We start from the raw sequence: 144,179 nt of genomic DNA, 5'->3' as shown, positions 1-144,179 counted from the left end.
TCTGTGTGCACTGGGGTTCACTGGGGTATGGCAAAGAGGTATGAGGGGCAGAGGCGCATGTTTGGGATGCCCAGATTTAACACAAGGACCAGCCCCTGCATTGGATGGAAACAAAGATTGCAAACTCTTGGGCTCTTATGTTAGACATTATAGCTGACCTAGTTGGGCTGTCCTGGCTGACCAGGGCATCTGCACTGATGTGTTTCATATATTAAGTACCAAACGATGCTGATGATATGCGAAAAGGTTCAGTTTACATCAGTGCTGTGTTGTCTAGTGAAAAAACAGTGAACTGAGCTGTAAATGTGGGAAGTTTTCCGAGTGGAGTGGAAACTGAAATCATTTTTACATGTGGAAAATACTCATCTTTTGTGGGCAAGACCAAGGTCCAACAAAATGGGAGGTACGCTGTCTTTAGCCAGGCTCAGCAGAGAATGAAAACTGATTTAAAAGGCTCAAAAATAGGAAGTGATTCCATCTTTTTCCTTTGTACCCAGATACTATCCACCTCTCAGTGTGTTTAACTGCCCCCTTTCCTACATATGAAAGAAATGTGGCTCTATGTATATCATGGGCTATTGGATGTCTCAGGCAGTGCTGCATGAAATGAAAGCCTTATTGTTTTTCTGCCTTTATTTTTTTTCCCCCTTTCTTTCCCTGTTTGAATATTAAATGCCAGGAAGGTTGGTAAAGATTTCAGAAAAACAAATTGACATTTGGCCTAATAAAATATTGTACACAGTTTTTCCTTTCTGCTTTGACTTGGCAGAAGAGTGTGTGAAAAGCTCAGAAAAGAAATATTCCATTTTTCCTGGAGGGAGGCAGGAAACCATTAACATACAGTGCTGGAGCATAATATCCTGATATGCCCTTTAAAATTAGCTCATAAAGACACAAAAATGTAAGATCTGTACATTGAGATTAAATTCAGAAATTGCAAATGTTCTGGTAGGAATAGCTCTCTCTCAAGCAAGATTTCTTGTTGTCAGCTCTCACAATATTTTCATGCCATATATAACACTTTCCTTTAATGGTCCAGCTGCTGAAAGCATGTAATAAGGAGAAAAATACCAGATTTTTGTTTTTCAAGCATTTTTTTGATAAAAGTATCTTTAAAATATGGTAAAAATAACTCTAAGCTTTCAAGTTCAGAGGGGAAATTAAGACAGATCCCTAAATATGGTGCTTTTATTATTACACTGCTCCCATGCATTTGGGGCCTTGACTCTTCTCTCTTTAAAACATTTCAGTACTGGCAATCTTGAAAATAGCCTCTCAACATTTTGGTTTGGGGCCACATCATAGATTGACAAGTCCCTGCACCCCTTTGCATCCTGGTTTCTCCACCCCAAGAGCTGGGTTAGCCCCCAGGCAAGTTAATATCTCCCTCTCCCAAATGACAGCTCCACCCATGTCCCCAGGGCCACTGGTGTGATGTATGTCCCCAAGCTCCCAGTGCCCTCTTCTCTAGCCCAGTCCCTCAGTGTGACTCATTGGGTGATGCCACCATTCTCCACCTAGTAACTAATGGGGATGGGCTATGGAAGCTGGCATTCCATTGGCAGTGCAAACTAGGATGTCTGGATCTGACTGCAATCCGTTGTTTCTCGCTGTTAAAAAGGCTGGGTTTCTGCAGGAGGTAAAAACTGCAATTTTATCAATTTAATAACTCGGAGGATCAAAACCTCCTCTGTTGCAATGCAGTCATGATGGCTCTCAGCAAAATTCTGTGGCAAATTGGGGGAAAGATAATAAAATTAAATTTACTATCGAAATAAAAGACAGAAGGCATCGTGGTTTTATTCGTTAAAATCATCCACTTCTCAGCTTACTGAAAGTTACTGTTGTGCTGCCAGTTTACCATGAAGCAGATGGCTGCCATTTTGCAGGGCTTTGGCTGCGTGACTTGATGGTATGGTTTCCACAGGCTCCAGATACAGCATTAACCAGTGCAGAGCCCTGGGAGATGATAAATGGCTTGAAGTAAAAAATGTTGATAATCTTAACCTGCATAACTGGAAATGGGTCAGTGCGTGGCTTTAGGAAGATTTGTGGCACTTTAATTTGGGTTTGTGGAAGTTTTGTTTAGAGGCATCAAAAAGGGGCAGGAGTAGGAATTAGAGCAGCAACAGGTAAGAAGCCCAATGGGTGTAAAGGAGCTGAGCTCTTCTGCCTGGAAAAAAAGCAGAAGAAATTAAAAAGTCACGGTTGGAAAACAGGAAGGTCTCTCCTCTCAGCTCAGATGAGCAAAGTCAAGGAGTGCAGAAGGAGCGGGGGACTGCAGTGAGATGAAGAGATTTGCTTCTATCAGTTCCCAAAGGAGAAACCAGGACTGAGGAGCAAATACCCTGAACGCTGCCCCTGAAAGAAGAGTACAAGGAACCACTGATGAACTGATCCAGCTGCACTCTGGGGTTGTGAAAGTGAATCCTGGCGTCTGCCCGGCTGAAGTGCCCAGTCAATAGAGGACACCATGCTGGAACATTTGCCACGCTTGTTTGGTCTTACATTAAAAATAAGGCACAGACAGGAGTGTCAGAAGAAAAACTGCTTTTACTACTGTCTGCACTGAGTGAGTGTATAAACAGCTACTGGAACCCAGCAGAGGAAGGCTGTCAGCCTGGCAGAAGCTCGGTCAGATTTTCAGCTGATGTAAATCAGGAGGACTCCGTTATTAGCGCTGAACTGGCTTACAACAGCTGAGGCTCTAGCCGAGCCACTGAAGTGGTAAATAGTGCTGACAGCAAGTTGTGGCTTAAACAACCTTAAATGAACTCCATTAAGCGCTTGTTTCTGAAGAGAATGTTGTTGAAACCTGGAAATGAGGCTTTCAAAGGTTTAACATATTTGTCTGTTGTAGAGGGTTTATTTTGAAACCAGATGCACTGAGAAGCTCAGCGTTGCTCCACATGGCAGGAGAGGCAGCATGCTAAGGACAGATCCTGCTGTCTCCTTCCTGCTGAAATTGGAAGTAACCTCTGCAGAGTCAATGTCATCACATTAGTGTCAGTGAGATCAGAGGTAGGGCAAGCGTGCATAATTCCTTCCAGTGAGATGGAGATGATGACAAGCTAAAACCTATCTGAATAATTGAAAAATGTTGGTGATGTTGCATTCTTGGAAATAAAACTGGCACACGTTCTGCAGAAATCTCAGAGCGGCTGAAACAATTGATCATGGCAGGGTTGGGTGAAGAAACGCAGCAGACTTTTGTGGGTTTGCACGACTCGTAGGCAGTTTTACTAAAAGACAGACTGGGCAGGGGCAGACCAGGCAGCAAAAATCAGGGCAGCGCTACTTAGGCTGAAGTTTGCCACACAAATTGGGCAAGGGAGAGTTTGAGACATGGGGCTGGCCAGGCCAGCAGTGGGGCTGGGGTTTCATGCAAAAGGTTAGCCAAGGGGACTAACTGGCAACCGGTTCACAGTCAGTAACGAATGCAAGCACTAGCCTCAGGTTAGAGTTAGTAAGCGTGCCTTGATTTTTCAGGTACGTGGTTAAGACGTGCCTGAGGCACATTTTTAAAGGAGTCTACCTCACTGCAGCGCCTGAGTGCCCGAGCCATGCCAAGAGGAGAGCAGTGACGGTGGGGTTCCTAGCCCTGGTAATGGGGTTCCCAGCCCTGCTCAGGGACGAGCGGTGAGATTTTGAGTTAAGCAGCCACTGCCCAGAGTAGCTAGGTGAAAGGGGGGTGGTAGGAATAGGGTGTACACCTCCACTGCCAGGTGACGCTCAACCTCCTCTTCATAACCAGCAACTCCAGGGGCCAGGGAAGGCTTTGTGGAGGCAGGTGGAGTTGCACGGGTGTTAGGTGAGCAGCTGTGGCACAGTGATGCCATCCAGGCTTGTCCAGGGAAGGAGATGTACCTTTATTACAGATCACTAATTATACTCTCAAATAGAAGATGTCCACTGGAAGAAGCTTTCTTGCAGGGAGAGTCTAGGAAGAAGTCACAGGTGACAATACAGACTATGAGAGACTGGGAGAAGAGAATGAGCAAAGGTAAAAGTGAAGGGACTCAGGGAAGGTCATGGATGGTGGAGATTTCTAACCACCTGCTATCCTCAGAGTGTGTGCTAAAACACAGCTGGCATCATTTAGTTTTCAGGTGGATCTGCCTAGGAAATGAAATAGTTTTTAGAATTGATTGAGTAAGTTTGAAACCTAATACTACCCCATAGTAGTAAGATCTCTACTCACCTAGACATTTATTTCCTTAAAAATAGACAATGGCAGAAGGAAACGTGAGAAAATATTTTTTTGCAAGTCAGATAACAGAAAATGTATTGGCTTCTCAAGCCCTGCTTGACTCTGGTGCTGGTTCACTCAGTGCCACAGCCTTTAAGAAAGACACTAAAAAAAAAGCTGGCTGCCTGGAATCACAATAGTGTGGATGGACATTGGACATATTCCACCATCATATTAAGGCTCCTCACTAGCCCACATTCAATTCCTTGGCCAGATCCAGCAAAGGACAGAGGCATCTCCGAGAAGAATTTCAATAGAATTCCAGAGAATTACAATGGAATTACACAACAGCACAGAAAATAAAATTTGTTGGTTATTATTCTGTGGGTTCCAAAAAAACAATCTCAGTGTAAACATTCCAAGAGCCATTGGAGTCCATTTGCAAAAAAAAAAAAGAAAAAAAGAAAAAAAAAAGAAAAAAAAAAAGGCAGATATAAAGCTCTACTTGGTGTATTGTTGTTTATTCATTCAACAACCCTTCAAACCCCAGTGCCATCCAGACAGGCTAGAAACATGTTGTTTCTACCTCAGAGAGATTATGCACTGAAGATTTAGGCTAGAGAAAACATGAACCATAGGCTAGAGGGAAGAGCAGGTGACAGGCAAGGTTTCATTTAGATTACAGTATCTGGGGGACAGGGTCTGTATTTTTGCTCTGTTTATGCCATCCACAACACAATTGGGGCCCTAGGGCTCTTAGGTCTGACTGCAGTAGAAACTATAAACACCAATAACACAATAAGGTCTAAGATATTTTAAGGTTGGTTGTCTGGAGGAAACCATTATGCATCCATCATGTGGCAGTGTGAACACATGCTCTGTATGGCTCTGATTGGGAGGTTTTTTTCAGTGAGTTCTCAAAGCTGTTTGTTTTTCAGTTGAAATATGCACAGTTAAAATGGCATGTCAATTATCTCTGTGTATATTGATGCTGTTTTTAAGACTACAGGCATGCTTATTGCTGGGGAATCATAAATATGTTTCATTTTTCACTTCTGCTTTATACTCTATAAGGACAGAGACATTTCTTCGATTATGAAAGCCTGATTTTTTTGTTGTTGTTTTTGTTTTTTCCAGATTTCTTGTTGACATGAATAGTCTTTGTCTTTTGTTTTCCCACATTGCTGGAGGATGGTAGCAAAAACACTAATGGATTTGGACCAGCAACACCACTTAAAGACTGAGAGGAGAAAGAATGTCTCATTTTTCTCTACTGAAGCCTAATACTAATTTCCTGGTCAGTCCATGGCACCAACATTGCTGCCAACAGATGCAGAGTTTCCAGAGGCAAATGAACCACTAAAGGGTAAAAAGTTTTTCCCAGTATGGTTTAACCTGATCAACCAAGACAGAAAAAAGAAATCAGCTCACTCAGACTACCATGTCACATCCCACCAAAGGTCTTTGCCTTACTGTCATGTATAACAGTAAAGACCGTCACAGGAATATGCATCGCACAGAAAAATATTTTTGTCTCACTGTAGGCCAATACTACAGTTAAATTATTTTTGGTCACATTCAGTGAATAAGAAATCTGAAAAAAGATCATGGCAATCAAATAAAAAGTTGTAAGCATTAACAAATGCCTCCAAATGCAGAGGTTAAGCATACTATTAAAACCAGAACGCAAAATAGTAATATCAGTTACAAGCTGCATGGGTAATCAATATTGAAATACGATGCCTTTTAATCAGGGGATCTTTTAAACAGCCGGGGGGGGGGGGGGGGGGGGGGGGGGGGGGAGGTGGAAGGAGTGTTTAATTGCAAGAGCAATATTTGGTACCTGGGAAGTGGAAATCCATTTCTGAAACCAGGCTTCCCATAAGAAAGTAGGTCACACTTAGGATGGTGTTAAGCAATAGAGTTCATAGCACTTAGATTACCATTGAGATAAAGGGCCCTGTTTATTTAAGTTATTTCATGTGGCTTAGTCTATTTTCTGTGCTCAAAGTGCAACAAGGAGAATGAAGCACCCTACCTAAAGGATTCCTTCCAGTCCTATGGTACAGCACCTGCAAATGAAATCTTCCTGACACAACCTCTAGACAAAACCAACAGCTATGCTAACGCTAATACACTGGAGAGGCAACTATTTCCCCAGATTTGAATAGTTTCAAAGAAAATAAAAGTATCTGCACAAACTGTTACTTTGCATTAAATTTTCCTCAGCCAAAGTGGATTATTTCCATACTAGAATATGGCGCTTTTTTAAACCTAAGAGCTTCATACAACTCCGAATCACCTTCTGCAGTTTCAGCACATCCTCCGCTGCATGCAGGACGCTGAGGGTGATGTGTTAGGCTGGAGCTCTTGTTCACTCCCTGCCTGTCTTATTCTGTGTGCCATGGGAGAAGCTAGCTCTCTATTGGTGAATGAGCACCATGGAGCAGACAGGATGGAGATAGAGACCTTCTTGCCATTTAGTCAGCTCCTCACATGCGGTGTTTTGGCACCAATATCCTGAGATGCGTCCAGTTCTTGAGAGCTGCTTTTTCATTGATGTGACCCCATGTGATGGCTCCTTCTCATGAGATTTCCTCTAACTTGAGTTGTTATAACTGAATTCCAGCTGTAAGCCTCTTGGGGCACAGACCCTTAGTGCTCCCTCCTCAAAGCTAGAGGAGGGAGAGCCATCGTTTGCAGCTGAGGGGAAGAGAAGCAATGCAGGGACTGTGCTGTAGGAAAATCTTCAGCTAAACCGTTATCTTCCATATACGATTGCCTATGCTTAGCCTATTCAAGGAAGTCTTTGGGAAAATACCTAAGAGGATTTTTGCTTTCAGATTAAGTGATTTCTAGATGATTTTACCCACAGCAAATCAGCAGGGGGTGAGTTTAGCTGCATTTTGCCTACACCAGAGGAAAAAAGGCTCTCTCTTCTGAAAATCATCCACTAAATTAATGAAGACATGAATGTACATTACACTGAACCTATTTAGCTTATTAAAGTCTCCTCTCTCAGATCATTTCCTTCTGTGTGTGTCTCTACATCACAGGCTCTTCTGTTTGTAATTTCCAAAGCTAAAAAAAAAAAAAAAAAAAAAAGAGATTGTATCTTTTTTAGGGGTTACCGTCAGCTTTCAGCAGTCAGAAACTATATGCACAGTAGTCAGCCTAAAATCCCACAGGAAGATTAAAGACCATGCTGTATGCTGCTAATACAATAATGACGACTGTCACTGTACTCATCAAATATAATCTGAGGTGAGTGTCACTGTTATCAAGGAAGGAAGAACCTAAATGTGATGTCAATTTATGTTTTGCTGTGTTGGACGTATTACTGAAATCTTTGTTCTGTAAAACTTTGGCTAGGACAATTCTTACTCTCCTGAGGAAAATAAAATGTTTTGTCAATGCCAGTTTCTTTGACTTCCATTGTTTTCACTGGCTTTGGGAACAGATCCTTATTTTTGCTTTATTTTTTAATTCTATTTTACATCCTCCTATCTAATGAATAGACTGATGCAAGAAATCAGCAAAGAAGGGAAATGCACTGATGGAAAATAAGGAAGCTACAAAAAATAACACAGAGGCCATTTCAGGAGAAAGCAGAGAAATTTTCTGTAAGATGAAGACTTTTCTCCTAATGGTTTGACTCCTTATTTGAGTGATGCAGGTAGGGGAAGCTAGGGGGACAGTGGGTAGCAGAGGAAATGCACATTCTTCTTTTCCTCTGAAAGATATTCAGCATCTTCCTGCTGTCATTGTGCTGAGGTTCTCAAATACCTCCTGCACAGCTTTTGTGCTGCCGAAATAGAAAGAAAAAAGGAAAAATATACAGGATGACATAAGTGAAACATGCTGGCCTGTTGTCAGAAAAGGAGGTAAGCATCCTCTGGCCTTCACCAGCAGTTCAGCCACGTGGCCTTCCACACCTCTGTCCTTTCCGCAGGAGGACACAGTGGACATGTCTGAGGACAAACTTGCCTTCCAGCTCTAAAAAGACCCACTAGGAAAACAGGCCCTTTCTCAGTCAGAAGCCCCGAACTCTGATTAACCATGTACTCATGAAACAGATTTTATGAATTTGCATTGTCAACAAATTAGGTCCCTTCCAAAAATTTCTAGATGAAAAAAATATAAGGTTCTTTTGCATTCCTTCAGCACCTGGTGTACGTCAGTTAAACAGAATTAAAAATGAACTATCATAAATTCTCCAGTGCTATAAATTATAGTAGGTGGAGAGTAGCCTTTGGCAGCAGGAGTCTGACTACTGGCAGCGGTGGAGAGGGAGATGCTCTAGCCCTGCAGAGCTGCACGTCTCACCCCAAAGAGCTATGGGGCATCCCTGATCCTGCTGCCAGCTCGACCACTGCAGTAACGCATGTGGCACCCCATGGGGTCTTATCGCCTGGACCCACAGTTGTGGGGGAAGGACCTTGCCCGCTCTGGACATCCTCCACAGCATTTCATGTTTAGGGACCTTGCTTTGATAACTTTTTACTTGTTTTTCCTTCCCTTTCCCTCCCCTGCCCGCTACACTTCTGTCAAATCCCCATTTCCACATGAAGTTTTGCACCAAACTAAGTGAAAGAGCTAAGATAATCTATTTGTAATAAAATACTTTCCTTTTGCTTTAGTAAACTTAGCTCTTCCCTGTAAAAACAAACTCTTTAGTTATTCAGGTGTGACTAGTCACCATATTAAATCACCATACTACCTCCTCAGTGTAATAATACATTTATTTAAAATTTCATTTTAGAATCACTCTTCTTTTGCTGACATTTAATTTTGCACAGGAGTAACATTATCATAAAAGAGCCCAGGTGTAAAAATATTACGTTTTTAGTAATTATGTACCATCCATTACTACTGAAAACTAGAAAAACTATCAATATTGCTCAAAATTGACTGGAATAACTATGTTTAAACATTTAAGAGGAATCATTTAAGAGCTACATTGCAGCATAAATGCCTGTGTGCCTCTGCTACACTTGGCCATTTGCTGAGATGCTTTTTTAAGTGAAATTGTAAGCTTTTGCACAGGTAACCAGCATTTTTTTAACATTTTAACATTAGCATTGGTAAGATACAGGTAGTAAAAGAGAACATGAGGAAGAGGAGAGACAACGACAAGTTGCATATTTAGTGATTGCCATTTTGACAGGTTCATATATATGACTTTCAGATTATATTTTGGTTTCTCAAATGAAGCTCAGACTCCTCTAACAGGAACAATTATGACTGCAGTGGCTTTCGGTCTTCTGTCTTAATTTGATATATTTGGGGCTCTTTATAATGGGAATTTGAAGGATTCTGGGTCTAAGCTAAGGCTGTGTCAAGACAGACTGGATATTACCTCTACAGCCTTTGGCAGTGAAGTTTACCAACTAGGTAACTAGTAGGTAACCTTGTTTCATTCATAGAGAAACATAGTCTCCAGTGAACGAGACTATAAGAAATTCCAGCAAATGATTCACACCACCCTGATACAGGTACCTAAAATAGGTGAGTCACTATGCATGGCTACTTTTCTCTTGCTCTATAGACCAAAACAGCAATCTGAAGGATCTGCTTAAACATCCAGCTCACACATGGTTAATGTTTGGTTAGAAGAATCCACCCAGTTGGCTTTGACATGTTTGGATCAGACTCAACAAGGGCATGTGCATTTGGAAGTCGAGTCTGATGGGAAAAATTCAGTTAAGTTTTTTTATCTGGAGAAATGTCTGTATGGCTGTTTGTCCAAGTTAAAACTTTTTTGTCAGGGTAGGAGGATCATGTTGGTTCTAACAGTGACTGGGGATCTCTCAGTCCAGACTGGAATTTGTTATTAAAATGAAGAAAAGGCCCCAACCACAAGATAGCCTTATGGTAACTCGCTTGAGATAGGGCGGAGCTGGCCTTAAGAGTAGGTCTTAACAGGCAGGTGTCAAGGTCACTGGGCTAATACATACTGTGGTGAGAATCTTTCTCTGGTTGTTCATGTAAAATATCAGGGCATCATGTCTTCATTCTAGCACAGACCAGACCAGACTATTTTTACAATAGAAGTTTTCATAGGGTAGAAAATATTAGTTCCCCTTTCATCACTCTGAAAGAATATTCCAGAGGGCAGATAAGAATCTGCACCAAGTACCAGCTGACTTTGTGTTTTGTCTTCCTTGCGATGGCCAACATAATCTTTTGTAGGTTAACAAGAGTCAGTTCATTCAGTTTGGACGCTGTGAGATTTAGACATACTCTGCTGTTTATTGTTTGGGCCACTGCAGTTGTCTCAGAGCCCTAGCAAGGGATTGAGTCTGCAGTGTGCTGCATCACGCAAAAACAACAAAAAGGACAGCTTCTTGCCTGAAGTGCTTGCAAGAGTTGAGGTTTGTTTCCAGAACTGACCTGTAGTAAGGCTGCAGCAGCAGCACGATGCTGTAGTCCAACCTCTTTCTTCAGGCAGAGATGTTTGAGCCAAGGCAGAAGAGCTGCCGTGTTTCTCCACCTCTCATAATGCTCAGTAATTGGTGAGGTTCTCCAGAGCTATCGCAACTTTTCAACTCCATATTCTCAAAGCTTTTTTTCTTCATGATTTTCTCCTCTCTGATGGCCTTTTAGCACATCTGGATCTCTTAGGTTTCTCTTTATGTGAATATTGCCCTTATTTTTCTCCCCGATTTCTCTCAGAAAGTTTCCCCACATTGTTATCTACAACTCCCATCTCTGCCTGGTTGCTATTCTTTTTCCTGAGTTCCAAGTGGTTTGCATGGTGGTTTCTCCCGTCATGTTTTTATCAGGCATCGTCCAATAACATTCCTGTATTTGCCCTTTTTTTTCCCAAGGTTTTGTTTACCTTCTCTATCTGTGCTGGGTCTGCATGTTTTGGGGCTGTTGGATTTCTCATAATTGCAAGGTTAGGGTATTTTTTTGTAAGGGTTGGGTTTTTATCTTACTAAGATGTATGTTTCTCTTCCTGCATTGGATGGTTAATTTTTAAAACTTTCTTTTAATCAAATGAAAGGAATTAAAAATGAGGAGGGAAAGCCCAAGAATTTAAATTCCAGTCTTCTTTCTACCACAAGGAACCAAGAATTCTTTCTATTTAAGACAGTCACAGATTTTATCATTGTGACTGGTTTCCATTAACTTTGTAAGTAGAAAGACATTTAGTAAAGTTGAAAGCTGTCTCTTATGTGATGACAGACTTTGCCTGTTTTAATATTTTTACTGGTTAACTACCAAATCCTGAGTCTACCACTGTCTACAGCCAACATTTAATGTTCACTACTCCTCTGGCAAGAAATGTGACTTAGAAATATATCTTCCATACTAAGCTTTTGAAAATGTATAGTTGTATTAGAAAAACAACAGTTTCAACATGTGAAAGAAATTGCCACAGCAAGGCCTCCCCGAGAGAAAGAAACAGTAAAAAAAAGGGTGCAAAGCCTCAGGCAGAGAGTTTGCTTCGGCAAACACAAGAGAGTCTAATTAATACTAATGCATACACCTCAAGCAGGATGAACTGGTTATATAGATTGAGGAACTGGTTAAACCAAAAATGGTGCCATGTTGGGATGCAGTGATGCCAAGTGGGATTTTGTTTCTAGAAGTCAGGACCGGGTTTAGTCCTGTTGAAGCCCATGTCATTGCAGTCAGTGAGCAGAACGAAGCCCTCGTACCCAGTCTCTGTCTGTTCCCACACCTGGCGACATGGCCATGTGCAGCTGATCCCACTCCTCGCCTTGCTCAGGGAAATGGGACCAATGTGAGCTCAAAAAATCCGAGCAGCTTAGAAGAGACATCCAAATATATATAACACACAGTCATATATTCTTGCATTTATCTCAATGTCTGGCATGTTTCATTCTACAGAAAGAAATATCCCTGGACATACTGTAATTTATTTAATATTCTTCAAGTAAGCAGTGTTGACTGGATGAAATATCTAGTTCACTCCAAGCCCAGGTCCAACCAATGGCAGGAGGGCACTGCCAGCCCAGTTCTGCTATGAGGAGAAAGAAAATCACATCCATCTGTGACAGTTATGCTGGTCAACATGGCCATGTAGGTAGAGCTGATGTCCAAACAGCTCATTCCAGCACAGCTTGTTCAGAGTGACCCCTGATCCTGGATGGCTGCTGGGTGGAGAGCACAGGGCTAGCAGTGAAGCTCACCTGGTTTTCCCGATGGAGCACGGGGTGAATTGAGATCTGCCTTTGATCACCTTTTTACCCCTTCACTGAGCAAGGCAGACTGGAGGTGAGGCCGGTCTCTGCTTTAGCCACTTTGCCTGTGAAATGAGAAATTTGCTCCTGGCTCTTTCAGACTTTGGCCTCTGTGCTGCAGGGTCCATTTGGCATCACTGCTACACAGGATGTAGGATCTTGGCAAAGCTTATCTTCAGCTTCTGCAAACAGGTGGTCTCATGGTGCTATTACATGCTGTTAATTTTAGATTACTGGCCAGAGAAGTCAGATTTGGATAGAGGACCAAGAGGAGGTACAAGCTCCTCCTGTGATCCATTTCCTACCTCCAGTTTCTCCAGTTTCTTGGGAAAGCTTTTCTGTTGTGAAAGTTCTTCTCTGATGTCCTTCCACCCTGCTTCTTCCCTCATAATCTGAGCTTCTGAAAGGCTCCAATATTGCAATAAGTTGCAAAAAAAAAACAACCCAAACCCCAAAACAAACAAACAAAAAAAAAAACCCACACAAAAAACCCAAAGTGGGGCCCATAAATCAAGCTCAGCAAAATTCCCTTCAAAGAGGAACCTCACTCCTCTCTTCAAAAAAACCAGATGTCATGTCCTGTAGGACAGGGAGGACCACAGCCATTGTTGGTATATCTGGAGACACGTATCACTGCACTGATGGCAGGGCCCCTTCCTCCTTCTCCAGCTGCACAACCGCAGGGCAGTCATCCCAGCAGGACTTCCTCCACTGCAGCCTCCTCTCCCGTCACCCCTCAAACTCCCTCCCAAGCCATGCTGAAGTTGTCCAAGGCCAGGGATCTGCAGGTAGGAACGCTGCGCCGCAGGGCTGAGGCTGCCTGGGAGCTGGTGGCAGGGATGGCATCCGCAGCACAGCAGGCCAGGATCTCACATGCGGAGTCTCCTCCAAGCCAGGCTGGAGAGGACTCCGTCAAGCCGAGCATCATCTAACCCCGCCTGCTCTGCAGGACTGCAGTTTTGGCTTTTAATCCTGAACGTTTGCTTCTATTCAGATACAACTGTTGCTAATTTCATTCTTAGTTTATTACTGGAGAAAGACTTCCCTATTTAATTATTAGAAACAGAGAATCCATAATATACTCAAAGCTGTGAAAACTTAATCCTGGATAATTTTTTACTCTTTGAGAAAAGTCGCTGGGACTGATCTATTCTTTCAATCAAGTACACCCATTTAGTTTATTTTTAACATTCCGTTCATTATGTTACGAGCTTTTTAAGGATAATGAAATAATTGCTTGTCTCTTTGATTGATCTTTGTTTTGAAAGGAAACTTTAATAGTGTTATTTCTAGAGCAGGCTTATGATATAATACAATTAAAGGAAAACATGACATTAAAACACATTAAAGCACATGTTCCAATAATTAGACCTACAATCCTCGTCAGCTAGAGCACTGTGCAGGGAGGAGTTACTGTAAAAATTTATGAGGGAAGAATTCATATTATTTTGCTTAATAAGGCAAATATATTAATAAGGACATTTATTAACATTGTATAGCTGTAGCAATTGGTGAACAAGCTCTTTCCTCAGATTGGTCTGGAAAGCTGTTTACATACTACAGAGAATCCCAAATTCTGGCATTTTATTTTATTAATGTGAAAACATGCCAGTAGAAAGTTGTACAGAGGAGTGCTTTGACAAGCTCCAGGCTTTCAGGAGTAAGAATTCTAGTTTGCACAATTCTCTGTGATAGCACATGATGGGAGAAAGTTCAAAACCTGATGTAATTGGGTATATCTGAAGTGTGGATGTGCATGCATGAAAATTAGAAGAAAAAGAAAAAAAAAACCAACAAACAGCAAAGATCATGAATCTGGATGCGTAGAGTGTCAGCTTGAAATAGAGCTGTGCTGATGATCAGACCATAAATAAGATAGTATAGGCAGGCTACACTAGACTGTATAGGCAGGCATCTCCTGCTCCCACATAGAATTGAAAAATAATGGGGCAGAAAAGCCTTTCATCCTCAGATGATGACCTCATGTCCTGTTAGGACACTGACAAAAGGGCAAGGCTGTAGCACTGGGATCAAGGATTTTCTAAGATGTACTTTCATTCCCACCTTCTGTAGCCTGATTTCTCAGTAACAAGGCTGAGATCCCAGATAATCAAAATACTCAGTTTTTGGATTTTTTTTTTTTTTTGTCCAGTTGCAGTTGCATTCAATTTAAATATTTGGGGTTTGGCAGGGAAGGGCGGAAGGGTGGAAATTTTTCACTTCTTTGAATCTTAGACCAAATAATCATTTCTTCATTTAAGATCAGTGAAATCACTTAGAGACTGTTAGTTCAGTTGGATTCGTGCTGGACAAACAGCCTGCTCTCTGCCTCAGAGGAGAGGAGAATCGGGTCCAGGGCGCCCCGGGGAGCTCTGTGTGGATGTATAATGGCTCGCCCCTCTGATGAGGTTTCAGTGATGCTGAAGTGCTTTTTTTTTATAGCAAATGAGGATTCATTAACGATAATGGCTTTTTAGCATCCACCCACACGTGGCACTAAGAGTTCAAACCCACATCAGCAGTTATACAGTGCCTGACAACGTGATTTGGCAACTCAGGAGGGAAAGTGAAGACTCTCAGTGAACCAAGGAGGTTTAGGTCATGCTCTGTACTTGTCCAAACTGGAATCATGGGTTTAACATTTCTGCTCTTGAGAGGTTGGGCCACTGATTGAAGCTGACCAGCGTAACTTCTGCAACATGGATGGGATCTTCTGGTCTTATCTGAGAGGCATCCTGGCTGTAGGTAGGCTTAAGAAGCAGTTCAAACCTGAGACTATCCGGACTTTGGAGTTCACGCTGGGAAAGGACACCGTCCTTGTTTTTCAGGATGCCTGTAAGCCTGCGTTAGTAAACACAGATGACGGCAATTACGCCTTTGGGAGAATCTTGGCACATTGGGACTGACCGTTTTTCTGATGTAGAACTGAGATAGCAGGAGAAACCTTTATCCTCTGGCTGAACAAGAACATCTTGAATCTGTTTATGTGTGTATGAAAAAAATTAATCAAACCTCTATGGGCTAGATTCCTCAAGGATGATAAACACTCAGCTGGCTTCAGAATCCTGCACAAAATGTATGGGTTAACCTGGTGAGTTGTGTGACTCGTGATAAACTTGAGGATCAAGGCTGTGGGGCACGCGTAATGAAATGTTATCACAAGGAGAGGTCAAGCCTTTTGTGTGCACAGAGCAGGTACTGAGTCATTCCAGTTTTACCCACTTGGGTGCCTTTGAATTTGTGCTGCTAATAAAGGCAATAAATATTACCCTCCTCTTTACTTTTATTTGATGTCCCAGAGGTCAGAACCTGATCTCTGCCAGGATGAGTAAGGATCCTGGCTCAGTGGTAGATAATCTCTGAGTTTCAGTTTAAGGAGGATTAATAGGAAATCAAACACAGAAATCAAACACTGGTTTCTCTAGGAGAGGGGCGGGGGGAAGGTGAGCCCAACCTCATCTCTGAATGGCTGAAACAGCTGAGTGTTGAACAGCTGAATGTAAAAGTGGTCTAGTTTAGTCTGTGAGATCAAACCGAGTCTCCTGCTTGGTTCAGTAACCCATCCCAGCTCCCCTGCAGCTTGGGACCTGCAAAAGGACACATCGCTCAAGTGAGACAAGGAGCTGGTCAAACCTCAGGCTGCTTGAATCATTGTCTCTCACCCCACTATTCCCTATACAGCAAGATGCTGCTGATAGTTACCTCTCAAGGGGTGGATTCAAATCCACTTCCCCAGATAGATCTGAACCTGCATCTCCCACACCTTGGCTGAGTGCCTTAAATACTTGGTAAAGTATCTGGATATCCTCCACAGTGTTGTAAACCTAGGCCAAAAATAGTTTCCAGCTGCATCTATATGACTAATTTGACCTGAGACTACTTTTGGGGGGCAAATATTTTATTCACAGAAGAAAAAATAATTGCCCTCCCCTATTAAGAAGACAGAAGGGGAGAGGCTCTACTGCTACGGGAAATGAGCCATGAGATTTTGTAGACAGGGTTAGGAGGCTACACTAATATACACCACCTTTTCCCAAGCTACAGTTTGAAAAATCCAGAGTTCTCCTCCTTATGTCCTCTTATACATCGTCATATACTTGCTTACGTATGGGTTTCCAGGATATTTCAAAGTCAATAGCATATTTTCACGATGTGTGCTAATAATTGTATATATTTTATAGCTGTAAACCCTGGGAGTGCAGGTAGATGTCTCAAATACACAGTATATTTCCAGAAAAAAAAAATCAAATTATTTTCTTTTACCCTTCTATGTATCACAACAGCAATAGCTTATGGGGGGGAGGGATGAGGGAGTTTGCACTACCAGCTCAGAATACCTTATATCAATTTCTCAGTGTGTTTATGTTACATCAATGCACTCATAGATTCATATCTTTAGTGAGAAGTTTGTAAAACACCTTGTTCTGTGCAAGTTAAATGGGTAAAAGTACGGGTCCTAGGTTTTAAGCGGCATTTAAATTTAGGCTCTTAGGATCATATTTAGGCTTATAAATAAATAACCCAATTTTCACATGTGTTACGTTCAGCAGCCTCTCCTAGCTTATGTGGTTGTAGCTGGAAGGCCAACATTTTTGAAAATCAGGATGCTTAGGGGCCTGAATGCAAACTTGAGATGAGGATTTGCAAAGGGAGTTAGGTGCCCAGTTTCTATTGAGAAAAGGTTTAGGAGTTTCATGAGCATAACTTTTAGGCATCCATTAGGAAAATCTCAGCTTTGCTGTAAATGCCTCTGGATTCCTTAGATTTCATTCATTTGGCAGCCAGGCACCTAGTTCTGTCGTCTGAACTGAAAGAAATTTGCCGAGTTCTGTATAACTTATGTAGTTTTTCTTTGGAAAATAAATAAATCATTCAAATGGAAATACTCAAATAGCTGGGCATGTGTCCAGATACAGTATGCCTAGCTTAGTGGCAAAAAAAGTTACGGCACACATCCTGTATTGTCGAGGACACTGAATGTTTTGGCTGCCCTAATAGAAAAACAATAATTCAATCATGTATTATAAAGGAATTTCCTGGAGAAGTTTGGCCCCACTCAATCATCCTATTAGATTTTTCCTTAATGTGGAAGAACGGCACATTAAATTCATTACATACATTAGGCCAGCTACATTTATTTCCAGATGGGTTTCCATGAAGTGGTCGAAATGCCTAAAAAAAGTCATTTTGAAGATGCCTTTATGTGTAACTCATATAGCATAATAATGACACCACAGTCTTACACCACCGTATGCCCAGTAATTCTTGCAATGGAAGGACATTTTTAACACAACTGGCTGTAAGTATTTTATAAATCAATAATAATAGGCCCACAGGGCTAGGATCATTGTTTTATTTTGCTGGCAGGGGCCCACAGGACTGGGATATTATGCAAAGACCAGAGAGGATGTGCGAGGAGATAGTTATGCTAATATATGGTATTTCCCCCCTCCCTCTCTCCTCCCTGGAGTAACTGTCTTAACATTACATGTGGTGATTTGTCCTCAGCAGTTCTAAATTACCTACACCTGTTGGCTCTGGCACTTTAAATAAATATCCAATTAAGCATTTGCTATTCACTGAGTATGAGGAAAATGCAGTTCAAAGTGCTCTGTCACAGCGCTACAACTCTCACCGCAGTGTTTTAGATAGCTTTCAGATGGAGAGGAGTTAGATCAATATCACGGCTTTTGAAAATAGGGCTGCAGAGTGATCGTTATGCAATTTTAAGGATTTACCTTTCCCAGAATATAGCCTTGCAGACTCAGTCCTGTCCAGGGCCTGGGATGGGGCTGCTGGAAGGCAGCCCTATGCTCCCATCAGATCCTACAAGGGATGGTGTCTGTGATGAGACCCAAGCTCCCTCAGCAAAATAAGGGAGGTGTGTCACCTCCAGAGATGATACTGCCTTTCCATGCAGCACTAGCTAGAACCCCTTTCCTTAAAGCTTCTCAAAGACCAGAACCTCCCCCGTTTGTGAATACTATCCTGTATTCCCTGACTTTCTCCCAGCCAAAAAGCCACAACTCTCAGCAAGCTCTCAGTGTTCTCAGGATACATTTTAATTTCTCAGGATCCTTCAGATGTTCCCACCTTGCAGTCATCTTCATTTCATGAATGAGCTACGTGTCCTGCTGCCTCTTCCTGGCTCAGAGACTTGGATGCTGCTGGTTAGCCAAAGAATCAAGAGCACTTCCCACTGGGGTCCCAGGCCAGAAGAAGAGCAGCACTTTGAGGGGCAGCGAGAGGCTGTGCCTGCAGGTGTTCGTCAGCAGGTTGACATGCACCCACTCTTCCTACATCATCCCACACACTCAGACCCGTGGCCACCCTGTGACTACCCCACACTACCTGTGCCCCTCCAGGGATGCCCATGGCCATCAAGTGGTGCCACACGTGAGTCTTGTGGGGCAGCTTCTCAGTAACAGCATCAGAGATGAACACTGTCATGACCTGCACCTCAACCATCTTGTACCCTCACACCCAGGAATTTTTAAGCAGAAACTTGATGGGATTTTTCAGTTCCTCCCTGTCTCATTCAAAGCAGATCCAGATGAAGGTAATCATTTTGATGGCAACCTCCCTCCTACCTGAGGCTGCTCTGAGGAGCCCATGGAGGTTTCAGGGCAATATTCACACAACCATGTACACGCTGTACGCTGCTCTCTCAGCCACACAATCAGCACTGTAACAAGTTGTCAGCAGCACAGCCAGGCTTAAGGAGAATCCTCCATGAATCTTCCCAATTATTGATTTGTTTGCACTACCAAGTCATACTGTTCTAACTGTCCATCAGAAAAGCAGAACTGCCTCTCCAGAGAGAAAATGAGCTTGTCGTGGGAGGTTGGTGTACACTGTTCTGGTGTACAGCACCTTCTCTGCTGATAACACTGCACACACTGCAGATGTGCAGGGATGGACTGGTGTACTATTTCAGTAAAAAAATTACCCCTAAACTGAAAATGTATAAAAATGGATAAAACTGCATGTAGGCTAGGCTTCAAAAAGACTCATCATACAGGATACTTAGCAAAGTACTTAGTTTTTTTGGTCTACGCTTTTGCATATACACAGTGCCCAAACCAGACCAGGGCACAGCTGTGATTCTGAAACAACATGGAACAGCTGGACACGCTCAGCTACACTGGGCTGGGTGCTATTTGGATGCCACTTCACCTATTATCCTTCTCTGTCAGGGTTACCAGATATGTGGAAGTTCCACAGCAGAAGTCTTGACTGATGCAGATATAGAGAATCATTAATTACACACATCGAGTGACTGTAAACTGTCATTTCAACTGTACTTGGTGCTGGGAAAGGCTTACTATTCTTGGATCCGTCACAAAAACATTTCAAGTTGTTACAATGCCTCTCTCTTCAAAGAGGCATAAGGCTCCAGCATTTCAGCAGTGCCAGTGCAAACAGTTTCTTCATCACCTTCACTCAAGTATACCCCTGGACCCTCTGCTGCACTCCAGTACACATACGCTGTCACATATTTCAAAACCAGCTACGTTTTATGCATATGTAAATATACCTATTTTGCATGTAATTCATGCATGTAGTACAGGTATCACTTTCCTAAGCCTGCAAGATCTGTAGCTTTACTGAAGCACATGTATGTCTTCTGCATACTTAGAAATTATATCAACAAGCTGTATGTGCCAAGATTTTTCAGGAAGGAATCTGAATTGGGTAACAGCTGGAAGACAAGCCAGAAATAGCGATATATGCCCATAAAGTACTGCTACACGCAGTGGAGCTGTGTGTTGTGTTCCTCCCAGTACCGGCAGCGGGAGCAGGCAGGATGCTCTGTGGTGGCACCGTGGCAGTCCTCCTGCACCCCCAGAGTTTTTATGGAGGGTCTCCCTCTGTATGCTGCTGTTTCGATTTGCCTATAAAAAGACTGCTTCTGTAGGCTTAGAATATGTTAAAAACATACATATTTGTAAAAACTCGAGGTTTCCTGATGTGCTGGAAACTTGTTAGATGCCTACAATGTGTTTCCTCTGTCAAACTGAATCCTTTCCATCCTTCACTTCTGCCAGGTTTTCCGTAGTCCCAAAGGGCAAAGTCCTCATCTATCAGTTCCAAATTACTAGACCTGTAAGGTTGAGAATATCACAGTTATCGAAAGCTCAGAAACTATAAATGGAGGGTCTATTTATAATATTTTGCTATGTGGTCTCCCGCTGTGCTGAATCCAGTGTCCCTGCTCTTCAAGCCGTAGGTCCTTTGTTCCGCACTGATGGAAACAGTTTCATACAATTTCAGATGTCCCACCGGGACAGTTCATTGTGGTTGTTATATTAATCATTCTTTTCTCTGAACTTGAAATGTCCCTAATTCTAGATCTGTGTTTGTAGTCACACTCCATCTGCAAATTTGTAAGTTCATCATTTTCTTCAACTGCCTTAACAGTCAAACCCTTCCTTCCTCATCGTTTAAGACATCCAGAGCAAAAATGAGGAATTAAAGATGGAGTTTGACTAGACAGGCCCTTATGAAGACTTTCTCTGCATCAGTTAATTTATATCATTGATTAAAAAATTGAGAAAACCTGATAAAAAAGTGAAAACATTATTAAGTACACTGTCAAAACTAGATATTAATTTGTTGCTCCTGCTACAAGGAATCTTGGCACATTTTTCTACCTTGTATGTCTTCCAACCTTATTTTTCTCCATCACCAACATCCACTGCTGGAGAGCATAGCCCCTCTCTGAATAAAGCTCTACAGACATACTGAGATTATAGACAGCATTCTGATTTCCCGTATGTTAAAGAAATACAGTATGATGCCAGTTACTTCAGGGGGGGAATGACTCTGGATTTATACCACTGTTTCTGAGATCATAATTTGACTCCTTGTGAGTAATTGAGGTCATGTGTCTTCCTTTTTAACTTCACCACTGTAATGCCTACGCCTCATGCTGGAGGGTGAGTAGCTTGAACCATCCCAGATGACTGAGTCATGAACATTTTTTCTAGATGAATACATGAGAGTTATATGAGAGCAAGTAATTGCTCTTCATATGTGCCTGGGATATTATTTCATTAAGCAAACTACTCCCTGTTCATGCAGAAGCCCTAAAGATCAAGCAGCTGCTAGTGCCAAATTAAGTTTTCCTTGGGGTTAGAGCACAAAGTCAAAACTCTTGGGTCCTTTTTCATTAACTTCCTCAATTTGTGACTTTGGACAAACTCCATAGGATCTCTGCGCATCAGTTACCCATCTATAAAGTGGAACAAAAGCTGACCTTACGAGGGAAAAGAGATGTGAAAGTTAAGCATGTGGGGCCAAAATCTGTCCTCTTACTCATACTGAAACAGCCCCTGGCTCTGTGCTCCTTAACTGTTTGGCTCCATGACATCGCCAAGGAAAGCTGGACTCGGTGTAAGTTCGTATGTTTACCCCTGGCTCTCCAGGTCGGTAAAACACTCTGAAATTCTCCGATGAAAGCTGCCCTATAAATACAAAGTGTTCTTGTGACTCAGGTTCACTCTTTGTTTGGGTACAGATTCAACATCTCACTTCCTCGGCTTATGAGACAGGTTGTTATTACAACGCTCTTTCCTACCTCCTAACACCTACTTAAACAGAAATCACTTCTTCTGCTCTCACATTCAGGGCACAGAAATCTATTTAAACTTTCCTTTCAACATGAAGGAAATCATTAAAATCAACCTCAATCCCTTTCCCCCTGAGGGACTGCTGTCTTGTTACACCAAACCTCTACAAGGAAAGGCTACAGCATGTCTTTAACTTTGCTTTTCTTAGGAAGGACCTCAGCTTTTGAGGCTGAAGAGACTTCTCTGAAGCCATGAGCAGCATGGGAGAGCAAGGGCATGGGGGGAAAGAGAAGTTCTCCTCCCCAAGGAGGAGTTTTAATATGCCCAAAGGAGGGAATTAAGACTTCAGATAGAGGCTTTAGCACCATGTTATGTAAGTGACACCCTTTAGCATAAAATCACTGTATTGGGTAAAAGCAAGGCATTATCAGCTATGATTATGTAATCAAATTTGAGAATATCTTATGTCCATTTCATGCATGAGTTAGTGGCTACATAACCTGTAAGGCACTAGAGGTCTGTTTTGCTAAGTTTTCTCCCTATGGTACTAACTTTTCCTCCTTATATGTAATATTTAAGATACAGTCACCCAGGTTAGTGATAAAAACCTGCTATTTTCAAATTCCCACAGCTGTAGAGGTAGCAGATTGTATTAGTACCAGGATAGGGTCAAACAGAATGGGACTGAGCCCAGCAGATACCCACCCAACACCTCTGGCACACACACACACTGAACATTTCTTACCTTGCTTTGCACAAGCCCAAGGGTCGTGAGCCACCAAACCCAGATGTGTTCCGGAGATCTATTAGTGCACACACTGAAGAGCATATTTATGATACCACAAATATTTAAGTGTGGCCTCTGCAAGTGGGAGGAGAAACTGCTCTCTCCAAAAGCTTCTGGCCACAGGATTTCCCTATCTTGCCAGCCTCCATGCGTCCCCCTGAAGATGTGGGTTTGGTGGGAAGGCCTCAGATAATCATCTGGCATCTCTCATAACACTCCTGGGAAGAGCTGGTGAGAACTCCTGACATATTATCATATGTATCTGAGTTTCCACAGGACAAAACAACACTTCCAGGAAAGGAGGGAGAAAGCATGCAGTCAGTGCTAAGGCTTTTAGGGAGGCATTTGCCAGCCGATGGAGTGGGTGAGGAAGGATCCTGCCAATGTGTCTCTGAAAGCTCTGGCCAGCTCCTTCCCTCTTTGCTTTCTTGTTAGGAAAATTCAATTTTACTAGCCTAATATACAGTGTGATTGTGAAACGAAGCTGATGAAAAGGCAATTTAAATTTGATATTCAGTCTCCTGGTTTGGACTGATAAATGGCTTTCCTGCAATATGCTGCTTTACAGAATGGTCACCTTTTCCCCTGGCTTGAGCGAGAGCCAAACTGAGCCTCTGTGAAATCAAAATGATCCTTGCCCCAAAGTTTACATCTTCAGCTGAAAACAAGGGATCAAGTTCCCTCCCTCAGGCTGAGCGGATTCTTACTCTGCAAGTAATCCTACTGAAACCAATGGGACTACTGGTGGAGTTGAAAGATGTACTGGCATGGTGTAAAGGTTGCTGCCTTTGGTTCCAAATAGCCATTCACCTTGTTTGTTTATTTCTGTAATATAAAAGGCTTTTAACCCTACAGGCATTGCAATGTACTGGGACTGAGGTGCAACAGCTGAGCTTTGCTGCCTGCTTGGCTCTCCCAGGGTACAGAAATAAATCCAGGGTCTGGAAAGACACAGCAATTTTGGCCAAAATGGCATTTTGTTTCTTCTGACTGGGTTTTTTGGTTGTTGGTTTGGTTTTGGTTTTTTTTTTTTTTTTTTTTTTTCTTTTCTTTTCTTTTCTTTTCTTTTCTTTTCTTTTCTTTTCTTCCTCTGTCCAGCCAAACTCCCAATCACACTGGAAAAGTGAACTGTACTTCACTGGATACACTGCCGTAAAAAAGAAAGTAGCTTTTCCACTAGCAGAGGAAACAGATGGATCCCATGTGCATGGTCTTGCTGCTTCTTTTTCTGAGCAGTCAGCTGATTAAGTGAAGTACCTGCTCCGTATACCCTCTCTGCTGTGACATGTAAGTAATTCTTTCATTCCCCAACACATTAATACATCTCTGCACGTAATGCCATTCCCCCATGGCATTAATATGGCTCCATGTGTAAGGAAATAAGAGGCAAAGAGAACCTGTGCAGAAGACCTTCTTGGGTTATCCTTTAGCTCTCACTGAAACGGGTGGGAAATTTCAGAGAGGAAATTTTTATGCTGGCACAATGCCAGACTGATTAAATCAAAATGAACCTCCCAGCAGAAATCAGACGCATTTCTCAGGTTTCCAATGAGCTCAGTGGGCTGGTAGGCTGCTGCAGAGCCTGACAACGGGGAGAGCCCTAGCTCAGTCCCATTAGATCCAGAGCTCCATTAGATAACTGGGTGTTAGTCACCGCTATCTTTATCTGGCTATGTCACTGTAAGGAATTCATCAGGCTGATGTAATCCACACCGGACCAAGCTCCTGGGCTGGGTGAGGAGCTCTAAGGCCATGCTCTCCTCTTTGAGAGCCTATAATGGAGCTTGGGAACCCCAGAGCTCAGAAGTCCTCTGCTTTTGAAAATACCTGAACCACCCCGAACAATGCCCTGCCACAAACTGGCTCACAAACAGAATACCCACTCTAAAAATTCCATTCAAAACACTTCAAGGCAGCAAGGATGAGCTCAAAGGCAGTAATTTTGAGTTGCCTGTTACAACTTAATTCCACCTTGTGTGTAAATCAACTCTCCATCCCTCTAGCTGTCTGGTCCAGTTTTCTGTTCTCCTCCCAGGCTGTCACCCAGTCTTTAAATGGCTTGGGGACCCCTGCCTGCCTAAAGGGGATAAATCTTGGAAGAGTCCAATTATTAATCTCTAGAAGTCTCTCCTGAGTATATATGATTTCTCTTCCAATTTTCTTTCTTAAAAATAGATTAATAGTTTTATTCCCTTGTTTTTCTGCTTGAGGCAGAAAATCTAACAAATTTTCAGCTTGAATGCTGGAAGTTTAGTGAAGCTATACCAAGTGGGAAACGGGACCTTCTTCCCAGAAGTACTGAGCAACCTTAGCATGAAGTGATACTCAGGCGGTGCAGGGTGGACTGGCAGAGCATTCAGCAGAGCACTCCACCAGCTGGGCTGGGGAGTGGTGTCAGACCCTCCAGAGCGCTGCACTGAGTGTGTAAATGCATATGATCTGGTCTGAGGTCTCAGGGAAACAAGGCTGATTCCTGGTTTCATGATGTTTTCTATGTGATTGTTCCAGAATCAACTTAATTTCCCTTTCCTTACCATAAAACCTCAGTGTCTCATCCAAACCTTGATGTAATTTTCTCTCTTCCCTCTCCTGTGCCCCATTTCATCTGTTCCTGTCAGATTGTCTCCCCTCTTGTCTGTGGGGATGCCAACAAAGCAGAGCAAAGATATAATGGAAAATATTTTTTTTGTCCTCTCAACTCTGCTACATCCTTCATTGCAAGGCTTCAGAAGCAGACCCACCTCTCACCTGAAGTTGATGCAAGTGTCCAACATAGTGGGATGGATCTATAGAGAATTCATCTTTCATGACCTGGCAGGTGCTTGGTCTCTACACTTTTTAAAATTTATAATACATGGGATCAGTCTTTTATCCCTAAGAAAATAAGCAGATCTACACTGTTTCCGTAGAAGAGGCAGAAAAAGAGGGTGGTGAGGAGCTGGCACTTTGCACAGCCCCAGGAAAGCATGGAGCAGGATCCCAACATCCATACCTGCCTCCTGGGGTCCCACCACCTCCTCCTGCCTGCCTCCCTCCCCAGCTCATAAGCCCAGGCCGCACGGAGATGCTTTTGCTCCACAGTGGCCTTGACATGGTGTCATTAGTCTAAAGGCTGCAGTTTCTTCCCCTGGATCACAAGGTCTCTTCCCTAATTGTCTGGCAAAGCAAGAAAACAGTCTCTGTGTGTCTTCCTTCACAATTACAGACAAGGTGACAGGCATGCTATGCTGACTTAGGAAAATAAGCTGACAAGTTCTCATAAACAATAATAATATGTAAAATAATATTTCGTTTTCTCCAAATTAGGAGGGGTTGTGTTTTGCTTTCATAAAAATCTGCGGGTCCTCTGAAATGGATCAGTAGTGACATCCAGTGGCCACAAACTCAGACAGCTGTTGTAATTCTGGGTTGTGACAGCGTGGACTGGATTTACCACTACTTACATGTACCTTAAAAGTGTTCTGTATGCAAAAAAATGTATATAGGTTTTATAAGTACCACTGTCCAGGGAGTGAAGAAAACCACCATATCCACCCAGATCACCTTTTCGAGGGCTAGTGCAACAGCTTCTTGTCCTTGGAGTTATTGCTCTGTTCTGCCCCACACAATGAAGAAGGTTCCCTCCCATTGGGGCTGGCCTTTGGAAGAAGCTTAATTCACTCAACAAGGTGTTTTGAAGTGAGTTAAAGGTAAAGGTCTTATGGATGAGCTTGGGATGTCTATGAAGGTTGGCAGCTTGTTTTATCAGTTTTTTTCAAAGGGCTTTGTGGCTCTCAGATGGTTTCTATTTATCTGCTTGGGCTTCTTAGATGTCTTCTGGCAATGCTGTCTGAACAAAGGGGCTATCTGCACTGCCTGGAGTCATACAGATGTCGTGGTTTCTATATGATGGGTGAGGGAATTGAAATAATGCTTTATTTTAAGGGAAATGTGTATGAAATAGTTTCCTAGTGCAGACGCTGATTAAAACTTTCATAGCATTATTTCCAGAGATTTAGAAATGTTCAAGTCCCACTTGGCAATCCTACGTCATGCGTGACTTTTTCCTACATCATGATTTTTTCTTTTCTTATCATGTTATCATGGTGTTCCAACCCACAAAGTGCTAAATACAGCAAAGTACATACTTCAAGCATACAAATAGCTCCCTGACCTTGAGCATGCAGACACAGGAGCACTGTCTTGGACAGCAGCCACCCTTCTTCACTTCTTGCTGATCCAGGGTCACAGAGCGACTTAGTTCCTGATGTGGAATGTGCACCAGGCCACTGACAAGTGAATCAGCTGGTTTCTATGATTTGGGGAACTTGGAAAGACCTTGCTTCTCTTTCTTGGTGCGTTAGAAAAATACCAACCAGCCCAGCGTGCAGGCAGGGGAACAGCCCAGCACGAACCAGGCACAGAATATTTTCTCCTGACTAAATGTGCAATAGGAAATGCTCAGCTCTCCCTCAGAGACAATAGGCTTTTCTTTAGTAAAGTGCTGACACTATGACTTCGTAAAGTAAATCCTCAGTAAAATACTGTTTCTCACTTGATCTCACGATTTAAAAAGTTAAATTTACATCCTCTCTGACAGCCTCATGCCTCTCACTCAATTCTGATCTGAAGCGACTGCTGCGGTTCAGTTCAGGGTTGGGAGAGATAATCCAGTTATTGTTGGTTGGAGAGTTACTGTGCGTTCGTCGAGGCTGGGGGTTCAACCACATACATACTTCTAGACCCTCACAAACACACGTCAAAAATGCATTATCTTAAATCTTCTTTTGCTGACATTTAAATGAACACATTTTTCCTCAAATATGTGACAGGCTGAGAGCATCTGGCTCCACTGATGCTCAGTAAGTAACTCATTACACTGAAGGAGCTCACTCATTTTTGAGCCCTAGGCTTTGGTAATGCTCTTGCCTGGTTTATGGCATTGGTGTACTTGATTTGTGCCTGAGACAGGGTATTATATCTATGAGTTTGAGCAACAAATTCTGCACAGAGATACAAACCTTTAATTCACAGCTGTGGGAAGTGTTGGAGTAAACCCCCTGCTCATTACTCATTGTTTACATGTAGAATTTGGATGCTTCAAGGCATGACAAAATGTACAGAGTCTGAAAACATATGTATTGAAACTAAAAAGCAGAGGCACATAAGCCAGCCTTTCGGATTCTGATGATGCTTCATCTGAGATAGCAGCCTAATAAAATACCCTACTTGTCTGTTTAGGATGGTTGCTTAAGGACATTATGATCGACACTTCTGGCATGCTGCTTTTTGTTTTGTGATTGTCAGGATGGCTGTCATTTCTTCTTAAATTTCTTGTAATGCTTGTTTACTTACTTGGTAATGCTTAGTCCTCATTTGGGATTAAGAGATGCTAAGGCTACAAATAGGACACAGATGGCAGCAAGCTCATATTATTGAACGGTAAAGCACCAAACACATACAACTACTTATACTCAGCTAGTACTTACAGTCATGTGGTGGATCATTCATATTTCTAACAGAGATGTGTATCTTCAGAAAATCCAGATTCTGCTCCTTTCAGAAAATTTGGGGATGCCTTCCCAAAAGATATCCAACGAACTTATTAATACTGCAGAAGTAAAATTACCACCTCTCCTCTAATGTGCTCAACAGACCAAAAAGTTCATAATTATCTAGAGGTTTGATTCCTGCTAAGGAAACAGAAGGGGAAAGTAAGCAGTGCCTGTCTCCATAGTAGCTCTGAGCTACCACCTGGGTACCCTGCTGTTACGGGGTGTGAGACATCCTATGAGCCAGGAGAGAGTGAACAGATTACCACTACCAGATGTCAGAAAAACATCTGAGAACAATATCAGGCTGCAAGGGAGGAGTTAAAAATGAAAAGCTTTATGTCATAAGTGCTGGGTTGGGTGACAGAGCAGGTTGGTTGAAAGGAAGGAAGAAGGGTGTAAGTGAGAATATTGGTCTCTGGCAGAGCCTTTATGAGGCAGTGTAAGTCTAGCAGGGGTTAATAGAAAGTAATAGGATTAAACTTGGTTGAATTCAGAGCAAATACTGAGATTTGCTTTCTCAGAGGTTTGAGATTTGGAGGTTTGGCACTTCACTTAAGAAATGAAATCTTAAAAGGGGTAGTTGAAGTATTTATTATTATTAATCATCTTTCAAATCCCTGGCAGGGATACGATCCTTAGGTGACTCACCTACAGAAGAAGTAATATGTATGGAGGGTGGCTGCTGGCTGAAAAGAAGAAAGGTTGTGGACTGGTTATATACTGCGGCACTGTCTTGGAGTGCAGCATATTTTTGCTTGTGTGCCTTGGTCTTTTTCTAAGACTTGAGATTGCTAGCACCATGGGGAAGGATCCATGACAGCTACCTCCTGCTGGAGATACAAGCATATAGATTTAATCCTTGCTATGTGTGGAAAAGGTAAATGTTTCATTTGTATAGCCAACAACTGTTGGCTGTGTCTCCATTTTATTTTATTTTTTAATTCCTGTAGCAAGAAATAAAGGTGGAATCCCTTGAGCTTCCTGAAAAGTAAGCTTTGTTGGAGGAAAATAGAGTTTTATTTCTTTCCTGACAACTTCCCCCCTGCAAAAAAAAAAAAAAGTAATGCTATAGCGTTGCCCAAATCAATTGACAATGCCACTTTGTGTTGAGCACGGTTGAAACAATAAAACTCTATTGGTATCTGGTCTCATGCTGGCACTTGGAAGGCAAGTACCAGGCCAAAGTAGCAGCAACTGTTACCAATACAATCACCTCAGGAAGGCTGGAGCTTGCCCTTTGCCTCATTCTTCTAACCGTACCACCAAAATAGAAAATAGAGTTTGTAGAAAGTGAACTAATACTATAATACTTCACCTGTTGCTTTTTTTTTTTTTTTTTCCCCAGCAGGATTTCTTCATCCCTGTTCTGAAAATCTCTGTTACTTTGCACACTAGAAATCCAAACAATGTACAAGAATATACCTTGAGGAGCAAATACTGCACTGACCCTAAGTCTGTCCTGCAGCCCATGTAATCAACCCAGCACCCTGTGAACACATATGAGAAATACAGAGGGACTGATAAGGTACAAAACTCTCCATTAACTTATGCTAAAAAACCTGTGCATCTGTCCAGAAAAGTCTCATTTATTGAGGCAACCAGGAAATGGGTTACTTTCTTGGTGGTGGTGGCACCACAATACATAGATCCTGCAAGGGGAGCGCATTCAATGACTGGATTCAATGCTGGTTTGAAGTGGACCTCTCCCAGGTTCTTTTGAACACAGACAACTGTAATATTTGCTGGCAATCTTTTATTTTCTCTCAACTGTCCTCTTAGGACCCCTCTCACAGAAAAGAGTTAACTGTAGCTTTACTTATCTACAGATGAGGGAACTCAACTGTGTGGTGGGAAATGTACTCATGCTTTTGAAAAATGAGGGTTGTGCTCCCTGGTGAAGGTAGCAGTTGCATCATTAGCTATAGATGAAAAAAAGTCATCCGATGCTGCATATTTTTACACATGAGGACATGCCTCCTTGTACTGATTCTAGATCAATGGCGACTCAATCTGGAGGCAAAAAAGGAAGAAGCTGAAAGTCTTCTTCATTGTAATGATTGCTTGAGTTTGCCTACACAACTACAAAGCTTTCCTGTTAAAATCAATAAGTAGTACTGAAACCAACCATTTAGACAAGATATAATGGCATAATATTGCCTGTGAAGGAATTGCACTTAAGTTTCCAGTACTCCTCTGTTGCTAGATTTAGTATCACATTACAGGAAGCCTGACTGGACAAATCTTGGCAAGATCTAATGATCTCATGTTCTATGCTGTTCTGTTTTACATGCTGATGTGCAGATGCTGATCTGTTTTGGAGAAAGTATGGGCTGGCTTTGCATCTTTTGCTATTCAGAAAGTGCAAGGTTTTAGAGCCTCATGTCCCAGAAGACCTGTGAGGATGAAGTTTTAGACTTTATTTTGTCTCTTCAAGCCAAGAGTAACTCCAGAAGAAGCTGAATAAAGGATAAGTATTTCTATTGTGCTGGTTAGTCAGTAAGGCTTTTAATGTCACAGGAAATTTGAGGGGTGCAGCTATGAGTCTCTATGTGGTTAATTCCTGAAGCACTTAAGTAATGTCCTGGAATAATATATTCTACATGGTTTAAAAAGGACCAATCAACCAAAAAAATCCAACAAAAAACCCTTAAAAAAGAAAATCACAAACCCCAGTATCTGTAATATGAGCAGAGGGTACTCTCCTTTCTTATCTACAAGAAAATGTACTTTCTTTGATTATTACCATCCTCTATGTGCTTTTTCATCCACTCAGCTGTGTTACTCTACAGTACCTGTTTAGCAATAGCCTGTTTGGATCTATTTGTCCAGCAATATATTGCAATTTATTCCTTGGCATCTTTATTGCATTTACAAGTAATAGGGTATGTTTTTCAAGCTCTGCACCTGCTACTTCATCACAGCACACAAGAACATATGCACTGTCTGCCAGACCAATGCAGGACTTAATTTCCTTAGATGAGCTAATCAGCAAACAGGCATCAACTAAAGCAGAATGAACCAAGGCAATCACAGAAAAGTCACTGGAAGTTTTGTTCTCAGACAAAAATAAGGAAGAAAGAAATGCATAAAATTTATTGAGCATGAAATCTTCAGATGCTAAGGATCAGATATTTCAAATTCTCACCATCCATCCATGAATTCTGGACTAGAGAAGCACTAAATACATTAGTGGTACTGCTGAAAGTATAAACAGTTGGGTCACATGTTTAAGCAGTGGGCTATGGAAAGGAAGTGTGTCTGCACAAATCACAGCATGGTTTGGGTTGGAAGGGACCTTAAAAATCATCTAGTCCAAGCCTCCTGCCACGGGCAGGGACACCTTCCACTAGCCCAGGTTGCCCAAAGCCCCATCCAGCCTGGCCTTGAACCCTTCCAGGGAGGGGGCAGCCACAGCTTCTCTGGGAAACCTGTGCCCACACAGTCACTCTGAGCACCACCCTCACAGTGAAAAATTTCTTCCTTATATCTAATGTAAATCTACCCTCTTTCAGTTTAAAGCCATTACCCCTTGTCCTATTACTCCCTGATCAAGAGTCCCTCTCCATCTTTTCTACAGCCCCTTTAAGTACTGGAAGGCTGCTCTAAGGTCTCCCTGAAGCCTTCTCTTCTCCAGCTGAACACCCCTAACTCTCTCAGCCTGTCCTCACAGGGGGTGCTCCAGCCCCTGATCATCTTTGTGGCCTCCTCTGGACCCACTTGAGCAAGTCCATGTCCTTCTTATGTTGGTGCCCCCAGAGCTGGACACAGCACTGAAGGGGGGGTCTCACGAGAGCTGAGTAGAGGGGGAGAATCCCCCCTGACCTGTGGGTCACACTGCTCTTGATGCAGCCCGGGACACAGCTGGGTTTCTGGGCTTCAAGCGCACATTAACGGCTCATAGTCAGGTTTCCATCCACTACTACTCCCAAGTCCTTCTCCGCAGGGCTGCTCTCAAGCACTCATCAGAAAAATGTGAACCTGAACTCCTAATGGCTAGCAAGAATAATTTTTATATTGTTTACCAAAACCCAGTGCTTCTAAATGCTTCTCTATTAGAAAAGGGTACTTTGTATTGTCGGTAAATAGGGTAATAAGGAAGTGTGAAAGATGAGTCACCAAGCCACAGGAAAAGAAAATGTAGTGTGAGCAACCACAGCACCCTCACTTGGCCCTGTGGTCCTTCGATAGAACATAACACAGTTTCCTGCAGCTGTGGCCTCCAACAGGAGCTATGTTCAGCCCACTAGTAGAGATAAAGGTTAAGGATACTTATTCCAGCTGCCCCAGAGGTGCCTACATGACCAAGTTATCTAAACAGCTAGTAATTTTAGTAAGTACATTTATCCTGATCTTACTGGTGTGACTTTAAGGTTGAAGAGGCAAGCATCATCTTCTCATAGGATTCAGGTGACAGCATACCTTCTGGAGATGTGAAGCAACTCAGCTGAGGTCTGTGGTGAGAGCCAGGGCAGGAATCCTGGCACAAGCTCTTCCAGCAGGGCTGTCCTTCTCTCCGTGTTTGGTATCCAGATTATTACAATACCTTCCTTGAATGTTGAGATGGGGCAGATTCAAAGCAAAACCACTCTGGAAGCTGGGCAGGTTGAGCCCAGACACAGAATAAAACAGGAATGAAATGTTGAGCCAGAACGATGAGTAAGGAGTGAAGGGAGTGCTGTGCTGCTTAATTCTGACCAAAACCCATTTCTGTAGGTAATGCTTGTATCAAAAAATCAAAACAACAATAAACCACAAAATGCAAACCAGCCACAGACTGGTATGTTACTGTTAATGCTACTAAAAGTTAAAAGTGGAGGAAGTATAAGGGAAAAGTTGATGGTGTGTGGTAGAGCAGCAATAACTTGTTTTAAAATCGTCATTGCATCTGTGACCTCCTCCTTCACCTAAATTTGAACCTTAACTTGCTCTTAATGGCACCTATTTTGTGTCAAGTGAACAGTCTGCTCCGGCAAATGCATCTTTCCAATAAAAAAAAGCTAAGAAGAAAGTTACTGTGGGAAGAATCACACTGATGAGAATAACTGTAGGAAGCAAAGAAGAACTTGGCCTTGTGGAAAAGCAATATTTTTACTGTTCTGAGAGGGTTTCACAAATAACTTGGCACATACTTTGAAAATGTCCTTGACGGTGCCCTTTTAACCAACAAGAAAGCAGGCAAGCTCATGTTACAGCATCAGATATGCTGAGCAACTGGTGCGGAGGAAGTATTATTGCCCACAAATCTCCTGTGTAAAATCAAACACAGACAATTACCTTGGTTATGAACCGCGATGGTGTAACAGGCTTCAGCTAGCAGCCTGTCCAGCTGCTCTTTGGCAGGGATCCTTGCAGTTGGTCCTAAATCTTCAGATACTTTCCTCCTCCCCCACCCGCTTGGCTAGTAGCTGTACTGATTACATTAAGCATTCACACAGCTGCTGATGGCTGCCCTTTTCCTAGAGATATGGGATGCTCAGCCAAATTGCCATCAACAGGCTCTCTCCCAGGCTTTCCCACTAAAACAGTGGAGGCTATCAGTGAAAGGGAGACATAGTTCTGAAGGAGAACTTTCTAGGCAATTGCCAGCCAAAGAAATCCGTGCTCCCTTCCTAATAGAAGGGAAAAAGAGGAACGCCCAAATACACCAGCTCCCCCCACACCAGGCAATTCTATTGCACAAATGCATCTCTTGGTATATCCCTGTTAAAAACCTCAGCCTGCCTTGAAGACGTTTAAACATGGGAAGAGCTCACTCCTTTTACCTGTCTATGGACATCCTGTTTTTGACAAGGCCTGTTGTCAAACCCCCCTACTTTTTTTACAGTCATCCTTCTTACCATGTAATTTTCACATCTTTACCTGTGACATCCTTTGTGCCTAAGCTGCTCCAGAGGTCGAGCAGAGGCGTGTGTATATTAATAGAGCAGATAACGGATGAGTACAGTCTCATGCTCCCCGACTCGTGCTCCCTCCAAAGTAGATGATTTCTGCATGGTACAATCAGTATTGCCAGACTACGTTTTAAGCATTTAGCTTAATGAGACAAAGATTAGCATCTCAGAAGTCTATTAACAAACTTAGGAGGGTTGTTTTTTTTTACCCAGGATGCATATTTATATATTATTAATGAAATCCAAAGCTGCAACATATGCCTCTATTCCTCTTATATCACCCCTGTGTACAGCAGTGTATAAGTTATTTCTATTATTGGCTCTTGCTGGTTGTCTCTTAAGAAGTTAACAGTGAAAAAGAAGAGCTTTCTGTGCCTTTCAGAAATTAAGCCCCACTACCACTCTAAGCATGGGGTTGAGCTTAGCCTGCTTTCTACCTGTTTTACCTGCCTGAAATCTGCATTCCCCTCCATGAACTGCTTTGCCTTCTGCAGGGGTGAGAAACCAGGGAAAATCAGTAGGATTACCCTGAGATAACAAAGAAAAATTCTGGGTATGAGGAGGTCTGGGAACCCACACCAGCCTTAACTTGGTCTTTATGCTGGAATCAACAGGGGACGAAGCTCTGGGGAAACAGGTCTGAAGGAGGAGTATGCAAGAAAAACCCACGTGCTGCTTTATTTCTTAGAATAATATTTTCATCCTTCCTGCTCCTCCTCCAGAAGTAGCCATTTCTGATCCCTGAGATAAACCCAGCTGTTTTCTGTTGTTCTTCCTCTCTTAACCAAGCTGTGCTCCGGCATCGGCTACTCCTCCTGCTGCAGTGTTCATGGGGGCTCAGGGAGGTGCCTTCCAGCTTCCTCCTCCTCCTCACCACCTTACCTGCTAACTCTGCCTCCTCCAGCCCCGCTCCCGAGCATGATGTGTCTCCCCAGCTTCTTCTTTTCTACCCTTTTTTCCACTGCTTGTGTGCTACCGGTTTGGGGGGATCTTCAGCCACAACTGCTCAGGTTTTCCTCCTTAGATCCTTTCTATTTCTGTTCCCCTTCCTCCTCCTCTCAAGAAGAAAGGGAGCTCTTACAGGTTCATTTTCCAGATCAGCTGTGTGTTGATAAATAATTATGCAATATTTAGTGGACATTTACTGACTGCAAAGGAAAGCAAGCCTGCAGTGATCTGTGGAAAAACAAGGCAGGGATCATCTTTTCAAGCCTCAACAAAGGAGTTTTGTTGCATGACTAGCTCACAGCAGCATCTGCAGTGGAAACAGTTAACAGTTGTATTTAAAAAAACATGAACGTGAGACTAAGGTAGAACATTTAAAAATAACTGTTCTTAATGTTGCTACGGAGACCTTTATTATAGCCGTTGTACGTGATGTGCATTGATAATATTCCACACAGGTAACATTTCTCCCTCAGACTAATAGAAGCTGACAATATTCCTACTTGTATGAGATGGTATGTAGGAGCATACAGGTTGTGGAACTAAACAACGCTAGAGAGGAGGTTTACTAAGTTTTTCAACTCTTAAAAAATTGTAAACGTGCAGTTTTAGTACTCCATTAACAGTTTTCTGCCCTTGCAGATATCCCTTGTTTAATACATTCTGCCTTTTCTGAAGCAGAAGTGCTTAGGATCATTGCAAATGGGGTGATCAATGCAACAATCCTATGATAAAAATAAGGGTTATAATTCATATGGCTGGCAGTACATGCATCTGGAGCTCTTCGATTAAATCTGAGTAGTTTCAACACATGGCATTCAAATAACAACTGCATTAAAGATTTTATTTGTCTTTTAAGTCTAGTTGATTAGGTCACAGCAGTGAAGGCAGAAAATGTATTGCGGGTGCCCATGCAGTTACACGGACTGCTTTTTTTAAATGGTTTTGAGAAAACATTGCTGATCAAAAGTGGTTAAGTCAAAATCTTGGCAAAAAACCTCCAAGTTTTCATTACCATATTCTAAGCTTTACCCATTCCAATAAAAATAACAGTATTTTGAAATGCAGCCCTCAGAACTTCAGTTTCACTTTTTATATGACAGTTTTCATCTTCCTGGCTTTTTTTTTTTTTTTTTTTAATATTGACTCGGATTAAATAACCTTGTACGGATGACAAATTTTAGCAGATATTATTCAAGAAGCCAAGCTTCTTTAGGGCTTATTTCAGAGAAGTTTTAAATTTCATATTGAAAATATTTACTTCAGTTTTTCCATTTGTTAGACCGAGAGCTCAATAAGTAAATTCAAATAGAAGTGTATAGGCTGCATTTCAGGCAGATGTGGTTTTAGAGACATGCTTCTAAAGTTATTGGAATAACTGAGAAGTTGTAGGCTGGTAGTGGGAGGAATTTCTAATTTGCTGTGATACTGAGGACAACAGACAAATTCCTCACTTCTTTTAGCCCACAGACTAGAATTTCACCCTGTCATCTATCCAGTATCCCTAACATTACTGGGTGCCCGGGGCAAAAAGGATGGATATTGAACAGGACCAAAGCTGTGTGAATATACATGAATTTTGCCTTCTGGCTTAAGGAAGCTATAAGAATACAATCTTCCCGAAAGTGGAGGAATTATTCTTCAGTTAAGAAGGATTTGAATTTTTTTCCCTGTCAGTAGTTTGGAAGTGAATATGAAGAACACCAATCTAAATCACACTTCTGCTAGAGCTTTTTATCTATTTTTACTGATAATCCAAATATTAGAACCCCCCTAATATTTCCCTCTTTCTTTTTTATACATTCTTTGTCTAGGCAGTTCATTTAGCCCATTCCCCTGCAGTGTCCTATGCATAAACAAGGTAGAAAGTGTGAAAAAGTTGTGGCACAGCCTCAGTGTCTAAGAATAAGGCCAGATCTCTGTTACTACAGAGATAATACAGTTTTCCAACTTGCAAAATATTTGTGAAACTACGAGTTGCTTTGGTTGCTTTCAGATGTCACTTTTTGAGTGAGAAACTTGAGGTTGTGTTTCTGGGTGAATTTAAATTTGGCTGGTGTTTGCCTTCGCTCTGAACAGACTCCGAACAGAAGCAGTGCAGACAGCATAGTATGAAACCAGACTATTAAATAAACTCTAACAGGAGAAAGACAGGAATTGTAACATTATGCTTTCTCAGCTGAAACATGTTACTAATGGTATTTACAGAGATTTCAGTAATATAACTATTTGTTTACATGGTTGGAGTAATTTATGTTATTACAAACATGTAGCCCAGATTGATATATGTATTACATATACACACATAGGTGTATGTATTACAATATGTAGTCCAGATATGCATGCAATGAGTATTATTTGTCATTAAACATGGTCTTTGGGCCATCTCCTGAAGAAAAGCTACTTGAATTTGTGAAAAAAGGTGTTGTGAAGGGAATAAAACTACATGTGTAAAGCCATGGGAGTCCGCATGCTTCTTTTCATTCTCTGACTATAGAACCACCAACACAGGCATGGGAAGACTGTTGTGAAAATCCATTAGTAGGAAGGTACAGAAACAAGAACATGTAAATAAAGTGTTTCTGTTAACGGTTCCTGACCCTCCTGCCAATACAAAAGATCATGCAACAAAAAGCCAATCTACTGCTAGTAGCTAGCACTTAAGGACATGGTGTAGTTGGGAATTGTCAGTGCTAGGTTAACGGTTGGACTAGATGATCTTCAAGGTTCTTTCCAACCTAGTTGATTCTGTGATTCTGTCATTCTGTGATACTTTTTCATGCCTTAAATGGCCTTGAGTTCATACAAGGAACAGAGCTGAAATGGCCATCTTCCAGCTTTGCGGTGGAAACTGTGGAAACTGTTTCTTTACGTAGTACTTGTCAGACTCATCTCTAAAATAGGTAATTTTTTCCCTCAAATGTATTTACATCAAAATGCCTGGTCTAGCTTCAACTGCCTGGAACAAGCTATTTTCATTTTAGTTTAAAGTGTTAGGTTGGGAGGAGGGAGGGAGGGCTGAGCAAACAGGAGGGAAAATGAAAGGATCTCTTCAGCATTTGTGAGAGGTTCACTTCTGCAAACACGTTTACACATGCTTAGATGGACAGCTTTTACATACAGCCCTATGTGGATGCCTATAAGCACTGAGAAGCCCGAGGAGTCCCAGAGTGGCAGTATACAGGCATGCCTGCTCACTGCACTTACAGACCACACCTTCTCCATAAAGTAAGTGGATGAGCTGACCAGTAAAGTCCTTTTTTTTCCTTTCTAGTGGTTTGATACCATGTATGAAACTTAGAAGCAATCAGAGGCAAAGGGGATTAACAGAGAAATCCCAGAATCTTCCTTGTCCAAGAAACCTCATGGATCTGGGCTAAAATTTCTGAGATACTCTTTCTGGCTTGGGGAATTGGGGCAGCTTCCCTCAAATCCCCTATTGTGCCCTTATTTAGTTTTTCTTTCCAGCTGAGCCAGCGTCAGGATACACAGGAGCTGTGAGCAGCTACAGAAACCTAAGACCTGCCACAGCTTGTCACTGATCCCAGGACTGTAGCTGGTGAAATTGGATTACTGAGTATTTGCACAAGTAAGCACTCTCCCGAGACCAGGACACAGATCTCGGGCTTGGATTGTTGAAGTGCCAGGCAGTTCTTTCCCACTCCTCCTGCGCAGCCCTTTTGCCACTCCCATCCCCCCTTCATGGCCATAAAGTCTAATAAAGTGTCTCAGCTCTGCACTGAAATGGCTGCAGCACAGACATGTGTTCATCCCTGACCTTACCGCAGGGGTGGTAACCTCCAGCAGAAGGGAGGAAGCTTCTCGCCATGGCCTGATTTGGCTGAGCTTATCTGGAGGCTAACGAGACAGAGCAGACTCTCTGCGACCGGCTGCTGCCAGGACCCGAGGCAGAAACTCCAGCCCAGTAACCAACTACCTGCAGACTGATGCAGGGAATTACACTTTTAATGAAGGGCAAGTGAGGCACAAAGCCTCACAGAGACCCTCATCTCAAAAATTACATTCATCCCTGAAGTGTGTATTAACTCTTTAGCCATTGAATCCTTACACAAACTCAAAACTGCTTTTTAATGCAGTTTCTTGAAGCCTCTCCATCAGCTAGAGGCTGCTTTGGACTAATCCAGGAAGTGAGCCAAGTATTAAAAAAAATAATGTGAGGTTCTGGAACATCTAAAACATATTGATCATAGTGTAATTATACTTGAAATGTATTAGGGGAAGTAGCTAAAACAATATCCACTCCGAAAAAGACAATTTGGGAGTATGCAAGAGGGCCTCGGGGAGGCTGACTGAAATTCTTAAGAGGGATAGTGAATCTGCTCCAGAGAATGTAAGGAAAAGGTACTTGAGTGAACACTAAATGACAATAACTGTCCCAAACATATCACTTTCTAAAGCTTAAGCAAGCTCACATGTACATGAATACCAGAAGTCAGTGAAGCAAATGCAGAAAGAAGCAAAATACGTGTGACAAGCCTCACTTGTGACTTGTGTCTGCAAATTAAAGAACAGTTTCTGGACTTAAGATGTAACAGCAGGCAGGGAATAAAGGAAATCTTCAGTTTGCCTTGGATACTGGTAATATAAAAAGCCTGAATCTGTTATATTTACAGTTAAAATGCCCCCCCCCTTTTTTTTTTTTTTTTTTTTTAATCTTGGAAAAGTTATCTGAGAGCTACAGTTCCTAAGTGGAGGATCTTGTTTCATGATATAATAAAGCCAGGGTCTGGGTGACATAGTAACAGAATCCCTAATTAAGAGCCATGATACTTTAAGCTTGAACATGAGCCTCTTGAAGTAAGTATCCAAAGCATCTTTACATCCAAAATGTTAAGCTCTTGATTAAACAAGCAGAACATACTTTTGATGATAATTAAAGATGAGCTTCAGTCAAAATACTGGATTTGTATTTGGGCCAAACTAAACCTTGGATGCAAACCCGCACTCTCTTTGTTTTAGCATGTTCTGATCCAAACTGTTTGGGCTCTAGGCCACTATTACCAACCAACTCAAGCTTTACTTGCTGCATGTAAGATTGCAAAGCCGTTCATAAACCATGAGAGTATTCCTGTTGTGTGACAGATCATACTGGATCGGTAAATTGAGCCATGAAGTTAAAAAGCTCTTCTTTTTCCAAAGTGAATGTCAGTTTGGTGTATCTGCATCTTTGGGCTGTTTTTTTCTCCTGCTGCACACAGTTATTCACAATTTCAAATTAAACTCTGTAGTTTCTCATTAACTCTGAAAATGGAAGTTTAGGCATCTCAGGTGGGATCCAACCAAAAAGCAACATTTAATATGCATTCCAATCTTGAAAACATGGCTCTAGCTTCCTTTTCTGAATTCATACGGTGAGTCATTTCTAGGATAGGAATAAAACTGCCTGACATTCTCAGTTGCCATCCTTAAAAATAACTAAAAGTTGGGGGGGTCTGTTTTTTCAGTAGGATAAATGTATGCATGCAACTCAATGGATCCAACAATTCATTCCAGCTAACAATGCGCTGGTGGTTCTCTACAGCCCTAATATAGCCTAAATATGATTGAGTTGCTCAAATTGGTTTTTTTTAATTCCAGTTCTCAGTGAAGGAGTTTACCTTATAACAGTGAAATATACTTGAGAGATTCAGAAATTAATACTGAGCCACGAGAGATGGACCATCTTCTGTGCAAGGAATGGGCTCAGAGGGGTCGTGACAGATGAGTTTCTCCAGGTGAGTTGAACAGAAAAAGTCTTCCCAGGGAGCAGCCGGAGATGGGGGGGAGCCCCCTCTGCCAGCACTGGGAGCAGATGCATACTGCAACTGGCCCTTCAAAGGGCAGAATTAAAAAAAAAAAAAAAAAAAAAAAAAAAAAGAATTTAGATGGCATTAAAGGAAAGCTCAGATAATCTAAAGCCTTAGTGTTTTAAAGAGGTTCATTGCAATAAAATGTAGGATCACCTGATAATGGATGGCATTGTGCTTGACAGAATTCAGATCTGGAACTGGAAGCAGCCCTGATCACTGCATTTCTTTATTTTTTTATCATATCTTCAGAATTGGACCAGACCAGCTGCTCTCTGTGTAGTGCATCCTGTCTGAAATTGTAGATGCCTGAGGACAGTCAAAGGAATATCACCCAGTAGTCTGTCACCAGTGTAACTTCCAGCACTCCTTATATTTAATAGCCTTTAGTGGATGGTTTTTTTTTCCTCATAAATTTACCTAATCACTTTCTAAATCCTGTTTCATGCAGCACCATGAGAATGATAATCTAATTATGGTCTCTAAGAGATGTAATACAAAAACAACAGGAGGTCCAGGAAAGAATGAAATAATTTTGCCAACAGATATTACAAAACCAGGCAATGACTCCAGTCCAGTGATGAAGGAAATTACTAAAACCACTCATTACAAAACAACCCAGCACTTCCTGCTTTGAAAAATAATCTATTTAGACTACTTGGTAATTTTGAAAAAAACTCAACCTGTTATTGCTTTTCTAATCTTGTGATATGGATGTGTCTTTCCTTGATGCCCTGACGTGAACTTTAGAGTGTGCCTCTTCGACTGGTCCTACTGTCTGGGGTTAACTAAAAATGCTCCTAAACCCAAAGATCCTTGGACCAGTCCTGAATGAGATGAATCAAGACAAATGTTCCCAGAGTGTCACTACTCTTTGCTTAGGAGAACTGGCTCAAACACATCCCATCTGCGAATTTATGCTACTTGCTCTCTACTAAATTACATATTTTGCAATCTTTGCACACTATCACTGTTGCAATCTCCTGCAAAATGTTGAAAATTGGTTTTGAAGTTCTACACTGTACGACAAACAGTAAAACAAACCTGTAAAGCTTTGTTGCCTTCATGTCCTAAATTGATTTGCAAAAGCAAAGAGTATTTTCTTGTTTAAATATAGGTGAAATTTTCCTTATAATACACTCTCCCCTAGTATTTTTTAAAAAATCTAATATACATATAGGGTCTTTTTTTTTTTTTTTCATGTCTTGCATCCTCTTTGATAATTTCCATTTGTTCAAAGTGCAAACAGTTGAATATATTCTACACAGTCTTACAAAGCTCTGTGTAACCAGGGCACAAATTGGTGAGATTGCATACACCTTTCTATTTATCCAGACATCCAGAAAATGCAAATAGCAGCTTCCAAACTGAAGCCAAAGTAAAATATGCTCTTAAAGGCCCTTTTTAGATGGTATTAAGATTTTTTTTTTCTCCTCTGACAAATTTAGGTAATTTTCTTTGCTCTATTGCAATCCTATTCTATGTAATGTTTTTGCGCATCCTTTTTTATTCATGTTAATGCATTTGCTGCTATTTCTCTTTATTCTTTCATTCTTATTGAAAATGCTAAAACAAGCCTGATTCTTGCTTCGTAACGTGTCTTTAAGATAACACAGCTCCTGTGGAAAATGTTCCTGGGAAAGGAGAAAAGTGATTACCGAGCTGAATGTTTCAGAGGCTCTTAAGCTGTCATCAGGTGTACAAAATGTGCCAAATTCCCTATTCTGCTTCTTTAACAGAAGAAAATACTTAATTCAGACATCTGCAACATGACTTTTTTTTTCTCCTGCTGTTCCTCCTGACCCAAAACCAAGGCTGCTAATGCCTTTCTGAATATATTACTCCTTATCTGAAAAGCCATTTAGTTGCAAATCCAAAACCTTTCTGTTCTTAGCACACATGCCTGTATTAGGCACGGTGAAGGCCTGTACCAGAGCAGTGCAAATGTTGGGACTAATGACCTCTCTGGTATTTCTATAGAAATGCTCTGTTAAACACCCAGGCATTTCAACTTTCAGTCACAAGACCTATAAAAAATTAATACTCTGAATCTCTAGTTTCAAACCACAGCACTGCATCATTAAGAGCTTTTCAATCCTCCCACCCCACACACTTCATGAAGGAGGAGGGGGAAGAGGGCTTTTATCTTCCTGGCATTTAAATTTCACATTTTCTTCTCTTGTTTGCATTTAGTAGTTCTGGAGGTTGGCAAAAACCAATAATCAACAATGTGAGCCTGAGTCTTCTTTTATTATGTTAAAATATTATATAAGAACCTTTTAGCTAGATATTTACAAATAAAAACAGGTGTAAACCCCAAGCCTTATCATTTAAGTAACTTTTGTCTTAATTGTGGCTGCCTTTCAGAAATTATAAAACTTCTATTTCAAGGTTGAAAGACTACCCCTGACACAGGGAAGCACCTGGAAAAACAATGTGCAGCTGTCATAGTACATTCTCCAGCAGTACATACAGTTTTGCTCTGTTCTTTAAATGAGTCTGCTGGGTTAGAATAATAGTTCCTTTCGAAGTATGTTAATATTTGCCAGTAACAGATATGGCTATTTTATATGACAGCTCTGTAAACCAAATTTCAATATAATGGGTCTTCTGGGTTAGTCTCTAAAAATGTTCAAAACGACTTCCTGAAGTGTCTCCATACATGTACTTCCCACTGACTTTAGCCATGCTTCGTGTCAAGTTTCTTCTAGCCTTGTTCATTGCTTTTAAAGCAATTTTTATAAATGTCCATTTTTCCTGGTCCTCAAGTTTGATCGGCTGCCACTTGCCCTGCCTCCTGCACGGATTCCATCTGTTGCCTCCCCTGAGAGCGCTATGCACGCTCTGGGAGCTGGGGTGCCCTCCTCTCCCGACCGCTCTGACCCCAGCGAAGCCGCAGCCTGTCCCAGGCTGCCGCAGCAGTTCGGTCCTACACACAAGACTACTGCGATCTCATGTGCATCGCAGGCTGAAATACCACTATGTTGCGCAAAGTTCTCAGCTTTCTTTTCTTCATATTCCTTTCCTCCATATGTTTGGCTGGTTTTGTTTTGTTTTGTTTTTTTTTAACTTTATTTATTCAATGACAGTTTTTAAGCATTAGTAAATAGTTGAAGAGGATGAAAACAGATTTATATCTTATCGCCAATAATAGCAGAACTTGATAAAATGTCATCTATGTAGTATTTTCAGATTTTGCAAAAAGCATCTCATCAGCAGGAAACAGAGAAGTTCTAGGAAGTCACGGAATTCCCACAAAAAGAGATTTTGTCTCTTAAGTACAATTGCTCTGGCGAGGGGCACGCAGCATCCACCTGCCTGTTTCTAAGAAGACCGAACGTCATTGCTCTCTCATCGCTCCTCCTACGTCTCTTGGGCAACGAAACGCCCAACGAAACCGGTCACCTTCCCACCGGCGGGACGCCCCCCCCCGCCCCGCTCAGATGCCTGAACTACAGCTGCGGGCGACGGCGGCCCCTCCCAAGGGACGGTTTTCGGGGGACTGGCACGCTCGGTGCGCGTCCCCGTGCGCCCCGGCAGCGGGCTGCCGAGGAGACCGGCCGAGGAGCGCCGCGAGTGCCGGGCCCGGCCCGGCCCGCCCTCAGCCCCTCACCCCTCAGCCTTCAGCCCCCAACCCTCAGCCGGCCGAGCCGCCCCCCGCGTGCACAGACCCTCCCCGCGCGCATGCGCCCGCCGCGCAGTGACGCCGTGACGTGCCCGGCGGAGCCCTCCCCAGCTCCGCCAATGGGAGGGCACGGAGGGGAAAGCCGCACCGCCCGTTGGCTGGCTCCGCCCTGGCTCCGCCCCCGCCCCGCCCCCGCCCCGCCCCCTGCCCGCCGCCGCCGAGAGGGCGGTGGGGGACCCGGATGAGGCAGCCTCGGGCGGCCGCGGCCGTTAAACGCCGGCCTGCGGGCGCGGCCCCCGCCATGGCGGCGGCGCGGTGAGGGCAGCGCGCTCGGGGCGCGGCGCTCTCCGCGGCGAGGATGCTGCTGGTCTATGTGATCCTGCTCTCGGCGCTGGCCGGCTGCTTCCTCACGCTCCTGCTCCAGCTCCTGCTCCTCTACAGGAAGAAGCCGGAGCCCCCTGGGGCGGCCGGAGCCTCCGACGGCCTCGTCTACGCCCGCGTCGCGGCTGACCACAGCCTCAGGGACTACCTCCAGGGCTCGGAGCCGGCCGGCAGCCAGGCGTCTCCGGAGCCGGCCCTCGGCCCGGTCCCAGCCTCAGCGCCGGCCGCCGCCGCCGCGGCTCCTGCCGCCGCCCCGGGCCCGGAGCCCAGCGCCAAGCAGCCGCAGCAGCCGCAGCAGCAGCAGCAGCAGCCAGAGCCCCCTCCGGCTCCCTCCTCCCGCGAGGAGACGTGCCACTTCCTCAATGCCATCTTCCTCTTCCTCTTCAGGGAGCTCAGGGACACGGCCCTGGTCAGGAACTGGGTCACCAAGAAGATCAAGGTTGAGTTTGAGGAGCTACTTCAGGCCAAGATGACAGGAAAGGTGTTGGAGGGGCTCAGCCTCAGGGACGTCTCTCTTGGTAACGTCCTGCCTGTCTTCAAGGCTGTCAAACTCATTCGGCCGGTGGTCTGCAATGAAGAGGGCTGCCCCGAGGAGCTGGGCTTTGAGGTAGACCTGGAGTACAACGGTGGCTTCCACTTGGCCATCGATGCCGACCTGGTGTTTGGCAAGTCGGCCTACCTCTTTGTCAAGATCTCGCGGGTGATGGGGAAGCTGAAGCTGGTCTTCACACGCCTGCCCTTCACACACTGGTCCTTCTCTTTTATGGATGACCCTGTGATACTCTTTGAAGTGAAGTCTCAGTTTGAAGGGAGGCCTATGCCTCAGCTCACTTCCATCATTGTGAACCAGTTTAAGAAAGTTATTAAGCGCAAGCACACCTTGCCCAATTATAAAATCAGGTAGGATGTCCTGTGTCCTCAATGTTTCTTTGGGTTGCGTGCTTTAGAATTGCTGTTTTGCTCTTACTAGGTAGAAAGAGATTTTTGTTGTCACCTTTACAGTAGAGGTACTTGTACATAGCTTGGCCGATACCAAAAGCTTTCCATGAAGGTTTGCATTGCTTTCCACCTATAATAGATGAAAAAGCCATTGCACGGTGAGGTGGTGACATGGCCTGAGCTACGTGTAACTCAACAGCAGAATTAGTAGGTATCAAAGATTTTTGGGATCCTGATATCCCTATGCCATGACTCTGTGGACAGCGTGTAGTTTTGGGCTGTTCTCCCAAGCTTCCGGCACTGGTGAGCAACCTGGGCAAGATTTGTGGCTTGTACTTACCTGTATATGCCAGGTGGTTGTTAGTTAATGTGAGAAAGGATAAAGTTCACTCTCTAGGGAGTGTTTTTGAGATCCTGTGATAGATGGTGTGTTCTTCCTTTTTGGCTTGCTGAATTTCTTTAGTAACTTTGGGGAAATCTAAAAGTTGATAACAGAAGTATAGCCGCTATTGTGGTTAGTAAAATGGGGGGACCTCTTGGGGTTTTTTTCTCTTTTTTGTAAGATAGTATGTTTTCCTTTATAAATGCGCAGGCTGCATTATACATTGAATATAATGAAATGTTCACTGGTATTTCTGTAGCAGAGGTGGCAAGTGGCATCTTTACCTTGATTCCACTGTCATTTCTGATTAAAAGATACTGAATGTCTTACCTCTGTTCAGGTGCCGTGTTCCCTTTCTGTCATGCGTCTTAGCACTCTTAGGATACCATGTTTCCCTTCTCTTTTGTTTATTTTTGTAGGTTGTGTTGTGGTTTCGGTAAGGATTTTTGTCTTGTTTACTGCATTCTTCTGCAATAAGTCTTTTCTCTGAAATTCTTCAGAGATGAGTAAATGAAAATGCCTGTTTGAATTTTGAAGTGTAATTAGCTCTGCAATGATGCAGTTTTTAAAACCTTTTCAGCCAGTTCTTCTGCAATCGAATTTTATAAGAGTTCTCACGAAAGCGGATGTGTAAAATAGCCAAGATTTGGAAAGCCCTGATAGGGCAATACGTAGTTTCGTTGAGTAACATGGTGGTTCTTTCAAATTTTGAGTTACTGAATCGCTCTCCAGAAGAGAGCAACCCCTGGGCAGCAGGGAAGCTGTCAAGAGCAAGTTTGATTCCATTCTCTTACTGTGTTAGAAAGAGACTGAAGCTGTTAACTGTGGTGAAGAGCCTGAAGAAGAGGCTGTGATAGCACAGTTGTGGTGCTGAGTGAGCACTCTTGGCATACCTAGAAAGAGTAAGTAGAGCAAGTGATCTTTACACTCTAGGCAAGTTTTTAGGGTGCCTGTGGAACCAGTAATGATGTGCTGCTCCCCTTCAGCAGAGAAAGACATCTTCATTTTTTCTGTGGGAGATACACCTGGGCAATAGGGTGCTTTCATCATTTAGTTAGAGGTAATGAATATTCCACATCTTTCTCAAACTGTCTGTGCCAGAAAGAGTGGATGAGGCATGTGTGAGCCACTGACATGTTAAAGGGACTGAAGGGGGAAATAAGGGAAGAAGCAGAGTGCAGTGCTTGGGGCAGAAATGAATAAAAGTGTGAGGATAGATGGTAACTGACATTGAGAACAATACAGGAAGCATAAATTATTATAGAACTAAGAATGAGATGTTATTTTAAAATGTTGTCTAAGTTATAAGGAGTTGGGAATTTATGAATACTTGAGAGGGAAATACAGTATCATAGCTGGTTTTCACACGAGATAGTAGACCGGTAGCACAGGGTGGCAAATGTTCAGTGAAACAGTGTCCAACCCTGTTTAAAGGTTGACCTTTAAATTTTATGCCATATTCTGAACATGTTATTCTGACCCCCAGTGTTGTGAAGGGGGAAGGCAGGACAATAAGCTTAATGTGCATTAATGGTGTTGTCTTAAGTAGGGAAGATTGCGTCATTGGTGTCCAAACTGTCTAGAACTTTGCCTTTAAAGCTTCAGGCGGGAGCACAGACCCCTGCATGGGAACCTTTAGCTATCCACAGTTCCCCAAGATTTTGTGGAATGCAGTCTGAAAACATGTGTTCTCCACCAGCATGTCTCAGGTGAGTTAGATCCCTAGACAGCAAAACTTTCTAACAGCTGACAATAACAATACATTCTTACATGGTGGCATAGCTGAGAACTAGAACATTATGGTTTAAATGGTATGGAAAACTGATTTGGAAAATCCAGCCCCTTGCTGATAAAATGCAAACCATGCTATTTTTAATAGAATTTTTAAGAATATTTAAATTGGTTCGGGGTTATGGTATGTTAATGTATTCCTTAGCAAAGAATGTATAGGAAGAAGTCAGGAGAGTTTCACAACTGCTTAATAACCTTTTCCCTTACCTAAAACTTAACAACTCATCTACAGGGAATGTGCTTATCCTATGGCCTATATGCCTTTTGTTTAAGTACATAGTATTTTCTTCCATGTGTATTTCAAAACCTTTTTGATGTCTCCCTACCCTTGCTTAAGTACCTTTGTAAATAAATCTTTCAGTAGCAGTAATTGCAACCTTGTAAACAAGAGCACTTGGAGCGCCAGGACTTCCCCTTTCAGCTGGTAAAGAGGGGCATTTTGTTACCCTGATAGCTTCCAGATTGAAGTCCACAGAGGAATTTTATCTTATTTCCAGAGTCTAAGTAGCATTAAAAATTAAAAAAAAAAAAAAGCCTTTGTCTTTGTCTTTTGTACTAGGCAACTTGTAGAGGTTATTACTTAGTAGTGAATGGGACAAGAAGAGAACTTTTGCCAAGAGTTGATTTTGAACATCCTATAACTAAGTTTGCGTAAAGCAGATTTCCCCCACCCCTTGTTATTTAATCGTATAATACTGCATTAAAAAAAGTCTTGTGTGTACACTCTGTTGCTACAGCCAAATTACTACACACATACTTTTGTATTCTTTCCAGTTATGTACAAAACTTTATGCAGCAAAGCAGTGATTACTAAGATCATCATCTTTTGTATCATCCATTGCTAGGAGTGACTTTGTGCAATGTGCGTGACTGTAGCTTGAAAGTCGAAGAAGGCATCTTGCATTCCTGATGCACACTTAAGTGTCTATGAGGGGAGGCAATGTAGACTAGTAAGTGCATTTTAAAGTTTGCCTAGCATTTTATGTATGATTTCCTCCATAAAAGCAATCGTCTAGAAATTGAAGAAGGAGAGATGTGCTCTATGTCTAAGCAAGTAAGTAGTAATTTGTGGTTTATTCTAATAGTGTGTAATCACTTTTCTTTGGCTCTTTAAGAAATGTGTTTGGCAAAACACCCTATTTTGAAGCTGCTCTGTCACTGAATGGCAATTGCTATCTCATATAGTAGAACTTGGCTAGATCTTTGGAAGCAAGGCTGCTGGTAAAATTCAGTGAATGTTAGGTTTTTATATTTTTTTTCAGTTGTCATTGATAAAGGATTTGTGCAATTCAGTTGATAGTAGCAAGAGATACTACTGGTTTATAGTTAGTTTTAATCTTAATGTATTTGTTGTTGCTTTGTAATAGAAATGCAAACAGCTTTTCTGAGAGCCTTGTGGTTTGTCAGAAGTTTTTTGTTCAGATGTGGGGAAGATCTAAAATGACTTTTTTTTTTTTTTCCCCTCAAATATACATGAGTTCTGCTGCACTCTTGAGAAACTAGATAACTGAGTCAAGATTTTTGTTTTTTATAACTAGCCCTTACCTCAGTAAGGTAAAGAAGAATTGTAGGTATCATTTATTTGGCCCTATGCTATAACTCTGTTTTGACTTGAATTTGCTGTTTAAACTATACCTTTTTTTTAAGTTCTAAGAGAAGTTGTCCCGTGCATGGAGCTTGAGCTTGGAAAGCCTTGACTTGCCCTTTGGTTGTTTGATGTCAACTATTGGTGTTCTGGAGGGCAGCCACCATCTGATCCACCAGCTGTGTGTTGCTGTCCCAAAATCTCTAATACTGGCACTCTCAGGAACCATATTCAGTCAATCTTGCCTGTCACCATAACTTAACGACACTGTATTTTTCATGTAGGTTTCTTTTACTAGAGCAGGATGGTAGATACTGATTATCAGCACAAAGTGGAGTGTATCTAGGGGCCTGAATCCAATTTTTTATTGTATACACTCAAGCAGTTCTTTAAAAGTAGTACTATAGACATTGTTCATGTTGGTTTTAACTTCCTGTGTTGTGTCCTTTTGATAGTAGGATAAAGTGGTTAACACTAAGCCATAGTTACTAGCATTGCCATAGCGTGTTTAGTATCTAGAGACACATAGTAAGGACTGTTTCAGGTCTCTTACCTCCCTGCTTGGTGTGCTGTTGCAGTGGTCATGGGTTCATCTCTGTTTGTTCTCTAATCAACTGTACTTTGCTCATTAACCTGTGATTAAGCTGCTTATTGGTGGCAACCTTGATATTCCCCTCCATCACATTAGATATATAGGTGCACTAATTATGCTGTGGTGTCAAGCCTGTAGTTTTGTTGTTTTGAACAGGTTTTGCTTTGTGTAGGTTTTGGAGAGCTTTGGGTTTTGGGTTTGACAACAAAAATACACTTTGCCATAACAAAGACACAAAGCCCTTTGTGTGTCTGTAAAGGATGAGAAGGAAGTATTTGCAGACTAGTCTCACTCCAGAAATTAATTTTCCAGTTTTTCTTAATCATTGATGTAAAAAAATCTGACAGCTGCTGTTTTTTTCTAAATTTAAGGTCTTGCAAGTTCATCCATTTAGATTCTAAGCAGATTAGGTATTACCTAAGCAGTGAGTCAGTTCTGTATATTTTAAGAACACTTGGTTTCTGTTTGCTACATTAAAAAAAGCTAATAGTTTGTATTGAAACTAGCCTGTTAGAGAAACTATATTCTTTCTTTTTTGTAATGCATGCTAGCACAGAGCGGAATAACTTTTTTTTCTTCAGAAGTGATCTCACAAAGGATTCCTTCTAACATTTCTATATCAGGTATTTAGATGACCTTCTGAGGTCCCTTCCAACATGAATTATCCTTGGAACCGATCATTTGCAATATTGTTAGTCATGTTAAATAGTTTTATGCTTTATTTGGAAGCTGGGGTGATATTGTATTTCTCTGGGAAGAACCATTAGACAAGCCTATTTTAATTTACCATTATAGAATGCAATTTGAGAATTACACAGCAGTTTCTTTTTTTTTTTTTTTTGGCAAAACTTAAGCTAAGAAGTAATGTAAGTAGCTATTGATTTAAAGCGTGTTTTATAATAGAAATGACTTCATAATATGGTAATAGAGCTATTGGGAAAAGTATAAAATTTAAAACAGTATATATTATTCATATGATGAGGTTATACTTGGAAATAATCATAGAGATTAGGTTTGTGAGCATGTCTTAACTTCAGAAATCAGCAGCCAGTAGAGATACCTGCTTTCTCTACAGCCTCTGCAAAGGGAGAGGACATGGCAAGTCTTTTCTTGAGTGGATTTCTACTGTAGTTGTGATATGAGTGTCTCTTACTAGTTAAATCTGTAAGGCACTCCTGTTTGACATTCTCATTCCTGTTGCTGCTGAAAGGAAATGGGAGGCTTTTTTTCTTAATGCCATGCCTATTCTAGGTGCAAAGATCTTCTAGTCTATAGAAGCATTAACCCCCCCCACCAGAATCTGAGTCCTTTTCTGCTCTATTACTGTAATACTTTCAGGTTTCCAGACTGTTCTGCAGAGGTAATGCTCTGAATGATGCCAGCACAAAGACTTGTTCTGCTAATGGCGAAGCAGTGATAATTGGAATCAGCAGATCTGTCTGCAGACAGTAGTTTCATGCTTGGAAGATTATGTTTGTAGTGCATGGACAAGTAGTTTTTCTTATTCATACAGAAGTTAGATAAATGGATCTCTAGGCACCCTGACAAAAGGAAATCCCAGAACTTTTAAGTATTTTCATTTCTTCAAGGGTGCTACAGGTGTAGAAGGAAGCATTTTGTAGTGTAGAGTTTTTTACTGGATGGTCGCTAAATACATGTTTCTTCAGATTAAATGAAAGTATGTGGTACAAAGTATGTATGTGAATCTCCTCATGTAGATACCAAGTTCAAAGCCTATTGGTTCTAGGGATTTTGAAATCTTTGAGTCTTCTTCCCCAGCTCCAGCAGTTCCCAGGCTTTCACACTCGAAAGATCTATTTCTGAAAGAATGCCAGTTTGAAACTCGTTCATAATAAAGTCAGATTTAATGAATGACCAGCTACATATTGGACATTTCCCTGGATACAGGTGGCATTCTTTTCAGGTTAAGTGAACCTTTTCATATGATTAGTCAACAAACACTATGTTTTCTTTTCTTACCTGTGAGGGTTAGGAACTAATATGGCACTGATTTGAGATGCATTAGTGAAGATGTCCAGTAGGGAGACCAGATGTATAATTGGGGACAAAAAAAGAAAATAAAAGATCTCAGTTGGAGGGAGAGATAAATGAAGACATACAAGAATAAATTTTGGCTGCAGATTGCAATCCAATAAACATTAAGGCTAATTAGTCTGACAGAAAAATAAAACCTCGTTCAACTTCTCTTTCTTGAAACAATATCTAAAATATTTGTTGTGCAATAATAATGAAAATTACCTTATTTAACACCTTTGCTGTTTTGTGTTTAAAAATTATTTGATCTTAGTCCTGCAGTGAACTTCTTTCACGTGGATCATGAATGAAGTCTCTGAAAAATCTGATCACAGATTTATTTGGTACTTCATGGTGTTTTGAATGCACTAGCATTGAGACTTGGCATTTTTGTTCATCTGAACTCTGATCTTGAACATTTAAGCTGATCTTCCTCAGTGAGAACAAATGCTTTTCTTTTTATTCAGCTGTCATAATTTGTATAGATTTAAGTTCTTTGAAATAAAATATGAAATAAGCAGTAGTACTTTTTTTTTTAGAGTTAACTTATTTCAAAGTAAATATAGGGCATATAGGAGTTAATCACATTACCAAACTGTAGGTATATAACAGATGTCCAAGCTGGCTCTGAGCCTGTCTTTTGGAGCAGGTAGGTGTGTTCAAGAGTTGAGTGATTCTGAATTGCCTTCTACAGGCTGTATTATGTTTTTTAGTTTCTGTGGATATAGATCGTGAGGCTTATGTTCCCTGTGGGTCACAAAAAACTGAACACTGGATTTTCCTTGGAGATTACTTCAAGGAACAGAAGGACAGAATTTGCCTGCAAAAATGGGTAGCTAATACAGCTCTCAATAGCTCATTTGATGTCAAAATGGGTGAGTCTCTTGCAGAACCTATTTTTTATATATTAAGCATACGAAATTGTTCATCTTTTAATTAGCAGATGATACTTGATCAGAAAACTCTTAAATAAGCAGCTTGGGTAAAGACAGTAGGTTTTAGTAATTGGTTTGGTAGAACACTTGTGATGTTCCAGTGATGGTGAAGCTTAGTCTCAGGCTGCTGATTTCACTATTGGAGCTAGTCCTTTCATGTTACTTGGTTTCTATGGGAAACTGCTTATTCTGCATTCCTGCAGAGATTGCCTGAAGTCACCTGATATACTCCTGTGCTTACAGTTCATGTTCACACTTGTCTGATTTAAAACTATTTCACCATTTAGTTTTTCTTGATATTAATGTCCTTTAGAGAGTAGTAAAGGACTTTAAAGCTTTTTCTAGGATTAATAAACTTTATTGTCTAAAATGAATGTGGAGAGAATTTTACATACCTATGTGGTTTGTTAATTTAATAGATAATTTGTGCCAACCAGTCTGTTAAAATCCATTAATGGCGGGACTACAAAAACCTCCGCATGATGATCTCAAACTGTGCTTTTGTCCGGAAGAAAGCAGTGATCCAATATTATAAATATTTGGAATAATTAGCTTTTTGAGCAGTTACCATTCTGCGTGACGAGTATCAATATTTTATATAATTAAGAAAAATGCTCTGTTGAAAGTGTTTATTTTTATGTTTGAGGTTTGAAGAGGGCTTGTTCATAACAGTGGATAAATTCTAATTTTGGAAATGAGTGTGGAGGTCAGTTTGTGTGATTTGGGAGTCATTATTTTATAAACATTTGGCAGGTTAATTGTGTCATACTAAGTTGAACACAGTTTATAAATAATTTGAGTAGTTTCTGCTGCAGTCACTGAGTTTCTGGTTAAACTAAAGAATTTACTGCTGGAATGGTGTTCATCTTGGTTGAGAGACTCAAGTAAGATCCACACATTTTGGAAGCTTTTCCTGTTATTATTTACCTTCACTGTTTATCAAGTTGCAGTTGTTTCATAAGCCAATCAAATTTAGGTTAGAATTCAGACCTTCAGGCTGTTCGGTGATCCCAGTCAGCATGTCTAGTAAGTAAAAAAAAAAAAAAAAAATCCTCAATGAAGACTTCAGTTGACAGATACATTTGTGTTGCAAAGTTTCTTCAGTACAGTTAAAGTGCCTAACGAACAGTGAAATGGTTGTGTATGTGGTGTCATGGATGTGGGTGCTCTGAATTGATCAACCTGGCAAGTTGGGTATATGCTGTGTTGGGTTTGGTAGTTCAGACTTCTGCATCACACCTGCCCAAAGCCGTTTGGGTGCATTTGCTTCCCTAAGCACTCTTCCTTCTGGAAGAACTCTTACTCTTGTGGAGCCCTGCTTGGGCTAATAAGCCCTCTCAGGATTTGGGAGTGTTATCTCAGTTTACTGCAGGACCCAGGTAGAGGCCAGTGGCATTTTAGACCTGTCTGCAGCCATATATAGCTATTAAAACTGCTAAAGGAGATGCTAGGTGTAGCAGAGAAGAAAGAAGAAAAACTTTATTTTTTGTGAGATAAAGGTAGAATTTGTTTTCAACTCTGGCTTGGGCTCTAGCGAGCTACTTTGTTATTTTTTTCCCCACTAGCTGTTGTAATTCATTTTAGCTTTAAAACTACATGGGAACAATTTACCTTTATAACAATTCCCCTGTTAAGCTTGCAGCTACATTATAGTTCAGCAGAACGATCTGTGAGGAGCAGTGCACCCAGCACTCTGCTAGAACTGTTTTGTGTAAAGGAAAATGCAGGGTTTCTGTTACAGCCATATAGTTTTCATATTTTTGAATACTTACCAGATGTCATAAAAATCTGTCTGCAATAAAGAGTGTATTACAGAGATCAGCTGATGATAGAGTTAATCAGACTGTTCTACATTCTTAAAGACAGTAATTAATTGCCAGATATGACTAGCATAAAATTAAATTAGGATAATCATTTAGGAATACTTTTTTTTTTGGCCTATTTTGTGTTGCTTTAACTGTAAAACTTACAGGGACAATTTGAGATATAAATTTACAAAAATATTTCTTTTATTTGTCCAATATTTTAAAATTATGTGGATATGGGCTGCTCAGGGAGGTGGTGGAGTCCCCATCCCTGGAGGTGTTTGAGAGTTGAGTTGACTTAGCGCTGAGGGATCTGGTGTAGTTGGGAACTGTCACTGTTAGGTTAATGGTTGGACTGGATGATCTTCAAGGTCTTTTCCAATCTAGATGATTCTGTGATATCTGATGGACATCATAACACTTACACGCTTTGTTCCTGACTTTTAAAACTTAGTCTTAATGCTAAGCTTCAATATATTTTCCTGTATCAGTTTTGATGGCAACATAGTTATGAAAAATGTCCGTCCATAAGGAAATGTGTACAGAGACTACAATCTGCTTTTGTAATGGTATTAGGTATGACATTGTTTGCCAGTGTCATTGAAATGAAGATACTTACAGTAACTAATACCACATATGTAAAAGCTCTACATGAATCTAAAACCTTTGAAAAATATCTTGTCAAATATACTTTTTATATAGTATTTTAAATGTAGGCAATCATGTCATAAGAACTAAAATGGGCATGTAGTAAATGACTTAAACCATTATTCCTGTTTGCCTGAGCTAAAGTAGAAGAGTAGAAACTGAAGGTCATAGTGTTGTGATGACATGGCAGAAGGCTTCATACTGGTGTTTGCATCACTGCTTGGTCTGGCTTGGTGAATAATTCCTAAGTAATTAAAAAGTGGAAATGATGCAGTGTAACTCTGAAAACTTCAACAGTTTGTATTTTTATTTTTTTAAGAATAACTGTGCGTACTTGCTAACAAAACTTAATGCAATATGGTAGAACAAACAAAACAAATTCTAATGTTGCCAAGCAAAGAGCCCAATGGATTACAAGGGGAGGTGGGGTGGGAACAGCAATGTTAGGAAGTGGTATTGTTTTAAAACAATACTATAAAAGCTCAGATTTTTTTTTTTTTTTTTCTTTCTCCCCCCTGTTCCTCTGAAAGAAGGGCAAATTAGAGCAAATATCCAAATTCATTATGGGGATGGTGGAAGAAGATTATGTTAATTTGACCAGCTGCTTCTTTCAAATGTATTCACAAGTCCCAACTGTAATTTGCCATCAGTGATGCAGGATTTGGGAAGTGTAGGAATTCCTCCTGTTAATTAATCTCGTAAGCCCCTCCTGTATTTGATTGTTAACAGTGGTGCCATAGGTCATGTCCAGGCTTAGCTTCTGCGTTATTTGATCCTGCTTGTTTACAGTACGGGCCCATTAATAAAATGCTGTGACTCACAAATGGTGACACCTTTGCTTGGGGGACATTTGGCAAGTGTGTGCCACGGTGTGTGTCCCCATCCTCAGCAGCGCCCTCCCCACCACTGCGGTCTGAATAGCTGAGCTGTCTGTAAAACAGATCCTTACTTACGGCTGTTTGCGATTTTAAATGTTATCTCAGTTTTGCAAATAGTAGTACTAATCCTGAGCTAGACTGTCTCCACCACTTCAGAAAACTTTGAATTGAACCATCTTCTGTCTTGTCATAACTAGATAAAAGTAGATTGAGGAGAAGCTTCTGTAGTTTGAGCATCTTTAAAACTAGCTGGAGGAGGGAGGATAAACCTTGGAAAAATATGTCTAGAATTCAGAACAGATACAAATATTCTTTCGCTTTTGGTTTACAGCTGTTGGTGACTGTTTTCAGCAGGGAGATGGTCATTTTCTGTCTAAGCAGTCTAAGAGGATGTCTCATCTAATAGAATATCAACATTGTTTTCCTCTGACCAGGATTGCAGAGAGATTTGAGACCTCTTATAGGATAATGTATTGCTGAAGTGAGAAAAAGCTAGCATTTTGCTAGCATCAGTTACTGGAATGAATCTCTAATCCAGCTGGGTTAAGGTAGAGTTTTGGGGTGGCTTGGATTTAGTGGTTTGTTTTTTCCTTTTTTTTTTTTTTTTTTTTTTCCCCTGCTGCTGTTCTTGAATGCTTAGAAGCTGATTGCTGAACCACACCTGCCTCTCTTCCAGCTCTACATGAACAAGAGCATATTCTGCATTTTCTGTCCCATTTGGAGCAGAGCCACAATGATTCAGGCTTTCTGGTTAGACGGAAATTTTGTCTTCGTCCTGTCTGAGACTGAAATATAGCAGGATTTTGATCTCTTTCTCTTAATTTGAACCAACAGTTGGCTTCAGCTAGGTCACATACAATTTAAAAAAAAAAAAAAACCACACATGAAAACTCAAGAGATCAAACAGGCTCTGACTGCATTGAGTTAACCGAGCTATTTCAGTATTTATGGAATTTAGAATTTGGAAAACTAGTATTCTTGAAATTCAAAAAGGTCTGTGCGTGGTCAGATTGATTTTGTTTGTGCTGATAAGAAAGTAGTTTTGATAAGCCTGATTCGAGGTTTCCTTTTTTACCCATGGCTATTTCAATACAGGCAGCAATGGCAAATCTTAAGGGTATTTACAATTTCTGTCATATAAGCAGGAAAAAGAATTCCATCATTTTGGAAGAAGTTGCTTAACTACTTATTTACATTTGTTCTTTTATTTGTTCTTGTAGAATGTGTCTTGAAGTTTTAAAAGTGTTTGTCTTGAGTGTCTGATTTGAGATATGCCTCAGAGGTCAGATGTCAATGTAAGAAAGACAACTGTAGTTCAAGAATCTGGAAATGTGTGAAACATTTCTGAAGGAAAAAAAATTAATAACAAAATCCTTGCCTTTTTTTTGAGGTCTTGATTTAAAAAGTGACTGTTCATATCTTGAGAATGTAATGAGCCTCCTACATTCCTGTGGCAGAATATCCTGTAACACAGTGGGTGGAGTGCTAGAACTGATTTGCAGTTTTCCATAAAATTTCCTAGAAAATAAACCTACTCTCTTACTGCAGTGTTTTGGAGGTTGTTTGTAAGCCACATTTTCATGGGTATCAGTAAAGCTGAAATGAGTAGTTTTCTGTGCTGATTGAGAGTATAGTTTGAATTACTGAAGTCCCCCGAATATGAATAGTGACACAGTTCTGCAGCTTTGTTCCTCGTGAAATCAGTGGAAGCCAGAGAATTGCTTTTGCAAAATTTGCAGTGTCACTCTTGTACTTTTCGTTTTAAAGTCTTAGTAATTTTTTTCAAAATAAGGATAAGTTCTATTTTTGTATCTTCAATGTAAAGAATGATATAAGCATTATAATACTTAACCCTAACAAGGGTGAATGTTAGCAGATAAGTACTTCGAAAAAATCGTCTTAATGTGATCGTGCCTTTTTAGGAGAGGATTCTAATATTTTGGAATTTTTGTAGAATAAAACTTAATCTTCAGTTCCACACAGTGTAAGAATAGAGGACTTTCTTATGACTTAAAATATCTGATGTCAATCACTGGTTTGAAACTTATATACTTTACAAGCGCATGACTTGTATTTCTGTGAATTAGATAAAAAAGGCAATCTAAAAATGACTGAATTCTGTTCTGTAGTTGAAACTGAGTACTACGAAAACTGAAAATAAATTCAGTTATTCTTTCAAAAAAATTTTAGATACTAGAATCTTTAAATACAGTAGCCGTTATGAAAGTAAATTGATGCTTTACTAAACATCATCTGGCTTTAGATTTTAGTTTTTACTTAGAGTGGTAAACAAAATTCTAAGATTTGCAATGTATACAAAGTGAACTTAAGCTAAAGATAGTACAATTTTTAGCTGGTCGGCTCTTCCGAGATCTAAGCTCTTTTGCCTTGTTTATTAAGATGGAAATGTTCAGTTAATGTAACTTGATTAAGAAATTCATAAAACTGACAAAAGTTTAATCTTTATGGCAGCAGAATAGCACTGGAATTCATATAATACAAGTGATTACTGTGGTCTTAGACGGATAGCCAGTAATTTTTACACTGCTGTTTTAGATATCAAACTTCCTTTGTAAAACTGGAGAATAATTTAAAACTTTTCCCAGAATTTACCTAGAAGAGTGTTCTCACTTCTTAGCAAAAGCTCTACAAAATCCTAGCCTCTTCCTGCATTTACAAGTGAAGCTGTAAGTCTTTCTGCTTCTCCAAGTAGGAAATGGAGTACTGAGAGCTTTTGAAGTTTGTTCCTGTCTGTGTTCAGCTCTTAACTGTTTTTTTTTACCATGATTCTGGATATTTGTAACAGATGCAATGAACAGAAACACATAAGCGCATGGTTATCTTTGGCCAGATAAATTGATGGTTTTTTTCCCAGTTCTTAATTGATTTCCTCATGTAACTAAAAATATTGTGGTTAAGTAGATAGTGGTGGGATCAGTTAATTTAGGTAATAGGTTAATTAAGCTAAGTTAAAAAGACTTCTGTCCTTTTTTCTGTTAAATTTGGCTGAAGGACCACAAAAATAATCATCACAGAATAGTGAATACAAATTAATGGGAATATAGGTCAGATGTTTCTAAAACTAAACCACTGAATTACAATCTTGTTCCAAGTAGGTGAGTGAGTTCCCCACAGAACTGGCAACTGGAAGGAAGAATAGTGTTATTCAGGGGCTGAAAACACCCCAAATGAAGTGAACAAACTTGATTTGTCTGTTGTTTTGTTTTTGTTTTTTTTTTTTTTTTTTTTAATGTAATTTCGATCTAGACTGAGTGGGGTGGTGATGGGATGAGAGCACAGGAGCCACTGAATGGATTCTGTGAAATGTGGCATGAACCCAGTGTAGCTGCCCTTCGTATGAAGGAGATCCACTGACGGCGTGCAGTGTCTGGAAACATTTTTGCTGTGCTTTGTATGTGGAAGAGCTCAGTATTGCGCTATTTTAGAGTATAACTGTAATCCTGTATATTAATTGAGTAACTTTATCTTAATTATCTTTAAGTATAATCTTCTGACCTAATTCCTCACGTGAAATGACTTTTTTTTCTGCTGTTTGTATCTTGCGGGATTTGTTGAAAATCGCTTTTGCTACTCAACAGCTTCTTTTAAATAGCATTTTTACAGGCTTTTTTTCACTTGCTGAAGTTTCATGTGAAGTTTGGTATTACTCTTCATTTTTATATTGTTAAAAACCAGCATTATAACAATATTTTTCTTAACAGTGTGCTATTTGAATTTTAGATTTCTGGATAAGTAAGATGATAAATTTGTGGAGGGAGGCTGATAATTTAAAAGCAAATTGAAAACACACTATAAGCATCTAATATAAGGCATTTTCAAAGACTTTTTTTTAATAGCATGCTATTCCAAGCAGGGTTTTGGGGCAGGGGTGTAAGGTGTCTGTTTTATTATGTCGCTACGATGTGCCTTTTTTGGGTCTCTGGAAAAGATGAAAGGTTTACAAAAGCTTAATGTATATGGTTTAAAGACAGTAAAATCTCTCTCCCATAAAATCTACCCTACTTCTGATAGTTGTTTAGTATCACTTCACAAGTTTTGAACTGAAAAGGAGGCTTTCGAATGTATGGATTGAGTTGGTGTAATCCTGCTTTGTAAGTCAAGGATTTGTGACCTGAGCACGAATTTTGCCTTTTGACCTTGCTGAATAAGGAGATGGCAGCATAAGACCACACTTGAAAAGGGTCTTAATATAGATGCAATAAAAACCTGCCACGGAGAACCTGGTAACAGCTCAACAGAGTTTAGAAATGTACTATATTTCTTACAACTACCTTTTGGTAATATTTTTTTTCAACTATTGTACCATCAGGAGCAACTGCTAGATTTCCCCACACCATTGTCATGGCTTAAAATCTTTTTCTTTAGCTGCAGCAGTGAATGGACCGATTACAAACCATTTGTTTTGGGCTTGTTCTCTGATGATGGAGGTCCACTAACTTTTTGGTTACCAGTTTAAGGTAAGAAAGGGAGCTGAGAACATTGGATGAGTGTTTAAAGATCTAGAGAGCCAAATAGAAACAGCTTTTTTTCTTGTTCTGTTTGCAAAGTGACACCCTTGAATTCACAAGAGCACTTTACCAAAGCTGACCAGATCCTGTGATGGCTGTTGTGATGAGGGCAGAGACCAGCTGAGATTAACTGAAGCATTTAGTTTGCTGTCAAGGTTTCTTTATAGACTTTTTGAATAGAGGCTTACTGGCAGGCTACACCATCTTTTTTCTTTCTTCATTAGTGTGGTGAATTTCTCTAGGGCATTTATTGGTGGATTTTTGCCCTTTAAAGATGGACTAAACATTAGAGGGTAGCAAAATAAACTTTTAAAGCTATTACAGAAGTTACAACAAGGTTTATTTATGCAAGGTATTTAAATTCTACATCATAATAATGAATCCAGCATGATAGGAAACTTGCCCCCTTTACATAGGAAAGTCTGGGACAGGAGATACTGAATCACCAAAGGTACTGTAGTCTGCAAGGCTTGGGAATAAGTTTGTGTCTCTTGTCTTGGTCACTGAATTGTGTTAGCACTGTTGGCTAAAAGCCTACTCTTGGTACTTCAATACGAAGAAATACAGTTTTGCTTTTGTATTAAAAGTGTGTTTTGTTGACCCTACTGTAAAAGCTTTATGAAACAAACTTCACGATTACATTTTGTCTAGCAACATGATTGCTTTCAAGCAGGAAAAGTGCAGAAGTGAGGAATCTGGCTCCTCGGCAGAGCAGAGGCCATCCGCTGCTGTTCTGCTGCGCTCCGGCTAGACTGAACAAAACTGCAGCAGGGCTGGCTCTGTAAAAGCACACTCCTCGGAGTGCTCTTTGTTAGTGGTGACTGTGTTTTTTAAAAAGTAGGGTAGATCATAGGCTTTCCCTACCGTAGGGAAAAGGATGGGAGAACCTGTGATGCCTGACTCGATGATGTGCGTGGATTGCAGGTTGCCTGTGTGTGGCTTTACAACACAAGGGAGCTGAGTCTCGCTGTGTTACCGACTGTCGCTGTCTGGGTCTGTATTTGTTCACCAGTTCCCAGCAGGAAAGTCTTTCCAAATAAATTTGGGTTATCTTGTACTTAAATAGTCTGTCAACAATTCACTTTACTATTTCAAGTAGATTTCAATTATGTATTAGTAATTTGTCTGATGTTTAATTTTGGAAATGTACAAACTCTCAGTAAATTACCTTAAATAGATAAGTGCTATGTTATGAAATTGGAAAGCTTCAGAGCAGCACTTAAACATTAAAAATGCATTTAATGTGGGGTGTTTAGCTCTCTGTATGTTGCTAATGCCAATGGAAATAGGCAATGCATTAGGTTTTTTGCAAAGGATTTTGCAAATTAGTTGCAGTGGTAAAAATGTGAACATAAGTGCTTGTTGTAAATTAAAAATTATGTTGAGACTGCTTTTTAATTCCTATTTGCAGAAAGTTTAACTTAGTGTTGCACAAAGTCCAGCATACACTGTTAAGTGTGTTTGTGTATTATTGGATATAACTGCATGGGTGTATTAGAATTTTTTCCTCTTTAAGTCTTTGTTGTATTAATTTAAAAAAGGTCTATTTTGAAAATAGAAATCAAAATTATAGCAAATGTATCTTAATTCACAAACAAAATTGGCTTGTTCTGAGGATTATTTCATCATTCTGTGCTGCAGCAAAAGAATGCAGCATGTGCTGTACTTAATGCTTTGTTCTGAAGTTACTTGAGAGATTACACTTTTGGTTTGAATATGTGGGTAGTTATGTCTGTGTTCTGACTGGAATATTTTAGTCTGTTTTGCTTTGTTGTTTTGTTCTTATTGCTAGTATTGAAATTAGATTTGTCCAGGTTTGAGTTTTGTTAAATAGCCCACAGGCTGTTCTATGGTGTGTGTGCGTGTATATATAAGGGAAAGACCTTATCAATACCAACACTTTAAGCCTGGCATTTGCAAGGATTTGGAGAGGTGATGGTAACCTATTGGATCCTCTTGCTTTGTCTGTTCCTCCCTCACAGAAATCTTGTTTCTGTAGCTCACTGAGGCTCCTGGTGGTGGTCATTGGTTTGAGGTTCCCATGGAAAACTATCTTTTTCTTTTTTTTTTTTTTTAATAGATGTTGGGAGAAGATATATGGGCAGTTGATGGTACAAACTGAAGTTGTTTATTTGTACTGAAAAAAACCCCAAACTTACAAGTATTTATTCACTGAAAACTTGACAATATTTTTCTGGTGTGCTTGCCTAAGTCTTTGGGTTTTGACTAAAAAAATCTTAATCTAAATCTGTATTTTGAGTGAGTAAAAATCATTTCTACAAGGAACAGGGTACCTTGCTTGTGCCTAAAATGAGGAGTGTGTGGGGTTTTGTGTGCTGTGATGGCTCGGGGTGGGTCTGAGCAAGGAGATGGCCAGGCCCTGAAGCAGTGGGAAGTCTTATAGAGTGAAAATACTGGGGTCGTCTTGGTGGTATTTTTCCTACCCTTGTGATGCTTACTATTTAATAATTCATGAACTGTAAAGGAAGATTTTGAGTAAAATATCAGACCAGATAAAATATGCTTTGTGCATGTATTGAGTTAGTTGTTTGTGGTGTACTCATAAGCCTAAACCATGGCCAGTGTGATTTAATAGCTTCGTATTTTTCATACACAGACTTAAAAATAGTAATGGAGTAAAGTATTCCAAATGCAATATTTTACTTGACCAAATTCAAAATGTTTTTCTTCCTGAAGGAGTTAATGAGGGAGAAACTTGGAACCAAATTAAAGTTAGGAGTTGAATCGGATTTCAGGAAAATAGCTGGGAGTGTTGAGTTGTATTTATTCACAAGGAGAACAAAAGAAATGTCTTTCTCATGGCTCTGTACGAGGCTGATGCTCATACAGAAACGAAGTGGCTCGAATCAGAGCGTCGAGCTCCCTCCCGAAGAGTGTGCCGACAGTTAAAGGGCGCTTAATTATTTATTTGAATTTCTGAAACTCTTCAGATCCATGTGACTGTTTCCTGAACATATTGTGATCTCTGAATGTGACAAGCAGATGCCTCTGATGGTTGAGCAAACAGTACTTATGAAAGACTTCTTTCTCATGAAATGGCAGATACACCCTGCAGGCAGTGGTGCTTGTGTCCTGCTATTTGTAAGCCTTCTCAAGAGAAATAATCACTGGGAAGCTGTGTCAATGACAGGGGATGGAAACCAAGGCACGGGGCAGTGCTAGGAAATGAGAGCGATAAATAAAAACAGAAAGAAGGAATACTCTGCAAGTGCTTTTTCAAATACTTTATATAAATGCTAGTGCAGATTCCATGATGTCTTTTTATTTGCAGGGTTGTGTCCCATGCTGTTAGCACTGCATGTGTGTGTGTCTGCCATGGGACAGGGCTGCAGCTGTGCAGCCTCTCCCCGTCCTTCCTTCCCTCAGATTGTGGCTGTGTCGGACACTGAAGCACTATCACTTAAAAATTAAATCGGTATTTGTAACTCGGCATATTCTAATCAGAGAGAATTATGTGGTGAGATAACATGTGTAAAAACAGTTAGTATCCTGAACAAGAACTGCTTTTCCTGTGAATCACATGCTGCGATGAGGGAAATACAGCTCAAGGGTAAAAATTTAGAATACCCATATCTTTATTTTAATTCAAGAAGACTGGCTGAAAAGAGCAACCAAATGTTTTCCACAAAATGAGAGAAGTATCAATCGGTGTGACTGAAGTGTACTGTTTATTAGGATGCACCCGTCTTCTGAGCACAGCGGTATCATAAAAATTCTCACTTTAAGGTCATAGTATATTTTCACCTTCAATGCTGTGATGTTTTATGCAGATGAACTTAAAGACCTGGTAAGACATTTACTGCAAAAGGATTCTTGCATTAAATCTTGTTTGCAATCATAAACATACTCTGTGATTTGATCAGCTTCCTGCTTCCTCAAAATTATCTACACTAGTAAATATAACTCACATAATCTATTCCTATGAAGCAATCTCTGTTTACATATTCTTCAGTCATCTTCATTCAAAAAGCTTTAGTGGCTTCTATTTGGTCCTTTTGACTGATGAATATGTAGGAGTGGTAGTATTTTTCTTCAGGAGTGTTAAAGATTCATTGCAGTCCTGTTGCCTTTTTTTCTTGTCATTTCTGTGTGTTAATGTTATTTATGTCATCTGAATTAAGATAAGTCTCTTCAATATTTTTCAGGTTCAAGCCATTTTTTCCATTTCAAGTAGTGCCGCCTGATGAATATGAAGATCGAGATCTGTGTATACAGGATTTTCTGTTGACAGAGGGTCGACTAAAAGTCACGTTAATTGAATGTACAAGGTATGTTTTGTGGTATTTTGCTCATTCTTGACCAAGCAAGTACCCATGTTTCTTAAATTTGTAGTAATTATAGTTGTAGGCCTGTTCTGATTCAGGAAGTAGCAGCTTTGGTGTCATGATTGTGCTCTAATCACTAAATATATATTTTTTTTAAAGTAAAAATATACGAATGAAAGTTGCAGTAAGTTTCTGAGGCACTTCAGTGTTTTGTGTAGGAACATGCATTTGCCCTTTTTCTCTGAATTTAGGCTGCTTACAAGCTAATCTGTGCCTTCTGTTATTTGGTTTTGGGTTTGTTTTTTTTTTTTTTTTGTTTGGCGTACCAAATCATGAATCTCTTTCCAGGATAGTATAAATGTTGTAATTATCCTATTGTATTGTGTTGTGTTGTAAGCAAAGGGAAATAATTGTTTCACTCGGTCTTACTTAGATTAATCTAAATAACTTTTATAAGGCATTATTTATTGTCTTTGTCTTGAACTAAATAATGGAAAGAACGAAAACCTACTTAACTCACTGAAGAGAAATTTTTTCTGTTTAAAGCTGGAGAAAAGGTGTGTGAAAATCTTGGTTTGTTTGGGTTTTTTTGTCAGATCTTTTAGTTCTTGGTTTATGTTAGAACTTAGCCAAGTAGTTCTTAGGCTTTGATCTAGTCATGTGCCCTTCTGCTCTTTATAAACTAAACTCTGGTTTGCAGCAAGACTATTTTTTTAACCTGTTCTTTTCATTGCTTGTATTACCATATGAGCTTTTCTTTGCACTTTTTTCTCTGTAGCCTTGTAAAACTGATTGAACTCTGTTTGCTGTATTAATGTGTTTTATCTGTGCCATGGATTTCCAGAAGATTTTCTTCTGCTTCTAAGGATTGTGTGGGCCACAGCAGTGATATTTTTTTGTAATAAAATTGCTGCTTACATGTTTCCCTAAGTTTGTGTTGTTTTTTCAGTGAATGATCCAAGAATATTTCAGTGAATGATCCTGGCTGCCAGGAGTGTTTCCTTTTTACCCACACTGAGTTAAGGGAACTCATGATTACTCTTTATAGGCAGTCTCCAATTTCAGTCCAGTAGCACATTCATTTTTATTGCAAGAGAGCCCAAAATAACCATTTTAAGCTGTGTGCAGTTCTTGGTTTGGAAACTAATCTTTTAAATACTCTTTTTTTTTTTTTTTTTTTTTCCCCTCAATCTGAAACACTGTGTAACATCACTAACATATCAGTAGTGTTTCTTTCCATTACATTTAGAAGCCAGACTGCTCACTTTGACATCATCAGACCTCTCAGTATTTTCAGCTGTCACAGATGCTTATCAGATGGCTGGGAGAGGATGCAGTTGCTGATTTGTCAGGTCTTTTAAGCTTCAGGTCTGACTTAATCCACTGGTTTAGGCATCTTGGAATTTCTTCATGCACACTTGAAAATTATTCTCAATAGACACCTCTCAATCTCGATGTCTGACTCTTGGTTCCATAGTAATTCCTCAGGTCTTCCAGGTGGCCCATCCTTTTTTGAACTAAACTACAACTGGTGTCCATAGAGTCCCCCTGTGAGTAAACATTCTTGCTTACTTTGCACCTGAAGATATTGATGAGGTAGAAGCTGAAAGACATAGAGAATTTTGGTAGTAAAAGAAAAAATATACAATATGTACAAAAGTAACAATGAGAAAATTTCCTTTTTTCATCACCACTGTATGTGAGGTGGTGTAAAGGTTGCCTGGGATGATTCTCAACAGTTCTTTTGCAGCGCAGCACTACCTGTTGAAATACAGACCTTTTTCACTCGTGTCTGCCATAGGGACCTGAAAATTTTTCTTGGCAACCGTTCTCATTTCAGAATGAAAGATCACTTTAATTTCTGTGTGTGTTTCAGTTTTGCTCGGTGCTCCAGAAGATTTTTATATTCTCTCAGGTGTTTGGCTTCTGTACAGAATTTGGAGTAGGATTTTTCACCACTGCTATTGTATTCCATCTAGTCTGGTAACGTAGTCCTGCTACTTCTGCTGAAGTCTGAAATACAGTGGTGAAAATATAGTGATAAAACATTTAGCAAACTCATATGTTATGTTTATTTTAATTTCATTATATTCTTCACATGACCAAATACCTGCACTTTTTGCACTTGTTTCTTTTCTAATTGCATGTTTGACCCTATTATTTTCCTTGGTGTCATGCTCTTGAAAGAAAAATTAAATTTTGCATGTTTTAAAAATTAATGGATGGGAACTTTGGAAATAATAAGGAATAAGTTTAGCAGATTTTTGTCTGACGTGTTGAAAATGTCAGTTTTCTTGTACAAGTGCAATAACCTCACAGAAAAAATGCTGTTTCCTGTTTCTGTCATTACCTTAAATCTTTAAAGAAAAGGGAAGAACAAAGCAATACACTTTAAATTTTGCTCTGTTGTTTAAAAGGTGTGCTATGAAGAAAGTCTTAAACCCTATAAACTCTGATTACATTGGGCAAGAATATTTTTCCAAAGCTATGCCATCAAGTGGGCTTTCTAAATTAGCATTTGTTTCAATAGATAACCTTTCTGGACAAGAAAAATTCTCCTAAGGTAGCTACTCGGTAAAATACTAGAGAGTATACATAAAACTGACTAGTCAAATGTGGAGTTTTATGGCTTATTTTCCTTTTGTCTTCAGGTGTGCAGCAGTGACACCTTTTAAGTACGTGAATATTGAATCTGCTTTTGGCATTCTTAAAGTTTAGGAAATGTTCTGCTTATTTCAGCTCCTAAAATACTTCCAAATAGAAAGACCACAGTTGAAATTAAAAAATCAGGAAAGGGTTGTAAAGGAAATATAAATTCAGCTTGCTTTTTATACCTGGTAATAAATAACATGTTACTAAAGGTTGGTGTGTACTTTGTCCATACTAGATTCTTGTTAGATTTGAAGATCAGTACTTCAGCATCATCCTACAAAAAGCAGGAAACTTGATAGCCTTGTTACTCATCCTCCTTTCCAGAAGAGCATAAAAACTTTGCAGTGCTTGGCTTGGCTCAAGCGTTGAGGTGACCACAGCCTCCACGTGCTTCTGTTATTCTGTATCAGAGGACAAACACTTCATGTCTTGGAGTCCTCACAGCTCTGGGACTGGAAAGCAGGACAGCTACAAACAACTGTTTTCATATCCATAGCTACTCTGTTGAATCACTGTTCTACCTCATGCTTGCTTGCTGCAGGGAACCATACAACTTACGATTGGGGAAGGAATAGAAATTCACTTTCTATACGTGTATTTTAATTACTCAGGTGGTAATTTAATCACATTTCTTTGTTGATTTAAGTATTGCTGGGGTTATAAATTTTGTTTCAGGATGTCTTTCATACATTCTTTCATACTGATTTACAAACTTACAATCTATAGGATACAAATACCTCCTTAATATCCAGTTGTTTCAGATGTGTTGTGACACAGTCTAAATGTCAGTCTTTATCTGCAGCTGTTACAGAATACAGTACTGCTGTTTGCATACTAATGGAGGTATTATTCAAACAAATTTCCTTCGTCTAGTAGCAGTTAAACTTTCCCTTTTTGTCTTTCTGAAATTGGAAATTGAATTCAGACCCCAGCATGAAGAGCTCTTTAAAACTTAAATGTATAGTTTTTCTGTGTTGTGATATATTTCTTCAAGCTGGGTGTTGGTAACCTACTGTAAGGTGAAATCTCATTACAGCCCACTGTTTTACTTGTGATTTTCATGTTACAGTTCTGGCTGAAAATTGTTTTACTCCTCCTTGGAGCTACCTCCTGTCTGTGTTCTTCTGTCTTAGTTGCCACCAGTACGAGACAACTAACTAACTAATGTGCAGATATTTTAGAGGGATGATAAATACTCCTGGAAAATTTCCCAAGAGTGTGTCTGAGTGACCAGAAGATGAAATGCATGCAACTAGTATCAGTTGTGGAAAAGATTTAATGAACTGTCTGATTCAATGAGACACTGAGGAAAACATGTTACTTAAAAGCAGAAGAGCCTCAGAGGGTTGCTGAGGATGACTTAAAAATAAGCAAAGAAGGCATGAGATTAAGTTTGTTCAAGGTTACTTGAACTGATAGTCTTGTACCCAATCAGTTGGTTCTGAGGATGAATTTCTGCTTATAGTAATCAAATCAATAGTGTCTAGACAAATGAGTGCTGAAGGTCAAGCTGGAAACAAGGTTGATGGCTGCTGTTTGCAGTGTTTCACTACAGCATGCAAACTTTCCATCTGAAGATGGGGTTACAGGACACAATCACTGATTCTGAACCAAAAGAGACTTTGGATGAAAGCTTAGAAAGTGTCCTTATCAAATATATATAGAAAGTTTGAGGGAGAATTAAAATCTAAAAGCTCTTTCAAAAGATGAAGATTTGTTTTGAAGCTTTTATTCTGAAATATTTATCTATTCCAAAATATTTATCTGCTTCCAGCTACTGTGAGATAAACTGCGTATGACTTTATTGCTGTTCTATAGCCTAAAGACTATTGGTGTTTTTCTTTTATAGTACCAATATCTACCATAAAAGACTTAACAGCCTTCTGGAATAGGGTATCATGCATGAAGAACCACTTTTCGATTTGTTATGGATGTTACAAAAAATTACGGATATGGGAGGATCCCAGCTTAGTTAAATAAAAGTATAAGCAGTGTTAAACTGTGACTTTAATCTACATTAACACTCTTGAACCAAGAAGAGTAGCAGTATATTGTAAAGTTTAGGACTAGAATGGAAGACTCTTGTGGCTGTTGTTGCTTTTTTAAAAAACCCCAAAAAATACCAATCAACCAATTGAACACTTTATTTAAAAAAAAAAAAAAAAGAGACACAATAAGGAAAAAACCCACAAACAAAAAAAACCCTAGCCTAAAATTTTAAGTTGTATTTGATGTTTATGGAGTTCTTCCACTAGAGGGTGGCAGTGCCTTTCTTTGATGTAAGGCTGTGCCTGTGGAATCTTTTCTGTGTGGCCTTCTCTGTGTGTACACATTGATGATAATAAGAGAGTGTAGAAATGAAGAATGGTGAATTTAACGTGATATCTGGAATATATGTAATAGTATTAAAAATCTTACTCTAGGCTTTTCTATTTCAGGTTGCTTATGTTTGGATCCTATGAGAGAGAAACAAATGTTCATTGCACAATGGAGCTGAGCAGTAATGTTTGGGAAGAAAAATCAAGAAGTTCTATTAAAACGGTAAAAAAGGATATAACCTTTGCATATTGCAGTATGTCTTATGCTCCTGATGAGGATGTATCTTTGGGCAATCAAATGGGTGATGCAACAGGAAAAAATAAACCAAAACATAACAGACCAGTTACTTTTTATCCCAAAGCTTTTCACTGTCAAATTGACACATATGGACATGTTCAGTTATCACAACTACTTGAAAATGTACCCGGTTTGAATATATCATCAACTGTCCATCTGCATTAAAACAGTGTAAAATATGCTTTTTTTATAGTCCTGTTACATTTGTGTGGGGTATTGTTTAGAAAACAAGAGCAAGATTTTTCTTTCACTGGCTGGTGGTGTATTCCCTTCTGATGGGAGTGTTAAAGATATGTGGGATCAGAGGGTGGCTCATGGGACTGATTTTCTTTTCCCCTACATTTTGTGAAAGATTAGGCAATTGCCATAGATCTCTCACTTTTTTTAGAGCATATGAGACCTACCCCGTCTCTAAAGAAAAATACTTTTACCAGTGTCTGCAAATATTGAAAGTAGTAGTACTGGTGGTATGGTAAGTTAAAATTTTACTAATTATCATACTTGATAACAGCATACAGCCTACAAATTACCTTTTTGTGTGTGTGAGGGTGAGAGTTACCTTTTTTTTTTCCTTCAAACAAGGTGCAATGTATGAAAGAGCCCTTCAGTTTCACTTTGGAGTGGTATTTTGGTAGTAAACAAATGGAATTGGGTTTATGATGAGCAGTAAGTAATGTGCTTATTGAGAAAAAAGAAACCACCAGAAGCTTTAAAAAGAGCTTGTTAACAAGTGTTTTCATGCAAAGAAATCACTGGAACAAAAAATCAATGTCCCGCATTTTACCCTCTGCTGTCCGAGTGCAACTATCATAAGCCCTGTGCTCTTGTTAGATCTGACTGGAGTTGTGTTTGGAGACCAGCATTGTTTTTCCACTAGAAGAATCCAAAATTTCAACATCTCATTTGGTTTCTGCAATTAAATTCCACTTTACATTGTTCTTAAAATTCCTTCTGACAAATGCTATGATACTTCTTTTCAGCTTCCTGTATATTATGTTTTGCCAAAAAGGGCAGCAGACAGAAAACCTCTTTTTGTTGTCTTAGCTGCTGTATTCTTAGTCAAATGAAAAACTGTGAGGGAGGGTAGATGTTCACCTATGCTCTCTTAGGAACCTGTAACACCGGGTGGCAATTAGCTTTGAGTGCAGCAGGGAAGCAACAAGTGGGGATCTTGCATCTGCAGCGCAGACTGAGACACTTAGGAGAAGAAGCTGTCCCAGAACGTGGTGCAGCAGCCAGGCATGACAGAAACTGATGGCAGCTCAGAACTATGTTCTCCAGAGTTGCTTCTGTCTTGGCCCCCTCTCTACCTGCTCCTAACGCAGTCAGGGGTGTTTATGTGGTTGTGAGTTAGCCATTGCAACTCCCTGAGCTAGCTTGCTTCATGATTGCCAGTGGAAAGGAGACAGAAGGGTGGGATGGCAGCAGCTTCAGTTAGTTTAAGCTGCTGAAGCATGGCATCACCAGAGGTGATGGCATAAAGCATTCCAGGGGTCCTGAGAGGAATTACTGAGTTTGCTTAACTTTAGAGGTTGCTAGACTTCATTGAAGCACTATGCAGGAGGTAGATGTGAGTAATTTGTTTTCAGACCTTCTTGTTTAATCTGTTTTATGCAACAGTTTTTAATTTTGTTTAACTTTTTCTAGTTTGTTTCAGTCTAAAGGTTTAAGCCCCTTTGTGTGATCACATAAGGATAAGGTAGGAGCAATTCAGCCTTAGTAGTCTGGCCAATTCATAGTCTTAACCCTTTCCTAATAATAGTATTTCAAAATTTTCAAGAAACAAGCAATACTGCCAGTGTTCAAAGAAAACCAACCAACCAAAAAAAAATCCAACCAAAAACCCCAAACAATTTCAAGTTCTGTACCCAATCCTGCTAATTTTCATGTGAACAACCCTTTTGTTGGGATAAACTGCGTATGAAACCATGCACTGATCTGCAGTGTTGAGGCTCTAGCAGTGAAGGTGGCAGTATGCTGATTTACCATTACACTTCGCTGGACAAATTTGTGCTTACTTTTAGATGATTTTGAGTAGCGCTATTGGAATATATTCTTTTACACTCTAACAACAGAAAGAGAAAAGAAAAAACCCTTTGCAGACAGCATGGCACTGGTGCGTTTGTGACAGCAGATGGCAGCAGGACTAAATTGATGAAGGGTGGAATGGTTCCGTTTTAAAACTACAGAAAAGTACTAGGGGAGAGACTCTCTCAAGAACTCGTCTTCTGTTTCAGCATCTAAAATGAAATGGCATGTTTTTAAAATTCCTTAAGCTTTTGGAAATCAGGCCTGCAATGGACAGAAGGGTTTTCTGTGCATCTGTGTTGCAGTCCTTCATTAAGCATCATTCAAACACTCCCAGAGAGCAGACACTCCTTATCTGAGTTGCTGCATCTCTAGCTCTGCTGTCAGTGTGAAGAATTCAGTGTGCTCGACCACCTTGAACTTTAGGCCACTAGATAGGTGGCCTAATTTTAAGATTCTGCTTCTGAAAATCTTCATATGGTAGAATATGGAAACTGAAAATCAGCAGCTTGCAGGACTACTTGTTGTTTCTCAACTTATACTCAACAGATGTAGTGAAATCACGGAAGTCTCTCTTTTCTGTAGGAAATTAGGTTAAATATGCAAGTTAAGTTTGAAAATGTTAGGACATCTCACCGAGTGGCAAGTATTGCCAAAGATCCTCAACAAAATAGGAAGTGTTGCTAACACACTTAACACTGGACCTTAGTTATTTTTCTCAAAAATAGTAATAGTGTGAATAGTTAAATTGTAAGCTATAAAGAAAAAACACCGTGATATTTTTCCAAACAAAAAGTTTGCTTGTATCTTTAATTGTGATTTCTAGCTCTAATGGAATGTTAACCACAAGGTAGCTGACTGCAATACTTAATGTCCTTCTAATATTGTCCTTCTTTTAATGCTCACATGTGCAATAATTATTTGAGATTAAGTTCTTAGAATGAATAACAACTTCAGAAACTATGGAGGAGAAATGATAGACTAAGTTGGGGTGAAATGTAAAAAGATTTGTTCAGGTTTAAAAGTGCCTGATTTATAAGAGTCTCACATTGGCGTGACAATACCTCCTCCGATCCAGACTATGTTCTACAACACTCCTTAGGAGAATTCTCATAACTTTCTATACTTCTTGGTGTTTTCATTCTTTTTATTATGTTAGAAGTAGTGATAAAAGATTAGACAGGTTTAATACTTCATAATGAGTTTTGCTGAGACTTTAATCTGATCCCATTATTTGTGGAATATTAGTAGGTGTCAAAATGGATTTTGAAAAAAGGTACTGTGTTATTGAACATATCTAGAGCATTATTGGAGTGTCTGTTATAATACAAAGGTATCTCAGGCTTCTGTTTATGAAATCAATCTGAAATACCAATAAGACTTCAGAGAGGTGATTTGCTTTGGCACAGTCTCATGTGACACATGTAAACATTCTTAAATATCTTAATGAGTAGTACATGCTGCTGGAATTAACGTTAATCACTGCATTGCTATGTAAGACTTAATTATGTATGCATAGGATGTAGAATTAGCATTAGCAGCATTGGATTACTAGACAGGCTAAATAATTAGCATATACAAACATGTATGTAGATATATCTAAGTGGAGGCTGTGTCGTGAATGTAAAGGTTATGTCTGCTGAACTGTCAGTTAGCAATACTTGATTAATTTCTACAAAAAAAAAACCCTGTTCTATTTTTCCATGGAGCACATCTATTTAGAGTGGACCCCTGGCCTTGGTGAGAATCTTGCTGCTGATTTTACCAGTGTCAGCACTTCATGTATAGTGTTGTGAGAGAATAATGTAATTTTTCAGCAGAAACTGAAGTCATTGCTCTGCAGATAAAAGGAAAATATAGTCTGCCTTCCTTAAAAGTGATAGAAGAATGGGTATAGAAATGATCTTGAAGTTAGTAACAGAAACCTTAGGTAGCTTTGCAGCTGTAAGTACCTCTTATGTGGGCCCTGCGATGCCTTGGCTGCTCTGTGGGTGCTCAGCTGCCCTGGCAGGGTGAGTGCTAGCACTGTCCTCTGATTCCACACTCTAGAGAAGGATGAATCAAGAGTATAACTGTATCAAAATGAGAATCTGCTATCTTAAGAATTGTTATGCATATCTTGGTAGTCATGTTTACATAGTCATTTCTTTAGGGTATTGATTTTTCTGATAGATAAATTAGTTTTCAACAAATTGTAGAAACTATTGCAGATAGATTGGTATCTTCTGATACTCTTATACCCAGGAAGCATGTACAAACTCTAAATGATTTGTGCTTTTTATTGTTGTATGAATGTAAAGTAATGGGGAAGAGGTGCTCAACTGCAAAACAAAAGGTGTCCCTTCCAAGTTTTCTCTTAAATCTCTCTCTTTTTATTATAGAATTTCAGGAGCAGAAGAGAATCGTTACAGATCTTGAAATAATCAAGTTAGATAATCTTAGAAAAATATGAGGAAACACCTTTAAATTCTGATTTCAACTATTACATTGTTTGAGATGGTGCTGTAGGAATAGCCACAGTTTTGTATTCCTAAAGGTTGTAAGTACTGGGACTTTTTTGTTGTTGAGTTTTTTGGGTTTTTTTTGGAAACCCTTTCTGTAAATACTAACTTTAGCAATACAGAAAATGCATTTCATATTCTGCAAAGTAAGAATTTCTATTTAAAACACCGCATCTAATAGCCCATAGGACTTACTTTTGTGGCAGGAGCACACAAATATCCTCTGAAGTAGCCTAATAATAGAAGGAATTAAAGAATTAAGATAAGCGTCCCACCACTTTTTTTTAGGAATTCTGCTTGAAGTTTTTCTCTAGTTCATTATGAACACTGTGGTCAGCACTGAAATAACTGAAGGGAAAGGGGAAAGGCCAGTGACACTGTTTTTCGATACTGCAGTCTAAGTATGTGCATGTGTATATGTACACATATATAGGCCATGATCTCCACTTCTTTTGGTGAGGTTTTCTTGATGGATATGGCCTTTTATCCATAAATGTAATGGTAACTGAAATTGCTGTAGGCAGGCTGGTTGGTACCTGTTTATAAAAACAAAGCAATTTTTCTCAGCCTTTCATAAAACTGAATTTACTTTACCAGGGATTAAGGGAAACTTAAAGGTATTCCAGTGCTGTAACATATGCATGTGAAATGTAAATAATGTAAATCAAATCCAGCACCTTCTGAAATGAGTTGCCTCAAGATACTAAACTATAATGTCAAAATTTAAAGCAACTGTGAAACATTAATTTGTAAATACATGGAGTTAAATGCCTCACAGTTGGCATTTCAGTGTGCTTATTTAACAGCCTGCCATTTCAGCGTTTAATCCTATGAAAAGAAAGGAGGAGGATTAAAGCAAGAGAAGCTTTTTGAAAATGTCACTTTTTATGAAAATTCATGGTCTTGTAAAATTTTATAATATTTGTAAGTACAATGGGGAATAGTTCTGAGATTTGTTCCTTACATAATGTTCTGTAATCCGTCTTCCAAATAAACTTGAAGGCCATCAGGATTTTTTCGGTCTCATCCTAAACATTTAAGCTTTTTGACTTGGGGCTTCTGAAAGCTTTTCTGTGATTTAATGAGACCTTCTGTGAAAATGCACTGTAGTTTTTTACTGCTCAAAGGCTATTGAATGTGAACATCAAAAAAAAACCACCAACAGCTTTTTTTTTTTAGTGCATGTATATTCAGATAGTTGTTTAGAACTAGATGTCATTGCTGTAGTCGCAGCCTGACCTGATAGCTTCTGAATTATTTATAAGCAAGCAAGAAGTATCATGTACTGCATCCTTGGGCACGCATACCCTCAGCTGGGACAGGTAGAAAGCAGAGTTTGCTACACTTTCACATTTGGTAGCAGACAGTTCTAAATGCATCATGTGCAACCAAGTCTGTAGCTTCCCTTACATGCACATTCTTTCACAGAATCACAAAATCAACTAGGTTGGAAAGGACCTTGAAGATCATCTAGTCCGACTGTAAACCTAACACTGACAGTTCCCAACTACACCATATCCCGAAGCGCTATGTCGACCCTACCCTTAAGCACCTCCAGGGAAGGGGACTCTTTCTTTCTCCTTAAGTCCAAGCTTGAGGTTATGATCCTTTGCAGCCTCCCATGGAACGCTGCAGAGATTGACTGCTTGTAATTAATGAGACTTTCAGATTTAAAATACCAGGTGAAAAGATTAATGGATAAAATAACTTGAGTGAGAAGAATCTGTAATGAGCAGGACTTCATGCTCTGTGTGTGTTTGTACTTCCCCATCTGCAAGTCTTACTTTAGGAGATGCCAGCAGAATTCATCCATGGTACTTGGATTTAGGAAGAGAAGTTCTTCTGCAGCGACATACTTGTCTTGTATAGTGAAATAAGTCTGTTTTGAAGACACTTAATTCCAGCCTAATCTCCATTAGATTTTGTAACGGAGTTGTATTGCAGGTACCATTGCTGATACTGTCTATTCAGTTGGGATCTTCCAAGTTGGTATTTTGCAGGGTGTTGTACTGTGAAAACGTGGTAGCGACCTCCTCATTCATCAGAAAGTCATGAAAGAGGCCTTTTAGATGGCGGTGTTGGGTGGATTCACCTTTAAGTCCTGTCTGTATGACTGTTCCAGGACAAAAGCTATATAAAACTTCAAGCTTGATCAGGGATTAGTTCTGTTCTTTTAATCTTTGCGTTTTAGGTGCCTGTCTTCCATATCTTCCTGATAGTACCAAGTTTGAATAGCAATTGTAAGCTTCCAGTTTGAGTAGTAATTGTAAGCTTCTCTTGTCATATTTTTTTAACTTCGTATTTAAAGTATAAAACCATTCAGTTCACACTAAATGATACCTTTTCTGTAAAAATGCTTGTAAAAGCTAAGACAGACCACTGTTTTAGTGTGCCACTAGATGTGGTGCTGATGAATTTTCTTTGGTGTTCTTGTTGTATGTTCTGCTGCATGTCCAAATACTGGTTGCAGGGAAGAGTTTTAAGTAGGTTTTAAAGCAGCTGTGTTTCTCATTGGCAAAGAAATTGATTCACAGTCATAGCTGATTTTGCTAAATAGATGGTTGATATATGAAAGCTAACTTTGTTTGTATAAACAGTATGGCCTATTGTAAGAGAGGTAAGTGTTTTATTGACCAGAGTAAACACAGTGGTTTCTGGGTAATTCAGTATATTTCTGAAATGACTTTCTAAACTACTTTTTTACATCCTATTGCAAAGTTGTATGGCCAGATGAGCTAGCAGCTCAGGTTGGAGGCTGCTGCACATGGCTAGAGTAGAAGGGGAGAGACTTATTTAGACATCCACAACCACCTTTGGAAAAAATAAGCTGTTTTCATTCTCATTGGTTTGTAATTTCTTTTCCTATTCAGTCTAGTTTACTTTTTACATACATTTTCTCAGCGCACCTATATATAAGTTAAGCTCTTCCTAACATACTAGGTTTTTTTCTTTTCAGATTGAGACTGGAGTCTTCCTACTAAGGAGATAGTAATTGGATTGAAACTAATTTACGCATTTGTATGGATTTTAGCGATGTAATGTTTCCCTACCCCAATCAGGACCTCACCAAGTAAACTGGGCATGTCGAAAACTGTTTCTTTCCATTGGTGAACAGTTAAGTCTCCCAAAATAACAAAGAAGGGAGCCCGTGTTTGAACTTTAAGTTCTGAATTAAATTACTGAACAAAAAAAAGTACACATTAAGGTGACTATTAGTGCAGGGTTAGTGATTCTTCCTCCTTTTTCTTAAGGGTGACTAAGCATTTTAAAAATACTTTCTGTAATTTAAAAAAAAAATAGGCAACCATTTTGTAATGCAAGTGTGGTGCTTGTTCTCCAAATGTTCTACAATGACTGCAAATAGAAATGAAAGTAATATGAGTGGGCAGCGTAGCAATTGCTCTGGAAAAGCCCTGGGGATCAAAAATGGAATTGCCGATTCCCATCATACAAATAAAATGACTAAAAGGTCATTCCAGTGTATTAAGGTTAGATATAGCAGAGTGATGCTTTGCAAAGGACACCTACATATCGGAAGTAATTGGTAGTGAATCATCGTTAGAAAATGGAGCATTTCCCTTAATGCAGTCCGTTTAAAAGGCTGCCTTCATTAAAGTTTTGGTAAGATAAATAGAATCTTTGTACTATGTATGTCTTTATATATAATTTTAAACAAAAGTCAGTATCTTCATATTTTTATTCATCTGTATTTGTCATCTGTTTCCATTTTTAGGTGCTTAGTTTGGAATAAGTATCTGTGCACGCTCAGATGTCAGTTGAAGCTATATTATCCCTAGCTGAAGGAAGAAAACAAAACTGAAAAAAAGCCCTTAGAAATCTGAGGCTAGATATGCAAAAAATTATTTTATTGTTATTATAAAAAAAGCCATAAAGTTTTTCACATATAAACAAATATACATACACTCTTCATATATGTATAAGTTGTGCATATAAAAATACATGCACTTTATATATATATATTTGTGTGTGTGTATATATATAAAATAAAAAAGATTGGTGGTTGTTCTTCAGTTAAATTAAAATGTCTCATGTATAACAAGTTGACCGTGCATTAAAAACTGTAGATACTTGTAAATACAGCAAATGACCCCTGAGAAATTGGGCTTGGCTTATCTGAAGTTCATCGGTGCTTACAGCTCCAATGATATACAAAAGAGTCAAGCAATATGAAGATGATGTTTGAGAGCAATTGCAGAAATATGTTTATAGGCTCCTCAGTAGTTAAATCACACATCTGTGGCAATATATTAAGAATAGGCTGTACAACAGCTTGTAAACTAAAAATACAATCACTTTACGTAACAACATGAACTACATGTGAAGTGAGCATAGGATTACAGTATTCATAACTTTATACACAAACAAGCGTGTAGTCCATCTCCACTGTAATCTCTCCCCCTTTCAAACCAGTGATTTCCACTGGTCTCAAATCAGATGTACATTTGTGAGAAATAGAGACAAAAATACATAGTGTATATGATTTCATTGAACTAGTTAAGTGTATAACATGGAAATTACAAATTGCTGTTCAGTCACATGGTATTTCTGTGAAATGTGGAGTCAAAATAGATTTGAGTTATATAACCTATTCTTAGGGAATATGAAAACCACCATGTGACAGGTGTTAATAGGTGTTGTACGTACTCATGTATAACACGTGGATTTGCTCATAATTTTGGGGCCTGAGACCTATGTATAGACTGTAGATAAAGCTGTTATCTCTATGGACATGTACATATAAATAATGACAGCTTGGAGAATGGGTGTGTGTATCACAAAATGTGTTGACAGTAGGATGCTTAGGCTGCCCCTACATTAGTAAGGGGTGCAGCCTGGGGGCTGAGGGTACGACTTCCACACTGTATGAGTTGTGGAGGTTTTACTGGTCCCTGCTGGTCTGTCCTGGACTGACCATGGGTTAGCATTAGGAGCACATTGGCTGGTGTAGCTTCCTCTGGAGGGAATATACATTGTTCCAGGAGCGCTTTGTAATGCAAACCCAATCACAGTAGGTGGAGAGCATGGGAAGTTCTGCCTCAAGAGCACACACCTGATTTGAACTGAAGAGCAAATGTAGACATATGCTTTGAGCGGCTGTTAAATTGCGAATTCCATCTTTGGTGTTGGCTGGGTTGCTGCTCCTAACTCTTGTCTCTTGAATGAGCTTAAACTATAAAATTTATTTTGTCGCTGCCCTGTGTGTGGCACAGATCTATTGGCAAAAGGTCATCAAGCCTCTGTTTTTTTTCTGTTCATGGAGGGTCATAGTAAAGAAGTAACAGAGGGGCTGCTGAAGCCTGGGTTAAACTTTACCTCCTGTGGGGTGGCAGGGAGGTGGGTTGTTTGATGGATTTAGATTATGCAGTGAGGCTGATGAAGCACTCATTTTGTGTAATGGGCTACAGATTGTGGAATGAGAGTGTTTCATGTATTAGTATGGGAGGAAAAAAACTTGGGAGGGCTCTAGCTGCCTCTATATTAAGTATCTGGGAGGGAAGGAGCTGTGGGCAAGACAGAATAGATACATATGACTCAAATCCCATAAAATATCTCAAAATGGAAAAGTCACAGGTAGCGATGATGTGCAAGTGAATAATATTCTTCTGTCTAGGTAACTTGATTTCTTGTGATACCTAAAGCGAAGAAGCTACGCTTGCTTTGATGGTAAATTTTTATGTCTTTGAACCATTGCTTTGCTTTGGAGAAGTGAAGTCTAGTGCTGAGTGTTAATGAGATGAGTTTTGAGGGTGCTTCTGAGTTATCTTAGTTGTGATGCCCTCTTAAAGTACAGGGCAGTAAGGGAGAGGTCGGGTGAGTTTGTTGATTGGTAGGGTTGGTTTTGTTGTTTCAAGGCTGATATGAATGTGCCTGAGTTGTAGGCATGCTGTTTTGACCTGAAGGAGCTGCTCCACTTAGGTGGGGTAAGATGTGTTAGGAGTGAAATACTGCACTCTGTGTTCAGCATGGGAGTTTAGGAAGATCATGGTGAGAGCCTTGCCAGTCAAACAGCTGTGTCAGCAAGGAAAAATAAGGTGATTAGGAAAAAGATTTCAGTTAGCCAGAGTTTGTTTGAAAGCTTCCAGTAAGGGAAATACCCTAGGTGCTAGGATTTGTATTACTTAACCAAACCAGTTCTCTAAACAGCATTTAGAGATGTAGTATCTGTTAATTATTAAAGGAGAAAGCAGGCACAGTAGTAAGCGAGAGCAAATAATGACTATTAGCTTGGTGCAGAAGATCAGGTGTGGTGATGAATAACTGCATCAATTCAGCTGCATAAACAGAGACCAGAGGATGTCTAACAAGAATAATATTACCAACAAAGCCATAGGAGTAGTAAGGTCATGGAAGTAGAGTAGCTGTAAATATTTGGCTAGTGTGGGATCTTTAAAATACCTGGTGAATGTATCTTATCTGTACGTTACAGTACAACTACAAGTTTCCTGAGAGTTTCTATCAGAGACATTAAACAGCTGGTTTCAGCAGAAAAATTGGCTTGGTTTCAAGCATTTCTTTGTATATCTATTTCTGTAATTCCAAGCAAGATTTAAATGATATCTGGACAAGGTATCTGTTTAATTATTAGACTAGAGTCAGAGTAATGGAGAATGGGAGGGATCTCTGGAGGTAATCTGGTCCCAACTCCACCCAGGTCGGGGGTAAGCTGGCTCAGACTGCTGAGGACTTTGTTCAGAGAAGCCCTGGAAGCCAGGCAGTGCTAGTTGTTAAAAAGTCTTTTTCTTCAAATTTTATTTTTTTCCTCGCTAAATAGTATGTGACACTCTACTGTTACACAAGGGAAGGAGGGCAGCAGAGCTATCTGAACTCAATTTGACTAGTTAAATAAAAATAATAAGTTATTTACTTTCAAGACCAGTCTAGATCTGTTTCTATAGGGATGGCTTCAGATGGAGTAAAATCTCTTTGTGTTGTGGGCAGTCCAGGCAGGAGGCAGTTTTAGCCTAAAAACTCTGTAGCAAAATTGCATCAAGGCTATGCCTGAGTTTACAGACCTGCTGGAGAGATGAATTAAGAAATATGTAATATTTTTGTTTCATTTATTAAACTTATGCAGTCTGGCTACAATGGGTGTTTAGCCAAATGATGGGAATGTCTATAATGGATTTTTATTCCTTGCAAACAATATTTGAGCAAAGAATGTTTTCTTTAAGCAGAGTTTTCTGCCACGTTTGATAAATGTTTCTACTTCTACAGTTCTTGAAGTTTTAGCTGTTGGAAAAGAATCTGAAATAACATATATTCTAAAAATATGTTTGTAATAACTAGGAACAAACTTTTGGCCACTGTTGTGAGCAAAGGCATTCAGGTTCTTGCCAACTGATGTACAGAAGTGCATTAGGAACCGCAGTCTTGGTTACATATGACTGAGGTAATCAAGAACTGTAATTAATTCCTGAGCTTTAAAAACAGCTGCTAGGAGGAAGCAATTTTGTGAAAGGTCATTAGCGCAATATTTTCTCATGTCTAATAATTGGAGTGAAAGTAAATGAGATTTACCAGAAAGCAAAGATTCTAGCTAAGATCACACAACTTACACTTACAGAGATTAGTTTCATTTCTGGATTCGTTTTGACAGCTGGAAGTAGAAACCTATAAAGGCACTGGAAATGTGTCCTGGACAGAATACACTCTTTTTCTACATGTTCAAAAAATAATTTAGTGGAACAAAGAGATCTCTTTTGATATTGCCAAACCCCCAACCCACTGTATAACTCTTCAAATGCTGAAATAAATATTTTAAAGCTAAAGTAGAAGGGAAGCAAGGAATGTTGGTGTGGCTGCTGAAAGAACAGTTTAGGGAAGGACGCTATATAGGTCTTGACTGATTGTATCCTGGGCCTCCTTTTCAGCAAAGCACTTGTAGAAAAGGAGAGATGCAAGCTAATTCCTTCTTCCATCAATATCAAATCAGAAAACAAATCTTTGACGGTGAAACTTGGCACTTTTTTTTTTTTTTTTTTTAATTGGAGAATAACTTTACCAACTTCTGAAAGGAATTCTTCAAGCTCCATTTTTTTTTTTTTTCCCCCTTGCTATGGTGGCTGGTGTCAAGCAGTCCTGCAAATTACTAGGTAAGCTTCAAGCATATACATATTGTTAAATGCAAAGTGGAGGAGTATAAATTCTTTAAAAAGATCAATTTATTCTACTTGATAATAGGTGGAATTTCTGTTGAAGCCACAACATAAATCCAAAATAAGAGAACAATAGTTAGCCAACCATTACTTAAGACACAAGATTTTGCAAGTAGATCGTGAATTTGATGCGTATGACAGTCATACTTTTCTGCATATTTTATTAAAGAAAGAATAGCAGTTGAGGATGCTGAATGAGCAAGGCAGCTAGTGACTCTCAGTTGGCCAGAAACACTTTAAAGCAGTGCCTTCTGTAAAAGAGAGAGCATGGCTAATATGCAAAACCTGAACGAGTGGACTTTACATGCGGGCATGCTTTTTTCCGTATCTATCACTTCATCCCTTCATCTAATGTATCCTTTAAATTCCTCCTCTGAGTATTGCTGCCATTTATCTTGAATACTTGGTATAACATGACTGTTAGCTAGGGGTCTTAGTTAATGTAAGGATTTAATTTGAATGATTGTTAGGATTGTAATGTTTTGGTACTTAACAATTTCAGTATATCATGTTTGGTCACACTGTATTAAGGTAGTTAATGTCAACTCAGTGTCAAGTCTGGAGGCAGAAGTTTGATATGTTTCAAAGTGTCTCATTCATTGAAAGAATCTCATTTTAATACACAGTTAGATAATCTCATTATGTACCTGTGAGTATCTGTGTACATGTATAACACTTTTTTGAAGAAAGCACAGAGATTTGTAAAGCTGTTCTTTTTTTTTAAAAAAAAAAAGTATTGAACCAGGCAGAAAGTTAAACCAGGAATCACTGCAGTTTGGCTGTAGTCCCTCTGTCAGCACTCTGTCGTCATTAGAGCTTTACTATTTTTGCTCCCCCTACAATGCACAGCTGCAACAAGGCCAGGTAAGCACCTCTCTTTTTCTGTAGGGGTGAATTGGCTGTTGGGCCCCACACCATGGTGGGATCACCCATCCCAGCAGGGCAGCCTGGGTGCTGCTGTGTGACCACCCTGTCCCCCTCCACTTACCTTTGGGCAGGGCTGGGTCCTGCCACTTGGTCCCATCAAGGCTGTCCTTATTCCTGCTGACAGTGGCACTGTCAGCTCCCATGGAGAAGGGCCCTTGGAAAAAAACCCATATATTCTCTGTGGAAGCAAGTACATTCACTCTCTATGTAATAAAAGCCATAGCTCCTTCAATAATTACAAGTAATATATTACTTGATTTCATCATCACACACAAGTCATGATCTTGGCATGCTGTTTTTAACCTTGGCCACTTTGTATGCAAAGTGTTGTTTCCAGTTCAACTCAAGACATGTATGCTGGTGTGAAAATGGCAAAAAAATATTAATGATGCTCTGCTGAAAACATCTAAATTAAAGTCCATTTTTGGTATTTGTATGACTTAGCAGTCTAGAAGTACCTCTGGTTTAATTATCTTGCAGTGCTTTTCTTCAGATGGTATTAAAATACATAAGTCAAAGGCTATTTTTGTGAACCTTGAGGGTTCATCAAGAAGGGCAAGTTGTGCATGATGAACACACATGTTTATTCATTATGCTTTTCTTCTGGCATTGCAGGCTAACAGACTCCTAAGTAAAAAATAAAGCACTGTGCAGATAGTTTAGCTTTTTTAGCTCTCCCAATAGTCTTTTTTGCCTCACAAAAAAGACAATTCTTCATATTCTTTTCCAACAGAATATATTGTAACATGTGCATGGCTGTCAGTACCCAAGTGTGTAACATTGTGCACAAATAGGTAGTAAAAAATCTAAGTTTAAGCTATGGGTTTCTTGATAATCGATGTAAATTAATAAAGTTTTAATAATCGGGTCATGGGGATGGGGAAATTGGGAGTGATTTGTCATGGTACTGCACTCATGGACTTCCAGACTGCAGTTCTCCAATCCAGATCTAATTTTTTTCAATCTCTATCTTCCTTTCCCTCTCTTATCTCTACATATGTGGTGTTTTTACACTCCACCCCCTCACCCCCCAGTACGTTTTTTCTTAGGCTTTTTAGTGTTACAGAGGTTATAAAAGCAAACAGGTTTCTTTCAGTTAACACATCTCTTGTTCTCATGAACTGTGGTGGATGTTAAGTTACTGTATAACAAATTGGAAGCAAGTTAACAATGGAATTGGTAATTTTGTATCTTGAAGCTCTGCTATAAGATATTTCATATTTTTTACTTTTTTTTTTACTGTAAGCGATTTCATCATGCATCACACTGCATGTTTGGTTTTTCTAGAGACCTCTAATCTCTTAAACGTGTAGGTTTTCATATCAAATGTTTTTTAAAGTGTCAATTTAAAAGAGAAACCTCAGCTTTGAATATTTACTATTGAATGTGCCGTTTGTGAACAGTGACTTTTTTGGGCTATTACACCAACAGCCTTACAGTGATGATCAAGGAAGTATAGTACCATAGCCGAATATCATTCAAATTATATCACAAACAATGTTCTCATCAACTTCTCAGATGTAATTTTCAGTCTTCTTTGTTTGGTAAAGCTTGTTCAAATTATTAAGTAAATTGTATTATTTATACTTAAGAAATCAAAGAAACAAATGACTCGTGGTTTCTGAACCAATGCAGATTCTCTCCCTGTAATATGTAGAAAGATTTCTACCACCTTACAGATACTTTTAAGTAAACAAGTAAGATGTACTTAAGGACTTATGTCATGCATGTGAATTTGACAGTCTCTCCCCCTTCAGTATTTCTTAGGCATTCTTTAATACTGACTAATTCTTTGTTCATTTTTTCAATTAAATGAGTGAGCTTTAAATTCTTTGGGGAAGTTAATTTGTTGCAGTCCCAAGCAAGCCCTGTTTCTGTTGGAGAGAAGGGGAAAACGGAAATAAAGATGTTGCATGATGAAATCTGGTATTTTTCTTCTATATCTCACCAGCTATCAATAAGATCTGTTGCTAATTTAAAAATAATACAGCGTTAAACTAGAGTATATGAAGTTTTTGTGAGTGCTGAAGTAAAAAATAGACTGTTTTAAGCTTGACATAACTTCCTATTCATTCTTTCACTTACCTTATGATAGGGATGTGAGGAATTGGTCTATATTATTTCCCTGAGCCAGAAAATACTTTTACAATAAAACCCCAACAGTCAAAATGAATGAACTTTTACTTCTATTAGTGGTAGTGTCCTGTTCTTGTAATTATCGTTTTTGACTCCTAATAAGCTGTTTCTGGAAGAGTATTTTTCTTTTATAACTTCTGTATGCTTCAGTATTAGTGGTTTGGGGTCTAAAATTGGTTTCTGGAGAATTTGTATGTTCTGCTACCTCCAGAAATAATGGGGGGAGGTAAATTATGGGAGAGATTTCTATCATAATTGTGGCTAATCCTCATGATAGTGCACAGTCCCGGTTTCAGTGGTTTAACAGAAATTTTTGTGGCATAGCTAAGTGGGTTTTGTTTGTGTTGTTTTTTGGACATCCATTGTAATAAAGCTTTTTCATAGTCTAGAAATGGAGGATATTAATCTTTTTGTCTTAAGTGTTACAGCAATTCTTGTCATTCAGATATCTAACTATAGTGTGTGGGGGGGAAAATTCCCACTTTTTGTTAGCCAATTTTGATCACATTGAATACATGGAGAGAGAGCTGCAACATGAAAGTCCCTTCCAAGGCAAACCATTCTATGATCCTATGGAAAATTCAAGCCTTTGGATTTTCATGAAGCATTTATAGAAGCTGGGTTGCAAAGTTGGATAGCATGTTGATTCCAATTTACAGCTAACTTTCAGTTTCTAAATCATTCTTTGGATATATCGTGTGCAGCAAAAAAAACCCACCCTAGAATATTTTTCAAGTGCAAAGCAAATATAGCTGGGTATTGATTTCTTTTGCAAAGTGAATTGTCAGTATTTGACTTAGATGGTGTAAAGATCTTTTTCAGTTTAATACTTGTGGCAATTTTTATAAGTGATGAACAGTAACAGTATGAGAATCTGGCTTCTAGGTGTGCTGTTGTCTTGGTGCTACTAATCAGATGTGACACTGAGCTGCTGTTTCACTGCCTGGCAGCGACTTGTGCCCTATAACCATAAACAAATTGATTTGATGTGATGTGTTCAACAAAATAACCAGAAATAGATGTATGGTCATGGAAATCTTTACTGGTTATATAGTTGTGTGTTTATACTGCAGTGTTTTGTCCAGAACTTAATTGAAAACAACTCAGTGTGGTTTGGCTGCCTTTCTCCATAGAGAAATTTGCATAAAAACCCTTGGCCTTCTTACAGCAATTATTCAGTATAAGATAAGTATAAATTCTCATCTCTTCTGGTCCTGGTAATGTAGAATTTCAGAAGAAAAGTGATCTTCTGGTTTTACCAGGCAAAGGATGGGGTTTGAGGGTTGTATGCAACAGGAACTTTGTTTTGATACAGACGTATCTTTTTAATCTCTGAAGAGCTGTTGATGATGATGATGAATCATTTTACTACATCTACTTTAGTTCTTTTGGGTTTTAGTTCTGTGGGAATGTAGGAGTCTGAAAACTAATTGGGTCATGCAGGATATAATCCAGGCTTCTGCTTCTCTTTAATAGCTATCTAGACATTAATATTGATGAGAAGTGTAATAGTTGTTAAGTAGATAGGATGTTTATGCAGTGCAGAAATAACAAACTGTGATCACTTAAATTCTATGATATTTCACACTGGAGAATTACGTTGGTTCTAGGTACATGTGAGGTCCCCGTTGCTTTGACTGTTATGTAGGAGTATAGTCTCTTACATATTTTTTGCACACTCTCGTGTAAGTAACTGTTTAAATAAATGGCATCTTTAAGTCACATGACACTACTTGATTTCCTCAGGTTTGATTCAAAACTGAATCTGTTAATGCCCTTATGGCTGAGGGAGGGCAGTGTCAGGGGTCCACCAGGCTGCTGAGCTGGGGGGAGCGGGGCAGAGCCCTGCTGTGTCTCCTGCTTTGGTCTCTCCTGGGGTGGCTGCTGCTCCCCGACCCTGCCCTGCCTGTGGCACCCCTGGATTCTTCTTTAGAGTGCTGCAGTGATCCTGCTCCCGGCCGAAATCCAGGGATTTTGCTGAAGATTCCCAGGCAGGGAGTATTTATGAAGCTCCTGCTCATTCCAGAATATGCACTGTACTCCAGATGTAACTCTGCAATTAGCATTGCTGTTGCTCTAAAGAAAACACGTCTGCTTTGGAATAAAATTTGCCTATAAATAATGCACTTATTCTTTCCATCAACAGTTCTCTGTCAGAAATGTAACTTTTAAACCCCTTAAAATGTGACTTTTAAGCCCATTAGTGAGATCTAAGGGTTATGATTTGTATACATTAGAAAGTAGTGTTGTATATTTATTTCCATGGAAACTGGCATCTGTGATGCATGTTACTGTAACTACAGTGGATAATAACTTTCCATATTTTTAGTTTTGATGACAATATCCATGTCAGTAATCAGGTGGTTAATGCTGATGGGTGTGATAGTCAGAATTGCCAAGCAGTTTCTCTGCGTGGAGAAGAAAGCTCTTCACCATAAGTATTATCTCCATTATAAAGAACTTTTACCTGATAGTCTAATATTTTGAATTTATTACATGAAGATTAATAGTAGCTGTTTTATCATTATTAATTAGGTACTCCCAAGATAAATATAAGTAATTACTAGCTTTATAGAGGATTTTCTTTTAATGTATCCACTTGAATGTTTTTAATTTATTTTTTGCTTCTATCTCAGAGGTGAACAATATTCTGAGCTGACCTCTCGTGTGCACATATTCACTTGTGTGCATAAACTCTTATTTTCTCATTAATCTCATCTATCTGTAATTTTGCATTACAGCGATTCATAACAAATTTAAACAAAGAATACTATTAACTAGGTAAACTTTTTATTGGTTTGGTGTCACACATGGTATTGTTAATGAACTTCTTTTTAATATCCAGTTTCAGTAACCTTATTTGAGTGTTTGCTATTAGGCTACCTGAGGTTTTTTATGAAATATTTTTATGGTGACTGAGTCATGCTTAAGCAATATTGAAGGAAGCCTTTTTTCTGTCAGAGACATAAATGGTGATATAAGATTTGAAAAAAAAAAAAATCAATCTTTTCCATTTTTTCAGGGCCAAAGGAAATTATCACAGTTGGGTTTAATAAAGACTAAAAGGATGTCAGTGCATAAGAGCACTTAAAGAAGAGCTACGTTGGTGTTTGTACTAAACTGTTCTCCAAAGAAAAGCTCCATGTAAAACTGAAGGTCTGCATTTTACCTGCTTCTGACACTTTGAAGTTAAATGTAGGTTTTCTGCTGCCTTGTTTTTCTTTAACTCCTCCATTCAACTCCTGTAATTACTATTTAGTGAAAATTCCTCAGCAATTAATGATAATTGCTAAACAGTTTACTTTTTGCATGTCACATAACCTGTTTCACTGTACCACTGGAAGGTACACTTTTTTTAGTAGTAGCTCAAAGGTACCTGCAATGTATCAGAAGTACTGAGGAAAATAGGATGTAGCTCCTTATACTCTTCAGTAACTAGCCTCTTCTGGATTTTGCTGATATCAAATGTTTTTAGTGCTCATCAAGCAGACATGCAGACATTTAACTTTACTACCATTAATTGTCTCATTTATTTCAGACAAATAGCACATGATGGTGAAGTTAGACATATGCATAACATTTGTAGTATTGTGACCTTAATGAATTATTACTTTAAATATAATCTTGGTCCAGTATGTAACTCATTTGAGAATGAAATTACCATCACAATTCTTGGGGTTTATAAGATATATAGACCAGAAAATAATGAGGTCCACTAGCTTGCTGTGTAAGATGACTAGTAAAAAAAGTCAATAAATTTATCCATAGATTTGCTTCCCTTAAAAGTAAAAAAAAAAACAACCACCAAACAAAAACAAATGTGAAAACTGAGGTAGTTATGTCTCCCCATGCACAGACCACAATTCACATAGCTCAAAAAATTAACAGCAAAATGTCTAACATCCCACTTCCATTTTTTCACTGTTTTATTGTCATTAGAAATCTTTTGTTCCTAATACTGCACAAAAAAGCAAAGCTGGTGACTATGCCAGAGCTTGCTAAGAAAGCAGAGGTAGTGAGTCCGTTATAGGTCTGATTTGTCTTTCTGTGACACATTTGCTGTACAGACTTTTTCATTAATAACGCTATTTGTTTAACTAGAAAGTGTGTGCCAAAATTTTTAACATTTTTTTATTAATTGGGGTGGCTGAAATGTGACATATACCTTAATGGAAAATTCTGTCCATTAAAACCTGCTTCCAGTATAGCTTGGAGAAAACTGTGTTAATCCTTAAAGGTACTAGAATTGGGCAAAAAGATAATTTTTTAAAAAGTGGAGAATAGTAAAAGCCTTAGACACCCCCAGAGCAACTGAAGGTACGTCCACGCTGCAGTTCAGCACTATAATATTGATATACCTGAAATAACTCAGCAGTACCAACTTATCTACTAAGATTCAGGACTGTTTTAACATCAAACTCGGAGAGGGCTAGATTATCTTGTGCGAAGGTGACATCAGAATGCAGATTAACAGGTTTAAAGTCAGCGTGTGCGTTTCTCTGTGTGAGTCACAGGAGAACATCAGAACTGATTACTTACTGGCTGTTTCCAGATGCCAGTAAATGTAACAAGTCTTTTGAAGACAAAGGTGTTTCATGTGTGTGCTTGTGGGGGTGTTTGGTTGGTTGGTTTTGGGTTTTATTGCTCTTAGTGAAGGGGAGAAGAAATGGGAAAGTGGTGTGTATGTCCTATGCATCATCTGCTGAGTGGGAGAACAGTAATCACAAATTAAATAAAATATCTTTCTGAAGCTGAATTTTTCACAATTTAAAGGTCTTTAAAAGGTCCAGTGCTATTAGGACTCCAGTGTTTCTTTCTTAACTTCTCTCTGAATGCTTTATTTCCTAGCATTTGAACTTAAACTGTACCTTTTGAAATGGCTATGTAATTCCTCTGCTTTAATCAGTGTTCGGTAAGTCCGTGACAGTCTCACTAACCTTGCAAAGATATTCATGATGGTGGATGAACATCTGAGTCAATCCATTGCATTAGAAGTGGGTAATTTTATAAAATTCCTTCCAAGGAAACATGAAGAGTCCACAAGCTAATGATTTTAGTATCTGTTCAGTGACACCCAAAAAGGCACAAAGGTGTAGCCAGTCCCATAAAGCTGTGTACAGTATGAATGATCAATAGTGCCATCTGTACCCAATTTGCCATTTAGTAATTGGTATTTTAGCTAGTTATATATATATACTCCAATCGGCAAGCGCTTTTCAGCTGATATGATATAGAACACAATTATATATAGAAATGCAATAATTGCAAAACTGACAATATTGAATAAAACTAAACAAGCTGAAGAACTTGTTTTCTGTTACTGCAAATATTGTACTAGAAAAACTGAATATTCATTCTCAAGGTGATTTTTGAGTGTCGGCTGATTTCTTTGTTTTATTGCTGAAGACTCTTCTCAACACAGAATGCATTCTTCAGAGTGTTTTGGTGTGAAAGGTGATCAGTGTAAAAGGTTGACTTTTAGCAGACAACAGAACAGGAAAGCATACGGCTGCCAAGGACAGCTATGTGAGTATGGAAAAGCCTTTCTAGAGTGACAAGTTCTCAAAGCAGAGATAGAGCTGCAGTAGAGGAAAGCAGAACACCTGCTAAAGCAAAAAGCAAGTAATTAAAATTCTCTAAAATTTGAAGGATCAGACTGGTCCAGAAACCCACCCCAAACACTACAGTGAGGATTGGGTAGAAGCAAGAGATGGTTTAACTACTAAACTAAGTGGTATAAGATGGAGTAGGAGAATGTGGTTATGTGCCTGAATATTCCACAATGCTGTGGAGACAGACTTCTAATAAAATGTCAATAGTTCTATATTCACTAACCCAGTCATGTTTTATTTTTACTGGTGGTATCTAATTATGGTGAAAGCTCATTCTGCAGTTATTAGCTTTTCAAAACTTACTCTGGTTTTGCATGTTAAGTTTTTAATGGCTTTATCAAATTTCTTCTTCCAAGCAAAATGGGCAGAAGAATACCTTTTTGGCAGTTGCTCAGTTGAGTACTGTAAAATGAATTGTGCGAGAACAGTAATTTGGGTGTTCAGGATTGTTGTTGGAGAAATTACTTTTTTTCATAAGCAGTAGATTTTTTTCCTTATTGAAAATTTTATTCATATGTTTTACTTTTAAATATATTTATAAATTATTTTTTTATAAAACAAAACCTACCCTATCCTCCATTCTATTATATCTAGAACAAAGATATATTCATTCAATATATTTCTCTAATGTTTTGGCAAGATAATAAAAATATTAGGTGGGCAGAACAAATCAACATATTTGTTGAAATTAACTGAGTTGAGTCTAATATTAAAGGTGTATGTTTCCTTGCTATTACATAACAAGAAAGAGTATGTTTATTTTCATAGAAGTCTTCATATAGATTTTAGAACAGTAAGAACTTAAGATTTTAAGATTTAGTTTCAATTATGGAAACAGTCAAAGTCAGATTTTTATTCAAGCAGTCTTGGGAAACACATTTTATGAATGACTTGAAAAAATTGATTCACAAATGAGTAAACTAATTTTGAAGTTTGTAAATGTGTTTTCTAGTATATGTTGGTTTCTTAAAATACAGTATTGCTTCTATCTGTGATGTATACTGATATTTTAAGTAGCTAGTATATAATCCTTTACATTAGGTTATCTTCAGCCTTTTTCTTAGTAGTGGTTTGTTTCTAGTGGGGAGGAAAATAGTCAATTTTCTAGGTAGAGTTAATTTTATTACAGAGACTATTTCATTTCACTGTCTGTCACATTTTATGGTCTAGTTATTTTGTAAATACTTATGCAGCTTTTGATTTTTTTTAATATTTTTAAAAAATTTTCTGTTAGCATGTTTTCACATGTCTGAATCTTCTAAAGGAAATAAAAAGATTAAGGAGATGGAGGTGCATGTCTGATTTTAGGTAGCTGGTTCCTGGCTTTGTCTTTTTGGGTCTCTATGTGCTTTTGCAGCATATTTGAATGCACACTAACTAGGGAGTTACTTGGGAATCCCAGCCTATTTAATAAGCTTATGATGTGAATTTTTAATGGATGTTTGTGCAACTGTGTATATGTGTATCACTACACCTATGTATGTATAAGACACTATAGTGAACACAGTTTATAACTGATAGTAAGTACATGCTTTATTGACTACTCAACTGTTTAAGCATCCCCCAAGAATAAGGCCAGCTCTCAGATACTCAGCAAACTTTCTCCTCTTTCCATTGCTGGGACTGTTCTCTATGCCTGGGAAATTAAAGTGTTTCTGTCATCATGAATTTCTTGGTCGGACACTTTCTGTGCAAGATTCTTTTCTTGACAGTTTCCCCAGAACACTTCAGGGATTATCCTGCCATGTAGATGGGAGGGCTGGAGAATAGGTTGGAAAAGGCTGGTGCTACTCTGACCCCGTAGTTTTGGACTTCAAGGCTGTGTCACAAACTAAAATACCTACTCCTCTAAAGCATAGATGGAAAAAAATTCTTATTTTTTCCTTTGAGTCTAGTGTTACTAAGGAGTGTATCGTGAGATTGATGATACCTGTTTCCTTTCACTGTCTCCTCTAGCCCATATAAATAATCTAGCAATCACTTCACTGTGCAGATCATATATAATGACTGCATTCAATAATAGAGTTGAAAAAAGCAATAATGTTAAAGTCCATATTTTAAAGATAAATGCCCAAACCTTTTTTTAATAATACAAATATCTGAGTCTTCGGAATAGAAGGAACTGCTTCCTAGTTTTGTACTTTAATGTTGGGGGTTTTTTTTAACATGAAATATTCCTTCCTTTCCTCTCAGTATGCAGGGTTGTCTAGGAGAATGTAATGCTTTACAGGCATACTCATAGACACTCTCTTCTTTTTCCCCAAAATACATTAGACCATAACTTGCAAGAACACCTAAGATACACTATAGTAACTCTGATGGGGTGGGAAAAAAAAGTCTTTTATCTACAGTACAGCACTGACATGATGTCAGTTTGTGATACATACAGTGTGTTACATACCACTCATAGGGAATAAGAAATATTTGTAAAAATATTATTAGTTAGTTGATGTAAAGTCAATGAAATAAGATTTCTTATGTGCTTGGGTGATCAAGCTTTTCTCAGCATTTATTCAAAAGAATGTGACATGCTTACTACATTCTAATAAAGCTTTGTTAATGCTTACAAATAGTTAAGCAAATATAGAATATTACAGAGTAAAATTAAGCTTTTAAAAAACTATTTCCTTTTTATTTCCTAAAAATAAGTAATTTGATTTAAAAGCAAAAGTTTTATGCTCCAATTATCATGCCGTGACTTAATTTTCTGTTTTTTTGGTTTTGTATGCATCTAGTAGTTTTTGAAGTTTAGCTGAATGATGTTGCGTTACTAGTAAGAGGTTGTCATAAGTGCTTTTCCCGATGTTGTAATCCCTGTTGATGGACGTTATGTTTTATGTCTTATCTTAGAAATTCTGAATGGAAGTGCTATACCTAATGTTAATTTACACTGTAATTACGAGACTCCGGTATTAATGGTGACATTCTTACCTCTGTATTCAAAAATAACTTTGTAGGTACAGTTTTGGAAGCAAGTAGTAAATGAGATGGCATCACATTTCTCTGCCTATAAGAGGGATGTTTTTTTATCATCCATTTGTATTTGCGGATTCTTTCAGACTGATAATTTAATGAATCATTTGAAGATTAAAACTGTATCCTGTATTGACACTTGTGTAAATACTTGGCCATTTAAACGGTATTAGGAAGCTATAAACTTCGGAATGATCACTGTGTAGCTGTGGAGTTAGGTATCAGTATGTTAAAGGTTGGAAAAATTGATTTTTGCTGACATCTAACATCTGGGCTTTCAGACTGACAAGGCTGAGGTAAGGAAGGGCTATGAGACACAACATTAATTTTCTGCTGCATTGTATTTCCAGACCATACTTCCAATACTGAACTGAAAGTAGTGCTGGGGTTATGCTCTGCAGCGGCTCATACACTGATGCATATAAATGAATTAAAACCTGTACTGTGAAATCAATGCTTATAGTCTGTCCTGTAAAAGTCAGCCATTCACAGCCCCACCTAAAAATGTTTTATTAATTTTAAAGTGAATGGACATCTCGTGTCCTCTTGTTTTTCTTTTTTTTTCTTGAATAATAAAACACTAAGGAAACTAGTTCTTTTAATTTTTTTCCCAAGATAGTAATTCCTGTTCTGTTGCATCTTAATCTAAATGGGTATTTCATAAATAGTCTGGGGGTTGCTTATTTTTTTAAAAAAGTTACATTTTTAAAGTTCTGTAACACAGTTTGGCTCTTTCAATATCAATTACTCTGAATGTATGCCTGTCACTGACAAGCAAGTAGTATTATCTGCTTTGTCTTGTTCCTTATTTAAGTAACTACTAAAGTTTGCAGGAAGAAGTAAAGTAGTAGTAGTAAAACAGCTACTAATTGGATCAAATTAAAATAAACTTGCTTTAATATGGTATGGCTAGTTGGTTAAAATTTCCCTTTCTCTTAAGAACAGCTGTTAGTTTTTCTCCCTTGCAGCAAACTTCCTTGATAATAAATTTCCTTTCATTATCAGTAATTTTCTTCGAACCTCTGTGTCATCTACCTGATCTTTGTCCTTCTGATTTTTCATGTTCCAGTAGATTTTTGTCTCTTCATGTTTATTATCAAGTTTTAAGGGAGAGGCCGAAAGACATAAAGTAGCTTTGCTGGGTGTATGAAGATGCTTGGTTTTGTAAGCGTACTTGTTGGGGTGAGGGGTGTTTGAGGGCTTGAAACAGTGTTTACCTGCACTGCAGCTAGCCTGAGGTATTGTAGTATTACTTGGTGAAACGTGGAGTTGACAGAAAGAAAAATCAAGGCAACTATTCATCTGGTTTGGGTTGATAAATAAAACCAGTTTACTTGGTGAGAAAACTTGTGACTGTGCCAAAGTTAATAAAAAGTTGAGATGAACTTTGCTTGTAATGTTCAAAGGCACTCTCCTTCCAAAAACAGCTTTCCATCAGATACTGCTGGAATATTGGAAGTCTCCTTGCCATCAGTGACTCATACGCGTTGTAATCTGTGATCCGTGTCCCTGCATGGGAGCCAAATGTTCAGAGATACCTAAGTGTCTTTGGTCCCAGCTGTCCCTTGTTTCTTTTATGTGGTCTCGCCCTGGGGGAGGAGGGAAGGGTGAAATGCTGGGAATCACCTCGGACGTTTCTAAGTCTTTTACAGTAGAGAATATTTTCACTGTTAAGTCATCTGCTATTGAGATCTGCTCAAAGAAATCCTTGGATTCAAAGGAAGCTCAGGAGGATGAGGGTCTGTACTGACAAACTGTAAGAAAGAGTTTTCGGTAACTTTTTTTTTTCCTTTTTACTGTCTAATTTTGTGCTTCTCTCATATCTGCTCATCACACGGTTTTCCATAATTGTAGGTACTAACTGGTTAGAGGTCACTGCAGCCTTTCTTCAGAACACTGGATGTTGCAGTACCAGCTCTTGTTTTCCCTCTGGTGTTCTGTTTCAAATAAAGCTTGTTGCTTTCTGAAGAAAAAGGTCTTTAGAAATCTTATCACTTCTTTGTGCCACTCTTTGGATGAGAAAATAACCGACTGTAAAAGAAAATCGATTTGCATCGGGTAATTCCTGCAAAAATGTTACAATGGCCAGCTTCCTTCAGCAGTTGGATGTTTTTCTGGTCTACTCAAAGACCGATTGCACAAGAGTTAGCTCATGTTGCAGATAAACCTATAGCAACCTTTTGCTTGCAGTGATGCAAAACTAAACAGACTATCAGTCTTGGATGAGCCATGACTTTAAAACATCTTGTCTTATTAATTAACTCCAGTTCTGGGCACTAAGATCCAGAACTAATATGATTTCAGAAGAAACTATAATCAAAATAGATGTATCCCTAAGGATTGTAATTAAATGGCCAGAATAATTTAGTGTTAAGAGGAAAATCATCCTGGTTTGTTGTTTTTTTTGTCTCCACCATTCTGTATAAGCATCCATTCCTTTTTTAAAAAAATCTCTCACTGAAGAGGTTTATACTTCAGTGGACTAATAAAAATTAGGGCAAAAACGGGTTATAGTTTGCTGTCAGTCCTTTGCAATATTCATGTTTGTCAGCGTTCCTCAAGCAGGAGTTTACTTTCTGATCTTTGTTATCGTAGTTTCCTTATCTATTCAAACACAAGGATTTGGAAATCTTTTTCCAACTGTAATCATTTAGAGTAAGACTTTCAAAGGAATTATTGTAGGAAAATTGAGATTTGAGTACTCTGGCAAATATCAGAAATAATGGTCTCCTTGTTGTTTGATAATAATATGCAGAGCTACATAGCATAGAGGAGTGATTTCTTTGGAAGGAGTTTTTGTTGCAGGTTTGTGTGCTGCCACAGAAAATTAATGTAATTTGTGGTTTTGACAGTTAAAATATTCAACTAGTGTTGTTTGAAATTGTAGTAATTGTTCATGTTGTTTCCATACAGCACATGCAACACTTGTGAATTGCTCACTTAAAGCCGTATTACATATAAAGAACTAAAGCAGAAGAGTAATTATTTTCTTTTAAAAATATAAATAGTTTGTCTTCTTCCACAGATATTTCTTATACTTTTTCTTCGTTTCTTAACACTTAAGAGTTCATTATTTATTTTTTAAAATTTAATTATGTATCAGAGTTTCTTTGGTGTAAATGGGAGCAGCCTTAATTAAAAAAAAAAAAAAAAAAAGAAAAAAGAAAAACACAAACCCCCTACCACAGTTGTTTCTGTAGGCAACTATTTTACTTGTTTGCATTATAGAAGAACCTTGAATCTTGGAATCACAATTAAGCCTGTATTCAATCTTGTTATTCTTACATACATTACTGGGCATTCACAACAGACGTTAACAAAGTTTGAGAGAAAATATTGTCTTCAAGTGTGTGGGAATTGCAGAAAATTAGTCAAAGGTTAGAAAGTTAATTCAAGTTTGTTTCTTCAAACTCAGTGCTGTTCTTAAGTAAACTGTTTAGTGTCGCATTTTTAGCTCTATAAGGAACTGAACAATAATTAACAAAGATGTGATGCTATTAAGGTTATAGGAAAGGAGTGAAAGCCATACAGCCAAGAGGAGTGTCGCGTACTAAGTTAGGTAATCCACTTCATCTGTGGAAAGCCATTGTACAAAACTAAGCAAACGAACACATCCGCAAAAAAGGATCAACACCAGACAGTTCAAACATCGACAATTGAATAGCAACAAAGTAAATGCAGAAGGATGGAGGAGAAGAATGTCTACCTAAACTCGGTAAACTGAAGCCAAATGGAAAATTTTCTGTGGAGGTTTTCTACAAACAATGTCTGTCTCTGTTCTTGGGAATCAAAGAAACAAATTAAATTTCAGTCCTTGGAGCTGAAACACAGACTGTGATTTCCCCTTTCAAATAGACAAAATGTACATTGGTGGAGTGATAGTAGACAGTCATTCGAAACAGTCCAGAAGGAATGTGCTTTAGGGACAAAAAAAGTACACTTTTAAATTCATTAAAGATAGTCTTTATTAAGAAAAAAATTGCCAAAGATCTTGGACACTGAGGTGTGTAAACAATTGACCACTACCTAGATATATTCTTCAGTAGGGACTTCCAAATTATAAGAGATTTGTGCATGAGTGTGGGATGAAACTCTACTACAGAGATTGCACATCAGTCATTTTTTGAAAGAACAAGATAATTGAGATTGAGGTAAATATGAAGAAAGGGTTCTGAGTCCTTGAAGCAACTTCTTAGGCTATTGTTAATTTAGATTTTTTCTAAATATGCTTTAGCAATGTGTAAGGATGTAATAGTTTTCTCACTCAGAACACTTTTTTTTGTGTAGACTACTGAAGAGCTACTTGTTGTATCAGGTTTTAAAATACAAATGTGGTATACTGAAAGTGATACCTAGATCAACGCTACATTGCTCCTCTTAATAATACTTCTTCCCAATAAAATGGACAGTGAGGTGGTGTTTAGTTGTAGCTTTGTTAGGACTGAGGCTTTTTGTGAAGCTGAGCCATGCGCTGCCTTTCCTGCTGATTTGTGTTTCGATAGGTTAGCTCAGTATTGTTGTTAATTGTATCTAGCTACTGAACAGATGTGTACACACGTACACTTATTTTTTATATATGTGTGTGTGTATATATGTATATATATTTATTCTGTTGACAATTCCTTGCACTGCTCTCTAGTTTTGGCATATTTGGCTCTTCAGAACCAAAACTGGGTTGGCAGACAGTTAAGCAGATTATCACATAATAGGACATCCATTGACTTCATTAACCTAATGTAATTTTTTTAATAATATCAGTTGTATAATTTTATTTAAAGGATCATTAATAACCATGAATCCTTTCAGCCATCTTAATCAATATACTCTTTAACTTTTAACTTCTTTCTCTCTAGGCAGAACTGGTGAAAGGAAATCTGCAAAGCGTTGGGCTCACACTCCGTCTTGTGCAGTCCAAGGAAGAAGATGCAGGGCATGTTGTCATTGAAACTGTGACTCCAAATTCACCTGCTGCAGCTGCTGATCTACAGAGGGGAGACAGACTTCTAGCAATTGGCAGTGAGTAATGTGTCGGCTTTCAAAATAAGTGTCATCTTGCAAACTGGGAGGACATGTCTGCATACAGTTCAACTAGACTGCCTTCCTCAACAATTACAGTTATGCCTGGCACTCCTAATAAAAATTAGCATTTATGTATTTATGGCTGCTTATCATTCACTTGGTTTGTTTTGTTGCATATTTATTTACTCTTTGCTAGGTAAAAGCCAAAATAAAGTTGAATAAACATTTTAATGTAAATATATTTTAACTGCTCTAATAGTGATGCTGTGAGGTTCTCTACTTAGTTTCTTCCAGTTTTGTTACAACATGTGCTTAGTTTACAAAGAAAATGGTAACATTTTACATCCTAAGCCTGCACACACAGCTTTGAACCTAAAGGTACTAAAGTATGGAACGAGTAGTATTTTTGACTGACAGAGTAATTGTCTAAAATTTCAAAATTACCCAAGAAGATCTGAGTATTTGATAGCAATTTTTATACTTTTAGTGTCAATTTGTGTCAACTCTGACATGTAGGAACCTAAGTATTATGTAGAAATCTGCTCTGAAGTTTTTATATTTTGAAGACTTTGGCCAAATTGTAACAGGCAGGTAAGTGCTGTGTTGAGGCAAAAAGTTACTCTGACTTTTGCAGGGGAAGGTACTGTGGGCTTTTTAGTCAAGATTCTGTTGGAATCCCTGGGCATTATGAAGTGGATTGATACTAGTTTATATTCTACAGTTTAAAATTAGACCTTCTTCAGATAGAGCTTGACTATTTCTGGTTAGCATGGACTCTGTCACCAACAGAGAACTAGATCATAATCATAAACTATAACCAGAAACTGATACTGGAAACTTTACTGCTTTAAGCTTGAGAATTGGAGGGGACCTGCAGAATATGACAGTGGACAGAAAGACATCTAAACCATTAACGAGAACAGTGGTTAATCAACTTAGTGGAAGGAGCAGATGGGAACCTGGTTATGAGCATCAAGAAATAATAACGTAGTGTTTTCTATTCTACTGGATGTGGTGGGACTAAATAAAACATTATGGAGTAGGAATCAGAAGTCATTTTGTTGGGGTTTCTGTGCTGTCCAGGGATTTATAAAGACTAAGGAGGAGTGAAAATATCACTGTATATTAATAATGCTTTAGAAATAAGTGTAGGCAGCACTGTTAAAATAGAATGTAAAGTGAAATTCCTCTAGGGGAAAAATGGTAAAAGAAATTCTGTTAGGGTTATATTGTGATTTTGGTGATTATCTCCATTATGTCGTTGGTACAAAAAGAAATGCAGAAAGAACTGCGTGATTATGAACGATATGTAGTATTCCAGCCATCCCTACATGTGACAGCACACACACTTCTCCAAACATTAGCCATATAAATAAGAGGTACGGTAATTTTGTGTTTGGTTCGAAGTCACTACGATAGTATAGGAGAGTTAGTGCAGTAAAATACTATGAAGATAGAAATTCATATATTTACAGCATGAACTACTTACACTCCCTGCTAACACAGTTGCAGTAATTTTTTTCATTAATTTACAGGCCAGAGCTTAAATACCACAATGAGTTACTGTGATTAGGTACTTCATAAATCCCCATTGCATTGCTCCAATGTTATAAAAGGGGTTTGAGTTGTTTCAGACAGACAGTTGATGATTACTATAGAACCAAGGCAAAATTCATTTTTACTCCATGACTTTATTTGGACTGTGTGCTCTTTAAGATATTTTTGCTTGCATGTAATTTGTTGAATCTTACCATAGACTGGAGATACTGTCAAATGGCTCTGAAATTTCTGATGAGACAGATGATGCAGTTCACCGTTCAGCCATACTGAGAATGTAGCCTCATGCCTATACTGTATTGTAACATATTGGAATTATTTTCTTTGTTCACCTGCTTCTGTTTTAATTATAACTATATTTAAAGATACCCATCTCTTCTGAACCCTTTATTAAATGCCTGCTGCTGAAAAGTCCAAACTTACAATAAGATTAAGGATAAAAAACTTAGCATACAAGATCAACATTACTCTAAGATTACATCATTAATAACAAACAGAGAACTGGAGTATTTATGTTAGTATCTTTTCCAGCTTCTGAAGTTGTATAATTGTATGAATAAAATGGAAGAGGCTCCATCTGTTACATTTCAATTAAGCTCTTCTGCCATAATTGACTTCTTCTGTTAGTGAGCAACACTTACTACCACTATTAAAGATCCAAACATTTGTTGACTATTTTTGGCCATTTAGATTATCTTAATAAATATTTAACATTTTTTGTCTTTTTTTTTAATAGGTGTCAAAATCACATCAACTGTCCAAGTGTTGAAGCTTATTAGACAGGCTGGGGACAGAGTTTTAGTCTTTTATGAAAGACCTGTTGGATATAATCAGCATGGTTCAGCACTACAGGATGGATTTGGACAACTGGAAGACACTGCTTTCTTGACACAGCCAGAAGATGACCAGGCTAGTTTATCAGCTGATGTTGATAACAGAGATTTTGATTCAGAATTTGAGGACTTAGCTTGTGAATCTCCTGACCAAAAAGAAGATCTGCCAACAACTCCGAGTCCCAAACGTTCAGTAGTAATACTTGCTGCTAAGCCACTTGGAACTATATCTCCAATTCTGAATCGAAAACTACATTTAGGAAGTTATCAGACAGCATCAAAAACGCAACAAAAAGATGGAGCTAAAGTGGCAATGCCCAAAACTGTTGAGGGTTCAGATGCCTCACAGCAATCAGGTAAACAATCACAAGGATCCAGTACTAAGCCTCCTGTGCCACCTAGGCCACAAAGTAAGCCTGTTTTGCCTACTAATGAAACCCAAAATCTGTTAGAAACTGGAGGTGTACCTTCTGAAAAACCAGAGAGGCCACCTCCACCTACAAATAATGGAGATAAATGTACAGAGAAGGTAGTAAAGAATAATGATCAAATAGAAGACCCAACGGTATCAAAAGTAATAACAGCACCAAAACAAGATACATTAAAAGATGGACTTCCAGAAAATGCACGTAGTTACAAAGATAGTGGAGATGATCATCAGACATGGGAATCGCCAGAAATTCCTTACAAAATCCGGCAAGGCCGATGGCCAAGGACGAGAACATCCTCCTGTCTGTTTGAAGTAGAAGGATACCATAAGTACCTTAATGTTGCACTGTGGTGCAGAGACCCTTTCAAAGCAGGTGGGTTTATCTGCTTAGGATATGCAAGCATAAAACTTGAAGAAATCGCTTTAGATTGTATAGCTACATCCTCAATGGAATATATTAGAACATTTAAACTGGATGCTCCCACACCTAAAGCAGCAGTCACTAGAACAGCATTGCGGAATTTGACAACCCATAAGGGATTCAATGAAAAGTTTTGTTATGGCGATGTAACTTTACACTTCAAATATTTAAAAGAAGGTGAAATAGATGATTCAAACCTTCTCCTGGAGAAAGAAAGAGAATGTCACTTAGAAGAAGAAGCTCGTGCACTTCAGAAAGAGGATCCTTACTTGGGACAAATTGTTTTTACAGAGAATAAGCATAACTTTCAAGACACTCAGTTTCAGAACCCAACTTGGTGTGATTACTGCAAAAAGAAAGTATGGACTAAAGCGGCTTCACAGTGCATGCTCTGTGCTTATGTTTGCCATAAAAAATGTCAAGAAAAATGTCTAACAGAGACACCCTTTTGTGTAGGAGCTGAAAAGCGACTTGATCGAACTGTGGGAGGTTGTAGAGCAGAAGGGCAGGAAGCTCCCCAAGCTGCATCCTCTCGTGTGGATTCAGAATCTAAATCTGTTAACAGAACTACAGGTTTGACCAGGCATATCATCAATACAAGCACCCGTTTGTTAAACCTTCGTCAAGTCCCCAAAGCTCGTCTTTCTGAGCAAGGAACAGAGGTGGTAGAACCTTCACCAAAGCACACACCAAACACTTCTGATAATGAAAGTAGCGATACTGAAATCAGTGGGCCAAGCAGTCCCTCAAAACGTGCAGCAGGTACTGGGATAAAATTGGTCCGGAAGGAGGGTGGTCTAGATGACAGTGTCTTCATTGCTGTTAAAGAAATTGGACGTGATCTCTACAGAAGTTTACCCACAGAGGAGCGTTTTCAGAAATTAGAATTTATGTTGGATAAGCTGCAGAATGAAATAGACCAGGAGCTGGAAAATAATAATTCACTTGTTAAAGAAGAAAAAGAGACAACCGATGCAAGGAAGAAAGCCTTGATTTCTGCTGCGCTGGCTAAGTCGGGTGAAAGACTGCAGGCCCTTACACTGCTGATGATCCACTACAGAGCAGGCATTGAGGATATAGAGTCTTTGGAGAACATGTCACTAGAGCGGCAGTCCAAAAGAGTGACTAAAGAGTCAGAGGAACCCAACGTAGCAGAAGAAATGGATAACGAAGATATCAGTCTGATGGAGGCTCCAACATTCAACATCGTATCAGAAGAACCAGTTGAACCACCCCAGTCAGTAGACTGATAACTACATATTTAGCCTTTGAAGGAATGGACTAAAAGAATACTTTGCACTTAATTACAAACACACAAAGATTAAATTAAAACACTGGCATAATGTACATGTTCTGCTTATCCAGTTATTTGCCTGTGTAAGAGTACAGCTAATAATGGTTCTTCTCCAGCTACAGCACCATCATTTTGTTAAACTGGCTGGTTAAAACTACATTTTGGGGTTTATATTGGAAATTTATTTTTAATAACTTATTTTTATTTTTTCTAATTATGTAACCTTACCATTTCACATTAGTATGTGTGGTACCCTAATGTATTACTTCCCCCCCTCCCCCCTTTTTGTTTTTTTGAGCTAGTGTTTTCAACAGGAAACAGGCAGGATTTTCAAAATGTTTAGTTTCCATTGTATGATGAAAAAATGTATAAGCTTGTTGCATGCCTAAGCTGATGACTGACACAGAAGTCACTGAGGGACCAGGCTTTAAAATGTCGATCACAGTTTTATTGTACGTCTTCTAGGTAGTTGTGTATTTTTTGCCAAACATATCATGAAAGCAGACAAAAGGTCTTTCATTTTGTCTGTTATTAATATTTACTAAAGGTTATATTGCATATAATTTGTTTTTTGTATTTTTTGTTAAATACAAGAACTCTTCATAGTTTGTAATTAATATGAAATATAGGAATGCTAGGCTAAAAAAAATCCTCCTTAGAACTTTGGGCTATTGCATCCTGATTAAATAATACTAGATATCAAAGTACATACCAGTACCTCAGAATAAATTAATTGGGAATATTTGAGATAAGAGGCTGGTGCCTTCCAAATCAAAATTATATGTTTTAAGTGTTGTTGTATTATCTGATAATCTCATAAATTGTTCTTCACAGGAGTTGGAGGTTTCATTGCATTCTGTGAAAAAAGCATGTGATAATGGTTTAAATAATTTAAAAGAAAATAAATTTCTGCAGACTATAATTTCAGAAAACTTAAGGTCCAAAATACTTTACAAAATAGCTAAACATTCTCTCAACACTTTTGAGTAATCATATAGTGGTAAGTTGCATTCAGTTTCTCAGACAGAAGAGATGGTCTGAAAAGAATTACCTTTGTTAGAAGGATGTCCTATAGTGTATATAACATGTTTTATTTGAGTCAAAATAATTGAGTCCAGTAGAGATGAGGAAGAACTTCAGCCAGCAGCTTCTGAAAAGATCAGTCTGGTCTTGTAGTATGTGTAAACTGTTGATCTTAGCATCACCCGGCTGAGGCTGTTGTTATTTATTTCCTGTAAACATGTCTTTGTTTCATCTTCTGTGTATAGAAATGCAGTATAAAATATCATCTTTACTTTAGGTACTGTGTTAGGTAATGGTATCATTATCACTGGTAGTAGAAAAAAAAAATGCCTTTGTGGAAGTGGAGTTGAATCTAAGATGGTAAAATAACTGATTTAAATTTTCAGGCAGTCTGTAATGTACCTCTCCATTAAATTTGCTTTTCAGTTTATTTTGTGATGGGAGAATTTAAGAAGCAATGGTTTTCATAGATGGAAAAGCATACGTGTACTTCTAAACAAAAAGGTTACTTCCACTCATGCAACTACTTGCACTTTTTTGTGAGTTCTGGGCAGTTGATACTTACTTAGTTGATGTATGGAAAACACTATCCATGCTAAAATAGGCATGTGACACTTCTGAAATTAAGCTTCAGCAAATAATCGCACAAAACTAGCTTCCCTTATTGACTAAAAGGTATTTAACCTATACTTGCTTGAGATGCATATTAAGACTTCCCCACTCCATTTTCTCAGTGGCTTACTATTGGTGGTGATCTGCATTCAATCTCCATCAGTGTTTGCTCTTATGGACTACTGCAGAGGTTTTCAAATATATCCAAGTACTTCATTTAAACCCTGGTACACATGAAGGAACTGTGAAAACAATGCAAATACTGATTTCAAAAACACATTCATGGTTTTAAATTGACTTGTGTAATACAGTGGGTAAGAAAAGCTGGATATAGTTTTCCTCGTATAGTACTGCTAATGATGATTGTAAGAGATAAATTAAACGTAGTGCAATATTTTTAAATATACTGAATGGGAAAAGGGCAAAATAGTTGTATTTTAGTGATAAGAAGGAAAACCTAAATTCCTATCTGGCATTAATTACGATAAACGGTGAATCTCGAGGGGAAAATTGTAATACTACATTCCTGATGTAATCTTTGCTTCATGCTTGACTGTAAATAGCTGAAAATAAAGAATACCACAGAAAACAAGAATATCTTGACTTAATGATACCTGAATAGGTGGAAGCTGCACACATTTGCAGAAGATCTGCCTAATATGATTTTGTTGGCTATTATTTTATCATGAGAATAAGCTTTAATAAAATAGTTTTGCTAAATTATCAACTTCTGTGTTAATATTTTTTTTTAAATTTTATTGCAGTAGTTTATCATTTGAAGGTACTACTTAAAGGAAAGATCTTTGGGAGAAAACCACACATTTTGTGTTAAATAAAACTACTGGTTGATGGATTCACTGGGCTTTTTATGGATTCTTTCTATTTGCCTATGCATTTATTTTTATTCTGCACAGTTTAATAGTAGACATAAGCTTCTTTCAAAATGGTAGTTATGTAGCTAGAGAACCTTATATTATAACCTTATAAAATGCTAAGGATATTTGTGGGGTTTTTTTTTAAGACCTCCAAGCACTGCACAAATAGTAACTGAAGCAGTACTGGTGATAGTGTCTACAACCAGAGTTACATCAGGGGAGAAAATAGTCCAAGAAAAAATTACCTGACTCGCCCTGTCCTTCAGAAAAGGTTAATGGATAATAAATAGACAAATCCTTTCTGTTTACTGGCTCATTTCTCTCTAATCAGTTTTTCATTGTAATTACCTATCCTTGGGTTTCTTCCCTCAAATTTGAAGTAAAACATGTACAGAAGTTTGCAAGTACAGGGGAGGAATAAGCAGTGGGAGCAAGTGAATTAAGTGACTTTATCATGCTTAAATTGACACAGATCAAAATACACAAAATATGAAAGAACCCAATTCCAGGACAGAATAGGGATTGTGTATTTTCTGTGACTACAATTACTTCCTGGCTGTCAACAACAATCCAAAATGTAGAACAACTGATAAATATTGGGGAGGAGGAAGAATGGTGGCATAGAGAGCCCAAACATGAGTGTCTGCTTGACTTAATTCTGTCTTCCTCTGACTTCTGATGGAGCAGGAATGGAGCAAGAGCCTAGGGGAGCCAGACTGAGCTGCGTTGGGTCTGCTGAGGAAACCACAATACGATGCTGCTCTGTGAGGCCCCAGGAGAAACCCAGCTCCATCTTCAAAAGAGGAATGTGATCAGTTAATCTGTTCTCGGGCCTCCTTCTCATACTCATTTTGTGTTGCAGATTAATGTGAGCTCTTCCTTAATTTTGATATGCTCAAAAGTACAGAACCAAGCCATTCTATGCTCTTTAAAAAAAACCCCACAACCATATGTTATGTTTGCGTTACTTTATACTTGTGTATTTAAGCAATATGTTAGTTAATTGGCTGGCAAATAAATGAATGTGTGATGATCTAGAATTCTAACATACCTTAGCTTCAAATTTAATTGGATTAACAATTTGATGTTGACCAGAAGAGCTCAGTGAAGCTAAGTGAAATAACTGCTCTTGGGGCAAAGTTTCAAGTATCCAAATGATCTACAACATTAAAACCTGAATGTAATGTAAATAATCATTGATCTGCACAACTGTTCCTTACTTAGTGGCAGTGAAGTACTTGACATATGACAGAATCTTGGTTTATGCTGTATTAACATCTGTCACCAAACACGTCTCAGCTTTGAAGGAAGGTTTCCCATCTGTTACATATTTAGAAGAATGCATTTGAAAATACACCACTCAAAAATCTGTAAGTGGATTTTTTGAATCAACCATGGGACCTACTGCTTAGCCTTTCACACCATTTAAGCCTCTTACGCTGTTTTCTCAGGATCTTCACCCTTATTTAAGGAACATACAGCGGTCTCCCTTGGCACTGCACATTTTGGCCTTACCTATTCCCCAAAAGTTAAATCTTAGTTAGACCAGCAGCCACATGGCAGACTGATTTTGGAAGCTATCATGGTTACTTAAACAAGTTACATATACTTATGACCTGGAGTGAAAACATTTGTCCAGAGTTACAAATGGACTAGAAATGCCTGAAATATTTGTTGACATCCTCCCCCGCCCCGGCCAGTAGACAGTAAAACACAATGCATAAGGCAAATCATGAGGGGGGTTCTTTTTATTATTTTCACTTTGTTACAATAGATCATGAACTTCTTTCAGCTAACTTTTAATGTGGTCTGAATGCATAATTATTGACAAAGCAGTACTTGAAGTTTGATCCACTATATTTTTCATATTTTCTGACCATAGTATATGCGCTTTACAAAACTATATGTAAACATAATATCTATCCTGTAGTACATAAAACATTTGCAATTACACGAAAGAAGGCACATAAAGATTTTGATTTTACAAATTAAAAGATACACCACAGCTGATAAGGACGCTGGGATTGTTTTAAAACGCTTTCTTTCGAAGCCTGATTTTTCTCAGTGCAGCTAGTGACTGCCTAATACATTGCTTTACCTGTAGTAGACTGTGTCCCCAAACATTAAGAGAGATTGGCAACAACTGGTCTTTTTTTTTTTCCCATCATTTTTAGCAAAGTTGATATTAACTGATTTTTAAAAAAAAAAATATTGAATTTCTAGATGTTTATGTAAATGCTTGTAAAATAGTTTGTTTGAACTGCTTAAGTTATCAGCTTACTGCCAGTACACGCTACGACTAAATACTGTGCTACTGCAGCTTTTCTTAACCAGTCACTTAAGATGCATCTAAAATAACGTTGAGATGTTAAAATATGTAAAAGATAGAAATAAAAAAAATATCTTCATGCTGTTCTTATTCCCTTTAAAGGAAAGGAACAATGCACATTCATACCTACTGTTTACCCAGTGTGTGTTTTGGGGGCTTCAACTGCTTAACCAGTTAAGACTTCATTAAATAGTACTGACTGATAGCAGTACACTCCTCTGTTTAAAATACTGTTTTCCCCAACATTCCATGAGTGGTAGAGGGAGAGCTCATTTTTTAAATCTGCAAAGATGCTGTGCCTTTTATTTTACTTTTTTTGATCAACTTCAGGTCATATATAAGTAATAGCAAGGTCCATACTCTGAATTCCAGCCTTCAGCCCCTCTCCCTGTACTTACAAGGGTAGAATTTAAAAGGATGCCAATTGGATATGTTTTCTGACCTTTGCTCCCGCCCCCCCCCCCCATTAGATAAGACCCAAGCTGTTGTAACTAACTCCTGACTCAAAACAAAATATGAAATATTGTATGTCAATGAGTTGACTAAAAAACAAAGTTAAAATTCACATGTTTGTACAGGTTTATACTACACATTTAATAAAAAATATAGTGTAATATTCAATTAAATTAAATACACAAAATAAAGATTAACACTATACAAATCCTCTATAAAAGCTTTCCCTCCCCCTTATAAGGCGGTTAGCAGTCTGCTTTATAACCATGGGTGATGAATAATATACCTTTGGATTTTTTTGACCATTTCACTATTAAATGTGCAGTACAACTAAAACCTATTTCTGGATGAGCTGTTTCACATGAAACACTGCATTTTGTACACCAAAAAACATTATATGGCTTTTCATGTTATTCATCACTTTCATATTCTTCTTCATCATCACCTATGGGGTAGGACTGGATGTTGTTCTGGGTATACATTTTTGTTTTCACAGGACAGTTGTGATCCATGAGTATTGCCTAAAAGAAAACAGTGTGAATATTAGCATTTCTGCTTAGTATCCAGCCAAGGTCTGTGGCTGACCCACCACACAGCCATCCTCCTGCATCTACCATCCAGGGATTCACCTCTCCTTGAAAGCAGAGCCCAGACTGATTTCAATTAGAGCAAATGAAGTCAATAGGTCTGTGTGAGGTGGGATCTTGGCCCTAAAGACATCACCAGCAAATTTCTATTGCCTTACTGGATGCAGTGTTTCAGCCCATGTATTAAATTGAAATACATCTACCTGCTCTCCAGTTACAGTAATTCACCTCTCCTGTGTTTAATCTCCATCTGTTAAAAGCTGGATGAATGAACAAGAGGAGTCCTACTGCCTCAAGCTGAGTCTCCCTTACCAGCTTTTCTTTTCCCACCCCTTTCTGTGGAGCTCCAGAACAGCGTAACTGGGCTTGTCTGAGAGTGGTGGCCCAAATATTGTGACTTGGCACCCATGGTAAGCTAAAAGCGATTATCATAGTTAGGGACCAGCTACAGTATTGCATTCTTTGGGATGAATTTTCCTAGGACAATTGGAGTCTGTACTTGGAGCAGTTGTGTAGCATATTTTATGTTGAATGTGATTGTTTTCTAATTAAATCACAAAGACCACAAAGTAGGGACCATCCTTTTGACTCTTATCAGATCCAAAAGAAATGGCACATCAGTTCACCGACACAAGCCAGTTTGGGAACAGGAGTCACTCTGCATGTGAAGGTACGTTGGGGGCAGACACTGGGGGGTGTTTAAGCCATGGGGAGAGATCCTGTCCCTCCAGTGATGACCATGTTACAAGTGAAACCCTGTCAGTGATCAGGGAAGCACACAATAAACTTCCTATCTTTAGCAAATGACATCTACTTTTTTTTTTTTTTTCTTTCTGTTCTCAGCCTTAGTGAATTTTTTTAAAAAAAAAAAGAAAAGAAAAAAAAATCATCAGTGCAATCTGCAAAGGTCATGACAAGGGATTAACTAGAATCTCTGGGATTCTGCAGTCCAAATATGTGCAAAACAAAAGGTCTCCAGCCTCACGTATGCCACTATTTTCACAAGATTCATTTTTCCACCTTCTGTTCTGCTCATGCCAGTACAAAGTGTGAGCAGCATACACAACAAGTTCTGTCCTTACCTTACAGAGATGTGGCACTGCATAGTCACAACGTGGCTATGCAAAATTACATTTTCTTTTCACCTGAATAGACAACTAGCAACTGTATTTTGGGCCCAGGTCAACCTCATTCAAGCAAGGATGGAGCGCTGGGTGGGCTGGTCCTACAGCTGGTGACAGATGTTGCAGCAAAGATCAGTGTTTGCTTTCCAGGATTTTCCCAGCCCAGGAATCAGAACAAGGATGTTCTGCCTCCTCAGTACACTGCCTTGTAATACCTTTGGGAGCTTCTGATCTTCTTGCTGAGCAGAGGAAAGCTAGCGAGCAAAGCAATTGGTCCCCTCCTGCAGTAAGAGGGCTTTTGAACCTGATCCTATAAATCCATAGGAACAGCAAGTCTTGCAACAGCAGAGTAGGGGAGCAGAAAAAGACATTAGATGGAAGAGGGAACTGGGAAAGAAAGGGAGAGAGGAGAATGGTATAGGAAGGGAAATAAAGGAAAAGAACTACCAAAAGCAAAGCAGGATTTTTTATTTTTTTTTTTTTTTGGCGACAGGCTAAGTGAACAGTAAGCAATAGAAGTGAAGGAGTGAAATGTTCCTGCAGGCACATTTGTGGGTGTCCTGGGGCAGAACTCATGGAATAAGCAAGGGAACTCCTCACTCCAGCTCTTGTGGGAAGTAGATTTTTACATTTACTCAGAGACCAAATGTGAACATCAGTGGGGAAAAGGTCTGTTAAAGGCTGTTAATTACAGTGTCACTTTTGACTTATGTCTCTCAGCCCCTAATTTTAGGGATGTTTCACAAGTTAATCTGCTTTGAGACTCATCTGAGATACCCCCTGTGGGCTGCAGGGACTGGGCAAGATGCGATGTAGCCAAGCATCATTTTTCTGACACACCATACAGCAGCTGGTGTACAGAAAATTGAGTCATTGACAAAGTTATATTAAAAAAAAAAAAAAAAAAGAGGATAAAACCCACAGTACAGATAGGATAAAAGCAACCATTAATTTGTAAGGGCAGTTGATCTGCATGGAGGAAGGAGGAAGAAAAATATGATGTAAAATATACTGTAGAGGGCCATGGAAAAAAAACAGGTTGAGGGACACAAAGGAATAAAACAAAATTGGTCAAAACAGTTCTGGCACTTCAGGGAAAACATGACTTTTATACTGACTTCACCACAGCGTATGCTACTGCAGATGAATGTCTTCTGGTCCCTTTTTCATGATAATCAAATTTGTGACTTTGTAACATGTAACTAATAAAAAGCTTTTCTTTATATGTCATGGACATAAAAAGAACAGGGAGTTCATTCCAAAGATGATGCATGAGGATGCAATAAAGGTCCCATTTTGAGGAAGTTAGAGGCAAAGATGCAGAAATAAGTTATCATAAAAAAAAAAAAAAAAAAAGAAAGAAACCACGTTATGCTTACCATTTTTTCCTCTTTGGCAGGTGGACTTCGAAGGAAAAAGCACAGGGGAGCGAAGAGGATATCCACAATCCCTATAATTGTCATAAGCCACGGAAATCCAATGGCCTTTGCAATGGCACCGCCAGCAGAGGGACCTTGTATAAACAGGAGGTCACTCAGACACAAAATTTGCAGCAGTCACTTTAAACAACAGTAATTTTACATACAAAACTCGTGCTTTACAAATGGATTTGAGGAATGTAAAGACATGTTTGTGATTATAACATAAACCTTTCCTGGCTCCATACTCCACATTCATTGAAGAAATTAAAGATGCTCCTAGGGGCATCTGTATCATGCTCTCAAGGAGGCAGGGTATTAGTGAGGAGTCACTCCCCTCGCAGACTATTAGGAGCACAGTAGCTGTGGTGTTAGTTTTAAATGTTCCAAGGCCTCTTTCCTAGGGATACCCTATTCATGCTCAGTCCCCAACACCTTCAAACCTCTTACAGCTAATGAAGCTGCAGAGGAGGGGAACAGATGCCTAAACACAAATCCCTCTGCTTTGATTTCTTGTAGAAAATAAAAAAAACCTGCTCATAAAGCCTGCGAATGCCACTGGGATTCACACCTGGCATCGAGCATATTCTCTTTTCTTCACTGTGCGTTACAGGCAGGAAAAGGCTGGACTTACCTATAGCGAAGCCCATGCAAAAGGCAACATCAGCTATTGCATACACGCTGCCATAGACTGATACATGGCGCAGATCTACGAGGTAGCCCATAATTGGCATCATGGAGGAGTCCACCATTCCTGGTAGTGAGGGAGGGAAACACATTTCAGGAAAACTACTCCCTTTTTTTTTTTTTTTTTTCTTTTAATGTCTTGGCCAACTATGTGCTAGAAAGGGATGCAAAAGGATGCTTATTCTTAATTAAGCAAAAGATTTGTGTAAAAATTGACAATTATCTGTGCTTTTTATGGTCTTTACTGTGTCTGAGGTCACATACAGACATATATAAGTGTGTACATATGACACTTGCCAGAGGACAAGGGAGATGTGAGCTTAGAGCGTATCAACCACTACCCAGCCACTGTCCATGCAAAGGCTCCCATCTCACATTACCAGCCAAGTAGCTTTCATTTAGGGGAAAGCTATTTTGTGTACAATATCACACTTACTATAGGCCTAGAAGACTGCATTAGCCTCCAGTGAACCAAAATTATGGTGGTGGATGTACCATGTCTTTCAAGCCACACTTTCATTGCTACTAAGAAACAGCACAAGACAGCTGACACAGCTGCTGAGATACTGGGATTTGTAGTTGTGCCTGTAGCTTCTTTCCTAACTACATATCCCTCATGTGAAGATGACCCAGAACATTTGCTGACCAGCCAAGCACTAAAACCCAAGACCTAGTCCCCACTCCAGCCTGACTGTGTGGTTCAGCATAAGCAAATTTTATACATATTACTTGAAGACGACTACATGCCTATGGGCTTCAGAATTCCTATTTAATGAAAAAAAAAAAATGTAAGCCAGTTTTTTCTTTTTTCTATGAAAATGTCTATATAAATTCTTTTCCACAACAGGGAAGACTGTGGGGTTTGAGCAGTGCATGGCTCTATTTCTGAAAACAATGTATACATTCATGGATGGTTTAAAAGATCTGTTTAGGTGGACAGAGCAGTTCTGGACAGACTTCAGCATCCAGCTTGTCTAACAGCAGCCTGGTTCAAACTGTCTGAGCACCATCCTTTAATCCATTTTGCTACCTACCAGTCCAGGCCACAGCTCAGGCTTCCCTGCTATCAGATCAGAATGACAACAAAACTTAATTTTCCATGTAACTTCATATAAAATCATTTTTACATCACCAGCAGACTAAGAAATCATTGTAATTTTTCTTACCAATGGCAAATCCAACTCCAAAATTTGGTGCTATGAGCCCATAAATGTTTTTTGCAAATGGTACCTATAAAGGAAATGTCAGGCAGTTAATTATGTCACACTGCACATACTAAGGAGATTAGTTTTCTTTTTTCCAAGACAAATTCTCCAAGTAGTTATGGCACACTTTGTACAGATGTAAGAGTTAGAGTTTGATCCTTGTTTTGGGCTACTGTTTCAGACAAGTGAGCCATTAAACCACTGACACACTATTAGGAGCAAGAATAAACAGCTAAGGACAGCTCAAAAACAAAACAAAACAAAAAAAGGATCATCCTCTTCCTTTCACAGCCAGCCCTCCTTCAAAATAACTGAAGCATTGAAATTTGAAAGCACTCAAAACTCTGATCTGGAACCTATTAACTACACATTGTTTAATAATGTATCATAAAGCAGAAACTTCAGCAAACTCTCATGGGGAAAGCACATATTTGAAGATGAACTCACGAACATTTAGATGGTTTGAAAGATACATGATCTTCTACTTACACATAAAATACTTATTCCCACGATTAGCATGCCGAGTAAAGCACAAAGCCACCTATCAAAGAAGAAACATCACTCAGAGATCTGTGATACGGAGATGTTAGGGCTGATCTTGAATGTTTCAAAGTCATGTCTGAAGAGCCAAGTTACACAACCAAAGTAGCAACGTGTTCAAAAAAGATACTTTGCTACTATAGAACAAACTTTAATAATTTCCACTATCAATAAGCTGCCCTGCGAAACACTGGAAATGGTACATGGACAGGCGAGAAGATTATTATTATTTTTAAATTAAGCATACCTTCCCATTTTGTGCGCAAGTATCCCAAAAAGATTAGTCCCAATGAGATAAGAGATACTAGCTGGAAGAAAAGCAACGCCTGAAAAACACGAATGAGATGTTTTATCAGCAATGATTTTAGTGAAGTGTTAGAAGAAACTAATAAATTCCAGACACTGCAATTTTGATTTGAACGCATCTAATAGAGTCTTTGTGCATAGCCCCCAAAAAATCAAATATCCGGTTTGTTGCAGCCTTCTCGTGAAATCTAAGGACATCATCTATGAAATGTGGGAGTGATGTGATGCCTTTGAAAAGAGTTTTTTAGCAAGAGCTACAAGAACTGGTATGGGAGAAGGGAACAACAAAGAGCAAAGAGTCTATATCTAACTACAGTAAGCACTGGGATAGGTCAAGGAAAGCAACTATTTTGCGGTTGTGTGGCTCATGGAGCATATGCTGAGCACATGCAGGAAGGCCAAGATGGTCAGGGGTGGGTGAATCCCTCCCCGGAGGAGCGGGCAGCAGGACTGCTGCTGTGGCTTTGCAAGTCATGTTCCCCCTCCAAGCCTGTGAATGCTGTGAGGCCTCGTGTTAGGGTGAGTGTGTAATGCTGCAATATGGTCCTTGGGCAAGTAACTGAAGTCAAGCATGTATCAACAATGTAAAGGTGAAAAAAACCTTGAAAACATGGGTTTGAAATGATTTAAGCCAATATACTTACAGTAAAAGTTAATTTAAACAAAAAAAATCAATTATTGGTTTAAATTAAAAAAGCTAATGGTCTGTAATGACTTGCAGATGAGGGCGCCCGAGTAAATTCCCTCTGACTCTGATGGGAGGGTATGCAGACTCTCCCATCTCTCCCACATCCACTTGGAAAAACATACTGTTGGGACCAGCAATTTTTTCTAGTCTTGAGGTTTCCCCAGCAGCAGCTGTATCTGGAGTAGATGCTGGCTGCATGGTGGCCAGAAATATCTCTGGTTTAAAAGCCAATTACAGTCTATACTTGAGGATTCATCCTCTCCCTAGACGTAGGGACCCAGTCAGAGGGGAAATATCAAAGGAAGAAACGGTGATGGAGAGCACGGTGTGGCATTGCCTCAGCTGCCTGCAGAGCACCAGGGAGGATGATGCAGGCGTGTGAGAGAGCAGGGACTGCCCCTGAGGAGAAGAAATTGTACGAAAAATATCTGAGAGGCAGAGGAATGGGGTGGCTGTACCGAATGTTGGATCCTTGTGTAATGGCGTTGAATGGTTCACGTGTCTTGGAAGAAATAACACACATTATTTTTCTGTTGTTGCTTTTGTGTCAAGAAAAACAAAACTGGGAAACCTGACAAAACTGGAAGAGTCTGACAAATTAGCACATGCCATGGCAAGCCATCCATTTGGTCACTGTTAAATCAGGTGATTCAGATTTAGAAAGTAGCTGTGACATTACAGTACACAATCAAACCATTTCCTTTAAGTGTATATGCTCCTCATCTTTCACCAAGGCAACATAGATTTTCTCATTTCCTGCCTATCCATCTTCCTTCCCATCTCTCTGATATTCATAAGAAAAAAAAAAATTGAGAGGTAATTTTTAGCAGAGCAATATCCTGTGATTAAAATCCTTGTGAGTTACAATGGTGATACTGGGGAAATATTTTCACCTGTGTAACCACAACTACTTTTGTACTGCTTGGAATTATCCTTTTATACCAAATGGTCACATACAGCAGACCTTGACAACTGTTAAAAAAAAAAAAAAATTACTGCAAAGGCTTACTTAGTAAGACTTGCAGGCTGGTGTGTAAGCTGTGGTATACTGAAGCAGAACCACATTTTCTAAATAAGCTTTATGCACAGTTACATTAATTGATCAAATCAAGGTTCTTTATACCTTCTTCAGATCATGCTTCAAACAGCTGGATCTCCAAATTGCATAAGATAATCATTTGCTTAAAACCCTGCAGTTCAAGATATAATTTAAGAGGCTTAAAAACTTTAATTAATGCTGTCAAATCAGACAAAGTGTAATGGAGTCAATTACTTATATCATTAAGGGGTAAAATTAGTCTCAATTTAAAATGGATATTTTCCTTCTAGGAACCTCTATTCAACTAAGAGATTTGTAAATCTCATTTCCGTTGCGCCAGTAATATGAAACTCTAGTGAGGGAGGTAGATAAGCAATCTTTGGTTTAATTCATGAGGTTTAAAATATCTACGTTTTTGTGTTAGTGTTGCTATATTACAGGCTAGTAGTCATAACCATGTTCAACAGTACTGCAGCACATTAAGGACTGCTACCTATGGCCACCCTAGATCTGAGCTGCATTAATTAGAACTAAGGTTTGTGCTTTTTATACGGTGTAGGGACACCTACATTAACATAAGAGTAGGCATATTAGATGCTAACTGAACATAATTTTTATGAAAGATTTTTCTTTTTCTTTCAAATGCCATATATTGATATTAAAAAATACCCTCATGAAATGTCACAGCACAGAACACATTAACTTTATCAAACAGATATATGTTGTGTTTACGACGGTAACTCTTTCCTACAAACTTTTAAAAAGGTAAGCATCAGTCAGGTCGATACAGAGGATCGTGTTATGGCACACAAAGGCCAGGCAACTCCCATCCAAGATGACTCCTATCAACCTCCCACATGCAGTTTGAGACTCACTAGAAATGTGTCCATTTTTTGTTGTGTTGTTTGGGGATTTTTCCCTTCTCTTCACATCAAGAGAAAGCAGCCGTCCCAATTTTACTCTAGTCTAACTTTATACATGGGACAAATTCCCAGTTTGCCTGTGGACACTGGTTTCCTGAGACTCTGTCCCTGTTACAGGTTATAAGGTGGTCCAGGATGGGGCTCTCCCAAATTCTGTTGAATGAGATGAATAAGTAGCCATTGAAAGGGTGTCAAATCTATCAAATTCAAGGGAAAGTGCTCCTCATGTCCTCAGTGGCCACATTTTAAGTAAGGTCCATCCTTCTTCCCCATGTTACAAGGAGCAGCCCTGGAAGGAGTATGTGTTGGCATGAGCATGCTCTGCACCAGACACAGTGCACCTGCTGTAGGGTGGCTGCCTGCTCCTGGCAATTCAAACTAGGAACTGAGGATGGATTCCCTCTGGGAAAAACTGAAAACAAATTGTTTTGCTCTGCTGGGCTGGCTCTGAGGCTCAGTGGGCATCTTGCAGCTGCCTCAGCCAACACTCACTGCCAGATGCGCTGCCGGGGCTCCCAAAGGAGCCGGGACAAGCATAGTGCCATGGCTGCCTCCATCTATTTCTCCTTGCAATGTGAGTGTTGCCCCTTATTGAAGCCTCTGTTACAACAACATCAATCCGCTATCTGTTTTTCTTACAAACTGATGTTTGCAATTGTGCAGGTGTAACACTGACCATTGAAAGACAGTCAAAAAACTTCCCACCCAGAAGCATCTAAGGAAACCATCATTAACAGGACCAGAACTGAGACAATCATTAGACAAAATATGAAAAAATATGCAAATAATATACTGTACTTTACCAAGTTGCCATTTTTTTGAACACATGGTCTCCATCATCCAGATGGGTAATGCTGGTTCAAGCATAGCAATCGCCATGTTTGCAAAGCAGATTGATCCTTAAAGAAAGAAGAGGAAGGGAAAAAAGGGAGCAATTACTTCTTTTGACTATGAACAAAAAGCCATGCAAAGAATGGATGTTTTTACAAAAAAGATAGCTTTTTTACAGTCCTATTTGTCATGCATCAGATGTTGATCAATGTTAAATGGAACAGAATGTAAAAATCACTGAAGAGTAACTTTCTGTATATTTCTATTCTCCTAGAAATTCTGCAATAAAGGTTAAGCTATTTTCATAATGTGGAAGTCTGCAGTGAGCTTGATGACATTTGGAAAGTTCACGAGGTCTGACTGTTGTACAAATGATTAGCTGAAGCTACAATCTTTTGGTCTTTATCTAGTCTCCTGGGGCAAAGATGGAGCCGTGTTGTATAAGAGGCACAGGCTCTGACCCTATGCCTCCATCATCTAAGAATGACTACAATGAGATGTGGAGGTCTTGATCCTAAAAATACCATGAGACAATCACAGAGATGTCTATCCTCCACAAAAGACAATTCTGTGTAGAGATCCTACAGCTAGCAGCCAGCAAGTCCATGCAGCAAAGCATGGATCTGGCTGAGCATGCCCAGCCCTATGAATTTCAAACGCTTCCAAATCTCTTTTGAATTTCTGGGCCTTTAGTCTCCCAGGCGCAAAGGATAACGAGCGGTAGAAGTGCTGATTCAGTCTTGCCTGCTGGCTCAGCCCTGCCCTGTGCTACCACCTGCAGATCAAGACTCCAGTGGCTTTGTGTCAAGTTCATCTATCCCCAGCAGTGCACTTCAGCTTTAGTGTGGGGATTACTAAACGCTATTGTATTTCTTTGGATTCAAGATGCCTTTCCCACTTACTGAAGAGAACCCGAGGCAGTCAAAGCCTAATGCAGGGCAACAGGACAAGTCCCCTCTGCTAATCCCTTGCAAAATGTCTTTCAAAGGGAGTTTGGAAGTCACTAGAAGTGTCAACCTCAAACTCATATTCCCACTTTTCTTCCTAATATTTATAGTCCCTGAAATTTAGGAAAATATTCTAGGCCCTTATAGTCATTTACCATCCAAGTTTTACCTTTTTTTAAAAAAACACAAAACAAAACAAAACCAAGCTTAATTTGTCTGAGGTCAGAGAAATGTTATTTCTCCTGGAACAAGCTCCTCATCATACAGTTCAAAACAAAATGAGCACTGATGTCATTCTTTGCTCAAACTTGTCAGAATATATTAGCCTTTGTATCCACAATGAACTTCCAGGCTAGCTGGCTCACTCCCTTCCTGGGGCAAGGAGCAACACTTCAGCACCGCTTTACCTTACAGACAAAAGGTTAGATCGAGAGCTAACCTTTCCACTCTGCTGCAAGCTCCTGCTAGGATAGTGTCTGTGAGAAGCCCCAGTAAAAACACCTCAGGGCTGCCCTCTTCCGAGCCAAAATCAGCCACGCTCAAGCAGATTCCTTGATGCTGGAAAGACATTTCAGGCCACAAAAAGTGCAGGGCTGTTCTAACAGAGATGGCTTAAATAGCAAAGGTCTTACTCAACTCGTGAACTTTACAAAGAAATGAGAAACAGGTGTGCGCACACACGTTTGTTGCCTCTATTTCTCATTAGGTCAGGGAGCATCACCAGAGCTTACTGAAATAGTCAGGTACATGGTGATAAAGGCACTTTGGATCTCAAGGATGTGCCCCAAAAGAAAAGTGAGAGCCTGAGCTGGTACTCTGCAAACTCAGGGCAAAGTCCTATAAAGACTGTGCTACCTTAGCGAAGCTTTCCCAAGAGAAGATAAAATATTTTATTCCTCTGTCTTGCATGGAGCTGACCTCTCTTTAGAGGGCTATATCTCAAAGGCATAAATCCCACATTGTTTCTTTTTAAAATTAGATTAAAGATCCTGTGTTGGCCAGAAAGTGTGAAATTGCAACCTTCCAGCTGGATCCTATCTCGGCAGCTGAAAACCCGCTCAGCCTTTGGCAGAGTGCCCTAGACATCACTTGTATTTTTCTGTGCAAAAGCAGGTACCCAGTGAAAAGCTGTCACACACCTTCTCAGGAACCTGTGTGCTCATGATGACCTCGGTCTTAACTCTGGTTTTTGGATCTGATATTTTAAACTAACTCATCTGTCAATGCAACTTTGTCACCCGGTAGTACCTAAGGTTTCTTTAATCCCTGTCAGTGAGGACTGGCTCAGAAAATGCCACTGACTTCATTCACTGAGCTCCTATGAGCAGTGACAAAAAACATCAGTAATGTTTCTTTTGCCTGGGTCAGTGAGTACCGATGGCACTGTCTTTGAAGCATCACCTCTGACACAATCCACATAAGAAATGAGAGCAAAAACAGACTCTGGCTCCTTCCTCCTGCAGAGGTTTTCATGTGAGCTTGCCATATCATCTGGTTCCATCCCTCTGATGCCCACATCTTTGTGACCTCCCCACCATGACTGCTCCCCACGGAGCACCCTGCAAAAGCCATTACTAGCACTAAGGGTGACCAGGCAGTAAGACTGGCCATACGAACTGCACTATGCAGTGAGTGACTAAGAGCACTGGCCTCCTGCCTGTTGGGATAGTCACCGTTATTAACTCACAGACAACATGGGTTATCAAGGGAAAATGTCACACTTTCAGAAAGGAAAGAGAGGAGCACTGTGTCCGAGTTCAAGACATCTTGCGTTAAAAGAGTAATATTGTGCTATAGATGAGCCAAATTGGTCAGAAAGTGCTTGTACTTTGTGAATGCAAACAATTATGACTCAAGTGTATGACGCACACTCAGGAGATTGAATCTGAATTTATACATGAAATTAGGGTACTTAAATCAAGAGTGCAAGAACCACTTAAACTGCTAGTCCATTTGCAGCACACCTAAGATGTCCTTGGTTTTCACTTGCGGTTAACAAGGCAGCCCACTTGAGATGCAGTCAGTTTTTTAATGAGGTAGTTAGCTGCCTTAAAAGCCATTCAAAACCTCTGATCTCCCTGAGCAGTGCAAAGCCAGTGGGACTTTTTAACCTTCCCCTCTCTAATCATCGTATCTGAACATAGTACACAGTGTGGGACATTTATATTCACAGCGTCCTTGTGAAGCAGAAGACATTATCCTGGCTTAGATAAGGAGAAATAAGGCATGATGCCTTGACTGACTGCCCCAAGGTGTCAGTGCATGGAGCCAACTCTGCTGTTCCAACCAACCGCTTACCCACCCTGCCTTGTTAGTATCAGAATCACAAGTTCCCATCTTAGAAAACAAAGCAAGGAAAACACCAAACTCCTTGTAGTAAGGGAGAGCAAATGAAACTTTCAGACCATTTTCACGGTAAAAAGCAACGATTTCCCAACTGAAGCAATTAACATTCAAACATTTTAACATTCCTGGGGCATCAAGAAATCTGCATTTGGACTGATGTGCATTGGTCAGCAATAAAAAAATGCTTAATTTCTAGTTGACATTTGTCATTCAGCTCTGAAAAAAACAAATTTGGTCTGCAAGGGAAATAAAGCATGGGGAGAAGAGGCGGAGGTTAGAGAACATCAACATCATCCCTACTGCCAAAGTGCTAGGCAGTCTCTGTCCTGGGAGGCAGAGACCCTGGGTGCTGTACCTCACCCCGCCGGTAACCCACAGCAGGGACTTTCTCAGATCCTGGGCACTGATGCTTGGTGGGAGCAGGACTGATCACCCAGAGCAGTTAGCAAGAGCAGGAGGGATCAGAACAGAAAAGGTCTTTACATTTCTACCCCTCTGTACAACCTCCCTTTCCCTCCCTCCAGTCACACCCAGGCGCTGCGGATCAAAGATGGGAAGGGGAAACAGGAGGCACTGGCAGTGCCTGCAAGCACGTGCAGGGATGCAAGAGGCAAAGAGAGCCAGGGCGCAAAAGTAATGTCTCTCTGACACACAGTGTCCCGATTCCAGGCTATCCAGTACCAAATCTCACTATTTTGCTGCCCTGAGACTGTTTGTGCAGCCCTGATTTACAGAGCGCCAAAACATCAGCTGAAACACCTTCAGAGAAGAGAATAGCTGCAGAAATTGAATGCCGTGCAGATGTGTTAGAAAATGGGAACAAAGTCCACTCTGCTCTTAGCAGGCATGGGACTTAGTCAAAACAGTGGGATCCATGGTCTTGGGTACCTTTTATCTTCCTTGGCTAAGGCTAGCTGAGCATGAGCAGCTAAGTCTTAGTCAAGCAAAGTACTCCTTGAGATCAGTCCCCTGGTTGTATTTAGTGGTTTAAACCAAGTTCTGTCACAGGTCAGGCCTTGGCAGGGATTACATTATTCTCCAGAAATCTACTGTATATGCTAGATGAACCTTGCCTTGCAGCACCTGCTTTAAGCACTCTAAGAGACAAGGTACGGAATTAGATGAATGATAGCCCTGATCTCCTATGACAGGTAGTGGTTTTGCTACTCTTTTCCCTCAAATACTTTTATTCTATGAAAAGGTCTTTTAATGCTCCAAGACTTTCTCAAGCAAAAGTATCTGTATAGCTTTAGTCACAGCTTGATCAAGAGTCTAGTCAAAGAATTAGGGTAATGGTCATTCCCTAAGACCACCAAGAAACAGTGAACCCAAAAAATGCCTGGAAGAATCACTTTCTTGGACAAGCAGGTTAGGATTAAGGAACAAAACTGTAAAAACTATGATCTCTTTTCAGATATTTTATGAGCATTTAAAAGGGTCAGGCTTAATTACAGACTTCAGAATAAAAATTCAAGAAAATGCAACACAAAAAGGCAAACTTCCCTTGAGACAGAAAGACTCATTAGACAAACAATACATGTAATACCAAACGCCATTCACCATTCAACCCAGACCTTTTCTGAAATAAAATCCATGCTCTAGAGACCAAATTCACTCCCTCTTCAAACAGAAACAAAGTTCAGTGTTATTCCCTACGCGTGTCTGCAATGTGCTGGCAAACCCTCCCTCCAAAAGCCTTGGCCCTATTCACTTGCCTCATTAAGAGTTTCATCACCACATCTCATTGCCTTAGCAAGCAACTGCAAGTCATTAGTGTCCTCTCACCTGAAAAGACACCTACATTTCACACTTTCTGCCTACTATGTTTCTACTGGTATATTCATCCTGTATTACCAACAGGTTCTTTGAGCTTTATGTAAATGAAACCAGAAAATGACAATACTGTCAAACCAGCCCAGCCCGAGGCATTCCAGGATGCCAGGTATAACACCAACATAAACGGTTGTTTTAGAGAAGAAAAAAAAAAAAAAAAAAGGATCTGGTACCTGCTGCAATAATGATATACGGGTCCTTCAAAAGTGTCAGTAATGGTGTCCCCTTCTGACTCTATGAAACAAAAGTTTGGGATTAGGAAAGGCAAAGTGTCATCCATTGCCTAGAGTGTTTTACCTTAATACTTACTTCTGCTTGTGCTCTGGATGGCTGCAGAACAAATAATTGAACAGCTGTGAAAAGAAATCAATACTGTAACATTTCTTCGAGAAGGGGATTAGATGGTACTAATATGAAAGGGATGTGCTACATGGTGATATCAACTCTTCATATTTACTGACCTCCATCTAACAGGGCTAGTGCTGCCAGCACCAGGAAAGGAGAACTCTTCCCCACAAACTCATACATGATGCTCCCAAAAGGAGGGCCCACTGCCAGGGGGAAAGAAAGGACACAGCTGAGAAGTCACATTGACTCTAAACAAACATCCTCTGCAAGAATTTGGGCATCCTGCTATTGGCACTCAGTGACCAAAAAGCTTAATTTAAAAAAATCACTAACCACAAACCTCATTAAACTTCACAATAACCATACTCTTTACTCCCCAAAATACTCTTCCATGTAAACAAAACCTAAAGATCTGAAATGCTGGGATTTCAACCCCAAGCCCCAAGTTAAGGTTGACATCTGGGTGATTCCCACAGCCCTTCCCAAAGGGGGGTGAGTTTCCCTTTAGGCTTCCCCCCAGGGTGGGGCCTTGCAGACAGAGCCATTGGGTAAAGGAGCCCCAGGGGTCCCGCAGTGAGTAACCCAAGGTCAGGGCTCCCCCTGAGGGATAAAAGCTGGGACCATTGCAGGAGGGGCAGTGTCTGTGTGTGAGGGGGATGCCCTGTGCAGAGTTCCCTGTTGGGAAGGACCTCCCGCCTCCCTGGGACTGGGCTCCACTCAGGTCTGGCTTTTGTAAACGCGGGCTGTGTAGAGATTCAGTCTGTGGCTTCCTCAGTCTTATGTGTTTGGCTTGTTGACTCGGTTGTCTCCCGTCCCTTCTATGGCAGACTGCATGTCACCATTTATTCCACCCATTGCTGGTCGTGCGGTGTCGTTGTTGGGGTCAGTGGGATTGATGTCGATTATGTATAATCTGACTTGTTTGTACCCCCAGAGCTCACCCATGTACTGAACCTTTTGTATCAAACACAACTTGGTTATTGGTTCATCTTTATGCTGGCTGTGTCCTTTATGCTAGGCCTAATAATTGGCAAAACGATATCTCAGAGATTACTGCGTGACACATATCTGCATAAGAATGTGCTTCTGTGGGAAAAACTATTCTTGACATGCACTGTGAATCTAATCCAGAGACAGCATGATAACATTGCACTCGATTGGACTCTGCTGCTGCTTTCACAGAACACAAGTACATGCTTTGGGGAAGGCTGCAGGATGGTTTCTCTTACCAGCAGAGCCTCCATCTCACTGACCTAATACTCCCATGGCAAGGCCTCCTAGTGCAATTCCCATTGCATTGCCTCTCTCTTCATCATCAGTATACACACTGGCGAGCATACCCATCCCTAAAATAATTAAAAAAACAACACAAAATTAGGCAGCTGTGTGCTATAGTTTATGGTTATCATTTGCCAGCCCTACTAAACATTACACAGACATGACAGCAGGTATCTCCTCTCTATATAAATACAAATGTATATTTATATGCCCCCTCCAGAGTTTACCTTGAAAGAAAAAGGATGTTTGGCAAATGTAAGTGGTCTCTAAGACCGCATTCTATTATACAGTATGACTCGGGTAATTTAATGATGCCCTCATTTTCTAGATTCTTTGGCCCAGTCTTTTTCACAAAGCTTTTAGATGATGCTTTTCAACTAGGTGAAACGTGTATTTGACAAGTATTTACTATCTGTTATTTATACTCCGGGCACTTGACACAAAGGTCTGATGATCACTCCCCCAGCTGTAACTGTGGTCAGTTCTAGCTGTGCTCTAGGCAGGAGGTATTATACAGAGCTGATTACTTTGAAAATGAGTATTTCAAGTTGAGCTTCAAAAATTAAAGGATTCTTTTGACCTTTATCTTCACATGCCTCACTTCTGCATTTGATGATGAGCATTTCACAAAAGGAAACACGGAGGCCAATTTATTTGTGGTTTTTGTGAAGCATTCAGACACTGTAGAGGTAAATGGTGCAGAAGAGTCCTCAAATAAATTAATAATTCTGTTTTCAAATCAAGGATTAAGTAGGACTCAGTAATACAGCTATACAGTGAGCCAGAAAAAGAAAACAAAGTACTGCATGACTGATCATTAGGTGAATACCATTCACCGCGTGCACCATAAGAGCAGAGGTTCTGTGGGGATGAACATGCTTAGAAAATTGTGGATGACATCAAACTGTTTGCATGAACAGCTGAAGAGCAAGTTAAGAGAAGGATATCGGAATTCACAATGCATTTGTGAGACTTGGAGAAATATTCTGGGAAAAAAATAGGAGGTGGTAAAAAGAAGATAACACAAAGTTTTACACTCAGGTGGGAATGATTACATGCACAAATGTGAGGTGGGTAAACAACTGATTGGCAGCAATATGACAGAAAACTTCCTTGGCCTGTGAGATATGTGAAATGACTCTCTCTTCCATTGGCTCTTGTAAGGAGTCAGAGCTGCTTCTGAGTGCTGGGTCTGGTTTTGGTGCAGCACAGGAAGAAAGGTGGGGGTGACTGAGACTCTCCAGGGAAGAGTCATGAGGGTGAGCAAAGGCTTAGAAAAATATCTGCGAGGGACAACTGATGGACTTTCAATTTAAAACCAGAGAGGAGGAAACCGATGTGAGATGTGATAATAGTCTTGCAATATGAAAAAAAAAAAAAGCTGCAAAGATAAAGAAAAGAAACTGTTCTTCATGTTCTTTCAAGTACAGGAAGCAGAAACGGGTTTATGTAACAGTAAGGAGACTTTAGATGAGACATGAGAAAAAAACCTCCTGACAGTAAAGGTACTTAAGCACAAAGCTAGATGCTAAGGGCATTTCTGGAGGCTTCTGAGAACATGACTGTCAAGTACGCATGAGGTATGACAGATACAAAGCTGATCCTGCCTTCAGGAAAGGGGTGGACTAGACGGTCTCTTGGCCTCTTCTGCTCTGTTTTGTAGGTTGTTTGTAAAAAAGTCACGTACTCATGTAAGAGACATATCTCAAGATGCACGCTTGCACAGGGGCTGGGGACTGAGCTAAAGCTGAACAATAATTCTGATTCTGTCATGTCTCCTCTTTGGGAAGTTTGACTTGTAACCGTAACTGGTACGAGGAGAAAAGATGGATTTTCTTGTCTCTACCCCTCCTGCCCACCTTTGCCTTCCCCATCCCTGCTCCTCATCCCAGCCCCTGCCTGCTCCCTTAGCCACATTCCCACTGCTCATCCAGGCTTAAATCTCTCTGCTTAACTAGTGCTTGTTGTGCAGCTTCAAACCCATATTAAGCATAGAAGTGCTTCTTCCTCTCAGTTTGAATGCTCAACCTGGGGTGTTGCATCTTCCCCCTGCCCCAAGCAGCACTGCTCAGACGCAGGCTGGAGCAAAATCCCTGCAAAAGGAACCTAGGAGGAATCAGCTGCCAAATTCTTGTTATTTTTCTGTGTGAACCCTGCTTATAGGCCAGTCCAACTTGGAAGGGGGAATTTTCCCAAGGAAGCCAAAAGACACACTCTTGACAAAATGCTGTATTTACCTCCCTTCCCAAGCCAAATTTATATTTCTGCTGCCATCACAGGAAATTTTTCTACAAAAAAGATTGTGAAACGTTCTAACATGAACAAAACATTTTTTTCTCTAGTCCAAGTCTCAGAAATAGTTGAATAATTTGGGCTGAAAACCCATACTCCATTTCACCTATTAATTTAAAAATTATAACCTTGTATTGGAAATCTGGGACCGGTACACTGAGTCCAAACTGGCAGACAGGGTGGTAAGTCCTTGAAAACAACATTTTATAACAAAGAATTTCAGTAATAGACAGAGCTGCTATCCTTACTATATTAAGTACCAACATAAGTTCCCGATGACCTTTAAAATGGCTAAAATGAATTTAAAATGCTGAAGACAGAGATGCAGAAATCCCAGGGAGAGTGCAGTTCATTTAGTGCTCTCCCTTCCTGCAACCCAAATACCAGGGAAGTCTGAAAAGACATTTGCTTTTGAGCTACTTTATATGAAAGGGACAGAAGAAACATTGATTTAACTGAATATTTTTGTATTAATTATTGAAAGTGCAGACAAAATACTATTCAGAAAATGGCTAAAAATGGTAGAATTGGTGATCTGCATCTCACTCTATCAACTCTCCTCTTACCTGCCACTGAAGAACAAGAGGAACCCACTCCTTGAAGGGACCTGGCAATAAACAGTAATGTATAGCTTCCAGAGAAGGCAAACACTACAGAAAAAAAAAAAAACCAACAACAAAAACAACAACAAAAAAACCAGAGGTAAATCTTTTAAATTAGGTTAATTCTAACTAGGTTAAAAAGTTAGATTTTGTGAAACTATCACAAAAACTTCATACAATTTAGTCAAGTGTTTACAGTGACTTGTGCCACTTTCGATGCTAACTGCATTATTTTCTCTTATTGCATTTAGATGTGTCAGTGTTGAATTGCTCTCAGGTGTCTAAGCCTCCTGGTAACACAGAATGCAAGCACACAAGCAGTTTTAACTAATTAGTTAGGATTTGATTACATCCTGCTCTGATTCAGCTGCACACAGGAGGAGTAACAAGACCTTTCTTTCCAGCCCTGCCTCCCCATACTGCTTCATTTAAGGCTGCCCAGTCTGAAGCTCCAGGCATTCAGGGAAAGCAGGGTTTAACACACACTCACCCACGTGCATGCACATGCTGATGTTTCCTCCAATAAGTAAATGGGTGGAGAGAGGTTTTACCCTGGTGTTGCCGGCTCTGCAATAGATGCTGTGGAGCACAGCTGGCTGAATGTGCAGGGAAGCCAGTTCCACCCATTCAAGGGCTACAGCATGTTCCTGATCCTCCCAACAGCACACCACCAGAGAAACTGCACCTGTGGAGGTGCCTTTCTATCTCTCCCCAAGAGATTTTACCCCAAACTTTATTCTGCCTTTTGGGACAGAGCCCCCAGATGCTGCACTCATCAGTCCTGATCAATTCCCCATCCACAACACTGGAAAGTAATGTCCTAGAAACCCAAGCACATCTCTGCCTGTAGAGCCTGTGTCGTGGTCAGTGTCATTAAATCTACAGTGAGCTTTTAAAAAATTATTCAGCTCCTGTATGTTGGCCACCTAAGGAATTTTGCCAGACAGGTTATAACTGGGGGAAGCTGTTGCACACCAACTAAACAAGATGCACATGCACATCTCCCACCCACCCTGTGGCTTTTCACTGGGTCTTACAAAAATCCCTACCCACGCTGACACAGAAAAATCAAGAAAAATAAAGGAAGAAAGTATGCCTGCAAATCAACAGTACTCCCCTTTGTCATAAACTAGGCTTACTACTCTTATTGCTGTCCCAACCAAAATTTGTCCAACATGTTCCTAAAATCCAGAGTTGTCAGAGACTCTTAAGATCAGGTAGTCTTCTCCAGCACTTCAGTCCCTTTGCAGTTAGAAATATTTTCCTAAAATTTAACATAAATTGGCAGAGTTTTAAGCTTGTTATTCCTTATGTAAAGTGGACACAGAAAACTGTTTGTTCCCTTCCTTTATGTCATAGACTATGATATGCCTTACATCTGCCTTTCAAAGCAAACCTGGTTCCTTAATCGTTCTTCACAGGCTTCTAAGGACCCTTGATGTTCTTCTCTCTACTCTTTCCATCTGCGCTACTGCTCTAAGTACCATGCCAAAACTGAACATAAAACACCAGCTGAGGCCTTATCAGTGTTATTTAGAGCAGACGAATGATCTCAGCTGACTTGCAGGCTATGCTCCTGTTTGCACATCCTACAGTGATGTTTAGCAACGCTATAACACAGTTGACTCATATTCTACCCGTAAGCCACTGCAGCCTCAGGATTTTTCTGATAAGCCCCTACAATAGCTAGTTGTTAAGGACCCTGCAAAACAGCCCTCTCACGGCTAACAGCCTTCCCACGGTTATCAGTTTAAAACTGTCTGAGCACGGCTTCAGTTTACAAAAACCTCAAGAGATAGGTTCAGCTAAGGAAAAGACCAGCCAAGGTGGGATGGAAGGTGGTGAACTTCTTAGAGCATGTTCATAACAGCACACTTGTCAAATCTCATCAGCACCACCATCCACATGGAGCAGCCACCCTTAAATTCTCCTTGGAAATCAGTCTGTCTACATCAAGAGGAAGAATTCCTACTGGTAATTATTATAGATCATTTATTTAAAAGTTTAATCTGGGCCAGACTAAATAAAATGTGGGAACTTACTGATTGTTGACACAAACATGATGCAGAAGCCAGCGAACAGTGGAATCTGGTAGCCTATTCTGGAAAACAAAATCCACATTCACATTTCTGTGATTGTCTCACAGACATTTTGAGTTAGACTTCATCACATGAATGCACACACTGCAAAAACCCAACCCGTAGCTCTTCGGTAGGCTTTGAACTATTTACTGTGGACCACATGATCAAATTTGTCCATGTTAGAAATGCCTTTTCATCTGGCACAGCAGACTTTGTATCTGAAATCCCTGGAAGAAATCCTTCACTCATTAGAATCCGATTGCCCTGTTCTTGTTCCACCATAATTGTTCTCAATAAAGCCCCTCTGGGCCTCCATGGGGTTGCCAAGGATACGAGAAGGGAAGATTTGTCTGAGCATGATGAAGTTTGAAATATCCCAGTAGTGTTTCAATGCTCATCTGTTTCCATCCTCATGAGACAATGACTATAATGAGACACGGTCAAACCAATGGCTTTTTTACTGGAAAAATTTGTCATCAGCTTTGTTGGGAGTTCTGTCTCAGCCAGGAGCACTGGAAAAGTCCCAAAGAGCCTGAGAATATTTTTGCTTTCCATCGGTTTAGGAGTAAAAGTGGAGCTGATCAAAGCTTTCTTCATCAGCCCACTTCTTCATTAGAACTCTAAACATCCTGTAGAAATGCCTGGTTACTATAAGTATTTTCAAGTTTCCAGTAAATAATTTTTCTGCCTGGAAAGCAAATACATTTTTATGAGCAGCTAAACCTGAAATTTCTACAAAAAATTCATAATATACTATTTTTTTACCTTAGAATCAAAACACTACCCAGGTAGCTCTGAAGACCGTATATTCTATTCAGAACACTTTATTCACGGCTTCTTTTTTTTGTAGGATTGTGTATCTCAAATGTATTTGCAAAAAGACATTATTTAATGGCCAAATTCTTCAACAATGGATGATTCTTTCCAAAGGAGTACTGACTGACTTCAACTTTCAATGATTTGACAGTATTGGGCATTTATATTGGCAGTATTGGCTGAAGTAGGTCAATCGAATCATGGAATAATGGCCCTTTTAATTTTCAGTAATAGCAGTCACGACACAGGTAAACCAAAACAATTATTCTGAGCTTTGTTTTTTTGTTAATATAATTTTTATGCAATTAAGGACCCTGGGTAATGGAAAACGCTCTGAAGTGCAGGGCTCAATGTTCATTATATGTCTCACTGTAACATCTGAGTTCTGTGAATGAAAGAAATCTAGCACGCACATTTCTACACGCCACAGAAATCTCTAACGAAGAATGATTTTGCCTTAAATATCATCACTGCATTAAAATCTGACAAAAATGTAGTCCACAGATTCTTCTAGCTGAAATTTGTAAGTGGGTGTTACAAATATCCAGCAGAAACTAGTTACTTGCGTGGTACTTAACTGGTCTGGTGTCTCCACAGCACATGAAATCCCTGGCACTATCACTGACTTCCTCTGTGGCCTTATGACAATCATTTTAATCTTTCAGCAACTTGATAACTGGCCTGCAAGAGAATAATGCTACCTTTTTTCATCTGCTTTATTTAAAGTGGATGATTCTTCTAAGCCTGTCCCTTCTCTTGCTGTGTGTATCATAGGTGCTATACAATGGGATGATGATCTCCACTAACATTTCTATGTACATGAGGAAAGAAAAAATTACCTGTTACTGACTTCTTGCCTGCCTCAGAGCTTGAAGTGAGCACCTCCCTTCCCAGTGGGCTCAGACAGAACAGGTCACAGAGAGTTTGACCGTAATTGCTTTGATTTAAATTTTTCAATTAAAGAAAGCACTGATAGAAGTACAGCTGAAAAACAAAAACAAAAAACAAAAACACCCAAACAAACCAAACCCTGCAGGTATAGCTACTGCTGTTGGGGAGTGATGTCATCATTTTCTGTGGTATAAAAGCAAAAGTTGAATGTCCTTATGATTTCTTCCATTGCAAAGGAAAGTAGGGTTGTGTCTGTATGGATGAACACTGTGGGGGAGAAGTCTGATTTCAGTGCAGAAATCAAGCAATTAGACTTGACACAGGGGCCTGAAACAGCAATTTGCTTCTGCTACAAGCACACCGAATCAAAGTTCAGTTACTTGCATGAAGACAAATGTTATCCAAATTGGCTCCCACATTCATGTTCCCATCACTAGATAAGAGACATGAGCTGTGAGATCTTCCATAAACATTAATGAGTTAAAGAGGAGGGCCATTGTAATAGTTCTAAATGATACTCTGTCAAGCTAAAGCAGATTTCAATTCTTCCCATAGGCTTCCTACGCTTGGAAAGTTGCTGGTGGTTGAAGGCTGTAAGAAAAGAAGTATTTTCTAAGTAACTTTTAATGCTCATTGAAATACTGTTCAAGCATTGTTCTTAATTTTTTAGGTCACGGATATTCTTCTTCCTTTATCTTGGACAAACAGGGTCAGAGCAAGGTGTGAAGTGACACATAGCAGAGAGTGATGAGGGCAGAACTGGAGCAGAACTCAGTCCTCCTTCTACCCAGCAGACCATGATGCTTTACCACACATACCAAGGTCTAACACATACCTTTTCCTCCTCACAGAAATGAATCATTTCAAAACTAGATTCTGTGGGCATGTTTCAGCCCAAGTCTGCATTGTCAGTGATCCATCATACAAGCTGATGCAAAGGTATACAGGTCAGCACAGGACATATACTTGTGCTGAATTAAACAAGTCATTTGAATCCTCTGGAAAGCTACAAATTGCCCGGAGCTTCACCCACAATTTGGACATGCATGATTCTGGTGTGCTGAATCTGGTCCCTGACTGAGACCGCTGAACCTCTAGAAGCTGTGGCTGCTCTTGCTCAGGGGAAAGTCTTACCCACATCCAGCTGACATTTAGTTAGATATGCAGATTGTCCTTTCCTGCATAATCTTAGCAAACCCTGCCTCTTAGCAAACCCTGCCTCTTCCTGAAATAGCAGCACTAATTAGTTGGCAGTTATGCTACCACAAACATCTAATCTGCAGCTGCATTCCCTGATCTGTCCAACAGATATTAGAGAGCACAGAGTTTTTGGTGAACAATTACACTATATGACATAAATAACCACAGAAGGAGAGGCACCACTTGTAACAGCCAACCATTGAATGAATCTGTGCCTTGGTCCTGGGCCATTCATGTTCTTGCCACGTGAAACCTGTGAATATGCATTTTCTACTTGGCCATGGCATGACATATTCCATCACAGTTATCTCTACATTTTGTTCCTCTGCATGCATGCATCACGAAAGAATATTAGAGCCTGTCTTCTCTCCTTTTTTCTTGTCACCACGCTCAAGCATGTATTCCTTAGGCACTCCTTTCAAAACCCTCCAACAGAACCTGAAGCACAGTCCAGCATTGTTTCACCAAGGCTACCTGCAGCTAAAAGTGCTTTCTAGAAGTATTTCTGATCTCTGAAAAAGCTGGAGCCATTAGTTGAAGGAGGGAGAGGAAAGGCTTCCAGTGATGGAGAATGCCTAAATTTCTCTGTTTCAGTCCCATGTTGGCCCCAGACTGCAGGACTGTTTGGAAGTGGATTATACCCATTAACAAGGTTACCCTACAATAAGACAACCAAGTGATGGGTCCTGTGCAGCAGTAAAATAAAGGTTACACTGACCAGGTTAGCAGCTGTGGATGATTAGAGCCTAATTATCCATCCATTACAGTGCTGCAAATTCACTGATTCCAACCTTGTCACGCAGCCACACCGGTCCCATTATGAGCACCCCTTGTTAAGTCTGGCCTGGTTGGCAGTCGGGCTTTCTTCCTCACTGCCAGTGAAGACTAGGGAGGATGTATGTCAAGAAGAATATTTTCCTCGAGGTTATGAACTGATGAACCACTGAGTGTGTGTGAAGAATGTGCAGGGTCGGCAGGGACAGGGAGTGTGGGCCATGCACCCTCCACCTCCATGGTCCTTACTGTAGCACAGGGTAGGCAGAGGGGCTTTGTCCAATCTGCAGAACCGGGCATTTCAATCACCTGCCAAAACCTGAGAGGAAAGCTTACACTGGAACTGAACTGTAACTAAGTAGTTACAAATGCTATTTATTTCTCTGCCTCATTCTTTGCATGTAACTTGGTCATGAACATATCATGGTCCTAGCCACTCTCTCACTCTCACGCAAAGAAGTTCAAAGCTGTAGTCGGGCTGGTGTAAAAATGGTGATTATAATATCTGTCCATTTTTAGATTTTTTGGGGCACTATGGATAAGCACAAGGTTTACATATTTTTTCAGACTGATAAAAAAGGGCGAGAGAGATGTGGCAGGAGAGACATTCATTGGTTGTCGTGGACTGTGGGGCTAGCACAGCTGGACTCACAGCCTCATACACAGAGCTTGGTAAGAGTTTGAAAAACATAACGGAGCAAATCAGTTAGTTAGAGAGGACACAGCAGCCTTTGCCCACTCTATTCACTGGAAAGGATTAGGCAGAGCCTTAAATCTCCCCTTGCCAGTGCATCCTCCTCACAAAGTGCCCTGTATCAAGTGCTGTGCTATTTGTGCAGTTGCTTAACAATATCACTACAAGGAAAAACGTAATGTGCATCTGAGCTGCAAAATGTTATTAGCTCTGCCCTGAAACCATGCCATGGTGGGAACTGTGGTGTTGACATCCTATGGCAAAGCCATCATCTAGCGTTTCTTTCACTAGGACTTTGTTAGACCAAGGGTAAATTGTGTTGTTTCATGAACTGCATATCAGTTCACTAAGCCAGGCGTGTGTATTGTCTGGTATGCCATGGGAAGAGCTGGGCTTTAAAAAGAAATATTTTTAGCAGAACTTACTTCTTGAACGAAACCAATTTTGAAATTTATTTTTAAAAATCTACACCTCCAGTAGTTATAGAAAAAGGGAAAAACTGCCTACAAAACTTCCAGAAAACCTAAAATAATTAGTGGCACAGACTCGTATGAATAGAACATTCTGCTGCATCCTGTACCAACTCAAGCACTCAAAGCCAGTGCCCACTGAATGCCATACCTGATTAACAACTTAACAATTTAAACCACTCCTGAACTGTATTTGACTGAAAAATAAAAACCATGAACAGAGTGTGCAACTTATTGAAAAAGGAGCTTCCTGGGCATCCTAAAAAACCGTGAGCACTAATCTTGAACTAAGCAACTAATTCCCCTTAAGCTGTGATATTTTGATGAAATTTTGCAAAAGTACTAACGGCAGTAACAATTATCACTAAACAGCTTATCAGTGGTAAGGAAGTCTTTATAATGACAGCTCAGATATCTTCTGTTTCATTTACAATTAATCACAATTTTCACATTGTTTTTTAACTCATCTATTAGGAAATGTCAACTTCTGGGGGGTGGGATTGCCAGTGACTACTGCAGTTAATTGATAAATGTGTTACCTGATATTTCCCACTAAGCATTTCTCAGAAGAAAGGCAGATACTGGTACCAAGATACAAATAATGCACAAAAGGAAACCAGTAATCCTTAAATCTAATTCAGGGCCACTTTGCCACTAAGACACTCAATTCTGTGATATGAGAGAAGAGTCTGTCTCACAGGACACTGGGATGCTGTGCTCCTTGATTTTTCTTCTTGCACTTGTTGGGCATCTGAGCTTGCAAACGAGCCCCTGCGATTGCAGCCACACACTCAGTCCCGTTCAAAAACCTGTAGGATGTTTCCAGGAGGAAATTTCAGCTCACAGCACTAACGTTCACACCCGTGTGTTGCCAACCCTGCTCCTAAAGGCAAAGGGAGATGCCGCAAGAACATCTACTGCCCCACGGCCAAACTTAAGGATGTATCAGGCGTGTGCTGGCAGGTGGCTCCAGGGGAGGGAGGTTACCTCCTGCCTTGGCACAGGCAGCACGGGGTCTGGCCCTGGGATGCACGGGCACACCGAGAGGCATCAGCAGGGACACGCACCCTGTTCCTTAGGTAGACGTCTACCAAAGACAGAGCGGAGGTCATGTCTACAGCGTGATGTAACTGCACTATTGAATAAGTCATTGACAACGTGGAGTGTATCACTGCTGTTCTCCTGGTTTGGCAGGTTGTGGAAATGATGATACTAACAGAGAAAGGTAAATATCAGTAGGGCAATAATTTAAACATCTAGGAAAATCTGAATACCTAAAGAACTATTATGAAAATAGTTGACATTATGTTACTTTGCCCGTGGATGAGCTATCATATCCTCACAGAACAACACAGAAAATCCAGGTAGCAAAAAAATCTGTTTTTCCTCTTCAACTTGCAGCAATATTTGTGGAAAAGTAATTTTGCGATGGCATACTTATATCTGTGTAGGTGGCATGCTGTAGGAGATAAGGTGAAATGAGAGAGAAATGAAACTATCTCATTTAAAGCTTTTGTGTTTAGATCAGTTCCACGGAGTGAATACAGGTTTTGAACTCACAGCACTATGAGTCAAACCGCCGTTTAGCCCTCAGTTGGATACTCTTCTCTCAGACTGAAATTAAACACTCAGACTATATATATAAGCTTAAAACCTAAGAAAGGTAGTTTGGGCTTCAAAACCTGAAATATCTAGCATTAAAGTGTGTTGGTTGTTCTGGGTATTGTCACGTATGATAGGCATTGACTGCTTAACAGAAGTGTTTTACAAGGACAAATTTCTGCTGCATATTATTTTCTGAAAGGAAAAATTCTTCTTTATAAGAACAGCTTAAATAAGAAACATGAAAGTTAGTGATCCAAATAAATACAATTTGGAGTTTATTTCCTGCAGAGATTGATCTCATATTTTGTTTAGGAGAACTGCAGCTGCTTCTGTGAACAGTTACACAAAATGATAACAATAAAATAAAATATTAACATCAAAAATTTAAATTATATTATAAATAGTTTTTAGTCTCCATGTAAAAGTCATTAGTGCTTGGGTTGGGGGGGCATTGTAAAACATTGGTATTGGTGCTTATATACTTGATCCTGGCTCAGATAGATTTTTTATAAATCTATTACCATTTAAACATATTGTGTTCAAGGCATATATATGCAAGAATTTGGAGAGAACAATTTGAAGGCCGGGCTAGATCGTGTACTGATGGAAATCTGTGATCCACTGAACTCAGTGACAAACACGGCATCAGCAAAATTTGACACTTATTCATTTTTCACTGAAGTCCACACGAATTTCCCACTGATTCTTACCTCATATGACTCCGAATCGTTCAATACCAAATGGCACCAAGAGCTGCGTATCTCTGTGAGATCAAGGGAGGGATCTGAACCCTGCCTACAGTTATGGTATCACGTTTGCCTAATGCAGTGTAACATATCATCAATTCACAGTGCTTCGCAAATACTGTGTTGTACTGCCTTTTGGCCCCACATAACCGTATTGAAGACGTTTCAAAGCCATTTCGGCAAAAGTTGCTTAAAACCCTGAGGTCTCAGGAGCTGGAGGAAAAGTGTACGATACCGGACATCTCAGATGCCTCATGTGCAGCTTACCCATTTATTTTGGAAAGGATGCAGGTGTTTAGAAGTGTTCACCAAACGTATTTCACTAAAATATTCCTCCAGATAAAGTGTGGCCAGTAAACCAGGGCCACAATAGTGTTGAAGATACTTCTTTTGACATACTCGTCTGGAGTAACACATCAATATAAAATCCTAACTGAGTAACGTAGCAGAAATAACATACCTGTTTGTCAGCGGCCCTATGAAGGGGTTAGTGATTAGCTGCACTGTTGCTTTTGAAGCAAACAAGAGACCGACTTGAACATTTTCATTCAGCAGGTCCTTATCTTCCTTAGGGCAGTCAGATGGGGAAGGAGTCACATTTACTATCATTTGTTCTGTCTGAGTATGATGCAACTCTCTGGGTCGTGTCTTATCAGATTCGTTTCCAGTAACCATTGTTGAGTTGTCATAGTAGGAGAAGATGCTCTGAAAATTGTCCATCGTTGTTGAGACTACGTTAGGCTTAGTAGTCTGGATTTCTGTGGCATTTTTCTCATGTTTGATGCTGTAAAGGTAACTGGGAATTATTGGCACTGGAAAAACAAATAGAATATATTGGCATCTTATTATCAGGTTATTTGTAAATGGAATCACCAAATTTTCTTGTTTGCTTTGCCACTGATTAGGAACCAAAAAAGCTTTTCTACAGAGCACGTTAGTGAGAATTTTGAATAGCGGAAACACAGAACTGAAATAGAAGTTTGCTCATGGGAAAAAACACACCCATAACTCAGAAGTGCAGTTTAAAACATAAAGTTCTTTACATTAGTCTTTATTTTTTGCCAGTTTTCATAAATGTAAGATTTTCTATACAGATGTCATTCAGAAAGCAAAATGTAAGAAGTGTCAAAACCCATGTCTGAAGAGTCTTTGTTGCACACAACTGCACAAATCCATTTATTAGATTATGAAAACATGAAAAAATGAGAAAAACATGGAAACTATTGTTAAACAAAAATATAAAAATGTAAAAAAAAACATTTCTAAAAGAAAACACAAAAATATTGGTAAGTAACAGCCATAAGAAGGGAAAAAAGTAACACTCCCATATTAAGTAGTCAGAACTAACATGCTGATGTTTGCATATCTCCTTATTTTTTTAAAATTTACATTGAAAAGAACATCCAGAAGGGATCTTCTTTATATCTTAGGATCTTAGCTGAAATTTAATTGCATTAATATGTATCTCAGAAACTAGCATTTCAGAATTTGTAAAAACAGATGTCAGGTTCATTCAATTTAACACTAGTGACAGAATCACCCCTCCTTGTCTTGCATCTCATCCTGAAGAAGCCCACTCTTTCAATAAGTCTGCAAACTACAATAATTTCTAGAGCTTCTAGCATATGTATTACTGAATAAGTATTAAATGATAATAACTTTATAAGAAAGTATATTCGTGTAAAAAAAAATGCAAAATCGACTTGCTAAAATATATATAAGTTTTTTGCTAAGGTCCACATTGTGGCATCAGCTTTTAGGCTGAAGTGCCCCAAGAAATTCAGGAGTCTGATTCAGAGCCTGACCTGCAGCATCATTCGAGAGCGGCTCGGCACTGCCCAGTTCACTTCTGAGAGAAACGTGCATTTGTGTGTGCATGTGTCTGTGTGTGCATCCACAAACCACTCGTTTCTCTGAACCCTTTTCTTTAAATTCATATAAACATTTGAATACGAGGACTTCTAAAACTACCAGTGAAAAATGTTCAAGCATTTGAGTAGATTCCTAGATCTTGACATTATGCCACTGAAGCCAGTAAAAGTTGCATCTTTGACTTTGATCAAAACTTGGATTATTTTATTAAACCAACTCATAGAAGTGCTTTTCTTAAACCCCAGTTAGATAGTTTTCTTATTAACCTATCATTTTAAGACCAATGTGGGGGAAAGAGTAACTATCACAAGGAAACAGGCATCTCCAATGTTATCTAGCCTGTTGTTTCAGTTACATGACCACAGGAGAAAAAACAATGATGAGCTAAAAATACTGTTATCTGTTGTGTTGTGAAGTATTCGTGGCGTTTAGTGGAAAAAAAAAAAAAAAAAAAAAAAGAAAGAATTATTAGGGCCTTTCTATACCCTTCCTTATACTGCAATTAACACAGAAATAAAGCGAGATTTCGATGCGTATGGCAGCATGTTTGCAAAACCTAGAATATCACTCGTGTTTCAAAGAAAAAAAAAAAAATCAGTGCTTGAAAATGTTTGGTTTGAGAGCATTAATCGTGCATTCAGGGAGTACATCTGTCACTGGAGATTATTTCTGGCATAAATCGGGAAGGGACAAAAAAAAAACAAAAACCAAACACACACAAAACCACAAGCCCAGAAACCATTCTACCTACCGACTACCGTCAGCAGCATGTTGTCCAGGAGCAAGGCGATGAACACGATGAGCAGGATGAGTTTCCTGGACTGCCGGCCCTCCCGGAGCCAGCGGAGGAGGCTGAACTCGCCCCAAGCCATGGTCCCCGTCCCCGCGCCGCTGCCCCTCGCTGCCGAGACAAAGGCCATTAGGGGACGAGGCGGGGAGCCCGGGGGCAGCTCCGCGGTGTGACGGAGCCCCCCCGGCCCCGCAGGCCCCCGCGGTCCCCTCCCGACCTTTCCCCCCCACTCTCGCCGCGCCGCACCCGGTCCCCGACGGCCCGGCCCGGCTCCCAGCTCCCGGCGCCGGTCCCCGTCCAGCCGCCCGCTGCGAGCCGGCAGGGCAGGAGCGGGGAGGAGGAGGAGGAGGAGGAGGAAGAGGAGGAGGAGGAGGAGGCGGAGGCGGCACCTCTGGTCCCCGTGTGAGCCCCGGGAGCGCTGGAAACGGCGCGGGGGGGGCCTCCCCTCCTCGCCCCCCCGCCCCGGGCAGTGATGCTCCGGGGCAGGCAGCGGGGCCGGGTGGGGCTGGTGCCTGCCCGCCTGCCTGCAGCTCTGGGCCACCTCAGAACCTCCGGGTGCCCACGGAGGTGTGCCGAAACAGATACAGAGGGGAAAAAAGTCCCTGCTCTAACGCTTAGACACGCCAGCAGCGTGCCCTGTTGGCGGGCCGCATGGAAAACAGTGCCACGGATTGTTTCTTTTCCTAAAATCAGGGATTTGCGCCTTTTGGCGTTTAAAAATGCTCATTTTTCTTGTCTGCTCTGCACAGAATTCCAGGTGGTGTACCCAGCCTGTGTCATTCGGCCGTCATCATTAAGAATTGCTTTTCTTCTCAATCTCTCTTAAAAAAAAAAGAGAGATTAACCGTGTTGAACCGATCAAGAAACATGTTTTGAAAAAGATTTGCGCTTTTGTAAAACATTGTCTTTCATATCGCATAATACACCACTTTCTTTTAGTCACCCAGTGCTGAACTTCATGAACTGTTCTTTGCTCTTCTGGGCTTCACTTTTGGTAAAGCCCCACTGACCCTGAGGGAAGGCTCTTAATGAGGTTAATGACCCCAGAACCCAACGTCAGACTGAAGCTGATGCCATCATCAATACACAAATCGTTTGTTTCTTTCACTACAATTGCCTGCTGTGTATGTTAACCACTTCAGTGGTATCCATTGCTGTGTATGTTAACCAGTTCAGTGGTATCCATTTCCAATGCGACAGGATTTCCTTACTGATGCAGGTTTCTTAGGAAGCAGTGCTCAAACTTAGCCTGTCGCTTCTGCAGCAGCAGTCATCACGCTATAAACACCCAGCTTCAGGAATAACAAAAGACATTTACACTGTGGAATTTTGCCGGTGCGAGTAACAGTAGAAAATAAATGTTTATGGTCTAAATTGCTCTCTTAGGCCCCAATCTATCTCTGGATGGAGTTTAACGGGCAGTGAATCTTCATACAGTGTGTTATTGACTATACACCGATTTTCTAAAAATAATGAAAAGTGGAGAGTATATTGTGACAACACATCCCTCTTTTGTTTGCATGCAGGTAGCTTCGATTTTACTTGACATGTCCACTATGTATTATTTTTCTATAGGACCTATTATGCTGGTACATTACAGATATCACCCAAGGCTGTTAATAAGATATTGACTCTCGAATGATGGCTTATAAATGTTTTGTCTTTTGCAAACTTTTTTAACCAGAACTTCAGGATTTGGGCACATTCGTGTTTGAAGTTGAATTTTCAAAACAGAGCTTTTGCTTCTCTACTCAGAGGAAATAGAAAAGTATGATCTACTGGACTGGACTGGGGAGAAATGTTTAATCTCCCAAGTATCAGATCCTGAAGGCACTTAGACAACAAATTACATTGTTTAATTGAGAACCTGTGTGGAGTACAGTAGGAGAAGAGAAACACTGGCTCTGGTTAACAGCAGAAACAGCATTAATAGGGGATGCGTGTCAGTGAAATGTCGATAGCAATATTCTGTCAGAGAAAGAAACACAGGTTTGGGTATTCTGTATTCCCAGCAGTTCACAGGAGAGTTAACTGACAGCAGTGCTGCTGTTTCTGTCACCTGTCAGAACACAGATGTGGAGAGAAATAAGATGCATTTCCAGCCATTTCTGATGAGGCATATGATTGTAGAAACAACTGGCTTCTCTCTCTGTATCATTTATGTGACAAGGTGAATCTCCCCTTCCCCCTGCCTCCCTTCCCAGCCCTTTCTTGTAGAGTATTTCTCCTCCTCATCCATCTATCGCTGCGGTGCTGACACTCACACTGACAGCATCTGGCCACTCTGTTTGATGGTCTTTACATCACTCCTCTTTTCTACTGTCCAAGTTTCTCTTGCCTTCAGCCAGCTGATTGTTTGATAAATAATGCTAAAATATATATGCAAAATCATGCCTGCACTATTATCACGGATAAGCGTGAAAGCATTTGAATACATTTATTTGCATGAAAAGATGCCTACTCATGCACGGATACTATTGCTTTACTACTCTAGCTGATGAAATTGTGGTTAACTCTAGGAAGTGAGCAGGTCAGGAACCTGCTAGGTTTGCTGCTTTGCAGGTGTAAACTGTATTCAGGGAAGTAATTGTTCCCTCACTAATATTTATTTATCTTTAACCAGTGATATTTGTGTCTACTGAAGAACAAGCAGAAAAAGGGTAGGACCACAGCCCAACCAGCAACTACTTTTGGGAAGCTGTGGATGGTTTGGTTTTCCTATTGAATTTGTTACTATTATATAATTGCTAATTAAGACTGGTCAAAAAGGAGGGAAAAAATCTGCGGGATTTTTTCCAGTTGTTATTCTACTTTCAGTATAACAGCTGAGCTAAATTTTATGCTTTGAAAAATGCTGGTCAGCTTCATCTCTTCTGTTAAGTCTCTCCCTTCTATTTGCTTTAACGATCCTTTAAAGCATACACACGCTTATTATACCCAGATTTAATAATACTATCACTTATTAACTTTTAATAAGAAATAATTATAAACTCTGAAATTAGTTCCAAAAGCATATATTTATTTAGGAATCAACATTTTAAGGACTTATAAACACTCCCCTGTGAGCGAAACACCCCTAAGCCATTAGAATGTAGACATAAAGGCATGGAGCATCATAAAGCTGGGGGTGAAAAAAAAATATTTTAATGTGGTATCTGACTCTCAGTCTTTGGTGGACCGAATGGTGGACTCTCCTGAATCACCTCTGTGGTGCCATAGAGCCTGTGTAGCCAAGTGAGGTATGCAGACAGATAAAATAGCCATAAACACACTGGAGTGGCATTATAGGCAATGATACTGCAGATGGTCACCAGTCTGTAAATGATGTTAGAGAATAGTACTTGTTAACAGTCAAAATTTTGACCTCAGCTGAAGATTCCTCTATGGCAAGATGTCCTGGATGCTGTCATGGGAAGCATCACGGTGTCAT

The 144,179-nt window shown here is 39.6% G+C and overlaps 2 protein-coding genes across 3 annotated transcripts; one reads left to right on the top strand and one right to left on the bottom strand.

The window, feature by feature from the left end:
* The first annotated feature begins 44,795 nt into the window (after positions 1–44,795).
* PDZD8 (PDZ domain containing 8) lies at positions 44,796–106,876 on the top strand. 2 transcript variants are annotated; one of them, XM_074907818.1, is made up of 6 exons: positions 44,796–45,167; positions 45,261–45,844; positions 65,229–65,351; positions 70,439–70,541; positions 99,824–99,986; positions 102,283–106,876. In XM_074907818.1, exons 1-6 carry the CDS (start codon positions 44,922–44,924, stop codon positions 104,478–104,480), a joined length of 3,417 nt encoding a protein of 1,138 aa, XP_074763919.1. In that variant the 5' UTR covers positions 44,796–44,921; the 3' UTR covers positions 104,481–106,876. The 2 variants fall into 2 exon arrangements, with proteins under 2 accessions (XP_074763919.1, XP_074763918.1); XM_074907817.1 differs by having other exon boundaries at positions 44,796–45,844.
* A 2,979-nt stretch (positions 106,877–109,855) lies between these two features.
* On the bottom strand, positions 109,856–141,055 carry SLC18A2 (solute carrier family 18 member A2). The gene is made up of 16 exons (XM_074908471.1): positions 140,996–141,055; positions 140,711–140,860; positions 138,548–138,899; positions 130,853–130,911; positions 128,775–128,858; positions 125,892–125,984; positions 124,752–124,841; positions 124,600–124,643; positions 124,464–124,524; positions 119,137–119,232; positions 115,625–115,703; positions 115,327–115,378; positions 114,799–114,862; positions 113,580–113,699; positions 112,907–113,040; positions 109,856–110,337 (listed from the first exon to the last, which is right to left on the bottom strand). Exons 2-16 carry the CDS (start codon positions 140,829–140,831, stop codon positions 110,227–110,229), a joined length of 1,560 nt encoding a protein of 519 aa, XP_074764572.1. The 5' UTR covers positions 140,832–140,860; positions 140,996–141,055; the 3' UTR covers positions 109,856–110,226.
* Between the last annotated feature and the right edge of the window lie 3,124 nt (positions 141,056–144,179).

This window comes from Athene noctua, chromosome 5 (assembly GCF_965140245.1).
Source record: "Athene noctua chromosome 5, bAthNoc1.hap1.1, whole genome shotgun sequence".
NCBI lineage: Eukaryota > Metazoa > Chordata > Aves > Strigiformes > Strigidae > Athene > Athene noctua.
This window is presented reverse-complemented; position numbering and strand designations above follow the sequence as displayed.

Bases quoted from the DNA above. Each gene is read 5' to 3' on its own strand.
- SLC18A2 (XM_074908471.1), bottom strand. From the start codon at position 140,831: ATGGCTTGGGGCGAGTTCAGCCTCCTCCGCTGGCTCCGGGAGGGCCGG. The intron at 130,912-138,547 runs GTATGTTATTTC...TTTGTTTTCCAG, and splicing joins ATAGGGCCGCTGACAAACAG to AATAGGCTACCAGATTCCAC. The intron at 128,859-130,852 runs GTAAGTTCCCAC...TTTTTTCTGTAG, and splicing joins CATGTTTGTGTCAACAATCA to TGTTTGCCTTCTCTGGAAGC.
- PDZD8 (XM_074907817.1), top strand. From the start codon at position 44,922: ATGCTGCTGGTCTATGTGATCCTGCTCTCGGCGCTGGCCGGCTGCTTC. The intron at 45,845-65,228 runs GTAGGATGTCCT...AATATTTTTCAG, and splicing joins TTGCCCAATTATAAAATCAG to GTTCAAGCCATTTTTTCCAT. The intron at 70,542-99,823 runs GTAAAAAAGGAT...CTTTCTCTCTAG, and splicing joins CAAGAAGTTCTATTAAAACG to GCAGAACTGGTGAAAGGAAA.